Genomic DNA, 144,179 nt, shown 5'->3' on the forward strand with positions numbered 1-144,179 from the left:
GACATAGAGCACTAGCCTACAATCCATACCACCAGAGAAGCTAGGAAATAAAAAGGACCCTAAGAGAAACATATATGGTCCCCCTGGCAAGGGGAAAGGGGCAAGATCTCCTGAGCAAATTGGGAGCATGGAGGGGAGGGGGAAGGGAGGTAGGAGAAAGAGAAGAGGAGAAGAGGGGGGAAGAGGAGAATATGAGGGAGCAGGAAGACTGAGTTCGAGGAAGAAGAGAAGAGCAAGAAAAGAGATACCTTAATAGAGGGAGCCATTATAGGTTTAAAACTGTCATTAGGAAAATGTCCAGACATCCACAAGGATGATACTAACTAAGAATCTAAGTAATAGTGGAGAGGCTACCTTAAATGCCCTTCCCTGATAATGAGATTGATGACTACCTAGAGCCTTCATCCAGTAGCTGATTGAAGCAGAAGCAGATATCCACAGCTAAGCACTGAGCCAAACTCGGGGAATCTAGTTGTAGAGAGGGAGGAGGGATGAGCAAAGGGGTCATGATAAGCTGGATAAATTCATAGAAACAGCTGACCTGACCAAGTTGGAGCACACTGTAGACCCCAGCATTGGACCAAACCAAGCCTTCTGAATGTGGATGGCAGTTACAAGGCCTGGGCAGTCTATGGAACCTCTGACAGTAGAACCAGTATTTATTCCTAGTGCACAAATAGACTTTGGGAGCCCATTCCCCATGGAGGGATATTCTCTCAGCCTAGATCTAGGCCCTCACCCAAATGATATGACAGACTTTGATGATCCCCCATGGAAGGCCTCACCCTCCCTGGGGAGGGGTGGGGGGGTCTGTGGGGGCATGAGAGGTGGGAGGGAGAGAGATTAGTATGTAAGATTGTTTCTAAATTAAAACTTTAAAAAAGTCTTTAAAAATATTCACTTGTATCTAATCTTAAATGTTATCTGGGTTATTGGTCATAATTAAGCAAGTCAACCAAATGCCAATCATTTGTGAGAAGTTAATAGGAAACCTAGCCATTTATGGTGGTGCTCTTCATATAAGAGCCTGGTCCCAAATACATACACAGGGGCTTCTATTAATTATAAACTGTTTGGTCTATGGCTAAGGCTTCTTATTGTCTAGCTCTCTCTTAATGATTAACCCATTTTTATTAATGTGTATATCTCCATATGATCTTTGCTTACCATAGAATGCCCAGGTATCTTACATTCCCAGCAGCTGCATGGCATCTCTTCCATTCCCAACACTCTTGTCTTCCTCTTCCCAGAATTTCTAGTCTGGTAGCCCCACCTGTACTTCCTGCCTAGCTACTGGCCGGCCAATCAGCATTTACTCACCTGTTGAATGATTAACGGTGAGTTGTATAGCTCTGGGGCACTATGGATTGCGAGGATCAGAATAGGTAGAACTCTCAGGCATGAATCATCATGGAGTGATTGGTGATGAAATTACATCTCTGAAGTAAATGTAGACATCTTTGTGTGTGTGTGTGTGTGTCTTCTCAGAGTTATTTTTTGAGGCAATTTATATCATATGGATAAGCACTTTTGTCCTTTTTTGGCACTGTCATGTTAAAATGTTGATTAATAAGAAATGCAGTTCATATTTTTATAATTTTATGATTTGTTAAATTTTAAAAGTATGTCATTCACTTTATCCTTGGTGTGTGTTGTCTGTCACCTTGACATCCTTTGCCTTGTTTGGCCCAATTTAGGTTGTATCTTAGCTTCTAAAAAAGAAATTCTTCTAAGAAATAACCTGAAGTAAGTATACCACGCAGGAGTACTAATGCTGCTATTGAAATAGGTGAAAGCATTTAGAACTACAGAGAAATCTTGCAATCATTCTACCCTCGCCCACTGGTTTTTAGCTCTTTCTTGAACTCCAGTCCCAGGAATTGAATTGGGAGACACATAAACTGTACCACTTTTCTGATGACTTTTGTCTTGCTTGCACTTTATAAGCTTCACACACCCCAAATCAAATAAATAAGCACCTCTGGGGATGGCCTCCAGGATTCACCAGGTGAAGTAACCAGAGGACTCCATACCACAACTGAAGTCTGGAACCACTGTCCTTGAATACAGAGAATTCCTGCTGAAAGGATAGAGCTGTAAAGTCTTTCTGGGGTCATATCCTTTCCAGTAATGCTTGGAAATCTGCCAATAAAATGGGACTTTGAATATGTCTTCTACAGGTACAGCACAAAGGTTTCACTAGCTATGCAATAGAATGGAGTAGTGTAATCTTTTTTTTTTTAATTATATGAAGGCTTAATATAAATTACACCAACTGGTTAAACAGCTTGAAGACCATATATTTCTATTGAGGCAGCAAATTTGTGACCTACCTGATTCAGACTCAGGACTTCATCCTTGAAAGAACAGCTATAGTGACCGACTGAGTCACCTGCGGCTTCAACCGGGCAGTTTTTTGCCTGTGAGACTCTTAAAGTTCACAGATTTACATGTAACAAGCAGAAGCAAGGGTTGGCCTATAAGCAGGAGTCATTGCTTAAGGCTAAATTCTCTTAGTTCCTCTTTTTACATTTAGACAATTCATCTGTCTCCTTTTGTCCCTTGTTGTTCCCCACCCAGTTATTGTGAAGTGCCAGGTAGAAACTGTTTCACCCATAAATATTTTATTATGAACTAGTGAAAGACAGAGTCTTTAAAAATATTCCACTCTTATCAAGACACATCTATTGTGCCTTATTGTCTCATGATTTTTCCCTTTTGCTCTTTTCTTGTACCACCTTCCCTCTCTCTTCCTCCCTTCTCCCCTTTCTCTTTCTCTCTTCATACTTCCCACCCCCTTCCTTTCTAAACAGTGGCTTATTTTTAGGACAGGGTCTCCTGTACCCTAGGTAGGCCAGGAGCTGGGTGAGTGTGAGGATCACCTTGAACTCACGATCTTGTTGGTTTTACCACTGCAGTGACTGGGATTGCAGCCTGTGTGCCACTACCCTGATTTAGAAGGTGTGAGGATAGAACCCAGGACTCTATCCATTGAACTATATCTGGTACCCCGACACCTTTTTGGGGGGGATTGAGACAGGGTTTCTCTGTATTGTTCTGGAACCTGGCCTGGAACTAGCTCTGTAGACCAAACTGGTCTCAAAGTCACAAAGATCTGCCTACCTCTTCCTCCACAGCTCTGGGATTGAAGGTGTGTGCGCGCCGCCGCCCACCCAGATTATCCAGCAACTTTTAAAAACCACTTTTTTTTTTAACAGTTTGTTTTTGTTTTTCGAATTAACAGTTTCTTTTTTTAGACAGGGGTCTCATGTGTCCAGGCTGGCCTTGAAGGGACCAGACCCTCATCCAGCCCCTCCTGCTTTAGCAGCCATGACAGGCTGCAGAAAAGACCCAGCAAGATGTAGACCTCTGACTCAGCACATGTTGCTGCATTTCTGACCTTCTGACCTTGAGGGGCCTGCTCCAGTCACTAGGAAGCCAGATGTACTCAATGTGGCAAGGAACCAATCAGAAGTTAGCTGGCGGGCTCTGGGTGTGCTTTAAGGTAACAGTGGCATACAGAACACAGCAACCGCCCTGGAAGAGTCTATAGGCCATGGCAACCAGTTGACCAGTCAGCACAGGACAGGTCTCCCAAGCTGGAAAGTGCACCAATCCTTAGACAGTTGCCACCTCAGACACTCCCCTTGCTCTGCCCATGTTGAATGGACGTAAGAACTGAGTTAATACAGTTAACTTATTAAATTATTAAAGACTCTTTGCTTTTGCATCAGGATGGGTCACCTGGTGAATTTGGGTTCAGAATTTGGGCACAACAGCCTCAGACTCATATAGTTAAAAATGACATTGAATTTTTGATCCTCCCACTTCTGCCCCCAAGTTCTGGGATTATAGGCATGCACCACTGCACCAGGTGTGTTTCTGGTGCTGAGTGTAAACCCAGGGATCCCTTCCTGCTGGACCATTTGGTGTATGCTACCAACTGAGCTATAGTTCCAGTCTCTTTTCAGTTGCCTTTAAATGTATAGCTCTGTAGTAGTGAATCCATTGGTTCTGCGTTGCAAACATTGCTTGCCATTCATCTCTAGAACTTTCATTTTCTCATACCGAGTCTCTGCACCTCGTAAACACTAACTCCCAGCCTACCTTCCTCTCCCGGAATGTGATGACCACTGCCATGCCATGTGTATGAGCCTGATAACTCTCAGCAGCTCATGTATAGGAACTATCCCAAGAGTTGTTCTTTTATGATTGGCTTATTTCATTTGGAATGAACTTTCCAAGGCTCATCTTTGCTCTACCGGGTTTTGAAATACTTTATGTTTTGTTTTACTTTGAGAGATAGGGCCTTGTGAAAGAATGCAGGCAAGGCTTGACCTCACTCTATAACACCAGCAAGCCTTGAACTTGGAATCCCCCTGATTGTACCTCCCAAGTGCAGTGATTGCAGGTATGTGCCATCATCATGCCCAGGTCAGAATTTCTTTTTATATGGGCAATAATCCGTTGTTTAGTACCTTGCTTGTGTTTATCCCGATAGTTTCATATTGTTTGTAGTTGTGCAATTTCAGGTTTTATTTGTGAATTCTCTAAATTGTCTGGAGGCAAAGATGCATGTAAAGTATGTGGCAGGACACTTTTCAAAAGCCAAGGAGCTGTGCAATCTCAGATCCCAACACTCAAATTCAGCTCTTTGTAAGATGTTAAACAAAGGGGCTAAGACAAGCACTGCTCTTTCATGTTGTTTATTTCTTTGGTTGACTGATTGTTTTTCCAGCATGGGGATGTAACACAAGGCTCCACATATTCTAGGCAAACACTGTGCTGTTGAGCTACAGCCTCAACCATTTTACCTGTTTTCTTTGACTTCTTGGTCATCTGGACTTGATTTATTTTTTATTTATTTTTGCATAAGTCTTGCTAAGTTGCCCAGGCAACCAGCTTCAAACCCACTTGGTAGCCCAACAGGCCCTGAGTTTGTGTTCCTCAACCTGCCTCAACCTCCCTAGCAGATGAGTTTAATCAGCCTTGGAGCAAGATAAAACCACTTAAACTTTTTATTTTATCTGTTTGAATGTTCTGCCTTTCTGTGTATGCCTAGTGCCCTTGGAGGCTAGAGCGGGCATTGGATCCCCTGAGACTGGAATTACAGATAGGTGTGAACTGTCACATAGGGGCTGAGAATTACTCCTGGGATCCCTGGAAGATCAGCCAGTGCTCTTCACTGAGCCATCCCTCCAGCCCAACATGGACCACTTTTCAAATAAAAATAAACAGCTCTCCCCAGTTGCAGGGCCAGACTGTTTGGTTTTGTGGATGTGGTATCTATTTCTCTTGTACCGCAGGGCTGAGCATCCAGAAACAGAGACAGGCTCTTGCTCACCAAGGCTGGCCAGGAAACAGGATGTAACACACTGACTCAGCGCCCAGGCAAAGGCAGTGTCTGAGTATCCACCTCCAGGCACCGTTTCTCAGTCTAAGTCATCACCTAAAGCAACTCCATACTGTGTGCTCACACTAGCAGGTCCTTCCCAACATCCACTTTTGAAAGCATCTGCCAGGTAGAGGTCTGACAAGTGTGTGTGTGTGTGTGTGTGTAAATAGGTATTTTGCATTATTGATATTAAACAGGCAGGGGTAATCTGATCATTCTGAATTTATTATATCTGGGTTACTTATGTATTGACACGCTTGTGTCTTGGAAGTATATTTTCTCTGACTCCCCCACATCTCCCTAGTCTACTGTTTTGTTCATTTGAGACAACGTCTATCTATGTCTATCTATGCATCTTTGGCTCGCCTAGAACTTGCTATGTAGTCTAGGCTGTCCTTTGCCTCCTGAGTGCTAGGATTATAGACATTTGCCATCATGCCTAGCTTTGGTCTGTTTTAAAAATAATAGACCAAGATCAGCACCAGAATATTATGCTGACAAAACTAATTATAATTGTCTAATTTAGTGCTTCTCAACCTGTGGGTCACAACCTTTTGGGGGTTGAATATCAAATATCCTACATATCACACATTTACATTACAATTCATAGCAGTAGCAAAATTACAGTTACAAAATAGCAAGAAAAATAGTTTTATGGTTGTGGGTCATCACAACATGAAACTATACTAAAGGGTTGAAGCATAGGAAGCCTGAGAACCACTGGTCTAATTATTTTTAAAAATGTGTTAAGTATTCTAGGCAGTGGTGACACACACCTTTAACCCCAGTATTTAGGAGGCAGAGGCAGTGGCAGAGGCAGAGGCAGAGGCAGAGGCAGAGGCAGAGGCAGAGGCAGAGGCAGAGGCAGAGGCAGAGGCAGAGGCAGAGGCAGAGGCAGAGGCAGAGGCAGAGGCAGAGGCAGAGGCAGGCAGATCTCTATGAGTTGAAGGCTAGCTTGGTCTACAAAGTGAGTTCTAGGACAGCCAGAGCTGTTACACAGAGAAACCCTGTCTCAAAAACAAAACAAGAAAACGAAAAAGGTATTAAGTACAAAGCTCAAATATGTTTAATTTCACACTAATGCAAAATTCTTTTATTGATATGTAAGTGGTATATTACAGTAAGCTTTTTGTTGTTGTTTGTTTTTTATTGCTGCTGTGGGTACAGACATAGAAATCACTTTCATAGAAAGCCCTTGGAATTGCAAAAGAGCACATAATTTTTACATCACAATGAGTTCAGCCAGCCTTACCAAGTTGAAGTCTTTACAAACCCCAAACATGGTATAGGATAAAATTCTCTAATCAAGTAAAAATGGAATTTAAAATATGCAAACATGGAGAAACATGTGATGGTAATGTCCGATGGAATTTAAAGGTTGGGTGATTCCATGATCCATAGTCTCCTGGGTTTGGAAATGGAGAATCCAATAAAGGCCCTGGATCTTTTCCCTCAAAAACTGGTGTGTTGTTGTGTGTACAGTTTTTCTGTCCATGGGTCTTCTGATGCACATTAGGAGGCTTCAGATTAATAATCTGATGTCAGGAGATATTAGCCAAAGAACACATACTCACAGTTAGGTATGATGAATGAACACAAGAGTTATGCTGCACAGTATGTTGACTGATGATAATAGTACGTTCTTGAAATATGCATTCATGCCACAAAAATAGTAGTTATGAGAGATAATCAGCAAAACTGGCCAAGTTTATATACTTCAAGATATTATGCTGGTCATGCTAAGTACATATAATTTTATGATTAGGCTTAAAAAAAATGAACTGATTTTTTAACCAGATGTGAACATCATTTAACTTCTTCCTTTATAGTGGTTGGAACTGGGAGGCATGGTGGCTAGAGGATGTTCATATGCCAGAGAGTAAGGCAGGGTAGAGAGTTCACTTTAGTGCAAAGTGAATATTGATGTCAGTTATGAAACTTCTTCTCTGTGTTAGTGAGTTTCTTGTTGCCATTTTTAATTGCGGGAAACTGAATCTGGGACCTCACACATGTAAAACAAGAACTGTCCATCTGAACTGTGCCCATGTCCCGGTCTGAGCTGTGTCCCTTGACCTGGTTATGAAACTTCTAACCAGAATTCACTTAACTTGGGTGGATTGATGTGCGCCCCCCCCCAAATGTGCTCACAGCTTCAGATGGTGCCTCATATCCTCACATGTAAGATCCTTTGCTAACATGTGTGTAGTAATTTTTAACAAGGCTTTAAGCAATGTGATCTTTTAAAACACCAGGCAAAGGCACAATGGAATGTGCTATGGGCCCCTGGTCCGGAACCAGGTCTCCCCATCTGCTGGAAAACTGCTCCAAAACATGCCTCACCTACAAGAGCACAGAGGAGATGCTGGAGAGACCCAGAATCTCTAAAGCAACCTTGCTAAAGCAGACTCGGGGCCAAAGAGCCTGGCAGGATTAACATTAAGCAAAGGCAGCGTTTTGAGGAATTCATCATCTGCTTCCTTGTTTTTGTTTTGTTTTGTTTTCTAGCTAGAAGTCAGAGTTCTGGAAATGTTTTCTATTGTAATACTAAGCAACTGGATTCCTGACATTGTTGAAATGTATTTTTAAAACCCCCAATTTTACGAGTCCCGGCAATTAGCCTGGACAAAGTGCACATGCTAGTGAAGGACTACGTTAAGGCCAAGGAGGAAGCTTAGACTGACACTCCAGGAAGAGAAGGCTTTCCATGCAAACACATTTGCTCTCCAACAATCACAAGCTAACTGAAATACGGAGATGTAGCATTACACGGAACGAAGGATTTCAGTGACTACTCACAATATATGTATGCTGTTGCATGTATTTCTTAAACATTTTTTAAAATATTATTTATGTGTATGAATGTTTTGCCTGCATGTATTTCTGTACACCACATGTATGCAGTGCCTGCAGGAAGCTAGGAGAAGGGGTCTGCTATCCACTGGAACTGGAGTTACAGATAGTTGTGAGCTGCCATCTGGGTGCTGGGAATTGAACCCAGGTCCCTTGAAAAAGCAGCCAGTGCTCTTAACCACTGAGCCATCACTCCATACCAATATGCATTTCTTCTTTCTTTTTTATTTTTTTTAAGTTTTAAGCAACATTTTTTCATTTATTTTATAAACCAACCACAATTTCCCCTCCCCGCTCCCACTCAGATCTACTCCCTCCCCCATCCACTCTTCCTCCATGTCAGTTCAGACAGGGCAGGCCTCCCATGGTCTTGAACAAAGCTTGACACATCAAATTGAGGTAGGACCAATATCCTCCCCTGCATCAAAGCTGGGCAAGGGAATCCAGCAATTATTCTGATGATAAAGGTAGTGCCTAGTACTGAAACTGTAAAATACAACAAGAAGAAAATAAAATCGATGTGATTCCAATAAGCAGAAATGGAAGTGACATTTGATGCGTGTGTTTTCAGGCTTCTTTCTGTGACTACACACATACATTATAATTTCCCATGTTCCCATATTAGATCAAAGTATGGTCATGTGTTATATGGAAAATTACATCATGATGTTTCGACACAAGTTACAAGATAGATTTTTTTTTTAAGCAATTAAATTTTCTTAGAAATCCTTTCTCTTTTTAATGTGGTGCTGGGAACAGAACCCAGGGCTTTCTGCCTGATGGGCTTGTGCCCTCCATTGACTGATCTACAGAGGAACACCAGCTCTATCATGCATCCATGCAGATGTCTATTTAACCCTTACTCTGCTGTTGGAAGCCTGTGTGTTTTCATTTTTCTCCACTGGATGCTGTTGTGTGTGGATCCTTGAATAATTTCTGTTTTTGATTTTTTTTTTAGGTTTTGGCCATATATTACTAATATTATATAAGGCACTATTAACTTGTACTCCCACGTACAATACATGAATGTGCCCCCTTTTCCTATTCTCTTATGAACATTGGGTGTTTGGAAGTTTATGTCAATTTGGTAAGACTAAACATGGCTTTGGCTAGGGTTTGAATATGTCCACCATGGGTTCCTGTAATAAGGGACATCCAGTGATGAATTTGAGATTCATTGTGGCCATATTAAGATTGGTGGATCTTTTAAGAGATTGATCTAGTGTAAGGTCTTTATCATCATCATCATTATGGGGGTTTTGTCCCTGTATATGTCTGTGCACCACAGGTGTGCAGTACCTGTTGGTACCAGAAGAGTGTCAGATCCCCCTGGAACTGGAGTTATATACAGGGTTTGTTTTTTATTTTATTTTATTATTTTACATACTGATCCCAGTTCCCTCTCCTTCCCATCCTCCCATGCCCTCCCCACCCCCATCCTATCCCCTATCCACTCCCCAGGGAGGGTGAGACCTTCCAGGAGGGAGCATCAAAATCTGTCAAGTCATTTGGGGTAGGGCTTAGGCTCTACCCTGTGTCTCTGGGCTAAGGAAGTATCCCTCATAGGGGAATGTGCTCCTGAAGTCCTTTCATGCACCAGGGATACATCCTGGTTCCACTGTCAGAGATCCCTTAGACTGCCCAGGCCTTCTAACTGAGACCCATGTTCAGGGGGTCTGGGTTGGTCCACTGTACTGGTTTCCCAGCTATCAGTCTGGGGGGTTCATAGCTCCCCCTTATTCAGGTCAGCTGTCTCTTTGGTATACAGGGTTTATAAGTCACCATGTGAGTGCTGGGACATGAGCCCAGGTCCTCTGCAAGAGCAGCCAGTGATTTTAACCATGGAGCCATACATCCAGCCCCAGTGAGAGGTCTTATGCTATCCCAGAGTGCTGTTCTTTGATAAGATTAAGGTAGTTCTTGTGGGACTCTGAATTAGTTCTCACAAGAGGTTCTTGTAAATGAACAGGCCTGCTGGGCAGTGGACAGCCCACATTCCCAGCAACATAGGAGGATGGGGCAGGATGATGGCAAGTTCAAGAATTGCTTGGGTTCAGAGCATCCTGGACAACTTAATGAGAACTTATCTTCATATTTTTAAACATTTATTCTTTTATATATTATATCCTGACTGCAGTTTCTCTTCTCTTCAAGTCCCTCCTCCTGCCCAAGACAGGGTTTCTCTGTATTGCTTTGGAGCCTGTACTGGAACTTGCTCTGCAGACCAGGCTGGTTTTGAACTCACATAGATCAACCTGCCTCTGCCTGCCATGTGCTGGGATTAAAGGCATGTGCTACCATGCCCAGCCAATTTCTTTTTAATTTAAGACAGATCTTTATAGAGCCTAAGCTGGCCTTGACATTGCTATAGCTGAGGATGACCTTGAACTTGATCTTGAACTCCTGATGTTCCTGCCTCTCTCTACTTCCCATGTACTGGGATGACAGACGTGCACCACTCCCATGGGTTATGCAGTGTCAGGGAACAAAGTAGGGTTTTGTGTGTGTGAGGCAAACACTGAGCTATATCCCCAGCCCTGTCCGAAGAATAACATATTAAAACACAAACACACACACACAGAGCTAGGAATACAGATCAGGAATCTTGACAAATACATATGCATGTGTGAGACCCTGGGTTTAACCTCTACTACCACAGAAAGAGAACAAACAAAACAATACAGAAAAGAATAAACCTGGCTACTGCCTGGTTGCTCTGATTTTCCCATCTGACTAAGTCACCTCTCCATCTTGCAAGTGCCCCAACCATTGTGATTCCAGCCACCATGGGGGCTCTTAGGAGAGCCAAGCCAATTTCAGTTCCATGCCCCTGAATCTTCAGAACTTCCAGCCACATCAACCTCTTCCCTTTAGAAAATGCCTATCTAACTTCAAGACTTCAAGGTAAACCTCAGCTGTATAGCAAGTTCAAGTGAAAGTTTCAGGACATTCACTCTAGTGACAGGAAGTAGAGTAGTTAAAGTTGCATCACTTTGATGAATCTATATGGGACACATGGCCACTGAGCAGACAGGGGGCAAATAAAAACAAAATGCTGAATTTACGAAAACCCTGCAGAGTTGTACATCACACTGTGTTTCTGAAGAACATGTTTTATATTCTCTGTCAGATTTAATGTTATAAACAAACTAAAAATAATTAAAGAAAGCTCTCCATTTTAAGATTACACAAAGAAGTCATTAGTCAAAATATATTTTAAACTTTCTTTTTCCTATACTATTTATTTGATTTTCTTCTAGTGAAAATGTTTGCTCATTTTTCTACTATAGTATTTATCTTCTGCAAATTGGCTTGTAGACCTTCTTATATATTTTGATTATAAATTCTGTCACAGGTGTTGAAAATATTCTTTATCATAGCTGAACATGTCATTTACCCCTTGTGTATCCCAAACTGTCATACATTACAAGAGCCTAGACCTCAAGCAGACTTGTGGAATGAATGGAATGGGTTAGCTACAGGCAGGCTTTCCGGTACTGAACACATCTGGTTCCTCTCAAATATTCCTCTTTCAGTTGCCAAAATTTTACCATTCTTTACAGTGGCTTTGGCTTTAAATTAAAAATTGCCATGCAGTGTCTGTTGGCTACTATGAGCAGTGTCCCCTTGGCTGAGGGTGAGACTGAACTCTTAAATTCTTACTCTGCTTTCTTCTGACTGCTTCAGATGATGTAGCCTGGGCCCAGAGTTCATCTTCACTCCTAACTTCACCTTGTTCAAAGACTGAAAGAACTGAGCACATTCTTGCACGTGGCTCCTGGCTAGAAGAGAATCCACTTCTCTTGGGTCTGCTTTGGTTGAATCATTTCAACATTTGATTAGAAGTGCTGCAACTTGAATTCACCTCCAGATAAGATTTGTTAAACTAAAATGCTTGTAGCTTCAGACAAAAGAACCCAAGTTGAAGGCAGTCTAGTTAAAAATGAAGGGTTTGTTATAATTTTTATTACCTTTGTGTGTGTGTATGTGTGTGTGTGTGTGTGTGTGTGTGTGTGTGTGTGTGTGTGTGTAGAGGGTAGTGGTGGTTATGCAATAATGAGATTGTATAGGTCAGGGGACAACTTGTAGGAGTCTATTCTCTCTTTCAACCACGTGGGTCCCTGGAATTGAACTCAAGTTATCAGATCCAACAGAAGGCAACTCTGTATCATTCTATCAGCTCTATTTCTCTAGAGAACCATGAGAAATACAATTGTGTACTACCCTTGCAAGAGACCAGAGTTACATTCCCATTACCCACTTTAGCTGTGTCACAGACCACCTGTAACTCTCAGTAGGTGGTCAGGTGCTCTCTTCTAGCCTCTATAGGCATGTGCACATACCCCAACACACACACACACACACACACACACACACACACACACACACACACCTAAAACAAGTCTTAAAACTAGAATAACAAGGTTCAAAAAGAAAGTCTTACTATTGTAAATGTGTGACCCATTTATAAATTGGGCACATTAATCTTTTTAGTAGGACATGTTTTAAAAACTGTACCCATCGAAGTAAAATCTTTTTTTCTTTTTTTGGTTTTATATATTTACTTTATAGTTTTGTATGTTTTTTAAAGATTGTTACATTTCAACAATGTGTCAAAGTATTTTGTTAAAGTCCATATTTAATACAATTTTAATTACCAATTAAACTACTTTTAATGCTTAGATTTTCAAAAGATTGATAATTACTAAATGTAAACATTTATTACAAATATTTCACATTGGTTTAGATATATTAAATAATATAGTAAATACATAAACAACACTAAAATTTAATATATTTAAAATATATAATCAGAAACTGATCACAAATTTGAATACATGGTATTAACTAACAGAGAGTAAAAAAATATAGATATATATATTTGATATACAATTATTATATGTCTATATATGACATGTACTTATAAAATACCATTATATGAATGATAACTACAACAGAAATGAATACAGATATGCATCATAGATTAGCATTCTATGGATAATAACTTTAAAAAATTACATTATTATTTAACAGTGATCCGGTGTTACAGAAAGGTCAAAGTAAAATCTTGAAGCAATTTCTACTATGACACTAAATCCCTAATAGAGAGGTAGAGTTCCTGTGCCATGCACATCACCCTTGGAGGGAGTAAGCAGAAGCTAAAGCCGGACTGACTTCTCTGGCTGGTGGAATACTGTGAGGTCGGTGGAGAGTGATGCCTCACTGTGCCTTGCACATGGGTACAGAGAGGCACTTTGCTCACCTTTAGCACCTGGCATAAAGCAGACCCAGGGCCCCTCTTGCACTATTTCCACCCCATTCCCCCACATACTTCATTTCACAGTGCCAAGTGAACCACAGTCAGCCTCATTAGCCACAACTATTTCACAGGTGTTTTCTGTTCACCTTTTGCTGGGCCAATTTGCCTTCTTTCTCTCAGGAAAAGAATATCTGCCGAAGGATTGGGACTGGAACTGGTGGGCAGCCAGGAAACGTGGTGGTGGTGAGGAGACACTTACACAGCCCAGGGAAAGTTCTGGAACTTCAGGTGACAATGTGATAAATCCTTTGGCCTCCAGGGAAATCAACTCTCCCCTGCAAATATCTTCAGCTGAAAGTACTGTTGACAGATGCCAAAAGTACAAGGCTGTTTATTTTCCTCCATGGGGAGCCTCTGTGTTCCCACTTGACCAGAAAACAGAAAGCAAGCTGATGGTCAGGTTAATACTGCCCATTCCAAGATAAATTTGTTTTTTGTAGACCAAGGAAAAGAACAAATAGACACATTGGCACAATTTGCCTTTGCCCTCTGGAGAAGCCGGCATCTTGAATGCATTGTTTATGCTCCCTGTTTGCATCCAGGTGATGAGTCTCAGGCTACTTCCCCAGTGCTGATGGGAACTGGCTTGCATTTAGAACAGATGGTACATGCAAGGCAGATTTATTAAATTTGGAGGAAAGAAAGGGTGAGGCTAAAAAGAAAAATTAATACAAACAAAAGAGGTCTGACCTTTGCCTTTAATCTCAGCTTGATCAATTAGTGTTTGAAAAATATCCTTAGCAAAATATAGACTATGGACTGCTTTTTTAATTGAGATGCATGTTATATAGACACTTGTATTAAATCCCTTATGTGTGAAACAAATCAAATAGCAGCTACTAGGCAGTTTGTGTCTCTTTCTTGCTGTAATGGGACTAAATGTCAAGTTCTGACCCTGGATTCAGGGAGACTTGCTTTAAAGGCTTTTTGCCTGCCCAGAGTGGCATTCTTCAAATCTATCTGTAAGAGCTCAGTGCAATGGCCCCTGAAGCCAATGCCAGCTCTCCTTTGCACTTGGTCTTACTACTTACTCTTCAACTTCAAACACAGCTAGCTCTCAGAGACCCAAGTTTAACCACATCTACCTCCCCAAATCCTCAACCACAGGGGCCACTGTTGCCCTCTGCCATGCTTTGAATCTTGATTCTACCATTCCATAACTTTGCTTTCATTTCTTGGGGGTAATATATATAGAGAGAGCATATTTCTCAGAGAGGTTGTGAGAATTAGATGAAATATGTTGTGAAAAGCACAGAGCACCATGCTTTTCAGACATTGAACTTCATACTACACCTCAGCTCCTATGACTGGCTGTCACTCTCGGATGTTGCAGTCATGGGAGCTCAGTATCAGGGGTTTTGCTGACATGACTCAACCACTTTGCCTTCATTTTTAGCTGTGAAATGAGGACAACAGTGGACAGCTCTATTCAAGCTGTCACCCCTCGAGGACTGTTCCTTCATCATGGACAACAGGGAGGGACCCCATGCTTCTCTCTTATAATTTTAGGCATTAGCCATCGTTTTGTAACACTACCCCTTCCTATCTCGCTAAAGATAGCACAAATAACCTCACCTCCACCATTTTGAACAGACCATCTCCATTTTATTTTGGTGATACAGAAATGGAGGCCGTCTGAGGGAAAACAGAAAGAGGGAACGAAACAGGCAAAGGACCTTCATTCTAAAAGGTTTGGAGCATGTTCCAAAGAGACTCAGTAGTCAGCCTTCCCAGACTTCCAGGGGGAGTTCAAGTTCACCTTTCCCTGAAGTGCTGAAGTGTAGTAACCCAGCCCTGGTTGTCATTCGCTCTGCGGGGTGGAATGATTAAGGAATTTCCTTTCAAGATCAGACAGGTCCTTTCCATACTCCAGAGTTAGTGAGAACCTCCGGCCAGGGGTATCTTCGCTTCAGAACTCCAAAGCTGCAGAGCAATTGAAATAAGGACTATTGAGAGAGTCTAAAGCGGCTGTAAGAAGTGGAGGAGCTGCCTTTCCAGGGCGCAGTGTTTTCTGGAATTCTTGAAGTACAAAAGAAGAGCAAGGGAACCAGAAAGGAAAAACTCACTTTAAAGACCCAGTAGACGAAGCAGCTGTACTCAGTTACCGCCTGGGGTTGCCTGGTTTTCAGCCCAGAATGCCTCTCATTGTGGGAAACCCTGTAGTTCTGTGTGAACTGGAACATGAGGTCACTTCAACAAAAAAGTTGAATTGCTACTGACAAAATTAGAATTCCAGGGCAGAGTGTGCTTAACTGAGTTTTAGATTCATGTCTCTTAATACAGATAGAATAATGTGACTAGGCAAGGTAGGATGAGTTCTCTCCTAAGCATCTCTCTGTATCTCAGGGGATCCCAGTCAGTTTTCTCTGCATTTTCAGTCATTTGGTAGCACTTACTCCAATTGCAAACTGATCCCTGGGAGAAATTAATTAATGCTGATGGGGTTCTTTAAAAAAAAAGCAAACAAACAAATGACAAAATAAATAAGTAAAACCTAAACTGTAATAGGACACCAAACATTCTACAGACCAAGGAAGAAACCAGTGTCCAAAGGAAGCCCATTTCAATAATGAGTATTTGCAGGAAAGGAAAGGGTGAAGTGACCTTTGAGGAGCAAGCCCGATGGCCAGATGGGGATGAAGCTAGTGGAGAGGAACAAGTTGACAAGGATGACAATGAGACTTCAGTCTGGGTATCAGACCAAGACAGAAATCTGTCAAGATGGAGGAGAGTTAACTATGCTGAAAACGGAATGGGACCATGCAACTGAAGTTTGTGGCTGGTGTCAGGGATAAGAGTATACTGTCATTCAGTCTGGTATTGACAGATATGTAAATGGCAGACCTTTATCTGGGATGCCCAGAATGCTCTGTCAGTTTAGACATGTTTCCATAGCCTCACTCAAGACACTACCTCACACACACACACACACACACACACACACACACACACACACACACACCTTACATCCCTGAAAAGACTGTATGCACCAAACTAGGCCAAGGCCCCATGCATGAGATATCATTGTATCCACAGAGCAGCTACTCCAGGGCTAACAGTGTCAGAGGAAGAGAGGCAAGTTAAATTAAAAAAAAAAAAAAAAAAAAAAAAGCCTACACTTGGAAGGTTTTAGAACATTCATGAATTGGATCCATGACATCAGATAAACATCCAAGGTACGAGAAATTCCAATAATCAGTCTTCCTTTGCCAAACTGAGACCACTGTTTTAGGAAAAGGGAGCTAGGAGAAGCTTGCCATCTGCAGGATGTGGGAATAGCTACAGAGGCCTATAATTCATGTGCTTAAGCATATACATGTACTACTTCACACTAAGAGATGTGGTTCCTTCCTGTCCTGAGCTGGGCTCCATGCCATGTGGGCACATGGCTAGTGATGCACCACGTACATCCCTCAGGATGAGCTCATGATTGGTCCCTTCTGAAGGAGCACAAAGCACTGCCTCATCCAATTTGTGTTAGTCAACTTCCAGTTATTATCACTGACAGCTATGGTCAACTTACCCAAGGAAAAGCTTTGTTTTGATCCATTCCAAGATAAATTGGCACTGCTGGATTTTGTGCTCCCATCAAAGCAGGGTATTAGAGAGGTGAGCAGGTGACAGGAGGGTGCTTGTTTCATGGAAGCTGGTATGAGAAAGAGAGTGAAAGGGATGATGGTCCACTATTCTCTTTGAAGGCACAGTCCCAAAGCCCCAGCTTCCTCTAATAATGTCTCATTCCATGATGTTTTGACTACCTCCTAATAGTGCCATCCTAGGGAGGAAGCCTTTAGCATGTGGGCCTTTGGGGGAAATCTCAGACCCAAATTATAGCACTCCCCACCTAGGTTGGAGGCACCTGAAATTTAAGGTCTTTCATAACTTAAATGTTCTAGAAGATGGTGGGGGGGGGGGGTCAGAAAATTAACCACTTGGAACTGGAGCATGGTCTCAGCAGGTCAGGATGGGTGTTCATGGCAGAGGTTATACATAACACAGTTCCTTCCTCCCTTCCTTCTGTTATTTAAAATAGTCTCTTTCCCGAGGTACCATTTTAGTTTTCAGCAGACTGGCTTCAAAAAACTCAATTATCGTCTTTATTGAAGCATCATGTTGGTTTCACACCTTAAATCCTCGCCATTTAGGCCCTTAGGTGCTCAAGTAACAGACATGCACTGCCTCACATAGCTTCAGGAAACTCTGGAACAGGCTTCTCCCAAACTTCCTTGGTATTAACTTTGCTCCAGGAAGATACTTACTTTGCCTCACATGTCTGAGACCCTGAGCTCCAACACTAGAACTGTGTGGGATGGGGTTGGGGAGGTCTTTCTAGCCACAGGGATCTTGAAGCACTTAGCAAGTAGAGAATAGTTCCTTTCAGGCTAACTCACTCAACCTCATTTATGCCAGGCTTGGCAGGGGGCACACCAAAAGGCTGACAGGCTGAACCCCACTCAGCTCTCTTTATCACACAAACAAACAGATTATCTGAGGACAAAGGAAAGAGTTTTCTGAAGACATTTATAATGTAAGGGCACTAATGTTCTGATGGCTCCAAAGGGCAACAGTTTAGTAAGGGCTTTTTAGATGCAATCTAAACCACTTTAGGACTGAAGTAGAGCTATTTAAGATGTAGCAGGGCACGGAGGTCTTGCCTAGGTTTCCTCCTCAGGCAGAACTTCAGATTATTCCATTTATTAAAAGCAGAAGATTCAAAGCTCACACTCATGAACATCGAGGTGGTCTATGATCAAGTGCACCTCCCAACTATGGAGTCAGTAAACCTCCTCCTAATATTTACTGGCAGATTATAAATTGCTTAATGTCTTTGAGGCCCTTCTGAGCTCTGTGAAAAACAATATGATCAGGCTCCATGATTTAGAATGTGTATGTGCACTCCTGTAAACACACACACACAAACACTCACACACACACACACACACACACACACCACCACCTCTAAGAGCATATTGGAATCCTTGAGAGTTCAGTTTCTCAGGAAGTCCTTCAGAGTGAATACAGATTAATATTGATTGCCAAATTACTGGTTTTACTTGAGGTATCCAAGCTTCCTTCCTTCCTTCCTTCCTTTTTCCCTTCCTTTCTCCTTTCCTTCCTTTCTTCCTTTTTTTATTTCTCCCCTCTCTCTCTCCCTCCTACCCCCTCCCTCTAGGGTTTTTCAAGACAGGGTTTTTCTGTGTAACACTCCTGACTTTCCTGGAACTCACCCTGTAGACCAGGCTGGCCTTGAACTCACAGAGATCCACCTGCTTCTGCCTCTCAAGTGCTGGGATTAAAGGAGTGCACCACTGCATTCTTACTATAGGGTGCTTGCCCAGGACTTGGTAATCATCACTTGGGTGGATGTTCTGTCAGTTTCTCTAGACAAATGCACTGAATATGGTCCTTGAATGTCTACCTGTGTAAAGCTAGACTGTAGTAAGCAGTGAAGTTAACCAATTCAATTCAAATCCCTGAGGCTGACTATTGGATTACTTAAAAAATCTCTTGTATCTATTTTTTTTTAGAATTCCATACATGTATACAATGAATATTGAGCACATCTTCCTTCCATTTTCCCCTTCATCTCCCTCAGCTCCCTCCCATTTCCTTCCTGACTTCATGTTCTTCCTCTCTTCTCTCACTTTCCCCTTCTTTGGTTTCTTGCTTTGGCGATGTCCTTATTTGCATGGTGTGGGATCAACAACCTGGGCATCAGTGGCCACACCCTCAGTGAATGTGACTATCCTTTTCAACCAGCCATTACCTGCCAGTGACTCCTCAGATAAGGTGAGGAACCAACTGTGAGGCAATGTGGGAGGTGATACCCATGGTCTTAAAAGTCTTCAAGGCTTTGATAAATTCAGAGATTACTTAGTATAGATATGTTCTTAGACCAACTTCCTCTCAGTGGAAAACAAACCCAAACTGAACACAGCGAAAATATGCATTGTACCACCATCATTTTCTTGAATCCCCAGAGCAACAGGAATGTTGGATTCAAAAGGTAGCATGTTTCACACAGTTTGTGATGATAAATGAGATAGCCCTGGTAAGACATCCTGCATTGTCTCAGACCCCTGACCACCCACAGCAGGCCAGAGAGGTGCTGGCTCAAACCAGGGCAGTTGAAAACTGGGCTTTAGTTGACCTAGTACACATGGGCTCCAGTAACTATGTATCGAATGTATTAAAGATTGTCCACTTTCACTTATCTGCCTTTTGTTTAACCACCCTTTCGTTCTAAGCTCCTTTGATAACCGGTCCCTGAATTCTGCCTGCTCCATAATGGTCTGGATGTAGGGTGCAGGGAAGGGAAAGTGAGTAAGAATAAGAAAGGAAGCCAGCTAAATCCAATGCATTAGGGATGGATAAGTAATCCTTAGAGACCCAAGGTCAACAAAGAGCCTGATGCCGGGGAGCCCAACCCGGAGATCCCAGAGCCTCACTCTAGCCTTGAGGGTCCTGTCCGGTGAGCCTCGCTGAGGGACAAGGTCCAAGCTGCTAACCCCACCATGCCTGGCACCCCCAAACCTCTCAGCTTGCGCTCGCTTGCAATCCCGCCCCTGGGGCGGTGCCGGGAACAAGCAGCGCCTCCGCCGGTCACGTGGGGGCCGCTCCACCGGGCGGCGCTGTAGCTTTCCGATCGTGCCCTCCCAGCGCCGGGGACGCGGCGCTCGCGCTCCCGCCCGAGCCGCGGGGAAACGGAGACAAGGAGACGCCGCCGCCCCCCGGCGCCTCGGCCCTGTGCCCGCAGCATGCCGGCAGCGGAGCCGAGCGCTGCCCTCCTCCTGCTGCTAGCGGAGGCGACGCCGCCGGCCTCCGGGCCGCCGCTGCGAGGGTAGCGGGGCTGGAGTCGGCTACCCAGGCAGCGCGAGGCGGGCGGAGCTGGAAGAGGAGCAGGCATCCTCCGCGGCGCGGCGGGCGGCGGCCCTGCTGCCCGGCGCGCCCATGGCCCGGGAGCACGGAGAATGCGAGCCGCGTTGCGTGGCCGCAGCCCAGCTCCGCGCCGCTTGCCCGGAGCCCCCCAGAGCTGCCCGCGTCGCCGCCGCCCCACAGCTGCGGGCGCCCGGCCGCTGGCTGCGCTAGGACCCACGGCCGCCAGCCGCGCAGGGGTGGTGGCCCGGGAGCAGCGGCAGCGAGAGGGCCCGGGCGCCGGCCGGGGTGCAGCGCGGCATGCAGCTGCGGGCTCCGGGGCCGGCGTGAGGGTTGTCGGCGTGGGGCCCCGCCATGGCTGGTAAGGACAGTGGCAACCTGAAGACGGTGAGACTGTGGCGGGACGCCGCCCTGCGCGCCAGGAAGCTGCGGAGCAACCTGCGCCAGCTCACGCTCAGCTGCCCAGGGGCCGGAGGCGACCCACTTGAGTCCCCCAATGCCCCCCAGCTGGTGCTGCCGGCAAACATCGGGGACATTGAGGTGCTGAACCTGGGGAACAACAACCTGGAGGATGTGCCTGAAGGTCTGGGGTCAGCTCTGGGTAGCCTTCGCGTCTTGGTCTTGCGCAGGAACCGCTTTGCCCGGCTGCCCCCTGCGGTGGCAGAGCTAGGCCATCACCTTACGGAGCTGGACCTGAGCCACAACCGACTGACAGTCCTGGGTGCCGAGGTGGTGAGCGCCCTAAGGGAGCTGCGCAAGCTCAACTTGAGCCACAACCAGCTGCCAGCTCTGCCTGCCCAGCTGGGTGCCCTCGCCCACCTGGAGGAGCTGGATGTGAGTTTCAACCGGCTAGCGCATCTGCCAGATTCCTTCTGTTGCCTCAACCACCTGCGCACCCTCGACGTGGACCACAACCAACTCACCGCCTTTCCCAGGCAGCTGCTGCAGCTGGCTGCCCTGGAGGAGCTGGATGTATCCAGCAACCGGCTGCGAGGCCTACCTGAGGATATCAGTGCCCTGCGTGCCCTCAAGATTCTCTGGCTGAGTGGAGCCGAGCTTGGCACCCTGCCCAGCGGCTTCTGTGAGCTGGCCAGTTTGGAGAGCCTCATGTTAGACAATAACGGGCTGCAGGCTCTGCCCCCCGAGTTCAACCGCCTGCAAAGGCTCAAAATGCTCAACCTCTCGTCCAACCTCTTTGAGGAGTTTCCTGCTGCGCTGCTGCCCCTGGCTGGTCTGGAGGAGCTCTACCTTAGTCGCAACCAGCTCACCTCAGTGCCATCTCTTATCGCCGGGCTGGGCAGGCTTCTCACCCTGTGGCTGGATAATAACCGCATCCGCTACTTGCCGGACTCCATTGTGGAGCTGACTGGCCTGGAGGAGCTGGTGCTTCAGGGCAACCAGATCGCTGTTCTGCCCGACAACTTTGGCCAGCTCTCCCGGGTGGGCTTGTGGAAAATCAAGGACAACCCACTGATTCAGCCCCCTTACGAAGTCTGCATGAAGGGGATCCCCTACATCGCAGCCTACCAGAAGGAATTGGCTCATTCCCAGCCAGCTGTGCAGCCCCGCCTCAAGCTGCTCCTGATGGGCCACAAGGCTGCAGGAAAGACCCTGCTCCGACACTGCCTCACTGAGGACAAAGTGGAGGGAGACCAAGAAGGAGGGGACAAGGAGAAGAGCTACCGACTTCTCCCTCCCCTTGGGAGCAAGGGCATCGAGGTGACCAGCTGGACCGCGGATGCTTCCCGGGGCCTACGGTTCACTGTGTATGACTTGGCTGGTGATGAAAGCTATGAGGTGATACAGCCCTTCTTCCTCTCCCCAGGGGCCCTGTATGTTCTGGTGGTCAACTTGGCCACATACGAACCTCGCTGCTTTCCTACTACTGTGGGCACCTTCTTGCATCGGGTGGGGGCCCGGGTACCTCACGCTGTGGTGTGCATTGTGGGCACACACGCAGACCTGTGTGGGGAGCGGGAGCTTGAGGAGAAGTGTCTGGATATTCATCGCCAGATCGCCCTACAGGAGAAGCACGATGCAGAGGGCCTAAGCCGGCTAGCCACGGTGGTGGATGAGGCCCTGGCTAGGGACTTCGAGCTGCGCTCTGCCAGCCCCCATGCAGCCTACTATGGTGTTTCAGACAAGAACCTTCGAAGGCGCAAGGCCCATTTTCAATACCTGCTTAACCACAGGCTGCAGATCCTCTCCCCCGTGTTGCCTGTTAGCTGCAGGGACCCCCATCAATTGCAACGCCTTCGCGACAAGCTGCTCTCTGTAGCTGAGCACCGAGAAATCTTCCCCAACTTACACAGAGTCCTGCCTCGATCGTGGCAGGTGCTAGAGGAGCTGCACTTCCAGCCACCTCAGGCACAACGACTGTGGCTAAGCTGGTGGGACTCTGCCCGCCTGGGTCTGCAGGCAGGTCTGACCGAGGACCGGCTGCAGAGTGCCCTTTCCTACCTGCATGAGAGTGGCAAGCTGCTCTATTTTGAGGATAGCCCGGCCCTCAAGGAGCATGTCTTCCACAACCTCACCCGCCTCATTGACATCCTCAATGTCTTTTTCCAGAGAGATGCTTCTTTGCTGCTGCATAAACTGCTCCTGGGGACCAGTGGAGAGGGTGAAGGAGAGGGGGAAAGCTGCCCCACTATAGGAGTGCCCATCCCGGGTCAGGATGCTCTCCGGGCCACCCAGCTTCATCATTATGTGGAAGGCTTTCTGCTGCATGGGCTCCTGCCAGCCCATGTCATTCGGCTGCTGCTTAAGCCTCATGTCCAGGCCCAGCAGGACTTGCAACTCCTACTGGAGCTGTTGGAGAAGATGGGACTCTGTTACTGCCTCAATAAACCCAAAGGCAAGCCTTTGAATGGCTCCACAGCTTGGTACAAGTTCCCATGCTACGTGCAGAATGAGGTGCCCCACGCAGAGGCCTGGATCAATGGGACCAATCTAGCTGGGCAGTCTTTTGTGGCGGAACAGTTGCAGATCGAATATAGTTTTCCCTTTACCTTTCCACCTGGATTGTTTGCACGCTACAGTGTCCAGATCAACAGCCATGTGGTGCACAGGTCGGATGGGAAATTTCAGATTTTTGCATATAGAGGGAAAGTTCCGGTGGTGGTGAGTTACAGACCTGCCAAGGGGGTCCTGCAGCCAGACACCCTGTCCATTGCTAGCCATGCATCATTACCAAACATATGGACCGCATGGCAAGCCATCACTCCTTTGGTAGAGGAACTGAATGTCCTACTTCAGGAATGGCCTGGACTGCACTACACTGTGCACATCCTCTGTTCTAAGTGCCTTAAGAGAGGGTCCCCCAATCCACACGCTTTCCCAGGTAGGTGGAGAAGGGTATTGGGATTGGTGGTTTGAGTTTTGGGGACATTTGTTTCTCACGTGGTGGAATGTTTCTGTAACCTTATAGGCTTTTCAGGAAAGCTTTCCAAGGTGGATCCAGGGTGACTGTGGCATAAACCAAAGCAACACAAAACACAGCCACACATGCCATTTTCTTCTAATAGGGGGATTCAAACTGCCAAATTAAAAACATCTCTAAGTATTCTTTATTCTTTGAAAGTCAGCCACATTTTGTAGAGAAAAATCAGTTGATTGGCACAGACACTGGGATGAGGGTAACATTAGCCCTGGGCTGAGCCCCCATTCTCACAGCCATTAGACATATGTTGTTGGAGGGAGGAGCCTGAGTCTGTGTCAGTGGTCATATTCTTTTGTTTAAAGTCCTTGGGTAGCCAGCAAATCAGAGTCAGGGCTGGCGTTGCTTGAGAAATCCGAAGAATGTTCTGTAACTGGGGTGAGTGATGGTTGAGTGGTCTGTGATGCCTGCCTGCTCTGGAGAGTGCAGACATGGGACAGGGAGGACTCTTCTCCAAGGGGAATTTCCTCCAATATTTCCCTGGCAATTTCAAGTTCTATAGATGTTATCAGACACATTTCTCCGATAAATGGGGCTTTCCAATGGTGGTATGTAACAGAGGGAAAAACACAAGAAAGTCCAAAAGTCTCCTAGGAAATGTTTCTTAACAGGGTCATTTTTTTTTTTTTCTTTTTTTGGTCTTTGTCTTTTGTAAACAGTTATAGGCAAGCAAGAGAATTTGAGGGCTGGTGGTTTGGGGTTAAAAAAAATCCTCATTTTTAAAAGGTAGTTTTAAAGAACAGAAGGGTAAGGATGTTTTCCACCTGCCCCCTCCCTAACATATTCATAGCCTCTCAGTGGTCATGCATTATCCTGTGTGCAGGTGCAGTCCATTTGCTCACCCGTCCACCCACTGGAGCGAATCAGTCCTTGTCTGGAATTCCTAGCTTACATTAGAGCTCAATCTGGATATTTATTCCCATAGGTTTGGGCAAATGTGTAATAGTGCCATGTGTCTGTCATTGTAGTGTTTTCCATGGTAGTTTCCTGGGAACTCCTGGTCTTTTTCTGCTTTGCCTGGGATTTTGTTGTTGTTGTTGTTGTTAATTAGTCTCAAGTCTTTAGCCAAGAACTGTTTCCTCATCATCTATAGTCCTTTAACTGCTAATTTGTGTGTAGCCCACTTGGTGGATAGTAGTACAAGCATCTTTGGCACAAATCCTGTAACAATAGTGCCCCAGAGCCTTTTCGCTCTGGTCCCCCACCACGGGTGGCAGGGGAGGCTGAGGGGTGACTGAATGCCACTCCGATCTCTGCCTTGGTGTGAGTGCCAACCAGAATGCAGCTTGTAATAGTGTCAGGAAGGAATAGGATACCAATATTTCTGAAGGTAAAGTCTTACTGTTGCCCCAGATCTGGGTTTAATTCTTCAGCTTGAAAAAGGCCACCGTATTGGGTTACCAGTCAGTGGAGCCAGCCATTCTGTATCCTGGTATCCTGTCACAGGCCCTGACTCGCTGGATGCCTCAGTGTATCTTATATTTGCCATTGTATTTCATTCATGGAAGCCAAACACTTTCTGTATCATGTTGCTAAGTTGTACAAAGTGGTTGGAGCATGTGCTCACACCCCACTCTGAGACCAGTTCTTGCTCAATCTAGAGACAGAAGGTGAATTAAACTGACGTCATGCATGACAAAGGGAAGGACATAATTGATAAGTACCAATCTGGGCTGAGGAATGCTGTTAGTAAAACAGTGAGGATAGCAGAATTTTTTACCCTTACCTCTGCTCTCAATTTTTCACCTTCATCTATTGCATAAAGGAGCTGGCAGTGAGACGGGAAACAATAAGTAGGGGATGGGGCCTCTTTCTCCATTTGCCTTTCAAATGAGGCACACCTGGCTGGCAAACCAGGTTATAAGGATTTTTCAAGTTGAAAAGGAAAAGAGAAAACTTGGAAGAACACATATCTATATTGAGAAATATGTCATTAGTTATTTTTATAACATACATGGAATATTTCTATCAGAAATATTATTTTATATAAAAAATTTGTTTTGGCTTGTATTTTTTTTCCTTCAAAAGTAGCAGAGTAATCAGAATATTTGGAAAGCTGACAATATTGTGTTTTTCTTTACATTATTACAACAACAGAAAAAAAAACATGATTTTTTCCCCTCTGTCATATGTTTTCTGTGATTGTCATCATTTATTAGTAACTGTCCTAATTCTGAAAGATTTGGTAAGAACTAAAAATAATGAAATCTGGAGTGTCACATGGGAGAAATGATAACATTTGATGCTCAGTTACTAGAGGATACACCCTGAGGTGATGAGAATACGTTTCTGTTTGGGTGAAGCTTCTGAATCTATGTGTAGCTTTCTGTCTTTCTATGGAATCTTTCTGTGTCTGTCCCTTTTTAGGGACAGAAAACTGGTGACTTCATCTTATACTTAAAGTATCAAGCTTTCTTGTAAACTTGTGACTTTACATACAGTGATCTAAAAACTGACTTTTGGGTCCTTTGTCTTTGTCTGCTCTGGGACATCAAGTACCAATTCCTGTGTTGGCTTGGGACCATTCCATCACATTGGTACCTTTTAAAATGTTCTTATATGAGAAACTTTCCTGGCGATGCCCACCTGCATTCTCTCCTTAGCTGGCTGGATGATGATGTGGGGCTGGATTTCCCTTGCTTTAATTTTGGAGGTCCTTAGCCAGAAACCATGGATTTAAAATTTCTTGTAGACAAGATCCAATCCTATTATTATCAAAGGGATTACAGATCTTTTTTTTTTTTTATCGAAGACAGTTGGAAGTTTTAAGTAAAGATTTTTTAATAAATTTATTTTTACTATATATGCATTGGTGTCTTACCTGTATGTACATCTGTGTGAGGGTGTCAGATCCCCTGGAACAGGAGTTACAGACAGTTAGTAGCTGCCATGTTGGTGCTGGTAATTGAACCTGGGTCCTCTGGAAGAGCAGCCAGTGTTCTTAATCCCAGAGCCATCTCTCCAGCCCTTAAGTAAAGATTTATTTTATCTGTGGATGTCTTGTCTGCATGCATATCTGTAAGAGGAGAGTGTTGGAGTTACACATAGTTCTTAGCTGCCATGTGGGTGCTGAGAATTGAACCCAGGTCATCCAGTGCTCTTAACAGCTGGGTCATGTCTGGCCCTCCAGGATTCTTCCAGAAACTGAAGACAGATCTGTAAGATGCTTAAATGTCACTGTAGCTCAACCAGTAAAGGTGTTTGTCTAGCAATCCCAGAGACCCGAGTTTCATCCCTATTACCCATGTAAAAGTGGAAGGAAGAGCTGGCCTCCACATAGGTGGAAATCCTGTGCACACACAAATGCAATAGTTCTTCAACTCCTGTCTATACCCACCACCACCTTCCATTTCTGCCCCCTAATTGGACCTGTGCTCTCATTCCCAAAGCACACTGTTCTTTCTATGGGATGTTTATTCATGTTATCATTCTCTTCCTCTGGGTCATTTTGGCCAGAATGGTTGGCCTTGTGAGAGTGGCTGACCTGATAGACATTGGCTTGTACCAAGATTGCAGTGTATTGATAGCATTCCAGTAATCCAATGACTGCTGTGTGGTTTTCAGTTAGAAGAACAATGTCTTATATTCAAATATAAGTTCTCACTTATATTCAGATATCCACCCTCCAACAATAAGGAGAAAGCAATCCAGTAAGGTTAATTGATTTCATGGTTTTCTTTAATTTTGGCCATGTTCATTCACACAGAGCCTTTCCATATCGCTCCTTCAGTCTTACACCTAGTGTGTAGCTGTCTGACTGTTTATGCTCATATAACATTGTGTATCTGCTGACTATATACCCATATGTATACAATGTGTGCCTGTCTGACCGTGTATGTCTGTCTTACCCCGTGTGCCTGCCTGACAATGTGCGTCTAACTGTGTGTGTACCCTTCTGGCTGTGTGTGGTTGTCTAACAGTATGTGCTCATATGACAGTGTAGGCCTCCCTGACTATGTGTACCCATAAAACAATGTGTGCCTGTCTGACAGTGTGTATCCAAATGATATTGAGTGTCTGCCTGACAGTGTCTGCCTGTGTGTACCCACATGACAGTGTGTACCTGCCTGATAGTATGTGCCCATATGACAGTACCCATGTGTACAATGTGCACCTGCTTAACTGTATGTACCCATCTGACTGTGTGTGCCTGTCTGACAATATATATCTATTTGACAGTATATGCCCACATGATAGTGTGTTTGTCTGACTGTGTGTATCCATATGACAGTGTGTGTTCATATTATGTATGTATCTGCCTGACAGTGTGTATCCATCTGACACTGTCTGGTTACATGCACTTGTCTGACTGTGTGCCTATCTGTATCTGTGTGCCAGTCTGACAATGTGCGCTTGCCTGACTATGTATAGGTCTGATGGTGCATGCCTGTTGTCTGATGCTCAGCCTAATTCTCTTGTTCCAGGAGTGGCTGTGTGCCTCATAATACCTCTTTGATTAGATTGTTCACTTGCTTCCTCTAAGTGGAGACCTGCCCCAGGCTTTGTGGTCTCCGGAAGCCTCTCAGGTGTTCCCTCAATGACTGTTTGGCACTGTATAAGAAGAATCTCTTTGTTGTACTGTCAAGTTCCCAGGTAGTACCGGATAGTGATCCTGCCCTGCCCTGCTCCCCCCCCCCCCCACCATTGTCCTAGCTGTCCTGCTGGGTTTGGACTGCAGCACTGGCCCTTGAATGGGCCCTTCATTTTGACTACTGAAGCGAAGCAAAGTTCTTGCCTTATTATATCTAAATTTTACAATTACTGGAATCTGAGCATGGCCCAGTTGCTTGGAATGAATTAGTCATTGTTTTTTGACTTCACAAAAGTTATCCAGTATCTATTTAGTTTAACTTTATTAATATTGATGTTTTTAATTTTTAAATTTATAAACAGGCCTCTTTGAACTCCATGGGACTTTGCTCCACATAAAAAGGAAAACCCTAGTCATGTAGTAGGGAAAAGAAATACTGCGCAGAATAGAGTTTTAATGCTGGGGAGGTTTTAGTGGTGCTCAAACTATTTTACGATGCAAGAGTCTCAGTTTTAGAGTGGACTCTCAAGGTTGCCCTTGCTTGGGTCCTTGAGAACCTTCTAGAGGGAGACTTTTTATTGTAACACACGGTTTGTGTAATGGTCTGCCTCCTGCTCCCCTTGTTCCCTGGTGAAGCTGGCCTAGTTTAGCTCTCCCTTGTTCACTTCATCCCATATCTGATCCACTGATGGGGTACACTCAGGGATGTTTGGGGAGGCCTAGAGAGGATGTAGAGAAGTGCCACTTTTTGCCCATTGCATAGGAAAGGGGTGTTGGAAGGACCAATTCTGAAGTGGATATTTCTGGTGACTTTAGGCAGCCATCATCAATGGGCTTTTGTTTGAGCTGTTGAAAAGACCAGAGCAAGTGCTGGCCCAGTCTTTGCCCTCTCCTGTCACTGCAGCTCCTGTGCCATCCCTCAGACATGGTCTCTGGGAAAGGACGGGAAGGTCTGTTTTGGGCAGGCCCTATCAGCCAGGCCTCAGATCTCTCAGACTCAGCCTTTCTGATGTAAAACCAGTTGCTGGGTGTTGGGGTGTCATTTTGCCTTTCTGTGGGGGTTGATGCCTTTCCCCCATCGGAAGTGAAAGCATGTTGGCACATATTCTCTAGTCTGCTGTGACATTAATGAAACTGCCCTTCTTGTCCTCAGAATGATAATAGACATCTCAGACACCTGCAGAATGCATGCATGCAACCAACTCATAGGCCTAGAGATTCCCCCCCCTCCCACACACACCTGAAGAATGGTACTGTTATGAGTTTTCCCACCAGCCTGGTCCTACAGCCCCATCAGCCCCCAAATAACACACAGAGACACTGTATTAGATATAAAGCTGTTGGTCTGTTACTAGTGATTCTTATTGGCTAGCTCTGTCTCAAATATTAACCCATTTCTATTAATCTAAGTGTTTCCACGAGGTCTTATCTTACTGGACAGAGGGTTTGGACCTCTTCTCTCAAGTCCCTACATCTTTATTCTCCCTACTACATCTCCCAGTATCCTCCTTGTCTCCTAGTCCCATCTATCTTGCCTTCCTATTTGCCAACAGTGCTTTATTCATTAACCAATAAGAGAAACATATTTATAGAATGGCATCTCCCAACATGGTACTGTGTCCTAGGGACTCTTCTTGTTTGTCTTCGGATGTTGCATGTATTCCCACCTGGGAAGTACCTGGGATGGCTGAGCAGGTGGGAGTATCTCCACAGACATTGTTACTGAGCGATCATGACATTCTATTATCTCAGTGATTCCTAGCAAATGGGTTTCTGGTTGTTCCTGGTGTTCCTTATCTGCAAGGGTGTATGTTGAGGCTTTCCACATGCTTTTGTATATGTTTGTATGTTTTAAATATTTGTGTGCAAACTCCAACCCAGAAATGGGTGATTGGGATACCAAATAAAGTAGAATGTAGGCACTGGCTGCCTAAAGCCTCTGCTTCTTGACCGCATGTCTATTCTCCTTTAGTCACTCCCAAAGCAGATGGTCTCAGAGTTCTTCTTCCTTTGATGGACACATACCTTCCCCTTAACTTTGACTTCTATAAGAAGGAAAGGATCAAGGATGCACAATGCAAAGCCAGGATTGCTGGAGGTGGAAAGGCTACAGACAGGCAGATTCTTCAGTTGCTTTATCTTCTTCCTGGTGGTGATGCTTCCCAGAGCTCTGCCCTGTATTCAGCCTGCTGGTTGATTTGAGATCAGGGAAGGCCATGGAGGAGTGCTGGCTGCAGTATAGACAGCCCCATGTGTGCTGCACACTTGGCAGCCACATCCGTAACAATTCCCAGATACCCTTGCCAACAGGGCTGACTTACTTGTAGAGAATGAGAAGGAAAATTTTGGAGTTATTTTTATTTTTGGCACTAAGTGCTCAAAAACATCTCTCACTTATTTTTCTTGCATAAGTGTAATGCCCCTAGCTGGAAATACTGGGTCTTGTTATTTTTTAAAGAGTAAATGTGGGAGGGTCCCTGAGTAACAGTTCTCTCTTTAACAGGACACTCACAAAAGGTGAATACAAAAAGAGAATACAAACAATGGGGTGCAGTGGGCAGGGTGGTCAGGAGTCAGGCAGCCTTGTTGGATGCCAGGAGCCTGGAGACTCTCCAAGCTTGCTTCTGGAAAGTTCCTGCTGCTCCAAACCTTAGCCTTGGACACCCAGGCTATTTCAGCTATCTCTTTTTCTCATACAGTTTGTGCATGTACAGCTTGGTAGCAGAGCATGTTTTGGGGTGGGGTGGCTTCATGAGTCAAGTGCTTGGTGTGGCTGCCCTTGCTGTTCTTTGCTTCTTTGTGTATCTCTCCTCCCTTCCCTACTCCTTCCTTCCCTCGTCCTCCTTTCCCCCTCCTCCCCTCCCTCCTCCTATTCTTTCTTCCTCCCTTCTGCCCCCACCTTTCCCCATCTCTCCTCCCTTTCTTCCTTCTCCTGTCTCTCCTTTCCTCCTCCCTCCTCCTCTTCTCCCCCTTTCCCCTTCTCTTCCCTTCTCTTCCTCTCTTCTCCATCCTCCTCCTCCCCCTTCTTCTTCCTCTCAACATAAAATTTATCAAATGTAAGATCAACCATTTTAATGTGAATAATTCTCTGGTATGTCCTACCTTCACGTAGCTTTGCAAGCATGACCTCTGAGCTGGGTGCTTGTGTAGGCAAGGATCACCCAGGCAGGGCTTGGCCTCCATCCTGGGACAAAATGCCTTGGAACTTTTCCACCTGGCTCCAGGTGACAGCTTTCTTTGCAGGGCATGGCTTAAGAGTAAGGGTTTGGGTGCTTCTCCAGGGTTCTCCATTAATTGGACATCTCTCACATTGCCATATTGGGATCCTATTGTTAGGGTTGGTGACACTGCCTAGGCCCTTCGGTCTGTCTGTGCCAGGTAGAGTTTACTCTCTCTCTCTCTCTCTCTCTCTCTCTCTCTCTCTCTCTCTCTGTGGCATATGCATGCATACTCAGCCTACACTGGATGACAAAGAACTCAAGAAGTATAAATGATGCTATGGAATTGCTGTTTTCTGCACAGCTGGTGTGTGTGTGTGTGTGTGTGTGTGTGTGTGTACACATACATATACACACAGTTATTTGGTAATTTTGAATGATATGCTACATATAAGCAGGCAAGGTATGGGGATATTTCTATATTAGAATATTGTCATATAAGACAACAAAAGAAGTTATTAGCTTGATTCTGTCATCAATCACTTTGAATATCTGCTATATACAGACATTTGAGCTAACCTGGGAGTCTTAGGAGAATAAAATGAAATACATGACTGGTCATAGGGAGCTGGAGTGGGATCTTCACATGATGATTGACTCTTCAGTGATGGAGTCAGAGCATATATAGAGGAAGTCATTGCATGCTTGTGAGATGTCTAGTTTTTGATTTTTTTAAGGGAAAAAATCCATTAATTTAGAGTGAAACTGACTCTCAGAAGAAGAGTGAACAGAAAGGAATGCCAACATCTCTCACTCCAACTGACTTGGACTCTAGATCTCAGACAGAGCTGGGACAAGCATCATTACCGAGTCTTTCTAAAACCTTCCAAAGCTCCTTTCTTGGTTATTTATTAGCTCCTGGCTTGGAATGATCAAGGTCATCAGTCATTTCCAAATGCCAAAGACTGAATGCTGACTCTAAAGACAGCACCAATTAAAGTGGGTGTTGTCACACATCTGTGACTGCTACTTACAGGGTTCTTTGTTGAGGGAGGCTTTACTGAGATGTCTTCCTATTATTAGCCTACTAAATGTTGAGAGAATCAAAGAGTTAAGCACTTCAGATCCTCCCCACTCCCAAGATGCATCTTAGGTCCTCACTGTTCCCAAGATGAGTCATATACTGTTAAAATGGTGTTAGAACCATAGCTGATGAATTAGGGGCAGTAGCACAACCCTTTATTCTTCATTGTTTGTAAGGAGGGAGCTTAAGGATGGTTTTTGGGGTGATGGAGAGGTGGTTCAGTGGGTAGTCTGAGGACTTTGCATAGGGTCCCTGGTCCCCATGTGAAAAGCTATTTGTCTTGGTTTGCAGCTGCAATCCCAGGTAGAGCAGAAGGATCCCTGGGATATGATGGCTAGCTAGTCTTGCTGAATTGATCTTGGCATACACATGTACATCATACATACATGCATACATACGTGCATGTATACATGCATACATACATATGTATGCATGCATGTATGTATGCATACATACATATGTGCACACACACACACACACACACACACACACACATTTTTAAAAGGTAATGGGGAGTGACCATGTCAAACCAGAAATATATTTCTCTTGGATGCTTTGACTTCTCATTTCCATTATTGTTTTAATGGTTCTCAGCCTCCAGGCCATGCAGGTTATCTATTGTGTGTCACCATGAATTGTCTTCATAAAGGAGATAGTTTGGAACACCATGAGACTGAATATGTGCTGACTTTTCAGCATGCTCAGACTTCAAGTGGGTGAGCTCATTGAGACCCACGGTAACTGTATGAATCAGGGATCATTTCTGCCCCCATTTTGGGTTTTTGCTAGCCTTCTGTTCACCTCTCAGAGAGGTTACCTCTTTAGCAGGTGGCTTGCAGTGAATGTCTTTCATATCACTAGTAGCTGGGCCTGCAGGGAGTGGGGGTTAGCAGAAGTCATGGTCCATGGTGTGCGCCACAAGGAAAGCACACCATAGTGGTGCTTGGAAGGCCACTGGACAGCTGAGTGTTAAAGAGAATTTCCAGTAGACCACAGGAGTCTCGGTACATGAAGAGGACTGATAGGCTAAGTGGGTATGGCATAGATTGTGTGCTGTAAGCATTTGTGTTGACGAGTTATGATGAGGAAGGAACTTCTTTATTTAAATGACATTTCCAGACCCATCAGCTTTGGCGGTGACCCCTGCTGGCCCTTGAATGAGAGCTTGGAAGTACTGGTCCAGCATAACCTTTGTCATTAGGCAGAGCTATGCCGAGCCCTGGAAGACATTTGCAGCTGGGGCAGTGCAAAGGTAGCCTCAGATGATCTGCATGGGACTCTGTGTCTACGTGTGACACTGGCTACTTTGTCCAGATCAGAGTTCAGGGAAGAAAGGGCTGTTGATTATTCCCACAGTGGGTAGATAGCTGTATGCCTTCCTTAGGACTGTATGTGAGGATATTGACTTTCCTCACTGTAATCTTACCATAACAAACCCCAGAGAAAAGCAAATTTGGATCTAACATGGTCCCTACTCACTTTTTGTGTTGCTTATGACTCTAGAGTAAATGAAAATACCACTTTAACCCACTTTGCTTCCCCACACACTTTTTGGTGAATATCATTCACTTGGATATACCTGACTCCAGGAAGACAGAATTTCTTGCATTGATCACTTGCTTGAGTTGTCCGGCCTTGCCTCTGAGTTAATCCCAATGCACTCATCCATTTTGACTGAAATGCTTGGAAGTGCAAGCGATTTAAAAATCCTTTGTGTGTGTGTGTTTTTTTTTTTCTGCCTTGACTTGAAACATAGAATTTTTGTTGCTTTTTAAAACTGAAGCATTCTGAGCTGTAAGATGGCTTAATTGGGGAGGTGCTTGCCAAGCAAGCCTGAAGACCTGAGTTTAACCCCTGGAACCAAAGCAAAGGCAAAAGGAGAGAGTAAACTCACATGGTCATTCTCTGATCTTCCTATTTGTGCTATGGTTTTGACATCCTATACATGCTATCCACACATTATACATACTGTACATGTTCTGTACATATGTGCATGCACAAACACACACACAATAATAATAAATAAAATCTAAAAAGGAAAGGCAAGGAGGTTTTTTTTTTAATAGAATAAAATTAGCTGGAAGTGGACAGCCAGGCTCTGTTCTGTTTAACACCTGTCAGAGGTGTGACTTTGGGAGTCACAATAGTCTGTCCTATGAGTTGGTCCCAAGGGATGAGTTAATGCAGCATATTACTCCAAAGGATGTTTCACAGGTGATCCAAACACCATAAATCCTAGCTGCTCCTGGAATTGCTGTTTCTCTAGAAGATACCAAACTTTCAGACGTGTATTGGAAATTAGATAAGCTTGTAGGTAAAATCCTTCTTTTTTAATAGTGGGAGTGTGGCATAGTGCAATCTTTTACAAACTAATCTCCCCCATGCTGTAACAAATACATTTGGAGGACAAAGGGAAAAGATACCACTCATAGCTGACCGTGTCATCATCACGCCACTCATGTCCTTCCATCCCTCCTTTAAGCTTAGGTTCTTAAAATTTGAACTTAGCTCATTATATAAATGATTTAAATATTGATTTAAAACAAAACAACACAAGCTTTTGTCTATTATATTTCAGGGGATTTCTACCTGCATGATGATTGTGAGTGCTTATACACTAGCAAGCAAGGCAATTTTAGCTGACTATTTAACTGTTTGGCTCAGCCATTTGGACTATTGCATTTTATTGTAATTCTTTCTATTATCTTTGCTGATTTTTTTTTGTTTGTTTGCCCCCCCCCAGGATGGCCTCAAAGTGGTAGCAAACCCCCTGCCATAGCCTTCCAAGGATTACAGGCATGAGCTACCACACTTCGCTTGGCTCTGTTTCTTTGTGAAAGTTGTTTTTTGAATATTTTTTTTTTCTATTTGGGCCATTAACTTTTATTATCATCCACAGACTTTGTAGATAAGAGAATCTAGTAGGAGCGTGTGAATACTGAACCTGGGGTTGTGCCTGTCACTGTATTTATGCCCAGGAGCAACACTGACCCCCACATCCAGGGCAGTAGACATCTGATGCATCTCTGCAGACAGCCCTGGGTACACTTGGAGCAGCAGTATTCCTGCAGGAGGACACCTGGTCTTTTCAGCTGCAGGAGCTGGAGCAAGTGCAGGACTGCCAATGGTGTGCACAGTAGCAGTTGGGTCTATTTTCTGTGTAAGCGAGTCCAGGCCCAAAGGAACCAGCAAAAATCAGCCATGCTTTTGGAAGGCATGCTGTGAGAGTTTTGCATTTGGATGGCCATTTCTGAAGGAGGATCACTGAGTGTTAGGCAGAGAATGTCATGGTCTCAGAACATGTTCACATTGCTTTCCTGCTACCTGGCAGAGCCCTTAGCCAGGCTTTCTGTCTCCTGCCCATCATCTTAACAATGTACTGATATTTAATGGAAAACAGCGCCTCAATGATGACTCAGAGTTCTAATGAGTGAGGATGCTCACTCTCATGCCTGTTGCCTAATTATGTTGCTACTTTTGTGAGTTTTGAGATAGCATCTTTTGGCATCATCTTACTGGCTTTCAGCTTAAAAAAAAAAAAGTTAACACAGTGCTTTATCATTTTAGATGAACTCTTCATGCATCTTTGCTGTATTTAAGATTCCCTGCCTCATCTCCCCAACCCCCCAGATTGTTTGCCTTTTTGGTTATCTAAAAAATTTTGTTTTAACTTAAAAAAATTTTCTCCCAATTGACTTCTTAGAAAACTTAAAAAACAACATTGCAGAGAGAGAACAGAAGAAATTACACAATGATTCTAACAAAAAGAAAGTAATAGCTGCGTATGGGAAGTAAGTTAATAGGAGAAGCCCACCCTGCCACCAGCCTCAGGTGTTTCTCATGGCATCTTTCAAGGATATGTTTGCATGGACTTAACCAGATAGAGGTTGCATTTGATCACAATATGTATGTATTTGGGGGGCTGAGGAGATGGGCTCAGCAGGAAAGAACATGTGCCAGTCTCCCAGAGGTTCTGAGTTCAATTCCTGGTACCCACGTCAAGTCGAGTATAACTGCAACTCTGGGTGGATCTGACATCTCTGGCTCTTAGGAAACCTGAACTCAAGTGCACCTACCAACACACATAGACTGTTAAAAAAAGATGTATTTTGGAAGTGCTGCCATAGTGGCAGGTTGAAACCGAACACACACATATACACATTGCATGCATGTTTACGGTATATTGCATAATATTCTGGCCCCTTCTCTGTATTGTTTAGTCAGCTTGTGCTGACAGACCTTTGATCTCGTCTAGGCTGTTGTCTAGATTTTAAGCTAAAGTAGTTTTCTCCCTTTCAGAGGTTTAACAATGAGCTGCTTTAAAAAAGCTTTCGAGTTTATCAGGCTCCTTTGTGCTCAGAACACTCTGGAGATGCAATTAGTCAGAATGGTGGGACAGGAAGGAGGCTTGGGAATTAGGATTTAAAGGGAGGTAATGTGTCTAACTGGCTTTCTGTGATGCATGTTGGAACACTATTGTTTTGAGCGTGATTATGCTTTTCACAGCTTAATTCATCCATTATTGTGTGATGTGGTATTTAGACATAGTCCCAATTACAAATCCTGCATGTTTATAAATAAGATCACTGATCAAAATAAGACTGTGGCAGTGAGAATAATGCTTGGGCCCATGTAGGAAATCAGTGAAAGTAATTGGTCGTGAACCATGTCCCACTGACTCAAAGCACTGCTTCTGCCTCGCTGCTGGTGGCAGGGAGGTGAGTCTGTCCCCTACCTTGCCCCTGGGGTTCTCGGTTTGGTTCTCAGTAGCAAGTAGGAGCACAAATTTTAAGAGGTTGTTCACATGGCTTGCTTTTTTTCTGTGCACAATGAATAAGAAATGGGTCTATCCTAGTGCAACTCAAGTGTATTTGCCCTTGTTGAATGGTATAGAATTAACCTCTGCTTCTGTTGCTCCTGCATTCCAAAGATCCTCGCTGGTGCATTTCACCGGAAGCCAACAATGTCAGAGTCAGCTTCTTCGAGTGTGGGTTTCACCATATGCTCTTTAAAAATCTTTCTCCTCACCCTGAGTGCCCAAAATCAATGCAGACACTTCGGAGAAGGGGGGTGGGGTGGGGATGGGTGGTTCACATTTTTCTCTGAACATGTTACTAAAAAATGTATCCAGTAGGCCTCTACAGATGCTAGTGGCATAGCTGAGGTGACCTTGATTCAAGTATTGCTCATGAATTGCATAGGAAGTACTAAAAAAAGAAATGTGAATTTTCTGAAATACTTCAGTGCCAAAACTGGCTCCCCTGTCTGCTAAGAACTGGGCAGTTTTGTGCCTGGGGGTACAGGAAACAAAAAGGAGCTTCAGAGCCCTCAGTAGCAATTCATCTGTCCCCATCCCTGACACGGCTGGTCCCCAGATGGCTCCTGAGTGGCACAGCCCTGGTTCTCTCCCTCTCTTGGGTGAAGCAGGTGTTCTTTTCAATTTATTTCTTATCTTAAGCCTCTGCATCTCCATGAATACAAGCAGGCTACTCTCTGCTTCTCCCTAGTTACTGTGTGACATCCTTTCTTCTTGGTGTAAAAGAAGGCAAGTGGACTGCTTTTCTAGTTGGTCATTTCAGGAACATGGCTTCCCTGCCATGGTTCAGCTTCAGTGCAGCCAGTTAGCATGCCTGTCAACAGTCTGTTTACCTCCCCAACCTCTTCTTGAACATTGTGGATGCAGCTGAGCCTTGTCTCTGGAACAAACTGCCAAATTCACACTTAGCCAAACACTAGGGTGGATTGCATCTTTTTGATTACCAGACCTGTTAAAATTCTCCTGCCTAGATCCCCCCAAAAAACACAACAACAACAAAACCCAAAACAAAAACAAATAAGAACAACCCCCCCCAAACAACAATAAGCCAGAACAAAGCAGGTGACCCTTTCTAGGACCTGATAAATTGCTGTACCTGCAACCTCAGGTGTTCCCTAGGCAGGAAGTTGCAGGGTCAGGGCACCCAAACTGCCCATCTTTTACCATCCATAAACCTTCTGATTTACAGTGCCATTTATGATGCAAGGCACACTTATGCATGGGGGAATCTCCATTGATATCATAACCACTGGAAAGCAGAGAGGAAGAATGGGGGACGAGAATGGTGTCCATTGTTCTTTGTTAGAGAAGAATCCCTTTCTTTGTCCGTGTACAAATACTTGCTTTTGAAGAATCTGGTGGTGTGTCGGTGCCTTTGTTCATAGCCCTGCACAAACACATGCTCTCACACATCCGAGGATGCTGAAGCATTTGCTCTGTGGATTTTATGCTTGGAGCCAGACTGTATGTCATCTATGTTTTGGATTGCTTCTGATTCATCCCTCTATGGTGTTCGCCCCTCCTCTGACCCAGCTGCTTTCTGGAAAGGCCCTGATCGTTTTCTCAAGGATACCACATGGTTTCCTATGGAAGTTGATGCAGAACAAGTTTCTCTTGCTGCAGCCAGAGATGAGAACTGCCAAACAGCTTTCGTGATTTACACTAAATCAGCACCAGAGAAAGAGCCCTTGCTTCCATTTCATTCACATGAAATTCAAAGCCATAGCCTGGGACTTCCAGGAAGCCACTTGGCATCCAAAAACCTCAGCTTCATCCAAAAACCAAGAGGAACATTTTCTGAGTTCCTAAGCATTCATACCTGTGTCACATCTCCCTAGAGAAGTGAGGATTTAATAAATCCAGCCCCTAGTATAGTTTCTACTTCATGGTAAACAATAAATGTAGACTGTGATTTTTGTTCACAGATAAGGAACACTAATGCATAAGAGGGCTAAATACCTCAGGCACACAGTGTGTAGCAGAAGTGAGACTGTCCCCCAGGAGCCTACCATCTCTAGTATTTCCGAACAGTTCCTTAGAAAAGAACCAATGGCTTCCACCTGTCCAAAGTGGGGATTACTTGAATGAAAAGGGAAATGGCATGTGCGATGCTCACGTGATTGTTTTCAACAGAGAGACTGGACTATGGGCATGAGCTAGGGCTCTGCTATGACCAGGCACAGCATAGGTCTAGGGGTGTCAGCTGAGGAGGAAGAGCAGGCAGGAAGCCACCATCGGGTGCTCTGCAATCAATTCCAAGGCGAGAGGCCTTCTGAGACATGGGGAAGGCCCACGGATAGCATCCACCTGGAGCTGAGTGGGTGGGCAGGAAGCAGCCTCCAGAACATAGATGCCCAAAGATTTTCACAGAGCCTCATGGGGAGGACGAAGGTGGTGGAGACACTCAAGTATTCCATCATCGACACCCCTGAAATGTAGATGTGGTGTGCATGTATTTTATTTATTAGGTTAGACGAGACCTCTTGGCAGCCCCCTATAATGTGAAAATAAATCCTGGTGGTTTTTCCTTGTGAGTCAGAGGGGCAGTGTTGAACGGTCAGTTGGAACTGCTGGGTTTGTGTTTGGTAAGCACTCTTATGGAGGGTATGTTAGAATGGAGTAAAGGTAAAGTCCAGGGGCCGCTTGAGCTCCAGGTGTGATGAATGAAAGAGGTCCTAGAGCATCTTTGGGGACCAAGAAAACAGTCCAGGATACTAAGGAAGCAGACCCCAGTTCCTCCTCTGGCTCTGGCTTCCTCTCCTTAACTGTCACATCAAAGGCCAGAGTTCACTTTAAGCATGGTGATATGAAAACTGGAGCATTTATTTTAAAAACAGAAGAGTACAAGTGATCTCAAAGCATTAGTCTCAACAGGACTGCTGACCTAATTGGTTTATTTAGGGTGATTAGCCTCCTCCTTTCTGATGGATGGCACACAAACTCCTGAAGATTTATGATCTTAGGTTTGTAAGCCGTGCCATTTCTTAAAAATTGGCAGGGTCCTGTAGAAATAAAGAGACTTTATAAATAGTATCTGGTAACTTTCTCCAGTTTAAATTATGGGAAGGATAAATGATGTCGATGGCGGCTTTCTCAGCACCATGAATTATGTATGTATGTATGTATGGCGGCCCGTAACCAATTTTCCTTTGTTCTAGTTCATTTTCTGCAGTGATGCTTATAAAAGAAGAGGTCAGATCAAGTGCATTGAAGGGGTAGGAGCATGGGGTTTGCTGTCTAAGTCCTTGTGTTGTTTTTGTTTGTGTTTTGTGTTTTCATCTTCAGATTTTGGGCGGCTGAGCAGAGAGACCATGTGCTGTTCACAGCTGTGGGTTGGGCTAATGATGGAGTTCAGAGCTGGCGTGCTCCTTGGTTCACAGGCCCCTTAGGAGCTGCTCACCCTCCTGCTGCTCTGACCAACATCTTTAAACTGTATGAGAAACCAGGCTGGTTAGTTGCTATTTTCTCACCTAGGAAGGGACACAAATTGGAGCAAATGATTAGGAATGGGTCCATGATCTTTTCTTAAAGTGATTTTTCTATAATTGCTGGATGGAATTAGAAAGGATTTTCAAACGTAAAGTTCAGAACCAGTTTGCCTCTCTTTGCTTTATTCTTTCTTTGCCTCACAAAGTGATCTGAGTGAGTCACGGAAGGCAGTGTTTATATTCCCCACGTGAAACTGATGATGACTGTTGTCAGTTGAAGCCACTTGTGATGATGCTTATTTTAGTTACTACCTCTTTCTGTAGTGTAAGCTACTACCCAGCTGCCTGATGCAGGTGTCCTCTGTAATTAATGGGGAAGAGCCCCACCTATGCATCTCATCTTGGATGTGTTGCTGTCACATCATCTGTCTAAATCAAAGACCCAAGTTGTTGAAAGTGACCTGGAATTGAGGAGATCCCACAAGCTGTGGGCCACCTCTATTCAGAAGTCTGTCTTCTAGGGACTGACTCCAAGGCATTTGTCAAAGCGAGACTGTGATCATTTGGCATCAGTTTAAAATATTTTGGCGCTCCTGAAGACTTCATTTTAGATTTTTGGTTCATGCTGGATTTAAAAAAAATCTTGGCAAGAATAATTAAGTTCATATACTTACTAAATGAAGAATCATTCTGCTCCTATAATATAGGAAATAGGGTCAGACAAGGGGTTTACATGGGCAGATGGTAGCTGTCAGGATATTCATTCTTTCAGGGCTGTGTTCATTCAGCTAAAGTGTACCATGGCCTTCCACCCACAGGCCATTAACAGGTCCATCTTTGGAACCTGCCCTCAAGGACTTTGGTTCAGGCTGAGTAAGGCTGTAACACAGTGCAAGAGGTCAGTAGACCAAATGCCAAGAGATTTCAGAGTAACAAGAATCCTTCCAATTGAGGGGGCCTGAGAAACCAATGTTCTGTTGATTACTGATAGAAGAAGTGTGTGAGAATAAATGTTTCTTCAACTCCTCCTCCTCCTACTCCAACCATCAGGTCCCTGGGATTTTAACCCTTGGACACTGTGAGGTCATTACTACTTTGACTCATGATTAGCTCATCTTAACCTTTGTATTACTTTTGAAATCCTGGGGTTAAATTAACAATAGAGGAGCAGAAACATTGGTTACTGAAAACAGCTTTCTAAGGGAAACCTTGTAAGGAGGTGAATGCATGGGTATTTTTATTTTTATACCCTACCAGGAATGCTTATTGTCATTATCCTAGCATTTGCCAAAAAGCACTCTTTTGGGTATGAGGTTGTAGTCGTAACATGTGCTATAAAAATGTAGTGGGATATTGAGATGGAAAATATTTAAGTTGGTCTCTGTGCACTAGTAACGTGATTTTAATAGCCATGGGCTTTGTTTAGTTGTGTTCTCTTTTGGATAAGTTTTGAAGTACTCAATCCATTTGCTTTATCATCTCACTTTCTTCAACCTAAAGACATGCTTTCTCTCCCCTCTCTATTACATCAGTAGCAGAGAGCACAGTTGAACTGTACACTGAAACCAGACGATATCAGGTCACCTCTCTTTTCCTATGTTAACTTTTATGTTTATATTATTTACAAATAATGCATTATGATTTACAAATTGTCTTATATATCTGTCCCTTTAGATGTATATCCCCCCCATCTGCTAAACACACTATCTTGTGTATCTGTAGATGTATATTCCCATTCTCTATATAAACTGTCTTTTTTTCTGTATCTGTAGATGTATATCCCCCATCCTCTATATAAACCATTTTGAATATCTTTAGATGTATATTCCCATCCTTTGTACAAACTGTCTTGTGTATCTGTATCTGTAGATGTATATCCCTGAAGGCATGGCTTAAATGAGTCTGCAAAGACCAAGGTAAATGATAAGTAGGTATTTATTAGGGAAGCATTTAAACAAATGATAATAAATGACTACTGCAATCTTCCTGCTCCAGAAGATGCAGTCTCTGATCACTTGATGCTCTCACCACAACCCAAGAATGTGAGCCAGCCCCTCCTCTTCCTTATAAGGGGTCACATCTGCACCTGAAGCCCTGCCCCTAGGCAAATAAGATGCCATTACATATCCCCATCCTCTACACAAACCATCTGGAATTATCTGTAGATGTGTGTTTCCATCCTCGATAGAAACGGTCTTGTATATCTGTATCTGCTGATGTATATCCCCATTCTCTAAAGACAAGGACAACTACATTTTCTTGATTCCTGAATTCATATCATAACTGCCCCCAGGTAATTATTTATTAGGAGAGCTCATGAGATGAGAATGATCCAAGGAGTGATAGATCATTTCCCTAACACCCCTGAAATTTGGTGAATGAGGCAGTCATTTCTGTGTGAAGATAGGAGCCAGAGGAAAGGGGATTCATTGGCCATTTGGTATCACAAACCCCTTACCAGATTTAGGACTGCTTCTTGCTAGCTAGTCATCAATCACTCTTTCAACCTCCATTTCAGTGTCTGAGCATTCTCTCTGAAGCAGTAGTTACCATTAGAAAGGGCCAGGCACAGTACATGTGTTAGGACCGATACAAAGGTAACCGTGATCATGGGCCAGTGGTAAAGGGCATCAAGCCTCATAGATTCCCTGGGTTTCTTTTTCTATATTCATATGACTTGGAGAAAGAGAATAATAGCATTACTTTAGCTACAAATAAAACTTTTCCAAAATTGCCTCCCTAGACCTCGGGAGCCAGAATTGAAGTTTCTTTATCACCACCATCCTTTTCAGGTTGGCTGGCTGGATGATTTTTCCCACAGTTCTTCTGTCCGGACAGCCAGCTGTCAGACTGGATAAGGCAGGTGGGGACCTCTATTCTGAGGTAGGAATAGACCTTGGCCTAGTTTTGCTCTATTCCTGAGTCAAATAATAGAACTCCAATTGTTTTATATAAGCAAGCAGCCTTCTGATGTTTTGACCTATGAGAATTAAAATTTCCCAAGATACTCACACAAAGTAGGTAGACTAAGTGGCCAGCCAGTCTAAGAGTAGAGGCTTAATTTTCCTAATAATTAGTAGGGACTTCTGGAACACTATAGGCAGTTCCCCCTGAATAGTTGAAGGCTTGGTGGGAACCTGATATAATAATGTACTTGGTTGTTATTCTCTAAAACTAAAGGTTTCCAGACAGAAATAAACTAACATCATGTGTCATCAGTGTGACTCTTCTTAGGATTTTCCTGGGTGGTGCCTCAAATTGGGGTCCCATTTCATCTGAATTAGGACCACCCCAGCTTTCATCCTCTCTGTTCCCTGAATGCATGGTTACTTACCTGTTTTTGTTATATCCTAGCGTATCTATAGTTTCTCAACTTCTTATTTTGAGAACAAAACTATCTTTTATATAATTTTAGATTTTTTTTTGTTTTGCTTAGATGGAATCCTAATTGATTTGTTGAGAAACAGGATATCCTTTTGAATAGCTAGCATGTGAGTAGCTACAGAGACTCACAAGAGACCTCAAGAATTTTTTTAGATGAGAAAATATCAGTGCTGTTATGTAAACTATGTATGACACCATCTCCTTTCAGTCTGTCCTTCTGTCTGTCATCTGCCCCCCCCCCCCCAGTCTTGTATTAGTTACTTTCCTAGTTGCTGGGGCAAAATATCTGACAGGAAACAAGGGGAGAAGCATGAACCTGCCAGTCACATTGGGTCAACTCACGCAGTGTGGCCAGAGGGAACGCCTACCCCTAATGACATACTTCCTCTAGCCATGGACCAACTTCCTCTTCCTTGACCCCTAGCCAAGGATCATGCATTTAAAAACAGGAGCCTATGGGAGACAGTTTGTAGTCTAACTATAGCCAGCATGTAGGTGAACTTGCACTATTGTCTATCAAATGACCCAAGCCCAAGGACCTCAGTAGCTGTTACATGATAAATTTTAAACTATCCTGTAGGTAGCTAAAAGCTAACATAAATACATTTGAGTATTTTGGGACAAAGAAAATTTTAAAAGTTATTGTGGTGCTTTGAATGAGAATGGCCCCCATAGGCTCATGTATTTGAAAATACTTGGTCTCCAGAGAGTGGAAGTGCTTGAACGGGCTAGAAGGATTAGAAGGTGTGGCCTTGTTGGAGGAAGTGTGTCACTGGGAGTGTGTCACTGGGAGTATTTGAAAATACTTGGTCTCCAGAGAGTGGAAGTGCTTGAACGGACTAGAAGGATTAGAAGGTGTGGCCTTGTTGGAGGAAGTGTGTCACTGGGAGTGGGCTTTGAGGTTTCAAAAGTTCACACCACTTCCAGTCTCTCTCTTTCTCGCTGCCTGAGGATCAGCATATAGAACTCTCAGCTACTTCTCCAGCACCATGTCTGCCAGTGCCGCCATGCTTCCTGCCATGGTGATAATGAACTAAACCTCTGAAACTGTAGCAAGCTCTCAGTTAAATGTTTTCTTTTGTAAAAGTTGCCCTGCTCATGGTATCTCTTCACAGCAACAAAGCAGTGTCTTAAGACAGTGACCAATGAAGAATCAGAGTCCTGGGAAAGGACATCTTATTGCTTGGTGAGCTGGGAAGTGGGCCACTGTCTTGGCCAGGGGCTCTTTCAGTTGTGTTTGAGTTGGAAAAAGTTTGTTCACTCATTTCATTGCCTATAAGCAAAAGTGGCTTCGGTGAGGTCTTCTAGATTCTGAACTGAACCAACATGGTCTAGCTTAAGGGCCAGCATGCTGGGGCAGTGATTCTCTGAGGCAGATCAGAAATAAATGTATGTTTCTCTTACGGTCAAAGCAGAGATTAGAAACCTTTTGGTGATGTTATACAGAAAAATCCCAAGACTAGAGACCAAGTATTGAGGGGGTCATGACTGCAGTGAGAAGGGAAAAGTTATAGTATCCATATAAATCATGGCTAGTGGGATAAGAAGAATTTTGTGCTAAAAGTCTAGGTGATGTCATCTGGATAGGACATCATTGTGCCTCATTAAGCACAAGTGTAAAAGCATCCTCTGGGAACATAGAAAGAACAAACAATGATAGAGCTATAGCATCAGTTGGCAGCCATATTGAATACACCCCAGTGAGAGTGAATGGGCCCCTGGAAACCAGTCTACAGTCAGTGAGTGATGTAAAAACAAGACTTCTATGTTGGAGACCTCACTACCTGTTTTTACTACTTAGTTTGAAGCTACAGTTACCAAGTCAGTATGATATTAAATATAGACAGATTGGCCTGAAATATGTAGCCTATTGGTTTTAGACAAAGTTACAAGTATTCTGTAAGATCGGGCATTTTCAACCATCCAGGCTAAAACAGACAACTGTATTCATAAAAAAATAAACCTTGTCCCATAGCGAACACACAGATTAACCTGAAATGTATTACAGATCTAAGTAAAACATCCAAGATTATAAATCTTCCTAAGAATATAGAGAAACAATTTATGATTTTTGTATAGGTAAAGCTTATTATTGTGATTTTTTTAAAGCAGACTTTAGTTTTTATAATTGTTTGAAGTTCACAGCAAAATGTGTTAAGGTAAAGCAATTTTCTTTATGGTCAAATGTCACCGAACATATAGCCTTCAGGATGAACATGTTACTATGACAGACCTATCTATACTAAGAAGATTATTGTCACCCTAATTCCATAGTTCATGGTAGTTATCAGTCTATGTTTATTTCCTACATACAGCAAAATACACAATGACATGTATCTACTACATTTACTGAGTGGTTTTCCTGTCCCCAAAATCCTATATAATCAGTTTATCCTTCCTACCTAATAACAACTATTGGTTTTTAAATGTAAAAACTATCTAAGAAAAACAATGTGGTTATCAAAAATTAAAAAAAAAAAATTGTTCCTTAAATGAACTGTTAAGAAAATGACCAGGCAGGCAAGCTGCAGTTAGAGGGAACATACTTGCAAAAAACACTTACCTGGTTTTACAAAACAAAAAAGGAGACCTATAACTCTTCTAAAAATTAGACAAACAGATTTGAAGAGTCTCCTCCCTAACTCTGATATAGTAATGGGAAGTGAGTGCCATTGTGAGTCATTAGAGAAATGTAAACTTAGGAGGTGCCACTACACACTGTTGCCATGGCTGAGATGAATATAAAATGACAGGAAGGTATGTAATGGGATTTCTGCATCGTGGCATTGGGAATGGAAAGTAGTGTAGATACCTTGAGGGATTCTCTTAGTTTCTCACAGAGTTAAATCTACATTCACCATGTAGCCAAGGAATTCATTCCTAGGTGTTTTGCCAAGGGAAATAAAAGTCTATGTTTAAAGATGATGGACAGAAATATTCTTCAAAGGTTTGTTCGTTTGTTGTTGTAGTTTGGTAATCAGACGCTAGAAATGGCTTGCTTGGTGAATGGTAAGAAATTGTGACTATGTACTGTGAAAAGACAGACAGTGCTGATACAGAGCCCAGATGTATCTCAGAATCATAATTCTTCATGACAGAAACACACACAGAAAAAGCACATTCTGTGTGTTTTCACTTACGTGGAATTCTAGAAGACGCAAAGCTGCTGTAGTGACAGAAGGCATTTCAAGGTCTGATGGCATAGGAAGGGAAATGGCTGCCAGGGTTACAGGGAACTTTGTGGGTACATGGATGTACTATATACATCATGATCATGTTAGATATTGCAAGACTAGATATTTTTGTCAAAACTCTTCAGATTTAACACTTAAAAATTATTGAATTTTATTACACATGCACCATACCTTATTAAAGTTATTTAAAAGTTATGGTCTGGTTAACATAATTTCCTTAGGGATTCTGACATATGCCCCCCTCTCCGTTTGAACATTCACTATGGCTATAACCTTCCTATATAAAGATTTTGCCAAATGGAACATTGATATTAGAGACATAGCCATATTGCCCATCTGAGCTTGTGTGACTGTGTTCTCTTAGGTTTAAGCAAATGGAGCCATTGAGATCCAGTTACTTTTAAGAAAGAAAGAAAGGGAGGGAGGGAAGGAGAGAGGGAGGGTGGGAGGGAGGGAGGGAGGGAAAGAGAGGAAGGGAGAAAAAAAAACCCAATAGTTCTCATTTTGTTATTACTGAGTTCTGGGGACACACATACTTTAGAGTGCCTGTGGAGGTCAGAGGCCAGATTCATGGGGACATTTCTCTCCTTTCACCTTCTGTGCTCTCAGATGATCAGCCGTGCAAGATAAAGCCTCATCACCAAACGAGCCACCTTGCTGGCCCCAACTTGCTGACCCTAGTATTCAGCCAATTTGACCTACAAAAGCAGCAATTTCAGGCTTTAACCAGTAAAAGAACTTTTGTTTGTTTTTTAATTCATTGCAATAACTTGCTAATATGATTGCATCTTACAACTGTAGTAATTGTTAAATTTGAGAGTATTTGTGTGCGTGTGTGCGTGCGTGCGTGTGTGTATGTGTGTGTGTGTGTGTGTGTTCACAAATGTACTGTAGAGACAAAAGAGGGTGTTAATGCCCCTGGAACTAGTTATATGTCATTGTAAGCTGCCTAATATTAGTTCTGGGAACCAAACTCAGGTCCTTTGCAAGAGTGAATTTAGAATTTAGCCCAGTTTGGGTTGTTTAAAAGACATTTTTAAGGCTTTGGTTTTTTTGTTTGTTTGTTTCAATTTATACATTTTATTTTGCTTCACTACATTGTAATTGACTTCACTATATTTTACACACATGCACATGAATACACACAGGTGTGCTCACACACATAACTTTTAGGGCATTCTATTCGGAATTGATGTAAAGATAAACTTAATGTTGTCCCATTCCCAAATTCAGATGATTGAGTTAAAAGAGATGTATAGGTTTTTGTGATTATTAATAAGCCATTGTGAAATGCAGCTGTCAGTCATTGTATGTTTGTTATCCTTGGGAGAATCGTTTGGGTTTCATACTGAAGCAATTAACAGTCCTGCATTTCCATGCGTATGTATGCGTGAACATGTATGCACATGAGCCTGAAGAAAGGGAAAGAAGATTGATGATTCAGTTTGCATGAAAATTAAAACAGTCTGCCAGGAGCAAGCTCTTCTCTAGGCTTTCCAGAGAAGTCTGTGTGGTTTGTCATTCCTTCAAGGGTGACCTCACCCTGGCAGGAGCCTTTAGTTACTAGTTGAACACATTGAGCATTAGTCCTATGAGATGGCTGGGATGACCTCACAGTATCTCATTTGGAGGAAAACTGACCTTGGGAAATTGGCTCCATTCTGAAACCTTATTTGCCATGGGGAGGGCAGAGACTACACTCAGCTCCAAATGAAAAGTCCCAGAAGTGATCAGACGTATACCCTAGAGAGTTCAGGGTGTCCATACTGATCAGCTTGATGCCCTGTTTTCATAGATCACTGATATAGAGCCATCCAGCAAAATGGAAATGGGTGAAATGCACCCTTTTACATCCCCAACAGTGAGTGGCATCTGTTCTCTTCTAATAACTACGTACAGGACTGAAGACACAGGTGGTGATTATTATCTCAGTGTATGTCACAGCGTAGCCCAGCAATCAGGTGACACTGTCCACACACAGTAAGTAGCAGCCTGTTGTCTTTGGATATGTGTCACAGAGGAGAGTTCCTGGGTCAGTATCCAGCATCATAGGAAAATACAACAATTGTAACAATAAAAACACTAAAACCCCTTTAATGCCACATTTAACTTCAGCTCCAAACAACACTAAAACATACAAAAGATTATAGAATAGAAAAATTTGTGTACTTTAAAAGAAATCTTTACAGGCAAAAATATTTTTAATGTAGTTATACCCTTTTCAGTTGGCTAGACCTAGTTGTGACTGTAGAGTTCAGGAAAATGAATGCCACTGTTGTCCCTTTTAGCTTTTATAATTAGATGTGCTGTTTAATTAATTAGATTCTCTTATATTTAATAGAGTTTTAAACATTACATTTAGATGTTCTTTCACTTAATAGAATGATCAAAGGGTCATAAAAAGAAGTATTAAAATTAGTAATTTTGTATACTTAGACTATAATTATAAAAGGACACGCAAGTCCATTTTCTTGGTCCTAAAAAGCCAAAATCTATTTCATAGCTATTATAAGGTTTAAATAAAGTCATTTATGTAAAAGTGCATAACATTTGTCATGTAGCATTTAAAGCATTTCCTTCCCTTCCTTCCTAGTTTCTCTCTCTCTCTCTCTCTCTTTTATGTGTACAGGTGTTTTGCCTGCCCATGTGTCTATTACTTATATGTCTGGAGGCCACAGAGACAAGAAGAGGGCAGATCCCACTGGATCTGGAGTTATAGACCGTTGTGAGCTGTCATGTGAGTGCTAGGAATTGAACCAGGGTCCTCTGGAAGAGCAACAAGTGCTCCTAACTGATGAGCCATCTCTCTCTATCCACCATTCCTGGCATTAACTGCCTGCCCCACCTTTCCATCCTCCCACACCTCAGCTGCCTTCAAACTCTATTGCTTCTAGCTAGGCCAAGACTGGCAGAGTCCTCATACCCACTAGCTCTTGAGTTGGGGCGTTTTGTTTTGTGTTTCTTTGGTAGCCAGGCCACCCAGATCTTCTTCATAATGACTTTTGGGAAATGGGTCTGGTGGGTGGGGATAGTGATAATGTGTGTGTCATCAAGTAGGGCAGGTCAGCAGGTATAGCTTGCACATAAGTAAAGCGTGCTTTAAGCTTTAGCTACTTGAAACATAAATTTCTAAATGCTACTTTCTGTTAGACAATTAGTTAAAAGGTTGTCATATATCAAGTGAATTTAGAAAGCCCAAGACTAATTTTGGATTTACTTTTAATTTAAACTTTAAAGTTTATTTCAGTTAGCAGTTGTCTGTATTCATTTAACAAAATTTTATATACATATTATTTATGTTATTTATATATACATGTATATATATATTGTACACACATGCACTCGTGCATGCACGCACACACACACACACACACACACACACACACACACACACAAATGTGGTTGAAGGGACTGAATAAGAGAAAGACTGTCCCTAAGTCCAGGAAATTGGCTTTGTTTCAAGGTAGAAAAAGCTGACATATTGCCTCAAAGATGTCTCATTTTGGAGTTCAATATTTGAAATTGCTCTAAAGCTTAGCCTATGTTGGTAAGCCAGAGAACACTTTTGACTATCTTACGCTAAGGCAAGAGGGCCACATCTGGAATTTATTTGTTGATCTCTTATGAAATTTCTATGTAAACTTTACTTCTTTGAAATGGTGGGGGGGGAATCCTTCTACATTGTTTAAAATGGGTTGGATTTGTTTGGGAGCTTTTAAAGGTTCATATTAGAATTTGTTATTGCTATCTAAGATGTTTTCCTTTGTATTGCCTTCAAACAAAATTTTAAAAATGTTCTCATACACATGCATACATAGAATGATTTAAAAAATAAAATATCTGGTTTGGGATGAATTGTAGTGTTGGGTCACTGAAAGATGAGAACTCAGATATGCTTCTCCTTATCCATTAGAGAATCAGACTTGCTGGAGGGACAGGGTATAAACAGAACCATGTGGTTGCAATGTTTCCTGTGTAATGAACTACAGAGTGCTTGTGGGGACTCTGGCTCCTTGGGTCAAGACTGTGCACATCATTCATTGCCGTCAAGTGTTGGGACATTTGGGGTGAGGCCATATATGGGGAACGGACTAAGTTAGTATTTACATACCCCCGAGCAAGGTCTTGTGAGTTAAATAGTATGAAGCTAATTGCTCATTTACCTACCTGTATTTGAGCCTTGCCTGATGCTCATAGCTATCATCCTGCTGTTAGATGTTGTCATGAGAACTCCAGCAGGAAGTGAGTATACTACTCCTACTTCTGGCTTCTTTTCTGCCCTGGTGTCATATGAGCACCAGGATTTTTGAGAGTGGACTTCAAAGTGAGGTGGTGTGAAACAGCTCTTCAGGAGGCCCAGGGTGACTTCCAGGTCAGCTATTTCTGTGCCTGGCTGTGTACATCACACCTGCCCTGGCTTCGAGACAAGGACTAATGTCAGACTGGGATACGTCATAGCAGCACTGTTTTTGCTTGACCTCACCCGACCAGTCCCTTTTGGTGCCTTGCCCAGATCTCATGGCTGCTGGTATGAAAATAGCGGGAGAGGTTCCATCTGTGGGACCCAAATCTCCTTTCAGAGCCATGCATGCAAAAAGTTTGTGGGGAGCTGGACAGTGGTGGCACATGCCTTTAATCCCAGCACTAGGGAGGCAGAGGCAGGAGGATCTCTATGAGTTCAAGGCCAGCCTGGTCTACAGAGCGAGTTCCAGGACAGCCAGGGCTGTTACAAAGAGAGACCCTGTCTTAAAAAACAAAAGAAACAAAAAACAAACAAAGAAACAAAAGTGTGTGGGAAATCCCTTTCTTTAGCAGAAGTGATAAGAACTGGCTTCTAGAATGTATCCAGGTCAGGTTAACTATCCAGCCTGTACATACTAGCTCCCAAAGTAGGAAGTGATTTATTTTACATCTTTTGTGTGTGTGCTCTTTTAGATTTAAAAAAAAATTATTATTTTAATATTATTACTATTTTAATTATTAATTAAACTTTTGAATGGATGCTGTGTGTGTGGGCTATGGGAACATGAGTGCAGTTGCCATGGCGGCCAGAAGAGGACGTCAGATCCCCTAAGAGTTAGCATCATAGGCAGTTGTGAGGTGCTGAACAAAGATGTGAGGAGCTGAACTCAGGTTCTCTGTAAGAGAACTTAGTATGTACTCTTAACCACTGAGCCATCTGTCCAGCCCTTGGTATGTTTAATGGCCAGTGTGTTCTAAACCTTCACATGACTGTACCAGCAACACATCCTGGCAAAAGGGCCTCATTCATAAGTATTTTCAATTATTGTGTTTGGGGTTTCTATGTGAAATAGGTGTGGAATTAATAAATACCTGTTTTCCTCACCCAAATGACCCTTTGTGATAGTGTGAATATAATTGGCCCACATAAACTCATGGGGCATTGCACTATTAGGAGGTATGGTCTTGTTGGAGGAAGTATGTCACTGTGGAAGTGGGCTTTGAGGTCTCATATATGGTCAAGCTACCCTCGGTGTCTCAGAACACTACCTGTTTCCTACAAGTCAAATTGTAGAACACTTAGCTTACTTATCCAGCACCATGTCTGCCCCACACTCTGCCATGTTCCATCATGCTGATAATGGACTGAACCTCTGAACTATAAGCCACCCAATTAAATGTTTTTCCTTTATAAGATTTGCTATGGTCATGGTGTCTCTTCACAGCAATGGAAACCCAAACTAAGACACCTTTCAAACCACCACCATAGGCAGACCATAGCTCTGTCTTGTTTTTACATAGGTTGGTGGGAAGTTTCAGAAACTGCAATCTGCTTTGGAGCTTATGTCTCGCACTGTGGGGTTTACTCTGGCAGGGTGAGGGGTGGCTGGTATACAGTTGTGATAGGCCGTTTGGGACACTTAGAAGGTTTATGAATTAGGATCAAAGGATCTGAAGAATATACAGAATTAGTAAACTTTGTAATGTTTATTTGACAATGCTGGATAAGAAAGTTGGTCGGCATCTAATTAGGACTTGATTTCTCTTTCCCTTTGTCCCATCCCCCTCAAGTGAGGAGATTTGGAAAGTGCTTCTAACCCTATCTGTAGCTTGCTCACTGTAGCTCCTTTGAGAATAACCTGCATTGTTCTCAGGTCTGATTTTCACACCTAACTGAGCTCCTGGGGGCCAGATGCAGTAGAGGACAGGCTGTCTGGCTGTGTGGGTGTAGCTGTCATAGGGCAGGAAGTCATCTTGCCTAGTAGAAACTGACCTGCCACCTCCGTACTTTCCAAACTGGGCCCTGTGGTGCTGTTCCAAGGGAGCATTCAGTCCTTATTAGTGATCTGCTTGGGGATGATGGACTTCATACTGAAGCTTCGCTTTGTCCAGAAAAGATACTTTATCATAAAGTATGGGAATGGAGGACAGGGTGGTTCTTTATAAACCAGAAGCCTTGTTTTATGGAAGGCCTGGAAGCATCCTATTTTCCTTTCTATCTTATATTACCACAAATGTTATGGTGAGGTTAACTTCCAGTATTTGTTTAAGCACATTCTCTGGTTAAAGTGTTAATGAATGAACAGGGAAAAATAAGGCAAGAGGATGTCGTTAGCTAATTAATGGAGCTTTGCTTCAAGTTGTTTTGCAACAGACCATGCGAGCCTTTAACTTCCTGTTCCCTAGTGTTTACAAACTTCTGAAAATGCTGCTTCATGTTACAATATAGTCTGATACATTTGCCTAAACAGCCAAATAGGTTTTCATGTTTAAGTAGCAACTCTACATTTAGATTTGGAGAGCTGTTTAATTGTATCCAGATCTCAAATTTTCTTTGTTTGTTCAGATGGTTTTTTGAGACAGGAGACAGGTTTGGAACTCACAAAATAACCCACCAAGATTGCCTCAACCTTCTGAGTGCTGGGATTACAAGAGTAAGCCACCATGGTCTCCTTTCCTTGAGTATTACTGTTACATATATATGCATATATCCATATATATAAATATATAAATTAAGTATATATAATACATATTATAATAAATACAATATGTGGAGTCTGTTTAGTGTTCTTGAATGTATATGTTTTCAAGGCTGACCACTTGGTACTGGATAACCAATTAGGAGCTGAATGTTGAGGACAGTTAATTCTTCTTGTCTCAGGTTGTTGATTGCCTGTAACTCTCTGCTTAGGGTGGGACCCCTTGAAATGTCCTGATTCTGAGTTAGCAAGCCTATTGGTATTGTCATTGTTCAAGTAATGTTTAGGTAGCCATATTATTGCGCTCTCATGGGTGTTAGCATCCCTGTCATTTCTAGGGGACATAATCTCAAAGCAGACTTCCTGGCCTTTGATGTTTTTCCCCCTGGAGACAATGTATCATTATGTAGCCCCAACTGTCCCGGAACCCATTATGTAGACCTGGCTAGCCTAGAGCTCACAGAGAACCAGAACGAGGCATGTGCCACCTGCTTGGCTTTAAGTAACTGTTAACCTTTACCAACCAATATATCTAATAGTTTATAAATGCTAACCAGTTTCCAGCCTGTATTTATCACTAGAGCTAAGGGTTTACAGTTTGACTTTTAGCTTTGGTAGTTTTAAATCTAGTGAAGAAAGAAAGAATGGTTCAAGTAAAGATATCTTCCCTGGGAAAGGTGGTATTGGATGTCAGTGTTGTTGGACATGAAGATCTCAGAGGGTAGAAGGCTCACAGTACTCATTTCCTTTATCTTCCTGGAAGGTTTCAGCCCTCCTGAGAAAATGCCAGTAGCCTCTGAAGGTCTAGTTGCTGTCTGTCTCAGAGTATTTCAAGGAAAAGTACATTTTCTCAAAATGGATTTCCCTGGGTCACCCCAGGCACTGAGGGCTTTTGAGTCATGAGGTCTCCCAAGATTTGGTTGCCCTTGCTACAAAGTAAAGTCATCTCCCTTTATCTGTTGTTTCACAAAAGGCCTCATTTGACACAAAAGCACAGCTTCCTTTGAACACAAAGAAGCTACCACCTAGGTTGCTCATTCCTGGAATGCAGTCAGTGTCCGAGTAGAGCCGGATGGCAAGGAGGCTGCAAAGGAATACATTGGCCTGGAGAAAGATCTTTAGGATAACCCTGCCTTCTCCTTACAGGCAGAACCACATGCACACACAGGCACACCTGCATGTCTGGGCTGGCAAAGGAATAAAACTCAGTGAACTGTGGATCCTCAGGGTTAATTACTGTAGGGTGCCATTCTTTCAGCTCTGTGCCTTCCCCGTGCGTGCTGTTGGGAGGGTAAATTCAGCCACTTAGTAATTAAGAGGAAATAAGTATAATGGTGGTTGGTAAATCTCGATCTACCTTTAGTCTGGGTGGTGGGAGGCGGGCACACTGATTATCTGATTCAGCTGTCTTCTAAGCCAGTATTACAGGAAGCCGATCGATCTGCCCTTCTTGGTGAGAACCCAGCGTGGACAGACATCCCTTTGTGATCAGCAGCCTGCCTGCTGATCCCTTCCTAATGGGTACGCTCTGCTTTTGTTGGCTTTGAAAAGAAAAGTGTTCATGTGAAGACCAAAGTTTTGTCCTCTCTCTGTGGAATAACAGACTTGTTGTTTAAATAAAATCTACTCTTTGGCATGTCAGTAAGGTAACCTTGGCCTTGTGCACCATGCTAACATTCTGGCTCAGGTTAAACAATGATGCGACGTTGGTTGATGTTCCCCTGAGTCTCTGTCAGACAGTGGTCTATAGTTTTTACTTTTCTTCCTTAACTTGGAGTGGGGAAGGAAATGGATTGGGGGGGGGACTTGGTTTGTTTGTTTTTGTTTTTTAATCTTCATTTTGAAGCCTAATTGACTGGCTCATTGTAAATGGAAAGAAAGGAGTCTCGCCTTCAAAATGGCCAATATGGTTCAGCTGCATGTGAATCAAGGTCGAGTTCCTTTCTTTGAAGACCAGTGGGAGTGCTATTATGGCAAATGGGGTAGATGTGATTGAACATGAGATTTCTGCAGGGCACACATGGCAGTTTCAGGTCCTTTGGTGCCAGATGGGACACCCTGTGAATGCAGTTGGAGAAGATACGAGCAGGGGCTAGCCAGTGCAGTTCAGGGATGAAGGAAGGGAGGGACACAGTGCATCTCCTAGCAGCTCTTCACCCCTGTCTAATTTATGGGTTGCTCCTCTTTTTCTTTTTCTTTCTTTTTCTTTTTCTTTTTCTTTTTTTTTTTTTTGGTCATGGCATGGTGAGCTGGATAATGCTATTTGCATGTAGATATATTGAACATTATGTGTTCTGTCATATCAGATTCACTGTGCTCACTGACATGCCCATCTTTGGCATAAATATGGCAGCAATAGAGGTCGTTCAGTTCTGTGGGTCCCCTCAGGTATTGGCTATTCTACACGGAATACCCCATCAACAGCTTGGCTTGGCATGCTAATGGTTAAAGCAGTGGGAATTGGCAATCTACCTTTCTTTCAGTATTGTCAGGAATGTGGAATTTTAGTTAGTAGTGTTTTTTTCTGGAGGTGTGGAATGTGCAAGCAGTTTACTGCAAACTGCCTCATGCATATGTAATTGTAAGGAGATGTCCTCATGAAGATGTTATTAGAGGACAAGTCTCAGCACAAGTTGTTTGTATTTCCCAACATTGTAGCTTGTATTTTTTTTTTTTTTTTTTTTTTTTTACAGTTTGAGTAAATCCTTTCTATTTCAGAACATTTGTCTCTCCAGATAATTCTGTTTATTGGAAGCAAAACCCCAAAACCCGTGGTTTCCCCTTTCAGGGAGGCCTTGGGTATTAGTTACCTTCCTGTTGCTGTGACAAGACACCACAAAAGAAAGTTTATTAGGTTTGCCATTCCAGAGGGTTAGAATCATCAGTGGCAGAGCAAGGCATGGAGGCAGGGGAGGGAAGCCAGGAACTCACATTTTGAACAGCAAGCGCGGAGTAAAATGAGTGAACTAGAAACAGCATAAGTTTAAACTCTCAAAGCTCATCTCTGGTGACATCTGTCCTATGCCTCCTCAAATAGTGCCACCGACTGATCAGGTATTCAGATGCCCAAGACTACAGGGACATTACACTCAAATCACAACGCCTTGTCATCAAAATGCTTGTTGGCCCTGGCGCATTCATTTCACAGTGATTTAGGGTTGCTTCTGAGCTCCTGTGGTTGTCCCTGAAGCTTCTCTTGAATGGGATGTCTTTGTAACAAAATTTAAATTGTAATAACTATGAAAATGAAACATATTTTAGGTTTATTTTATGTTTATGAATACTTTCCTGAATGTGTGTACATGTACCAGATGTGTGCAGTGCCTACAGAGGTCAGAAGAGAGTGTTGGAGCCCCTGGGACTGAAATCATGGATGGTTCTGAGCTGCCATGTGGGTGCTGGGAACTGAACTTTGGTCCTCTGAAAGAACACTAAGTGGTCTTAACCAATGAGCCACTTCTGCACCCCCCCCCAAGCAAAGCATGTTTGTTTCCATTGCATAGTATTAGAAATAATACAAATCCTTTCTGCTGATATTTTGCTTGTACAAATAAAGCCTATCTGAAGATCAGAGAGTGGTGCTAGCCACTAGCTAACCAAAGAGGTCTGAAGGTCTGTACAGACAGACATGAAGTGAGGTGGCAGAAACAGGGAGTGAGATGGCTGGGTTGACAGAGGATATAAGTGGGAAGAAACAGGAACTCACTTTGTAGACCAGGCTGACCTCCAACTCACAGAGATCTGCCTTCCTCTGCCTCCCAAGTGTTGGGATTAAAGGCGTGCACCACAACTACCTCCAGACCTCTAGAGAGGAGCAGGCTGAGAGTAGAACATCTGGAATTACGTGGGAAACCTGGTTGGCTTTCACTGTAGGAACTATGAAAAGCTCAGTCATCTCACTCTGTCTCCATGGAGACAAGTGTGCTTCTGTTATGTAGTCCCAGGGCCACACTAAACTTAAGACATGGAATGTTTAAGTCAAGGAAAGAAAACCTCAGGGTCAAGACCAGAAAAGGCAGTAAGAAGAATACATTCCGGAAGCCGGGAGCAGGCCTAGTGGAAGGTCACCTTTGAGAAACTGTGTCTGTGTGAGCGCATTCCAACACAGGCTTCCAGATGCCTTTTGCTTCCTTTTATTCCTGAGTGAGGCAATGACTGAGCATGCTTCCTCATGGAGACATGACTGCCCTGTGTGCTGGTATTGATGTTACAAAATAGGGATCTGGATTTTTCTTCTGCTTTATAGATCGATCAGTCATCATTTTATCAATATTGATTATCCACCGTGGACACGTTCTAATTTTGTTTTGCTCTTTGGGACTGGGAATTAAATCCAGAATCCCATGCTTGATTAAGTACACAGTCTGTGACTGACCTGTAATGCTAGCCCTAAGTTTAATTTTTTGTGTAACTATCTCTGAGAGCATTAAGGATATCCTGCCTATATGTGAAAAATGCCTCTGAAGGCATAGGGGTGTGTGTGTGTGTGTGTTGTGTAGGTGTAGGTGCATGCAAGTGGGGAATCAGGACAATGTTGGGCATCCCTCTCTGTCACTGTTCTATTCTCAAATGACAGGGTCTCTCACTGAACCTGGAACTGGGCTGCCGGCTAGCAAGCTCCATCCAGCAACCCTCTCATCTTTGACCCTCACAGCACTGGGGTGACAGGCAGGTGTGTGGCCTTGTCGAGCTTCTTTTGTGGTTGTTGATGATTCATGGCTTCTACTTCTACCCACTGAGCCACCTCCCCAGTGGTTCCTGGTTTTTGCTTTTATTACTTCTCATAAAAAAATAAAGAACAAAAACTATTTATGTATTCTTTATGACTTGCACACCATGTATGTAAATCCCATTCATCTCCCTGTCCCTTTGAGTCCACCCTCCTCCTTGTAAACTCCTCCTGGAAATAAAATAAAAATTGAGAGAAGACAAAAAAAAAAAAAAAAAAAAAAAAAAAAGAAAAAGAAAAAAGGAAGACAAATCTCCCCATGGAATCCCTACTGTGGCACAGTAGATCACACAGTGTACCCTTTAGTCCCTTTAGTCCATATATCTTTACTTGCAAGGGATCAATTCTGGGCCCTCACAGGAACTCCTCTTGGATACCCTGTTGTTGCCCTGTTGTGGATATCCTGCAGCTTTCTATCTGTAGGACCAGCCCCTTCATGTGCTCTAGCAGATCATAGATGGGGTGGATTTGGGGCTGGCTGACTCATAGCCCTGGTTCTGGGCCTGGATGTTTGCAGGGTTGGCCAGCCAGCTCTCCCCCATCCTCACCACCAGGGTGAACTCTCCAGTATTGCCCCAGCTAGTTTACCCAATGGAGCAAGGAGCAAGGGGCAGAGGGCTGGTTCAGGGCTGGCCCTTCCACACCTACACCATCAGGGCCAACTGTACTGTGTCGCCCAGGCAAGGTACCCGGCCTGCTGTCTGGCCAGTGAGGGGCCAGCTTTATCATCTGTCACAGGTGGTGAGGGGTGGGGAGGGGGGAGGGCAGCTCTCCCTTGTTCATGCCACCATATAGCAGATGAGGGGTGGAGTCAGATCTCCTACCTTCACATCCTCAGGGCAGGCTCACCCATGCTCCCCTGTTGACAGAAGCAGCTGTGCTGTGCTGTGCTGTGCTGCCCAGGTGAGGCATGAGGTACAGGCTCATTTTCCCCAGTGCTGCAGCTGGTGAGGGGCTGGGTCAGCTCCTCCCTCACCCTTCCCACAGGTGGCTAGGGGTGAAAAGAGGCATCTTTTCTCACCTACAACACCACATGGCAGACGGGAGGGGGGGCCGTGAGACTAGTCCTTCCACACAACCCTCCCTCATCTTCCTCCTACCTCCCTGCTGCAAACAGGATCCGCTCTATTGTGCTACCCAGGTGAGGTGTACAACATTCTCCATTCTCCCTAGTGCTACAACTGGTGGGGGGCACAGCCAATTCTCCCTAGTGTTGCCACCAGTGAGGGACAGGGCCAACTCTGTACAGCTCTAGCTTTCTCAGCCTTCGGTGGTAACAGGAGTCAGGGATATCAACAAAGTTCATGACTGTGGCAGACCATGGACTCACACATGGGCCTTGGCAGCAGCCCAGGCCCAGACTTCACCATGGCCCAGGGTGATAAGCAAGCTACCCACTTCAACCCATTCCTCATGGCATTCATCTCTTCAGATCTGCTTCTTTCTGCAGATCTCTCTCTCTCTCTCTCTCTCTCTCTCTCTCTCTCTCTCTCTCTTCCTCCCTCCTTCCTTCCCCCTCTCCCTCTCCCAACCCCTTCCATGTAATAGTGCCTAGCTGCTGGGAACCAGGTGGGACCAGGTTTTCTCCTTGGGGCCTGGAGCAGGTCACCCCAAGTAGGCATGTGGGTCTCCTGCTCCTGCTCAGTCTCAGTGTAATAGCCTTTTCTTCTTCCCTCCCTTCCTCCCTCCCTTCCTTCCTTTCTTTCCTTTCCTTTTTGTTTTTTCTAGTGACCCAGGAAATTCTGCCATTGGTTCAGTTTGGAACTGTGATTAAAAAAAAAAAAAAAAGCAGTTAAAGTGCTTTTAAAAAGAAAAACCAAAAGACAGGGTTTCTTTGTGTAACAGCTCTGGCTGTCCTGGATCTCATTGTATAGATAGGCTGGCCTCGAACTCAGAGATCTGGCTGCCTCTGTCCCCGAGTGCTGTGGTCAAGGTGTTGCACTACCACTGCCCAGCTTAAAGCACTACTTAAGAGCTCTCTCCTTGCAGTTGACAGCAGGCCAGTTATGTCTATCTCCACCCGTAAGGGAAATGAGCTCATGCTTGTATTCCAGTACATTGGTCCATTTTATCTGATCTCATAGTTTCCTTCTTGTTGTCATTAAAATGAGTTCTTCTCTTGCTTGAGTTTTTTTTTTTTCCCTTGCTCTTTTTCATATTTTCATCCCCAAATTGCTTTGTTGTGCAGATCCTGTTTAAGCTTCCTTCTAAAATATACCAAATAACCTAAATGCCAAGCATTAGCACTTAAACTTGCTTCTTAGCCAGTGGCTATGGAGTAGGGTTAGTGTCAGGTACAGTGGAAGGGGCTGAGGCTGCCTCAGTGATGAACACAGAACAGTGGTCCTACACCTCAGGAGCCGAGAATGTAGGGCTTCAGGGAAGGAAGGCTGGTGCTCCAGAGTAGACATATAGTCTAGGATGAACTTGAGGGTGTGCAATACAGAGTCAGCACATAGAGGTGAAGGGCAGTGCAGAAAAGACCAGGGAAGGAGGCACCCAGAGCACACATCTGTGTTTTTACAAACACTGCAGCTTTGGATGCAGAAGGTGGCCCTAAGCCAGTCCTGCCTCCTCAGAGGTACACACACACACACACACACACACACACACACACACACACACACACAGAGAGAGAGAGAGAGAGAGGGAGGGAGGGAGGGAGGGAGGGAGGGAGGGAGGGGGAGAGGTGCTGTTTTGTTCTAGATCTCAGATAAGCTGTGAACACAAAGTCAGGTTAATTTTAAACAATGATAGGAGCAGAGTCTGCACCAGTGCATATTTTATTTGTGATTTTGTAAAGAAAACCACTGAAGTGTGACGAGAACTGTATTTTAAAGAAGAGTATATTGTTTCCTGCAATGAATACATGACATTGAACCTGTCTGCTATCAACATCTGTGAGTTCTCTCTCTTTTTTTTAAACTTATTTCAAACATGCAATCCTCCTGCTTCATCTGGATGACAGTACTTTCCTTCTAGTTTTTTTTTATGCATATAGAGTATTTTTTATTTAATTTTATATAACAAAGTCCAATTAAATGAAAACAAACATTTATACACAATATTTGGGAATTTGGGCGTCGTTCTTTCCAAACTACTTCCTGCTGGTAAGGGGCGCTGTCTTGGGGGATTCGAAGAAGATTCAGATATCCTAGCTGTAGTCTGTAGGGCTGTTTTGTCCAGCTGTTTTTTCCTTCTAGTTTTAAGGGAAATAGTAATAACTGATCAGTGACTATTTGACCATTTAGGGTCAGACAGTTTCAGGGGACTGGTAGGGGAAGATTCTGGGCTCCTCCTGGCTGATTTCTTCCATCTCTTTGAATGCTGAGGCTGAGACTGAGACACCCCCTCCCCATCAGTGTTCCCAGAAAAGGTTGTGAAAGGACAAATGCTGCAGGGGTAGAGGCTCTGTGTTCCTGTCATTCACCATGAGTGACACCTGGGCACTTAGGTAGAATCCCAGAGAAGAGGAGACTTTTACTTCTATTAAGTAGACCCTACAACTGCTTAGGAAATAGCTTTCTGCTCTTCTCCCTGTATCTCTTTGGGCAGACTGTTCTGCTTCAGAGATTGTGAAAATGAATAGTTCCTGACTTCTCTATCACTGACAACAGTTAAGTTTAGTAGATCTTGTTTAAGACTGGGAATGTATGCATGAGGGAGACGATGTCTGGGGACCAGGCATAGGGGAAAGGTGGGGAGATGAACTGGCCCCTCCCCTGTTTCTAACTGCCATGGTCTGTCACCCCAGACTCATCTACACTCTTTGTAGTTCTCTCTTTGGAACCTGAGCATCTCTCCCCTTCTCTAATTCTTTTGGTGAACATCAGACACCCATTTTCTTGTTTAATTTTCCATTAGTGAAAGCTGCTAATTTATCAAGAGGGAGAGATGATGGGGAATGCAGTCATGTGCATGTGCATGCCCCAGAGCACTGGTTGAGAAGGACTGTAGGCAGTGCCCTCAGGTGGCTTAGGGATGGTGTAAATGGTTAAGTGGTGAGTGCTTCTCAAACCTTACTGTGCTGGGAGAGAAGCTGGGGAGAGCATTCCATGGGTAAGAGTACTTGCTGCCTGAGTTCATAGCATGTTAATGAAGATAAATAAAAACACCCAGATGCAGTTGCATGTACTTGTAACCTCAGCCTGTGGAGGTTGGACCCACAAGTATTGCTGGAGCTTGCTAGCTGCCAGCCTGGCTCCATGTTCAGTGAGAGACCTTGTCACAAAGGGATGAGTCTCCTTTGGTCTCTGCATGTACACACAGGCATGTCCACTCATACTCCTGTGTGTGTGTGTGTACTACCTGTATACACTATAAATACACATGTACACACAAAAAATGCAAAACACAGGAAACAAAGCAAAATGAAAAACCTGCAAAAAGAACCCCCAAACTTAGCCCCGAACCAAGGGTCAGGACCAGGGCTGCCATCCCAGGTCAGTGTTTCTGAGCAGCTCCAGGTGAAACAGCTTCTCTGACTGTGGTGCTAGCATTTAGCAGGATTTACATCTGCCTCCAGGTCACTTTGAAGCTATGATTCCCTGTTTGGAGAGGAAGTGATAGTACCTAAAATTAGATTCTGCCATTGTAGCCACTCCAGAAATGAGGGTGGAGTGTGCTTCCCCTTTAGGGGCTTCCCTTGAAAACCTGCACCAGGCAGTCCCGTGGCTCAGGCCAGGTCATTGAAGAGGAAGAGCCTCTCTGGGCTCTGCTACACATTTTTGCTCTAGAGGCAGACCCTAGTTATTTTTAGCCAGAAGCCTTGCTGAGCCTCGGGCAAGGTTTATTTCTAGTACTAGTACAGAACACACATCCTTCTTTAAAAAAAAAAAAAAAAAAATGCATAAACCCTCACACGGAGTTGCCAAAATAGGATGGCATATTTTATAAAAATACAAAGCAGCATAGGGAGTGGTTTGTTCAGGTTGTCTTTTGTCTTGTTCAGCATATAGGGAGTCAAGGGTGCTGTGAAATAAATGAGGTTTCGTGGGGAGTGTGAAGTGAAGTCTGTTTTCTATTAGGTCTCTGCAGCCTGGAGAAGCTCTCTGAAGCCTTTGGGCCTTGGAGTTAGCATTGCTAAAGGCCTCTTCTGTTGGGTGGGCTTGCTTCCGAACAGGGGTTGGGTGATTTGTCTATGGTGAGTTTATTCCTACCCAAAAGAAAAAGCATCCAATGCAGCCCCCCATCAATTATTGCTTTCCCTTGTTTGTGTGGTGTTGGGGCTGGAGCCCAGACATACATTTGTGCTAAGCATGTGCTCTGCCATTTCCCAGATACACATGCATGCTTAAGCATGGGCTCTGCCACTTCTCAGATGCACATGTGTGCTAAGCATGTACTATGCCACTGAGCCACCTAAGATCCCTTCCATGTTTTCAACAAATGTTAAGAGATGTTGTATATTTAGCTTGATGATCTTTATTAGGCAGTTTTGCTTTGTAATTACCTTTCACTCAATTGCTTTCTAGTTATGGGGGGGGGGTAAACGGAGACATTTATGTTGCATATAATGGGGATTCTTAATATCTGAATATACATATGTACGTATAAAATATCATGGGTTGGGTTGTTTGCTTTTCAAATGGAGATGTTTGTACATTTGAACATAGTCTTTGGGATCCAGACAGTCTTGGATCAACTCTGAAATAATACACTTCCTATGCTTTGCTTAAAGCATATCCAATGTGGAAATACACTTTTATAAGATGTGGATCATTTTCAAAGCATTTCTAATATGTTCTTTATATGCAGAGAGAGTCTTCCAGGCTTTTTAAAGTGTTAGCTTTTACACCCACCTTTGATTGCACAGGGCAGGGCTTTCAGGCAACTACAGGCATAGTAGAAGCATCGTGGGTACAATTTGAGGGGTGGGCAGGGATTCTAAGTACCAGTGGCATCTGATTACCTGACTAATATCATGTTCCCTAAAGGAACATCTAAAAAGACCATGTTTGTAAGAATTGAGAGTCTCATTTCACTTGTACCTAGGGTCTGTTTGGGGATGGTGTCATCACCAGGCAGGCCTGCTAGTGACTGATGATGTCATGACTGCCAGAGTTCTTATGCTCAGGGCAGCATGTGCAGGTGTCCATCTTATTGCATCCACTGAGTCTTCTTGGTAAAGGAGCTTAGATATGTTGTGATGAGCAGCAGACTTTTAAGTGTTGAGCTACACCCTGTATGCATATATGTATATTTTTATTTTATTCCTGTACTGTGGCCAAGAGAAAATGAATCAGTCACTAGAAAGGCTAAGGATAGTCTTTCCTTCCTTATGCTTATTTTGAGCTGACATCAAAGTTATCCAAAATTTACTCCTCAGGGGAAGGCCAGATGTAGGCAATTATTCCTACCAGGTCTTTATTAACACTAAGTGAGATGTCCTTTGTTTCTTAGGAATGGTTAGATTCCATGAGGTGGTTTTTACTCCGTAGGCTTTGATAGAAGGACACCATGGGAGTTTTCCCCTGATATTTATTATAAGCAAGCATGGATAAAGTAATTCAAGTCAACTCAGTAAGCATCAGTAACACTGCCTTTGATTGACAGGTCCATAATAATTTGCCTAATCTGTTCCTGCATCATCACCAGAATTCAGTTGGGACACTAAGTGGCTGACCTGAGAGTCTGTGGCAAGTGGTTAACGTGAAGGGACTCAGTTCATAATCTGTGGAGTCACTTTCTCCTAGCAAAGGGTCCTTTCTGGTTTCCGTGTTATGGCAATATGGCTTGATGACTGTGACAGCTTTGATCCACATAGCACTTTGCAATTTGACAGAACTTTACACAAATTCCACTTGTTCTCCAACAAATAACACCTTTAAATTACTGATCTTGGTGGCATTCAAGAGGAAACGTTTATTTTTCTCCATTAAGTTTTGCATCTAAACCCTTTAATATATCCTTAACTTTTTTTTTTTAATTCTCTCCTTGGTTTAAATTTGAGGTGAAAACCTGCAATATTTAATTTTCATATATTTCCTATGGGAAATGGGTTTATTGGTTCAGACTGAATTTTGCACTTATTTATTGTGTGTGTGTATGTTGTGGGGGCACTCACTCATGCCAGTGTTTGTGGGAACAGAGAGCAAGTCGGGTGTCAGTTCTCTCCTTCCACCAGAGGGTCCTGGGGTTGGAACTAACTTGCCAGGCTTGGTGTCAGGGCCTTTACTCTCACAGCCATCCATCTTGCCAGCCCAAGGTGTCATACATTAGGTGCAAGCATTGGTAGAGGTGAGAACTCTTTAGTGGCTGGCTGCTTTGCTTCTCTGATCTTCAGCTTTTACCCCAATATCTGTCCTTGTGTTCTTACTATTTGTGCTATAGTGGTCCTTCCTAGAAGTAAGCATGAGAAAACACATTAAACCTCATTGTTTAAAAATGGGAGTTAAAAAGATGACTCAGTGAACAAAGGTGCCTGCTGCCAAGCAAGCCTGATGGTGCATGACATATCTGCCGCATGTATGCATACAGCACCCTACTGTGGAGTGTTGAAGACAGCCCAGTCTCTGCATTCTACATGGGACAGATTCACAATGGTGGATGAAAAAGCTGGCTCAGGCTTTATAGCATGCATGTTAAAATAAAGATTAGAAGATGATGTGTTAGTGTAGAAGATCGCTATACTGGCAAAGTTATATTTGAATGAAAATGTCCTTGTATGATCCGGTACTATGTACAGTGAGAAAAGAAATAGAGCAGAAAAATAAACAAGAAAGACAGCCTAAAGGGAGTGTATTTTCCTTGTGAATAGGAAGCCCACATCTGTGGTCCAGAGTTGGCACGGAGCGATGGTTCTCAGCCTTCCCAATGCTGCCACTCTTTAGTGCAGTTCCTCATGTCATGGTGACCCCCAACCATAAAATTACTTTGTTGCTACTTCATAACTATAATTTGCTACTGTTATGGATCATAATGTAAATATTTGTGTTTTCCAATGATCTTAGGTGACTTCTGTGAAAGGGTCATTTAACTCTCAGGGGGTCACAACCCACAGGTTGAGAACCACTGGTTTAGTCTCCTGTACTGTCTGTTCCTGGCTTGCATGCTATTTTTCTGTTCTGCAATCATGCTTTTGGGATCTCAGAGCTCATGGCTGCAAGGTGGTTACATTCTTTTTTTCTTTTTCTCCTTCTCCTCCTCTTCCTCCTCCTTCTTTCTTTTGGTTTTTTCAAGGCAGGGTTTCTCTGTATTGTTTGGAGCCTATCCTGGAACTACTCTGTAGACCAGGCTGGCCTCAGACTCGCAGAGATCTGCCTGCCTCTGCCTCCTGAGTGCTGGGAAGGTGGTTACATTCTACCAGACCTCACATGTGGACATCCTGGAAGGAAAAGGGTGTAAGAGGGAAAAAGGATTAAGAAGCCCCCCAGCCGCCTTGTGCCTAGACTTTATTGGCTAGAATTGCCCACACCCACAGCTTCCCAGACCTGCACAGGAATGTGTGAATGCAAAGGTTTTAGTTAAGCTGTGGTCTCTCTTCACACACAACCCAAGGTTCAGGGAATGTGCAAGAAAATGAGAGGGGGTGCTAGGCAAGCAGGAAAGGTGTGGGATGCAAACAGCCTCGCATCTGTGTCTGTTGACACTGAGAGATGAATCAGCAGTCACTTTTACAGAATGGCTGCCAGTCAAGAGGAAGACCGACAAGTATTTTTCACTTTATATTGTTCTTTTCCGCTGAGATTTTGCTTTTAAACAATGAATGTGTGTTGGCTTTAAAGGAAGGAAGTTGGTAGGAAGTTGACATCAGTCCATGAGGGGCAGCTGTCCAGCCAGTTATTCTGAGCTGGGTCATGGAAGATGTGTCTTTAACTTTAGCTGTCCAATGAGTGTCTGCTGTGGTCCCCCCTATCTTAGAGCCATCTCCAGTTAAGAGTACAATCCCAGGGGCAAAGAAGAGGGAAGAGTCAGTCTGTTCTGTCAGGAAAAAACATCCACAGCCCCAACAGCTCCTTTGTGTCCCTGTGGATGCCGGTGTTGAAGATGTGGCCCCAGTTCTGAAGACCGTATTTGGTTTTGGGGAGGGGACTTTTGAGGAGGTAACGAAGGCTAGGATTGCTCATCATCCAACAAGGCTGCTCTCCTCATTAAAGTGGAGACAGGATACACTATATGAAAGGAAGCCTCCCCTACCTCCCAGAAACAGGGAAAGAAGAGGAGATGCTGTTTCCCAACTAGCCAGAGAGGCTTGCGGAATCCAGCCCTGCCCAGCATTCATCCTCATTAGACACTAAACATCCATTTAACCCTGCAGCTTGCGGACTATCACAACAGCCTGGCATGGGAGCTGAGACTTTTAGCCCTTCCTGCTTTAGGGAAGATGTTCATGATCTTTTTTGCATTGTGTTGTGTTGTTTGGAAAATGGGATAGGGCTTGCAGATAGGGCATGGCCCAGCATGAACTGACAAGTACTGTACTCCTGAGCATCTTTAATCCAGGAGGGTAGTTTTGTGTTTTGCTGGCTCCCCAGGAAAGCATGTCACTAACCATGTCTGCCACCTCTTCCCCCTTCCCTGGTGTTTGCAGGGAGTCTGATCTATCCAGTGGGTGAGGAACAAGGAAGCAAGAAAACTTTCTTCAGGGCCTTGATGCTGAGAACTCAATTGTCTGGTTCCTCCAGACTGCCCACCTGGGGCCTGATCCATCAGGCTTGCCTAGCTTCAGAAAGCCTGGGTATCCTCCTGAGTGCCTGAGCCCTTGACTGGCTTCTGGCTGCTAAGTCTGTCCTGATCAGAATGTTGCTTCTTTTAGAGATGGCCAGTGTCTCTGTTGTGGGTGAGATGTGAGAGCAGGAAACTGCATTGTATGAGTTACCCTGGAGTTGGACCAGGGCCTTGTGTGTGTTAGGCAGGTCATCAGCCACCAAGCTGTAGTCCTGGTCCCCCAGGGTCACCTTGGAACACATACTGTCAGGAAGCATCCTGTGCTCTCCTGTTTTCCCTCCCAGAACCCAAAGATTTTACAGGTACTACGAAGATGTTCCACCACAGAGCTATACCCCAGGTCTTTTCTATCTTTGTTACAAGGCAGAGTTGCACAGTATAGTCTTGGACTCACTATGTAGCCCAGGCTAGTCTCAAATGTGCAATCCTCCTGCTTTAGCCTCTTAAGTAGCTGGATTCTGTGGATATTCTGATGGAGAAGAAAGGGGCTTGTGTATGCATGTGTATGGTGTGTGTGTGTGTGCGTGTGTGTAAGTGTGTGTGTGTGTGTGTGTGTGTGTGTGTGTGTGTGTTACAAAGTACCATAGCCCTTGAAACCCTCATTCTAGCACTCTGGTTTGAGATAGTCCCTAGCCAGGGCCAGAAGACCCTGCCACAGCCTGCAGTATTCTAAATTATCTTCCCCAGGGCTAATGAGGGCCTGGCATGGGCATCCTGTGCACCAAGAGGAGCCAGCGAGGATTGCATCTCTGGCAAGGATATCTAAAGATGCACAGAGTGTGGAATATGAGCAGTCAGCTTCCTCCAGGAGGTAGCCCTTCCTCTTCAGCCTGCCTGCTGTTTACTGACTTTCCCGGGAAGTGGGACTAGAGTGAGGATAGGGCATCCTGTCTGGTCAGGAATCAGAACAGAGCAGCTCCAGTGATGTAAATATTTAGGTCTGGCTCAGAGGTGTGGAGTGGTGAGCACCTGGGTCCTGTTTTGCTAAGTGAGGAATGAAAAATACTTACACAGAAGAGTTCCTACCTATAATCCCAACTGGGCTGCAAACAGTCTGTTTTGGCTCTTCTGGGGGACCTACCACCCAGCACTCAAATAAAGCACACACAGAGTCTTATTATTACTTACAAATGCCCAGCCTTATCTTGGCTTGTTATTTGCCAGCTTTTCTTAGTATAATTAACCTGTCTATCTTTTGCCTCTGGGCTTTTCTTTTCTATTCCTGTATACCTTTCTTTCTATCTTACTCCTCTGTGTCTTGCTGTGTAGCTGGGTGACTGGGTAGGTGGCCCCTGATGTCTTTCTCTCCTTGTCTTCTTCCTCATTCCTCCTGCAATTTACCCCTCTTCCTGCCAGCCCCACCTATCCTTGTTCCTGCCTTGCTATTGCCCGTTCAGCTCTTTATTAGGACCACCAGGTGTTTTAGACAGGCACAGTAACACAGCTTCACATCCCTGGGTGGAGGGGGAACTTTGCTGTGATGGAGAACAGTGGTAAGCCTTCTGCGTGAGCACTCAGTCCGGATTTGTTCTCACAGGCTAAGGTGGCAGGCTTAGCTGCTACTCCTTTCCATTTTCTTTTTCACCCAGCCATAGCCACTGTGGGTCTGCTAAAATGTCACAGGTTGCCCTTCTTGGGACACTGAATGGTAAAAGGGTGCTGAGGCAGACTTAGGGAAGTGGCAGGAAGGTGGATTGAGGGAGCCAAGGATATGGTTGTGTGCTCAGTTTCAGAGATTGCAGTACTTCACACTGAATTCACAAGGACTTGAACTTGAGACACCTAGAAAATTAAGTAGCACATGTATCTGAAAGGTATTTTAATCCATCACTGACTATTGAAATGAAGCCAATTGTCATCAACAAGTTCAGTCTCTTCCTTTTAGAGCTGACGTTGAGCTCCAAGGGTGCATGATTGGCCAGAGAGGAGTTAGTTGCAAGGCAGCACTGGAGCCCAATGCTGCAGCCCAGCTTTTGCCGTTTCCTCTCTGGCAGGGATGTCTACCAGGCTTCCTCAACAGGATTCTCTGGGTAGAAAAGAAAAAAGTTCATCATAGAGCCAAGGTTTCAAGAGGGTTTTTTGTAATAACTTACTAGAGCCATGCAATAACTTGCAAGTACTAACAGCTGTCAAGAAAGGCTCACACTCCTTGAAAGCTGTGTTTAACTACTATGGCCTAGTCAGAGCAGATGAGCTAATCTGAGGTAGGAAACCAGGGTTCTGGTGAGGGGCGAGCAATCTCTAGAGTCTAAGGGCAGGAAAAAGACTGCAGCTTTTCCTGGGGGCTAGCCCGTGTCACCTTGCTTCTGTCCCATCCCAGGTTCAGTGTCTGTCTACAGTGTCCTCGGGTTGTGGGCACATCCTATCTTATTTTAGTTGTCACTTTCCCCTCAGTCCATCTGAGACCCTGTGCCCATCTCACTTCTCTGGCTTCTTCTTGGCCACTTGTCCCATTGCAACTATCCCCATCTCGGTCCTCTATCCCCATCTCGGTCCACTTACTCCCACTTTGGTCCCCTTTTCCATCCGAATCCAATGTGTCCTTATCCCAGCCCCCCCAACCCCATCTGAGCACACTGTTCACATCTTAGTTTCTTAACTTGCCTTGGTCCTCTGTCCCCATCTTGGTTCCCTGACTCACTTAGGTCCTTCATTATCCTCAGTCCCTAACTTGTCTCATTCCTCTGTCCCCATTCCCGTGGCCCATCTCCATTTCAGTCTCCTGTCCCCTCCCACAGACAAGTACCCTGTCTCCATCTAAGCTACTAGACTTGCTGCACCCTCCCCCCATCATCCCCCTGTGTCTCTTGCTGCGAGCATAGCTGCATTGCCCCCTTCTCCCCAAACATCTCTCTGCAGTCACATAGTGCTAGGAGTAGGTTTTTCCCTGTAGCAAGTCTGGTCCCACCACCACGCCAGCCCCAAATAACACACAGAGACTCTGTATTAGATATAAAGCTGTAGGCCAGTTACTAGTTTCTTATCAGCTAGCTCTGTCTTAAATATTAACCATTTCTATTAATCTAAGTACTTCCACATGGTCTTATCTTACTGGAGAGAGGGGCTGGTATTCTTCTCTCTGTCAGTCCACCATCTTGGATCTCCTCCCTCTTACTTTCTCTCTCCTCCTAGTCTCCTAGTCCTACCTATCTTGCTTTCCTATTGGCCAACAATGCTTTATTAATTAACCAATACTAGAAACATATTTACAGAACGACATCTCCCATCAACATAGGACCTGAACACCTCCTCCTGCCTCTTAGCTTCAGTCACTCCCCCATCAGATTAATTTTGTCTCTCTCTCCAGTTCCTTACTCCCTGGGGATCAGTGTGACTGTTGTGCTACAACCCTTTCCCCCATCCTGTGTGTTGCTGCCACTGTAGCCTGCTATAGCCTTGCAGCCAGGGTCACTGGGAACTCCTGGTAAACACTTGTCTGTGTTAATCCCACCCGATCCTTGCAACAGCCCCATGGACAGAAACTCAGGGCAGATCCATCAAACCCGTTGCCAGGGACCCACTGATAGAATGTAGTAGGTCCGCAAGCCACCCCCTGCTGATGGTGGTGCACTGCCCCATTGATGCAAGGGTTATCTGAAGTTCATCAGCTCCTGTTCCAGCAGGTACCCTTATTGCGGGGCCCTTTTCCCATTTCAGCTGAACTTCCAAGGCCTCCAGTGCCCCCAACACTCCGCTGATGGTGCCCCCTTGCAGCATGGCTGCAGGAAAGCAGAGCTCATCTGTCCTGTTATGCTTGGGTGCCTGCTTTGCATCAGTGTCCTTGTGCCATGGTCCCCTGTAGGGTCAACACAGGTCTCTGGAACCTAAGCACCATGGGCTTTTCAACAGTCAGTATGACAGGGCTCGCTGCTGCTAAGTGACTAATGGCTAGGTGACAGGTAAAGAGGGGAATCCCTGATGGAGGGGTAACTTCTGTCCCTGGATGGACAGACAGACAGACAATGAGGGGTTTTCTTATGATACTCAAACAGTGCACAGTGTAAAACTTAGCGACTGCTTATTTGTGGAATTCCCCATTTGACATTTTCAGACTGCAAGTAAAAGGAAGTTAAAAGGGAAGTGCCATCAGCCAAGTGTGACAACTGACTGCCTTAGGTGATTTCTAAAAAATATGGGCTGGGAAACTGCCTCCTGCTCACTGTGAACTCAGGCTTGAGTGTGGAGGAGCAGCTTCATTGCTATAATTCAATACCCCACAGACATACCTGAGGAAGTTTCAAACCATCGCTGCTATCTAGTGAACTTTTGAAATGCTACATCCCCTCATTAAACAGATTCATGTGGGGCTGTGGCATAATTGGTTGGTATTCTTAAAACCTCCAGCATCCAGAGAGACTTGGAACTGCCCCAAAGACCAAAAGTGTGTCTGGGATGTGAGCGTTTCCAAGCCAGCCTCCTTGCCTAGATATATTTGTGTTCTGCAGATCTGCCCAGCTGAAATCTAAGAACCAAGAAATGCAGGGTGGAAATAGGCTTAGTGTAAGTGCCGTTCCATTTCCCCCTCCCTGCCTTATTAAGATTCTCGGATCTGCTGCCAGGTGGCCTCAGAGGCATCTGTAAGCTTCCACAGGAGCCGCTAATCCCCTCCACCCCCATCCCAAGATCATTCTGTATCCCATCTGGCATCTGCTCCTGCACACCCTAGGGATGGGCAGGGAGTGGCTGCTGGGCCTGCAGACCCCTGGCAGGTGGAGAGTGTGTCCGTGTTACAATGGCCAGCTACTGTCCCTGCTCTGATGCACTGACTGACTCTCTTGTGCCTGCCAGCTTTGAGAGGTAGAAGGGAAGGGAAGGACAAAGAAACTAGAAGCTTCTCTGTGCTCCAGAGATTTTTCTCTACCACTAATGCTATCTTCTAATCTAATGTGTGGTTTGGGTTGGTAAAGTCAACCAGAGCCCTGGGTTATTTAATTCCACAATACAAAGGGCATTGAAACTTTTGCCTGGAATCACTTTCCATGCTGGGCCAGAGCCATCATTTCAAGGTCTTGCCAGAGGCTAGAGGTTGGTCAGGGGCACCATAGATATAGTTCTATCCTAAGACAAGGGGCAGGACCCAAGAAGGAGAGCCTGTTGACAACCATAGGGTTGTCCTGGGGATGTGAGAGTTCAGCTCCATGGAGATGTGAGGCTGTTGTTTAGGAAGGGGGGGTGTGTATAAGTTTAGTTTGTGTGAATGACTGGGAGTACATAGAAATTAGGTAATGTAGGCTCTTAATCACAAGTACACTTCGCTAACAGGGTGTGTCAGAGGAAAGAAACAAAGGTTGCAGTTATGCTCATTGTAAGAGTATATGAGGAAGAGAAGAAATCAACAAAATACCACTGTGTGGGAAAAGAAAAATGGTTGAAAAGCATAAGGAAGACACACACATCAGGCAAGCTTAGGAAGGAAAGGGAAAGGGAAAGTGAATATATTCTTTAAAAATCTGCCTATATTAACTGTTTAAACTAGCATATATGAACAAACCTTCATAGTAAGATATTTAAAAGATAAGCAATGAATCTGGAGAGGTGGCTCAGTAGCTAAGAGCACTGGCTGCTATTCCAGAGGACCTGGGTTCGATTTCTAACACCTACACTGTGGCTCATAACTCCCTTTAACTCCAGTTCCAGGAAATCCAGTGCCTTTTTCTGACTTCTGTAAATACTGGACAAGAATGTGGTACACAGATGTTCATGTAGGCAAAACACCCATGCCATAAATATGAAATAAAAATATTAATTAGCTGGGCGGTGGTGGCACATGCCTTTAATCCCAGCACTTGGGAGGTAGAGACAGGCACATATCTGTGAGTTCCAGGTCAGCCTGGTCTACAGAGCCAGTTCCAGGACAGGATCCAAGGCTATAGAGAAACCCTGTCTTGAAATTAATAAAATGTAACCCAAGTCATTGATATGAGTTCCTTTGACATTTTTATGACCATAATACCTGACAGAAGCCAGCGAAAAGAAGAAAGGTATACTTTGGCTCCTGTCTTAGAGGAGTTCAACCTGTTATCCTGGGAAGGGCATGATGCAGCAGCCTTTTATGAGGGTAGGACACAAGGGAGAGCTATTTGAGTCACAGTTAACCAGCACAGGGCAGGGACTGGAGCTAGGCATAAGTTTCAAAGGTCCACCCACCCCTCATTGATCTTCTTCTGCAGCCAGGTTCACCTACTAAAGCTTCCTCAACCTCCCTCCTAGCCACGTGATAGAGAACAAACATTCAGAATATGATGTGGGGGGCACATCAGATTCCAACCATGACACAGTTCCAGGGAGGACACGGAAATCAATTAAATGCATACAGTTGTTGAGTTAATTTTCTTTCTTCCTTTCTTTCTTTCTTTCTTTCTTTTTTTTTTTTTTTTTTTTTTTTTTTTTTTTTTTTTTTTTTTCTTGTTAGGTGATTTTGAGACAGGGGTCTCACCGTGTAGCTCTGTCTGTCCTGGAACTCACTCTGTAGACCAGGCTGGCCTTGAATTCACAGAGATCCGCCCAGCTCTCCTTTCCAATGCTGGGCTTAAAGGCACACACCACCATGCCCAGAAAGATTATTCTGAGTCTTACTTTTAGTAGGAAAATCTGTAAAAAAAAAAAAAAAAAAAAAACAAACAAACAAACAAAAAAAAAAAAACCAAATACAGAAAGTCTGATGAGGAAATGAACACCATCATTGCTCCTACCCACGCATTCCTTTCCTGGAATTCCTTGGTTTTGGCCTTGAATACATAGACACAGACACACAGACACACACACACACACACACACACACACACTGGGGGAGGGGGTGTCAAAGGATGGCATAGTATAAACACTGTCTTGTAACCTATTTTGAAGTAAAAAAAAAGTTCACCAGACACATCGTTGCTGCGTAGAGAGCTCTCCAGTCCTTTCTCAGCTGGCTGCCTAGTGCCGCCTTGTGAGAAATGGTTTTATCTAAGCAGCCTTCTACATGTGCTCCTGTTATCTGTCTTCCATTGAGGTTTAATAAGATCAGGAGAAACAGATAGGCAGAATCGATGTTTATTCAGGGAGAAATAACTTACAACATAGATAGATGAACACCAGCAGGTTCCTGGTCCCAAGGATGTCTCCAGATGTTCTCCTGTCCCTGTGCTGCAAGCAAGAGAGCTCCTGAAGCCCCTTCCTCAGACTTAGTTCCCCCAGGTAACATCCACCCCTGTCCCCACCCCCAATGAGTCTGGTCTGTGTCACAGGTGTGGACAAAGTGAATATCTCATTACAGTCCTCGGTCGTTTGCTCAGAACTCAGTGCTACAGCGGATCCTCGTATGTGGGTAGACCCCAAAAACAAATACCATGAAGGAGACTTGCTGAAGTCATTTCTGTAGAGGACACACACACACACATACCTCCCCCTGAAATGTATGAAAGAGTGGAATCCTCAGAGAACAAGGGCTGCTTTCGAGGTAGAATAGGACTGGTGTGGCAGACATGGAGATTTTTAGAGACGTAAGTGGGAACTTTGAATGAAGTGCTTGCTGCTTTCAATAATGACTGTGTTTCCAGAAGTTGCTGAAACTTCAGTTTTTACATTTTAGTTGAACAAGAAAGGAAGGAAGTAAACATTTATCAAGCTGCTGTTCTGTGCTGGCCCTAGGATTAGGTCAGTGAGAATGTTGTCATTTAAATTCCTTTAGCATTCCTATGAAATACAAAGTAGGCAATTTCTATCACAGTTAACAGTTAAGAGAAATGAGGTTCAGTGAACCCAGAAATTCCCAGTATCACAGTGGGTAAGAATATAAGTTAACTTTTCAACAGACAGACAGACAGACACACACACACACACACACACACACACACACACACACACACACACACTCGCACACACACATTCAGACACCAGTGCATTTTGCATTATGAAAACATCTGGAGATTCATTGAGCATTGAAGTGGGTATAAGACTAATTTCCACTAAAGTTTTCTTGTGACTCTATGTCTCAGAAGTCCCTTTCAGTAGGTTTGTGCAGTATATGTAGAAAAGACTTGCTGTTGGATTATATGAAATACCTTTAGCCATAAAGGGGCTGCATTCTCAAATAGTTCTTAATCCATGGCTGTCTCAGGGCTATATATTCTGCTCTGGTTGGACTTCCAGGCTGGTCCACAAAGCCCACAGTGTTCTGAAATATATTGGTGGCCATAATTCCTTCATGCCTTCAGTCCCTGGCAGAACACAGGGCTGAGATTGGAGACATGCAGGTTGGAGCTGTAGCCAGGGAAACAGGACAGACACACTCCTATGAGCTTGTGAATAGCAAGGCTGCCAAGAGACTGAGCTGGAATTCAAGGTATCAGGCAATGGGTACCTGACTTCATTGTCACTATTAGAGGTGCCAGTGTGGGGGGGCGGCTGAGGAGAAGAGGGCCAGTCACCAATTTTGAAAATCAAGTGTGAACTAGTGAGTGCCTGTATGTTTTCACTTTAAACAGCTTCATTAGATTATTTAGCATCCTTAGAGGGACACAGCGGAACTCTCCTTAACAGCACTTAGATGTAATTTGGTACAATCTCTCAGCCCCAGAAACAAAGTGCTTTTTGTTTTATTATTATTATTTCTTCCATTAATAAACTAAGGGCATTTTCCTCAATAGATAATAGAAACTCCTATAGTAGTTATTCATTTTTTTCAGTTCAATTTCTCAAAAAAAATGGTATTTTTTTTTTTTTAGAGCAGATGGAGGTAAAATAGTGCCCCACTGAACTAATTTTTTGAGACTGCTACTAACTTCTCATGTGCTTTGATCCACATGGAGCCACTGTCCTCACTCACACCACCAGCCTGATCTCCTGGGAGTTTGGTGTAATAGTGTTAGGTAAACGGTTGTGTTTCATGTTTAAGTTCTAACACTCCTAACCCGGAGAAAGGAGAGCAGGGAGCAGTCAGGCTTCCTGTGTTGATTTTGAGGTAGGTGAGCTGTTTACCCTAAATATCAGCTCTTCCATGTTTGCCCTTAGTAGTCCTGAGATACACATCCATTATTACTGCTTCCCCTCCAGAATTTATAACCATCAATTATCTTTAACTCTTTGGACCTACAGCATTTAACAGCCATTGGTAAATGATGGTGCCTCTCACTTATTAGATGCTAGGTTGTTAATATTAGTGCCACTTAGGTGACTGTATAGCTCCGACTTGGGTTTGATCCAACAGGACATTCTTTTATAACCATCCCAGTGGGTCCCAAATGCAATAGCCATAAATAGATGCTAGCAGAAGAATCTCAGACAAAAAGAGTGAGATGTACTTGAGTGACATTTCTGTTTTCCTGCAAAGGCAATCTGGGAGATGCCCCAGTTCAGTAGTGTGGAACTTGTGGAGACGAAAAGACACAATGTATTCTTCTTGTTGTCAAGCAATTTGCTGTTCTTGAAAACTGGTGCTGGCTGTACTGGTGTCCTCCTAAGTCTATATATGTGGATCTAAGACCCACTGCTATGATATTGGAGGGCAGAGTCATTCAGTAATGGTTAAGCCATATAGGGCTCCACACTCATGGTTGTATTGAATACCTTCATTAAAAAGTGTGAACAAACTACCCACCCACCCCTGCCACCCATTCAGCAACATGGAGCAGAGCAGAGAGTTCTTCACCTGATGGAGTCCCTGCCAAGAGGTGGTCTGTCAGGACAGCATCCTATTCTCTGGTGACCTCCATACTTATGTTCTGACCTGGGTGCTTTCAGGGCTGTCCCCTAGCTTTATCCATGTGGGTTTGGACATCTCCTGCCTGTGTTTGCTGATAGATATATATATATCTATATCTGAGAAATAAAGAGCTATGCATGCTGATATACACCTAAAACCCCGGTACTCCTGAGACTGCAGTCGAGGATCACTAGTTGGAGGGCAGCCTGGGCTCCATAGTGAAGCACATAGAAAGAGAACTCACTCTTGTTCACAGTTGCAGCTCTCAGCTGTCAAGGATAAGGAGCCTAAGGAGAGTGGGGATGTCCCTTCTCAGCCTGCTCATACATGTGGGTAGCATTCATGTGCGAAATAATGAAGCAATGCTGTGTCCAGGTTCCACTTGGCCTTGAAGCACTGTGTCTCACTCCAGGCCTGTGATCTTTCTGTCTTCCAACCCCTTAAGAAACATCCCCTCCTTCGATTTTCGTTTCTCCTCTTTGCTTTCTTCTGGGGAGAAGGGGAATGAAGTCACAGAAGTTCCTACTCCCTTGTTAGGAGACAAGAAGTGAATGCATGTTTCTGGGGAGCTCCCAGCCCCCTTCCTATTGCAGAGCCAGAAGGATGCTGATAAGGCCTCTGGGCCAGCAGCTCAAATTGCAAGCCATAAAACTTCCTTTTGCTTTCCACTAAACACTAATGCTGGAGAGGGAATCTTCCAGTCTGAACTCTTCCGCGCTGTCCACATCAAAGTCTCAGAGCCTGGAACCTTTTTCCGGAAATAGGTGACAGGCTACACACATGGGCTGTCACTTTTGAAAATGCTTCAGCCAGCAGAGCAGGCTTTTTATGATCTTGTTTGAGTGTGAGGAGAAGGGAGGGCTTTGGGGGGGGGGGAGGTAGGCTCTGCTCCCCCCTCCCCCTACCCAGCCCTCAGCACACTTTGATCTCCACTGCCTGTCTAATCCTCAGCCAAGTGCTCTGGAACTTTAGCCAGAGCAGGAAAAAGAGAAATAGTTTTCCTTTCTTGGGTGGATTTGTATTTATATAAACCCTTAGCCCTGAAAATAAGCCAAGTGGCAGGCACACGCTCTGAGGGAAGGTGCATGGGGTTGACTGGGACATCAGGAAGACACAAGGGCCTTCTACTCCTCTGCCCTCCAGATGGATGAATTGGGGTCACACTCTGCCTGCGACTTTCAAGGGCAAAGGAGGAAGACAGATTGGTATGTCCTCTGTGTTCTAAGAACATGGTAGGGGCAGGGCTTCTGTGGACAGCAGAGGTTGAGCTAGCAGCTTGGTCAGTCAACTCTTGACTCGGGGACGTGACTACTATGTGTGCACACATACTGCTGTGGATATCGAGGTGTGTACGTGAGTGAGCAGCTTCCACTGCACCATGGAGAGCCATATTGTAGAAGCCTTAGCTGGCCTCAGATTTCAGGACCCCTGTTGGTTTACTTTCCTGAACTTTTTTGAACAGCCCTTTGTCTTTCTTGGATAGAGAGAGTTTGTCACTAAGTTTGCTACCATTTAATCAAGATTTCTTCTCTCATCCCATCCCTGAGCTTTATATAGTTCCCATGGCTCTGCTTTCTCCAGAAAGTAAGGTGACTTACTTTTAGCCCATCTAGAGCAGTGGTTCTCAACCTTCCTAATGCTATGACTCTTTAATACAGTTCCTCGTGTTTTAGTGACCTCCCCCACCATAAATTCTTTTTGTGTTGCTCCTTCATAACTGTGAATTTGCCACTGTTATGAATCATAATGTAAATATCTAATATGCAGGATGTCTGCTGATATGTGACCCCTGTGAAAAGGTCATTCAGCCTCCCCCAAGGGGTCGCAACCCACATGTTGAGAACCACTGCTCTAGAGAATTCTCTTGTGGGATCTAAAGCAGAGGGCCCTCGTTCCTCACCAAACTTTGTTGTTTGTATAGTATCTGGGCTGATTTGGGACTGGTGAAGATGCTGAGGGTAGCTAGTTAAAAGAATTTGGACAGAAAATGATCTTTTGCTCATTTCTCTTTTGAACTCAAAGCAAAGCCCATCCTCGTAAGTGATGCAGCTTCCCTTAGCCTCCCTCGTGTCCTTTCTTGTGTTCACTCAGAATGAGCCATGTTGATCTGCTGTCCTGAGATGTTTATTCAGACCTCAGCAATACTACTCTGTGTTAGAGCCCCATACTTCAAGACTTCTTTCTGAAGTCTCCAGCTGGGTCTCATCCCTGGGGCCTTGGGGATGCTCCTACATGGTGTTTCACTGAAGGCCTGAGAGCCAGAGGAAAGGGAAGTTCACATCACCAAGGGCAGAGATGCAGTGAGGATTGGAGATAAAAGAACAAACATATGAAAAGGGCTAAGTTTGTGATGTGAGAGAAAGGGCTAACCTCAGGTGGATTTGGGGATGAAACTCTCTTAATACCTTTGCCTGTTAGTATCTTTGCCCCTTAGTACTTTTGCCCCTTAATTCTCCTGGGTGAACTTTTTGCCACCTGTTTTAGAACAGGCTCTGTGATCCAAGCCCCCCACCCTTTGATCTTTCAGAATATTAGATAGAACATTTACATTAAAATATTTACCCAAAATACTCATTATGTATATTCAACTATAAGTACCTCTATAAAGAGTTATTAGTTAATGCTGGCAGAATTAGGAGTGGTCTTATACTATGTCTTCAACTTCACCATCTATATTTTATTTTCATCAAAAATAGGAAACAGATTTTGTAGCTGGACACGATGACTCGCACCACTAATGTGCTAGCTACAAGGACTACTGTGAATCTAGACTAGGTTGGGACACATAGTGGTTTTCCTTCAGACTTGGTGATGGTGTAAGACTCTATTTCAAAAAGAAAAAAAAAAGTTTTCTGCTTTCTCTAATTATGAGAGAAAGGTTTTCTTTTCTTTTTAAATAATAGAGTCATTTTTGTAGTCCAGGCATCATTTGGAAACACCTAGCAGAAAGCAGCAGTCAGTAGTTAATTTCCCTGCTACAGACCTAGGGAGGGGCCTTGACTCATGTATGATGTGCTATCATAGGATGTCAATCCAGAAAGTGTCACGTAGACAGTGACACAGCTAGTGACAAATCCACCTGACCACAAAATTAGCACCACTGTTCGTTGTTCTACTTTCATTCAGGAATGTGGAGTTGGGGACACGTGCCCTGTGTATGAGGGTAGAGTGCATTCTCTCTCACCCGAATGGAGTGTTCCTTCAGCCTAGGCTAGCCCTGCCTACCTATCTTCATTCTACCTTTCACCAGATCTTTTCTCTGTTCTCCAGTGGCATTTCCCTGTTTGCCATGGCTTCCTTCAGACATTGCCCCCAGATAAAAGTCTGTAAAGGGACACCTTGGCAGTTGGTTTGAGCCTTTCTGGTCACCCCTTATTAGTTGAGAAGAATCTTGGGTGATTACAATCCAGGGACTCCCATGGACCAAATGGAACTCTTCTTCGATTAATGTACCGAGATATTTAGTGTCCCTTTCTCTTTTCTCTCAAACAAGGGGGAGAAGCTTGTGCAACTAGCAAGCAAATGTCAGAGAAAACTGAGTTTGTTGCCCAGATGCGACACCTGTTACAGAGGGTCAGTGAAAGGTGACAGTCACATGTACCCAAGGAGATTGCACTACAGGGTGGGGATGCTGTGAGTCACCCAAGAGGTCGTCATTATGATCATCGCTTCTCCTTCTACCTGTAACTGTCACCTCTCAACCCTTTGGAGCATGTTTTGAAGCAGTTGGAAGTTATGACCGGATCATAAACACTCACTGAATATGGACCATTCAGAATCATAATAGACATAAGAACTGAACAAAGAGATGGAGGACATAACAATTTCTTCATCCTTGTAAAATTGACAGAGCTCAGGGATTCATGATGAAATAGTCATTATTTTAAAAGAGGGTGATGATTTAATTTTGTTGTTGCTGCTGCAGTGACTTGGTTGGCTTGTGTTGTTATTTATTTATTTTGAGATAATATCTCACTATGTAGACCAGGCTGGCCTCAAATTCAAAATTCTTCTGCCTCTGCCTCTGCCTCCTGAGTGCTGGGATCACAGGAAGAGCTAAGGAGTAGCTGGGAACTCACCTTTTTTGATGCTGACAATTTTTGCAGTTGCCTTTCGTTGTGGGATATGGCCAGCTTTTAAGTGCCCCTATCTTATCCAAGTGATTTCAAAAGCTGCCTTCTGAGCCAAACCCTGTGACCAGGAACAGTACAACCCCTCGTAGGTTTAGGGGCCACTCTCTGCATCCCAGAACTCCTTAAAAGAATTTGTGGCCTGATGACTTACTAAAGGGCCAGCAGATCTCAGCTGATTCTGCCTGTGCCCCAGGCAGTTTCCCAGTGAGTCCCACAGTAACTCTCTTCAGAGTTTTGATGAGGGGAGTAGTTTCCCAAGAACTCTATTCTGTACCCCATTGAGATTCCCTGTAGATCTACAGCATGCTCATTGTTTGCATTAATTGCTTTTTCACTGTGCTGTAAGACTTGGCAGAAGTAACTTAGAGGAGAAAGGACTCGTGCTATAGTCTAGGTGAGATGTAGTCCACCAAGGCAGGGATGGCATGACAAGACCACCATGGCAGACTTCCATAATGTAGCAGGTGACCCTGCTGCAGTAGACAGGAAGTGGAGAGCTTGGTTCCAAGCAGGGCTTGGAAGCCCTCAGAGCCTGGCCCCTAATGGCTTACATTTGCCCTACTTCTCAGATAGACTACACCACACAGCCTATTAATACGGTGCCACCTGCTGGGGATCATGAGTTCAAGCTTATGAGCCTGTGGGGAGTGTTTCACCTTTAACCAGTAACACCCCTTGTCCCCACGCCCTGTGATTTTTGGGGTCAATTCCAGCCTGCTAGTTGGTTAACTGACCATGGACTAGTTTGAATGGGTTAATGCAGGGGCCAAAATTCACAGTCCAGGGACCTGTACCACATACTGCCAACCTCATGGAGGACTACCCTCACTCCCAGATTTCTTCCCCCTGAACAATATTTCTTTTCAGTGTTTAAAATTCTCTTGTGATCTCCCCATTGGCTGTTAAATCCTGCATCCTGCATGTAGGTGATGTTTATTTCTACTAAGCTGGACTTTGAGCAATCTGTCTCCTATTCTTTCATTCATTCACTCAGTGTCTTTTATGGTCTGGACACTCGTTTTCTCCCTAGATATCATGTGTGAATTTTATAAGTTCTGGACAGCTTTGTTTTGTTTTGCATGATATTTATACCTGGCATCTTTAACCTAGACCTAGTTATTTGTACTGAGCAAACATTTTTGACTTTCAACACAATGGCTTACATTGCTGTTATGATATGTTATGATAAATTTTTAATCTTTTTACATAATATGTACAGTAGTGGAGAGCCCTGATGGGATAGGGGGTAGGGCGCATTTCAATGATTTTTTTTTTCAAATGTCCTAATGGGACCTGGTGTTCTGTTCTTTAACTGAGGGAAAAGCACTTATTAAGAGTTGCCTGTCATTCTCCTGGCACAAATCTTGAGCCTGAGTAATGCAGCAGTTCTCCACAGTGTTGGGACACACAGAAGGCTGCATGGTGGCCTCAGCAGACACAATGCTGCATTCAGGAGGCTGCTCTTCTGCATCCTCCCCAATGACCACAAGTATACACTTTCTTCCAGAAAGGAGAAAGACCAGCACTTAAAGCTACTGGTTAATAAGTAAATAATTAAGACCATTTAGTCACCAAGGGCCCATTCACTCTGCATTCATGTTAGACAACGCTTCAAGATTTACATGGAAATGCCATCCCTGTAACCTTCATGTTCTACAAAGTATCCCTTATTGTTGTGTGTTACAATAGCATGTCCCTATGTCCCTATTGCAGGACATTTGAGGGTGTTACCAAATTATAAATAGAGCAATCCTGTGATTTTTTTTTTTTTTTTTTTTGGTCAGAAATAAAGGCCTGCTTCCTTTACGAAGGCTCTCCCTCCCTCTCTCTCCCTCCCTCCCTCCCTTCCTCTCTCTCTCTCTCTCCCTCCCTCCCTCCCTCCCCCTCCCTCCCTCCCTCCCTCCCTCCCTCTCCCTCCTCTCTCTCTCTCTCTCTCTCTCTCTCTCTCTCTCTCTCTCTCTCTCTCTCTCTGTGTAGATATCCACAGAAGTCAAAAGGGATGTGTCAGATCCCCTGGATCTGGAGTTACAGATGTGTAGGGCTGTCTGATACGGGTGCTAGGACCCAGACTCTGGTTCTCTGACAGAAGAAGGACTCTTTAAAAACAGCAGAGTCATCTCTCCAGCCCCCTTAAGAGAATTTTAGAAATGGAACTATACCAGGTACTTGTAAATGCCTCTTTTGTAATGTCCTCTGCAAAATTAACTTTTTATAGTGCCCACCCACTCTGGGAATTACTATTTTAGCTTACTTTGCTATGGATTACAGATGTATTATACAATCAAACATTTTCATTTGAATGTTTTAAATTTCTGTTGAGGCAAAGTTTTGCATGTGATAACTGACTGTCTACCGGATTGTCTTACTGCAGGCGATCTGTTGCTGATGGTGTGTTTATGTGAATTCTTTATATATTTGGAAGATGAAGCTTCTATAGAATCTTATCTCTGTTGCAATATTGCTTCAAACTTATCAGATGGCAGACTGCATGTTTGGTGTTTTTCATGTGTTATCTAATTTAATAATCACAATATCCCTGTCACAGGACATTTTGATGCAATGTTTAAGAGTTGAATTCTGTGGTTCTTGGTTCAGATTCTGATACCACTAATTCCTCTTGTGACTGCTGGTAAACTTTATTATATACCCTGTAAGCTTCCCTTGTATTATATTTTTATTTTGTGTTTGGCTGGTTGGCTGTCCACACCCCCACATGTGTTCTATGTATGTGTGTGTGTCACTATATGTGTGTGTGTATGCTTGTGTCTGTATGTATGTATGTGTGTGTTCGTATCTGTGTGTGTCTCTGTGTGTGTGTATGTGTGTGTAAGTATATGTTTGTGTCTGTGTGAGTGTGTGTGGCAAAGAGGAGACAACTTGGGCTCCATGATTCCAACTGGCATGCCTCCAATGACCACCTCAAGACTCCAGCTTTTAAAGTCTGCAGCACCTAACTGCCAAACCTGCCACTCTGGGGACTGCATTTGGACATCTGAGGAGCTCCCAGCTCATGGCGCTAGCTGGGTATTTTGGCTTCTTTACTTCCATGGTCTGGCAGTATCTCAGGTGAACTCTCTTGCTGTCCAGAAGCACAACACAGAGTGTTCTGTGAGTGTGTCTTCTCCTTTTGGTGCTGAGCTCCTGCTGTCACAGGCATGCCTTGAAGCAGTCCTTATACACAGTGTGCATCTTAGGCTCTAGCTTGTGTTCAAGTTAAGGACGCTTAGACCTGTTGTTTCCCTCCATAACATATGCATTTCTGACCATTTTTTTTGAATTTCTACTGTTAATATAGAACTGTGCATATTTCTTCACTCCTGAGAATGCTGACACTGTGCAGTAGATTGTTGGTGGTATGGATGCGCTTGAGATTATGATCTGTTTGCAGGTTCATTATTATTTTGATTTTGCATCAGGCAAATTTTTCACATGTACCCTCTACTTTATGCTCTACTTCCATGTGCCTCCATTTTTCCTTTACTATGACAGAATACCCGAGGCAGGCTAACTGTATAGAGAAACGGGTTTATTTAGTTCATTTTTGGAGGCAGAAAGTTTAAACACCACCAGAGATGGGAAAGGAGTGCCACCATTTTCTAAGGACATGGTGGTGATTAACCTAAGGATTTTCCTCTTGTCTCCAGCTCTTCTCAGAATCTTAACATGCAGGACAAACCTGCAATATATGGCCCTTGAGGGATAAGCCACACCCACAGCATGGACCTAAACCAAACCATCTACCCGGGGGCAGTGAGGCTGCTGGTTTTAAAGACGTTGGTAACCAATGCTTTAAAAAAAAATCTGCAGTTTATTTCCAGCTCTGTCTTGTAATAAACTGGCCTTGTGCTCACCAAAGACTACAGTATCTTCAGCAATAGAACAGCTGTGTGTGGCTGGTGCCAGGGACCCGCACGAGGCGTAGGGCTTGGCACCTGCAGTCGTTATCTGGGTACACAGACACTTCAGAGCAGATGGAGCTGAGGCCTGTGTGCCATGGCAATCAATCGGGGAGAATTTCCAAGGGGAAAACAGAGAAGCCCAAGCTGTGCTCAGACTTCGGTGTGATCTTGGGATTCTAATTAAAAAATACCAAAGAGGAGCCAGGAGAGGCTGGCCAGGACCAACTGAAAGTACTCTGTCCCTGGGGACCCTGGTAGTTCTGTGACTCACTGTAGGCTGCTTGAACTGCCCAGACTCACAGCTCTTAGCAGCTCTGTTAAAACGCAGACATCTGGCTTAACCAGTGATGCTAGACTGGATGGCTTCCAGGTGTGAGCGAGCTCTGATTTGCTCTTACTTGGGTCTGTCGTCGTGTTGCTTTGACACCACTTAGTGTTTCCATTTGTAGCTGGCATCTTTATGCTTCTGATCATTTCCTAGCTGGTGTTGGAGGACTCATAGTTCTGACACATAGGTGTCCACATGACCAGCTAATGGTGCCGGATTGACGTTTGCAATACTTTTATGTCTGCAGTAATTTGGTGAATGGACTAAAATTAGATTCAGTTCTTATTGTGCAAAGTCACAGAAAAAATGTTCCATTTGGGGAATTAATGTGCCTCTAAAAGTATAAAATGCAAGAGTGCCTACATTCACTCTAAAATAGTAATATTAAGCAGTTCCTCCAGAAAAAAATGCACCCTGGATGGGGAGGCAGCCCCTGCCTTAGGAAGGCAATGGAGACTGGTAACAGAGTTTCCAAGCCCCTGTCCCCATGTCTGTCACTAGTTATCCCCTGCTGCTGGCGACATCTTATAACTTCCCTGAGCAGTTGTGTTCTGGCTAGTTTTATGTCAGTTTGACACAAGCCATAATCATTCTGGAAGAGAGAACTGTTAATCCTGAGAGTCACGAGAGAAAAACCAGTTCCACAATTTTGAGCCAAAATTTGAGCAAGCTTTAATTAAATAGTGGCCAGGTGGATGGGCTCTAGCCAGGTCCACCTCTGGGTTCCCAGAAAATGGCCTTGAGTTATGTTTTGCAGGGGCCTAAAAAGGCAAAAGCCCTAATTCGTTGAATTTCCCATCAGGTCCAATCAGGAGCAAGCATACATCCTGACATATTTCCTGCCCACATGTGATCAAGCGCATCCAGTGTGGATGGGTCAGACATAGAATAAACAGGAACTTATTCTTAACTGTCTTTAGTGCAAACACAACCCTTAACCTGCAAGGTATACTTTTCCTATTTCAGTCTCACAAAAACCTCAGGTGAGGAAAATGTGCCTACCAGATTGGCCTTTGGACAAGCCTGTGGTTACATTTTCTTGATTGATGATTAGTGTGGAGGGCCCAGCTCACTGTGGGCAGTGCTATCTCTGGCCTGGTGGTCCTGGAGGTTATAAAAAGTAGGCTGAGCTAGCCAATAAGCTTGCTCTTCTCCATGGCCTCTGCATCATCTCCTGTCTCCAGGTTTCTTCCCTGTTTGAGTTCCTGCTCTGACTTTCCTTGCAATGGAGTGTGAAAGCAGTAAGCTTTAACCCCTTTCTCTGGACTTGTTTATGGTCATGGTACTTATCTCAACAATAGAAACCCTAAGTGAGGCAGCAGCTTCTTCATTTGTAAAATGAGGATGAGCCCTCAGTGGGACAGGATACACTGATCTACTCCAGGTTTCTGATCTACTCCATCATTGCAAGCTCAGTTGACAGTGAGGTATTTAGAAATAACAACATTTTAAGAGAAAGAGAGAGCGTGCCCATATGTGTGTGCATGCGTGCCTGCACACATGTGTGACTATGCATGCCATGGTGGGTAAATGAAGGCAGAAGACAACTTTGTGGAGTTAGTTCTTTGCTCCCACATTTATGTGGGTTCTGGGGATTAAACTCAGGTCATCAGGCTTTTGCCTCAAGTACATAACACACCAAGCCACCTGCTGGCCCATCTACAGGATTTGAAGCAAAAGAACTTTCTGTCATTATATGTCAGCACACACTGGAGTCTCTAGAATTTCAAATGCGCAACAAAACTAATGAATTTCAGTTGGGTCTTTCCCCTATTTGGCATGCCTTTTGTGTCCCTGGTTTGGGTTATTTACTTCTAGGCTTAGCAGGGCCACCAGGCAAAAACAAGGGCTGTCAGGGGCCAGGCACTGTTGACTGAGTACTCTAAGCAGCGAAACCTGAAGGGCTGGGCCTGAGGACAGAACAAGGAAGGACAGGGTTCCCAGATGAGGGACCTGCCAGGAGGAGGAAGCTAAGAACTGGAAGTTGCTGCTCTTCCTGAACAGCTAATGATCTCATGGCAGAGAGATGATGTGCAGGTGTGCCCAGTGTCTGATTTCCTTTAGGTATTGAGTTAATCCATTAAGTTAATCACCTGTTTCTACTAGGCCCTGTTAGTTATGTGGTAATACTGTGTGATTTCGACTCAGCATTCGGGAAATCCTCTTGCTCCAGGAGGCTGGACTGTGGTCCTGCTATTTACCTTGATAACACCTTGAGCCTGCCACATGTCCAGATCATTTGCACAGAGCTTTGTTGTGAGCCTGCTAGCTCTGCTGAAGCCCCATATTCCCAAATCGCAATTAGGAGCCTCTCATTGGCAGCCCTGCCTGGCTGGCATGAGGATCTTGGGAGTCTGAATGTAAAGAAAGGTGGTTGTAGCAGGTGCTTCCCTTGCTGGAGGCACACCTTCTCACTACTACCATCATCACAGAAGAGCCTCTCCATGGCAGTGTGCTGAGCAGGAAGGCAGCTGGAACTAGAACCCTGTAGTCCAGCTGTGCTGGCTATGTGTTGGTTCTGTCTCCATGTCTATAGACCATTGCTGATTTCCTTACTGCTGGCCTCTGCCTCCCTTGCCCCTTTGAAAGTGGTACGTTTCTCTGTGTGAACAAGTCACACTCTTTTGGACCTGTTTGGTAATGGGTTTTCTCTCTGTTCTTTGCAGGGGAGTTGCTGAGCCAGCCCAGGCCAGAAGGGGTGGCAGAGATCATCTGCCCCAAGAATGGCAGCGAGCGAGTGAATGTGGCCTTGGTTTACCCACCTACACCAACTGTGATCAGCCCCTGTTCCAAGTGAGTTCCCAAGTCCCACCAGCCCCAGTTCCTCATTGCAGATTCTGGCCCTATAGTTGTGATAGCCCAAAGCCAACTTCAACTGTGTGTGCAAAAACCTTGAAGAGTCCCGAGGGCAGACACATTTCAAGCAGCAAAATAGAAATTTGTTTTTCCTTCCTTTGTGTGATGTTTGACTTTGCTGATGAAGTCAACAATGTTTTAGAAAGCATCTCAGATGTATAATTCATAAACCACAGAGTTTACTCATTTATGTGTACATATAGTTCATTGGTTTTTAGTCTGTTTTCTGGTATGTACAACCAAAAACACTCCCAATAGCATTACTGTAGAGCTTTGTTGAAAAGCCTTTAGGGTTGAGCTGAGCCTCATCCTTGTCCCAAGTGAGAGTTCTTAACTGTCATTGCAGAATTAAGTGGGTTTTACTTCAAAGAACAGCAAGAGGCCATTAAATCCAAAAAGCCTGCAGAAAATCTATAATGATCTGATTTTGCAGGGGTTTTTCATTCTCTAATCAAGCCCAGAAAAGCAGAGACTGTGGGATGGCTACAACCTTCTCCCCAGATGGACTTATGGGGAAAGCATGTGTACAAATATTCACACAGAATATATGCTGTAGAGTCTACAGAAGACACATCCTGTTGGCTGGAGGGTTTTACTTGTTTGTTTTTGTTGTACTAGAAACCAAAGGGGCTGCTTTTAAACTGAGACAAAACAACTATAAGTTGTAAATAAGCAACCACAGAACTTCCAGAATTAAAGCTCATAGTCTTGGTGATAGCTCCAGTCACTTACCGGCCAGGTGGCCATAGCCAGGCAGTACTCTGGTTTGTTGGCTATATAGTGTGCCTCCCCTCCCTACACATACACACATTGTACAAGGTTCATAAGGCATTGGAAAGTTTGCACTTGAGTACTGTGACCTCTGTGTCATCCAGTCAAGTAGGTAGGAGGACAAAACCAGGCTTCCTTCACCAGGAACTTGGAGTCTGGTTACATGCCAGGGCTCTGTGGTAGGAGTGTCACCCAGGCAGGGCAGCCCTCCTGCCCTGTGCTTTCTGTACAGTCGGGTCTCCATGATGTTGCAGTACATTAGCAGTAGAAGGAAAAGCCCCATTTCCTGCAAACTGGGCAGCTCATTAGGCAAAGCCTTTGCAATATAGCTGTGCTGAAAACACCTGTGGGAATTCAGGGTGCTATTCTATCTGAAATACATCCAGCAGCAGCATCCCTGGGATAACCCTAAGAAACTGAGGCTTTGAGGTTCTTCTACAGTATCACAATGCAATCACATGAGGAGGCCTTGTTAACTTGCATCTTCCCTACCCTGAACATAGCACAACCCAGACATTTGTCAGCTGTGCAGTTTCTTTCAGTCTGTGCCTACTGCCCTTTGCCTTTCAGATACATCAGGGCAGGGATAAAAGGGTGTTATAGAAGCAGTGGGGTTCAGGACACAATATACTTTGTATTGATGTAAATGTCCTTGAGCCATCAGAGACACTATCTCTTGTTTTCACATGGATCCATGCTGTTTAATAGACAAGACAGATATTAGGAGTTAAATATCCGCTTGTGCCAGACGCCCTGGTGGCACAGAGCCAGAGTTATCAGGCTAGTCCCATGGGTGGCTCCTTGTTCTACTATAGAAAGACCCCATTTACCAGCCTGGAGGAAAAGAAAAAAAAAAAAAACCATGTTGTCAGCCTCTTGTTGACAGTTTATTGAATCTAAATGAACAACCAGCTTTAAATGTGCTTATCATCAGAATGGCCATTAGCTTAGACCTCTCTAGTTGCTGGAGGGAAGCACCCCTAGGGACTGAACCCCTGTTGATATAGCAAATATTAGTGTCTTGGCAGTATAATTCTGAGCTCTCAATGAAGGACTGTTCACTAACTATGAAAGTTTGCATCTTTTTTATACCTGAACTAATTTTTTTTTAAAGTATGGAGACCAGGAGAAAGGACCACTCTTGTGACTGTCTGGATAAGAGTTTGTGCCTGTGGAACGAAATCTGAAGCCCATGCCACGAAGCATTCACAACCCACAGCCATGAGCACTAAACAAAAGCAACCAGGCTAGGCCAGACCCACTGGAAGGTCTGAAGCATGATGACTGACAGTGCATCCAAAACCACCAATAGCAGTCAAAGGGGGTAATCATTGAGCCATGTGGCATTGGCCCAGGGCTATGGCTTGGTGTCCCAGCAGGGCTAGCAGTCCAAGACTGAGCATTGCCCTGCAGCTCCAGACAGGTCATTTAAGTAGCTCACGACAAGGTGGTCTCTCCCTCTAGAGCAGCCCATAAAATGTGGGCAGATGGGCAAGGCTGGACTGTTCAGAGGCAGTAGGTGTATGTCTTTGAAGACCCCAGAGTCACTGGGTTGGTTCTAAATATGTTTGTTGGACTTTAACTCCATGATTCTGCCGCCCCACTAAGGATGGCCTCTCACCCAGTTGCCCTTCGCTTTCCCTGCAGACCTTTGTAAAACCAACCCCAAAGCAGAACCCAGTGTGTGCATTGTGTTGTCAGCCACTCTTGGCTGGGATGATACTCTGTTAACTGCTCATGTCAAGAAAGGACAAAGAGTCCCGGGACGTATGTTTGTCACTATGTTGGGACAACAGGTGCTAACTAGAACAGTCCCGGGTGCCAGAATCAACCCCTGCTCTATGTCCCTGACCTCGATTTTTTTAATGCTTTGAAAAAGTCTCTCCAAGCCATCATTTGCCCAGTTTCCTCTCTCCTTTCCTCTTTCCTTGGGTATTAGAGATTAGACATTTGATAGACTTTAGGGCTTTAGCCATATGTAAAATATTGGTTCAGTAGAGTTCATAAACAAAAAAGAATCAATGGGGGTTATCTAGTACTTCCTTATGAATCCAAAACTTTGCGATTTCTCACTTAAAATGTTTCCAGGTATAAACTTCTAAAATCAACAACAAAAGCAGGGTGTGTGTGTGTGTGTGTGTGTGTGTGTGTGTGTGTGTGTGTGTGTAGCCAGAGATGACTCTGCATCTGAGTGTCATTAAATTGAGAGTGCCAACTTCTCTTGGAGCAGATCCAGGATTGATTCCCATCACCCATATGGGACGGCTCATGACAGCCTGTAACTCCAGCTCCAGGAACTCCTCTGGCCTTTGCAGATGTTCTGAAACCCTTACCTCCCCCATCACACACATATATATGCACACTAATTAAAAACAAACAAACAAACCCCAAAATCAAGAATTTTCAGTTATTTTTTCCTCTATGAAAGAGAGGTGGAAAGTAAGGAGTAAGTAGTGGGTTTGGGGTTGGGCATTCATAGTAGGTCTTCACTGAGGGCCCATTCTCCATGGTACTTACAGCTGGGACTTGTCTAGGTGGGTGGTTGAGATCTCTCCCAGAATTTCATTGAGAAGAGGTTTTGGGAATGGATGTGCTATTTCTCCTCCTGCCCTTCTTGCTCCAGGGTGGAAACAGGTACCTAGAGGCATCTTGTGTACTCTGTTAACCTATTCAACTGTGAATTATTTCTGCACTTCGGAAATATGATTGTGAAGGCTCCCTTTACAGTTATGGGGTCATGACTGTGGTCACATCATGGGATGACCACGCATCTGACAGCAGAGTTGCTCAAAACCAAAACAAACAACAACAAAAACCTTCCTTGACATGGGTTATATCAGACAGAGTTCTAAAGCCCTGTTGATGTCTAATTTACACAGTGCTTGATGATTCTCAGTATATTTTAAATGGTGTGACTTTACACTCCAAGCCACTGTCTTATCCTAAAGCATCCCCATCACCCTAAGAAGAAATCTAGTACTAATTGTCATTACTGTATCTAATCTAATGTGGCACCTTATTTGTGCAGCCAGTAGTTTTGGTGTCATTTTCCAGAGTGGTTTTGGTGGCTGGTGTGTTGGTATTAAGCAAACTCTTAAGTTTGAAATAAGGTCTCATAATTCCTTTGTTACTGGCATGGTTCAGTCCAACGGAAATGTTGTAAGTGACTTGCAGCAATTGTCACTTGTAACCCCTTGTTTCCTGGGTGATGGAGAGGTAGAGTGGTTTGGAGGGAGGTGAGGAACTTCCTTCAGAACTTCCTAGTTGTAGCCACTTGACAGTTCAGCATCCAAATATGCCACGTCATAGATACGAAGGATGAGTAACCCCCTAGGGATTGTAACAAAGCTCCACCTCTCTTGGACAGCAGAATCAGAAGATATTCAAGTCCTTGTATAAAATGGCATGAGCTGGGCCTGTGGTGCTTGCCTGTAATCCTGATACTGGGGAGGATGCTGAGTTCCAGGCCAGCCCTGAGCTACATAGTAAGACCCTGTCTTGGAAAATAAATTGGCTTGTTAATTAAATAAAATGACATAAAATTTGTATGCACTTTCTGCATACCTTCCTGTATACTTTAAATCGCCTCTAGATTACTTTGGCACTTGTAACGATAAGAGAAAGTGTGTGGCCAGTAAAGATACATGGCTCGATGCACTGGTGTTTTCAATCTGCAGTTTGTTAAATCTGAGGATGCCGAATCTCAAGATGGAGAGGTGGGAGGGGTCTGACTGGACTCTCACTGGAAAGAGTAGAGAGAAAATGGAAGGTTGAGGTTTTTTGTTGTTGTATGTTGTTTTTTTTTTTGTTTGTTTGTTTTTTTACACCTTAAATAATATCTTTCTTATCTTTTGATAATTTCATATGGGCATATATCTTGATTACTCCCCTTCTGTCCCCCTAGTTGTTTTATGCTCAGATACATTTCCCAACCCCTCCCAACTTCATGCTCTCTTGTTTGTTTGTTTTAAATAATCCACTAAATCCACTTCATGCTGCTCATATAATCATAGGTGTGGAGGCCATTTCCTGGGATCACACCCTTAAAAAACTGACTCTCATGCAGAAGCCATCAGCTGTCAACAGCTTCTCAGCTAGGGGTGGGAGATTGTGAATTTAATGGCAATTACTCTACACAGGGATAATGTTCTTCCCAGAAGCCATAGGATGCCAAAGAAAAAGCCCAGTACCAGATAAAGGATACCTCCCCTTGACTCCTTAGTTGAAGTGTCTTGGGGATACCCTAAAACAATGCTGGCTATTTCCATTTGCTCTTGGTTACTTACCTGAGCTTGATGTTATGACCCCGTTGTTGAAAATGCTATATACTTTGATCACAGGATGTGAAAAAATCAAGTTGGTACTAATCAGGAAGCTTCTTCCTTTTGGTCAGCTTTCATGGTACTGCTTTGTAGGAGGAAAGTTATCAAAAGCCTTAGCTGTCTGTCAATATACTCTTTGAGCTATAGTTATCGATCAGCATGGCAGAATGGGTTCATGAATGCAATAACAGCACAACTGTGTAGGGGATAACCAACTCTTTTCTGATTAGATTTAAGGCCCACTCCACAGGAGAAAACACATGTCTGGTATCATAAATCTGGCCAAGAACTCATGGTTGGGGAGCTCACTGGCCCTAACAGCAAGCCTACTACTGTTGTTTTGTAAATAAATGGACATAGTGGCAACCTGCACTCTAAATTCATACCTCTATACCTGTGGATTGTTATAGTTCTCAGACCTCATCAGAGAAGTATCTCAATGCAGTAGATGACAGTTAATGCAGAAACTCACATCTGGTCAAGATGCAGAGTAAATGTCTGCTGAGTGCTCTGTTACAAATAAGACTCATCTATCACACTCCTCCCCACGGTGTTTAGATGCTCAGAAACCAGGGTGGAAAGGGGTCAGAATGATTGTAGAGCCAGAGATTGGGGAGAACCAGAGCAAAACAAGATTGAGAGAGAGAAAGAAAGAGAGGAGGAGAAAGAAGGGAGAGAGAAGAGAGGGAAGGGAGAGAGAGACAGAGCTTTGTTTGAAATGCTTATCTCGGCTCTGCCCTCTATTGTTACCTTCTGGACAAGAGAGGGTCTCTGCACTCAGGAACTCACAGTTACTGCAGTTACCTACACAAGATCACAATTACTGCAGTTACCTACACAAGATCAAGCTGGTCATCATTGTAGCACTGCGGAATCTTTTGTTTGTGCAGTCTCTTTACAGGTGGTTGAAACTCTTAAAGTTCTAGTCTGCAGGTGTGTGAGCTTCGGGGAAGATGGCAGATGGTATTTCATGTTCATGTGTCCTGCACCTGAAAATTGTTTTTTCTTTTTTTTTCTTTCCAAGGAAATTCTGCCCATTGTCCTCCTCCACTAACTAAATAAACTGTGTACTCAGTTTTAAACTGACTGCTTACCCCAATGTGGCTACTGATTTTCCTGTGATGAGCAGAAAGAATTCAACAGGCTAGCCAACAAACACACAAAAAGCTAAACCACCTTACCTCACAGCATACTGGCACGCCACTAATGTTCTTTAATGGGCTGACCCTAGAACATTCAGGTTGTAGAAACATCTAATTTGTATTTTTTAATAGTTGACCTTTCTCCTGTGGTGCTATCATGTCTGTGTGCTCCATCACCTGAGGAGAGGTGGAAGTTCATAGAGAATAAAGAAGTTAGTTCTGGGGGACTGGAGACATGGCTCAGAGGTTAAGAGCACAGGCTGCCCTTTGAGAGGTCTAGAGTTCAATTCCCAGCAACCACATGGTAGTTCAAACCATCTATAATGATATTTGTATGCCCTCCTCTGGCATGCATGCTGGCATAACACTGTATATGTAATAAATCTTTAGAGAGAGAGAGAGAGAGAGAGATTAGTAGATTTGGATAGATGGCTTGTTAGTATTATTAAAAAAAAATGTTCTTTCTGGCTTTAAATGTTGAGTATTTCAGAATGCATTAACAGTAGAGGACAGAGCTGAGATATGCATCTCAAACTCTTTTGTTGTTTTGAAGAAGCTTGATGATTGCACAGCAGAGTTCACATTCCAGCAAGAGCCCCACCAGACACCAGTTTCATGCTACTCTAACTATTCTAAAAAGTACAGTGATTGTCCCACTCAGAAAGTTCTGTGGTGACATTGTTATGACAGAAGGATATTTAAGACCCACTGAAATACTCTTTTATATATAAAATTAGGGTGAAGACTATGTGGCCTTTATCTCACCAAATAATTAGGCAAAAATTTCAATGTCTCCCTGGATTAGTTAATACAGATTTTAAATGTATTTCAAGGAGAAATGGAATGATCTGGATTTGGCTTGATCACATTGGACCATATTCATTGACCACAAAATTTGAAAACAGAAACAGGGGGTCTGGTATTTTCAGCTATGTGTGGAGGCTGCCTGTCTGGGGGCTCCCCCATCAACTTGATTTATTTATATTGTCTTTGGCAAGGAGGGACTGCCCATTGCCTGGCTGCCTTTTCTGGCTGAGAGGAATTGCAATTTTTGAATCATGTAGTCTCCCATCAGCCATGCTGACCCTGGAATTCTCCCCTCTCTGCTTAGGTATCTTCATACTTTCTTGGACAATTAAGTGGAAAGGATAGTGCTTCTTTCCCCTGCTACCATTTTTACTGTACCCAATCTGTGACTTTAGGAGCATCAAGTTTTAAGGGTAAGTCTCTGGGAATCACAGTCTTTTGAGTGGATACAGCCCTAAGAACCTAGGGAGCTTAGAGAGGAGATGGGGCGGGCTGGGAGTAAAGAGAATCCATAGGGCAGAGAGCCCAGGATACTCTACACCTTGTTGGTGTAGAGTCACTGATGCTTGGGATAGAGACATAGCAAAATGCTTGTTTCTTCACTTACCTTGTGATGGTATAATGAGTCAGTAAACACAGATCCATGCTGGAAAAAAAAAAAAAAGTGTGTCGGTGTGTGTGTGTGTGTGTGTGTGTGTGTGTGTGTGTGTGTGTGAAGTTACCATATTGTACAGAATATAACACCAGGAAGAGGGCAAGTTGGGTAACACCTCATGTAACTTTGTGAAAATAGTATTTTCTCTCAAGGTTGTTTGAGCTCTGGGGTTCCACTGCAATTGTTTGAACCTCCCTCCCTCCCTCTTTCTTTCTTTTTTTCTGTTACTTTTAGACAGTCCTGCTATATATTCCAGATTAGTCTATAACTTACCATCTTCCTGCCTATGCCTCCTGAATGCTTGGATTACCAGCATGGACCACCCAGCCTGGCTACTGAGTCTTTGCTATTTGTTAGTCCTGTGATGTTAGACATCTGTAAAGTGTAGATTGTGGAGGTACTTATTTCATGAAGTTGTCTCATGAGACAGGCAATTTCAAACACAGCATTTAATATAATTGCATAGAAGCAAATATATGCTCAATGAATACACCTACTGTTGCTTCCACTAGGAATATATGTGATGTACACTGATGGCCTAGATAGTAAAAACTATAAGCAAATGTTTCTACAATGTGGATAGTATGGCAAAATTTACCCACTGTCTTATCTAGACACTTATTAATTAAAGGGTCTGCCTGTAGAAGGGTAATGTGTATGCTGGATAGGTAAGTAAGAATATTGCCCTCCCATCCCCATTGCAGGGAGAATAAATGCAAATTTGTTTATAGAGTGTCCTCAGTGTCTACCCCTGTTCTCATAAAAAGGAGGTGTTGGTGTGTTGTGCTATCTTTCATATTGTAGTTACTAACACCTATAATTTCTAGACAAAACTTCCAGAGTAAAGGTCCCTGGCACATTGATGCATTTAGTAATTCTGAAGGCATATGAAGCAGAGACCTCTGTGTCCCACTCAACAGTGCCCCCCAACCCCAGCTGCTGAGTGCACAGGTACGCTGCTTGCCTCACCATCCAAGGGCTCCGTGCTGTTCTCACAGTGCCAGGTGTTCTCGTTTCTGTGTCTAGTTTAAAATGCAGTGTGTTGGAATTCTGAAGGACAACAAGGCCACCAAACCAGCAGGTGGCTGACACTGCAGAGAAGGGGCAAGCCACCCAGGGAAATCTCAGGCTTGCTTGTGGGACAGGGGCAGGAGGAACTGTGGACAACAGCCTTGATTTCCAAGGCAAGGCAGGCATGTAAGTGTAGGGTTGGCTTGCGTGGATTCAGAGGCTGTTGCTTGCATCTATTACCAGGCTCTGGAGGGATTAGGGCAGGGCAGTGAGCCAGAGTGTGAAAGCCTGTAAAGGAAGTGGGTGGGATCTGAGTTGTGACCTGGCTAGTTTGGGTTCATCACAGTCTCTAGGAAATAGATTTCCTCCAAGAGACCAGTCACACCAGGATCAGTGAGTGCCCTCTACACTCAAAACACAGAAAAGGAAAGATACAATTAATGCATACTATGACTTCAATTCCAGCTTATATAGCTAAATATTTTGAGCTATCATTTCCTTTTGCATCCAGAGTTGAGGCAGATGTTCTAACCTTGGAAGAGTCTAGATCTAAGTTCCAGTATACCCTTCTCATCTCCTCACGTCCCAGCATCCTATCTATCAGCCTGTGGGCTTCATAGTATAGAACTGAATCCATTCCCTTCTTCCTCAGAATGCTCCATTTCTCCATTTTCATCCCAGGTGATGATAGGGTTTTGTGTCTGTCTGTCCAAACTAGGAAACTGTCAGCTTGCATGGTTTCTACCATATACTGTCACCAGAGACCTTCCCCCTCTTATCAGTATGCCTTGACATGAGAGAGACTTTAGCTCTGTGATTTCCTCTTACTCCCTGTCCACCAAGATTCCTGTCACTGAGGCTCAACCTATCTAGTCTTCATGTCCTTTAAACTGATACTTTTTTAAAAAGATTTATTTTGTGCATATGCGTGTTTTGCCTGCATGTATGCAGGTATGTATGGTCCCCTTGCAGGCCAGAAGAAGGCATTGGATTCCCCATAACTAGAGTTAGAGACAGCTGTGTGATACCACGTGGGTAATTGAACCAGGGGCTTCGGAAGAGCAGCTAAGGCTTTTAACTACTGAGATCTCTTTCTAGTTCCCTCTCCAATATGTATCTTTAATGTCAATGCCTGCCACATATGTTCCTTTTTAAAAGTCTTGAGTAGCTTCCTGGTAATTTCTGGCTCAAATTCAAAATCCCAGGCATGGCTCACAGGGCTTTTCACAGTCAGTCTCTTTGCTAACTTAAGAGACAGCCCCTTACTTAAGAGACAGTTGACCACAGTGGCTAGCTCTCAGCCCTCAGCTAGCTGGCACCTGGCTCCCTTTCCTATCAAAGTCCATTGCCCCTGAAGCCAAGGGTGTGTATCTTCTTTCCAGGGAATCCATTTCCAACATTTCTAACTCTTAATCAATTATTTCTTCCTCCACACTTCCTTGATGTTTTTATGGTGTTTAATACTATACTATCAAAGGATGGAGCTCACAGTTATCTTAACTACTTTTTGTTTGTGGCCATTCTCCTATCTTATTCTTTATTTGTGTAGCTTTGTTGAGTATTTGCACTCTAGTGGGCATTGTGGCAAGTGTCAGTGAAATAACCTGCCCATAAGAATCACAGAGTGGGAATCAGAAAAGAATGCCAGACAAAGGCACACTAGATTGAAATAGAAGTTTGATGACAGGTTATAAATAGCACTGGGAGCAGTAGAAAAAAATCAGGTAGAGACCCAGAAAGTGGCATTTAGGGTAGACCTTGAAGGGCTTGGGTGGCTAACTGAGATGGAAAAACAGTAAGCTAGAGAAGGTTGGAGATTTGATGGATGGAAAGTGTGATTTCTGTGTCCCAGGTCATTTTTCTGTTGTCTTGATACAGTGCCTTGACCAAAGCAGCTTAGGGGAGAAAGGGTTTATTGTGACTCAGGTTCAAGAGACAGTTCATCCTGGAGGGGATGTGAACACAGCAAGATCCCAAAGCAAATGGTCAACAGAGTCCACAGAAACAGAAAGCTTGGCTGGACATGGGGGCACATGCCTTTAATCCCAGCACTCAGGATTAAAGTGAGATCCCTCCCGCCCAAGGAAGGAAGGAAGGAAGGAAGGGAGGGAGGGAGGGAGGGAGGGAGGGAGGGAGGGAGGAAGGAAGGAAGGAAGGAAGGAAAGGAAGGAAGGAAGGAAGGAAGAATAAAGCAGTAAGTGCTACTCAGTTCTCTTCCACTGACCAGAATCCCAGCCAGGGAGTAGTCCCACCCAAAATGGGTGGGTCCCGTGTCCCCCACCCCCACCCCTCAGTTAATGTAATCAAGATAATCTTCCAGGCCCTTCTCTCTGGTGATTCTAGATTCTGCCAAGTTGACAGTTAACAGGAACCAGCACAATGTGGAAAGTGCTCACAGTGGAATGTTCCCCGTAGCAGCCTTGGTTAGGTGATCTTGTGTTTCTCAGCCTTACATGTGGCTCAGGGGAGCAGAGAGCAGACACAACTGTCTGCATTTCTGGAAGTTCATTATAGTCACTGAGGAAAAATTGCTGCCGCCCCATGAACCGAGAGCTGGCAGCCACACCACTCCGTTAACTGCCTAGTGAGACACGTGTTTTTTTCACATGGCCACCCTCTTCCAGTTAGATGTATCATATTCTTGCTGGAATTTGAGACAGTTTTAAAACCTTCCCTTCCAGGAGTTTATTATATTACAAGGCTTTCAAACATTTTTTTTTTTTTAATGGCTGAGTGCCAAAGAAATGTGAATCTCTCTTTTACCCATCAAGCATGCTTTGGAGTCTTGTAAACAAAACTTAGCTATACCCTCACCCTTGGGCGTCTCACCCCAGGACCTGGTGGGATTGGTAAAATATGGAGAAACTGAGCAGCACTGGTACTACAAGGGAAACATGCATCACTGGTGAGTCACAAACCATGGGCTTCTGGTGTTGGTGCTATTGATATGAAGATTGATTAAGCTTATTCTTGTATGGGCTGGAAGGGCATATTAGATGGATAATGAGTTACCAGCCTCTCTGAAATAAAGCAGTATTGAGAAAGATGGACCACAGTCCCTTTGCTTTCTTTGTATATCATTAAGTGTCATTAAAACACTTAGAACATCCATAGTATAGCATGGAGGAAAGCCAGAATAAAAGCTGTAGCTATCTGACCTTCTCCCTCTGTTGTTGTGATCAATGCCACTGTTCATTTGGCTGAAAATGCAGCCATGTTTCCGTTACAAACTCAAACACCCTGGGCTTCAGCTGACACCCTTGCTTATAGCACTTGAAGTAAAAGCATGCTTAGCAGTGGCAGACAACTACACTCAGGTTGAGCCCGGAGGAGGGGAGGGGGATTTATGTGTCCATGTGTGTTTACTGAGGAAGCAAGGCTGTGTTTAGAGTCTTGCGTTTGTTCATTACAAAGCTAATTCATGTAATGTTCCAGCCAGTTAAGTGGATATAGCCATTAGTGTCGGCAGCCCCCCTTTATGGCTGACCTATGCTTAGCATCACAAACAACATTTGACTAATCTAACCACTAAAGGGACTGCTTGCTTGGTGGGTCATTGGGAGCCTGACATTTCCATGATCACAGAGAATTCTAGAAGTAGACCTGGAAATCCTTGCAAACTCGTTTATGTTGTTACCATCTTTCCCTGTAATCAAGACTGCTGTTCTCCTTTATGTCATTTTGTCTTCTTGTCCCATCTAGGAAGAACGTTGGTGAAAAGCACAGAAACCAGTGACATTCGTGGCTGTGGAATTTCCATGGAGTAAACAGAGCATGGGAACTGACTGGGACAACTCTTGCCCCTGGCGAGCACGCCATGCTCCCAAGCGCCTTTGGGGCCCAGGGTGAAACCACCGCACCAGGTGCCTGCAGAGGACCCTTGGAGGGGTTGGAGGGGGCAGGAAAGATGGGAGCCAACATGGAGCAAACGTTTCACAACCTGAACCTCAGAACTGTGATCCTCCAAGAAGAGAGCTACTTGAAGAAAAGAAAAAAATGTTGAATGGCTTCTCAGGGATTTTGTTTTCTGTGTACACACATAAGCCATAGTTCCAGTCCGGGTGGCAGTGTTAAGAGCACTCAGATTTCAGTTCTGTTCAATGTGAAGGAGGGATCGACTAACGTTCATCGCTGTTCCGTCACTAGTGTAATATATGTATATGTTAATCTTTATTTTTATAATATGCAAATACATTTAAATTTATACAGTTTGACGCTTCTAGCATTAGTTAACACTGGGTGCAATATTCTGCATGAGAACTGTGCCAAGATGGGGCTGGTGTCTTCTTTTAGTTTTAGACTTTTTGTTCTTCATCCTTTAGCCCACCTTATCAACTGAAAAGGCAAGGGAAAGCATAACCTTTTCCTGTTAGTCCACGGATGGATTCAGTGCTTAGAACTCTTTAATCATCATCAGCTCCTTGAGACAGAATCCCTCCCATCTTCTCATCACCACCACCCCCCCAATCCTCGTTGTCACTTTGCCTGGTGATAGAATGAATCTCTTCTCTCCCTATCCATCACCACTGCTAGGGGCAGAGAGAGGCATTCCTAGGGGCCAAATGAGGTGAGGAGTCCGTGAAAACCCGAATCTTGGAACAACTTGAGATAATCTGAGATCAAGTCTCAATCATGCAGTGATTCTACTGCTATGCCCCCTACCCCCTGAAATAGTGTGAGTGATTTAGCAGAGCCCTGTGTGAAGTTCCACATTGGCTATGGACTTTCAGGTGGGATCATGCTTTCAGAGAACTCCATCCCTCATGGGCTCTTTTTTCATTCAGAGCCACGGAGGACATCTGCTGCCAAGAGCTGGTAAAACCCTTGTTTTGAAATCTCCAGGAGGTAAATGCTTAAAAACAAACCCTACAAATAAAACGGTCTCCAGTGTCCTCCTAGTTGGGGCCAAACAGCCTGTGCTGCAGTAGTAACACATTCTCTGCAGATCGGGAAGGGTTCTGTTTACAAAGGCCTCCTCCAAGTGTTGACAGCAAGCATGTAAAACTAACTATTCCCCACAAGAAAAGTGAGTCAGCTGGCCCTCCTCTAAGGTTTGTTTATAAAGTATTGACTCTTGGAATGCCATAGCACACACACACTCACCACAGATCTTTAAGAGAAATGCAAGCAGGAGGCTGCACCATGAGAAATTACCAATCAATTTGTGTATAATCTGTTCGGTTGACTTCCCTGCCCCCGGAGCCCGTTCCATGAAGGCGATTCCTTGAAAATCAAAATTGAGGGGGAATCCTCTCTTTTTGAGTTTTGAATACTTGACTATGGCAAATCCAGTTTGAGATTTCCTTTTCCTTTTAGAACAGGATGGATCAGAATTTGATTAATCTTCTTTGTCACAGTTCTCGTGTGTGTGTGTGTGTGTGTGTGTGTGTGTGTGTGTGTGTATGTGTGTGTGTGTACGTACACGTGCGCGCATACACGTGCAAATGTAAATTGAAGGGTTAATGTTTTGTTGCTTTATGGACCACCAAATTATTTGCGTGATAGTTTTTTGGTTTTTGTTTTGTTTGTTTTGTTTTTTAATTGGCACCAGTTAGCTCTGAAACTGTCAAATCCAGAGACTTTGACCAGTATTACAATGTCATACATGACTTTGGGCTTACTCCCTGGAGGGCCATATTAAATAAAAATCAGGTCCCTTGGGGGAGCATACCCTGCAAATGGTTGCTATTTCCATAAACACAGATGCCCATGTTCTGAATATCTGCTACTTTTTGACAAGTGATGTTTTGTGTTGTCATCTGAACCCTAGAGAAGCAGTGTAGTTGAGGGAGCCTTGGTTGTCACATGTGTTATGGCCAGGGTCCACAAGGTCAGAGGGTCATGTGCCTGAACAAGCTCTAGCAAAGCCTGAAAACTTGCCTCAGTGTCAGGGGAGGGTTAGAGATACAGAAGCCACTCCGATCAAGAGGAATTTCAGCATCTACACAGGGAATTCTGATTCCTCCTTTCAACACCTGGGAAGACTCAGCGGCCAATGGCTGAGGGGCCGTCGACTAAGCACAAGAGGCATCATTCTACCCAAGGAGCCCCTTCCCTGACAAATGCTCTCCAATTTGTTATGGTTCCTATTCCTACAACTATAGTGGTAATCACAACCACTTCCTGGGATTATAAAAGTGCTGCCAGAATAAATGTTTCCCCACTTCTAAGAAAGAAAAAACAAAACAAAACAAATAAAAAGACAGTGCTCGCAATTGACACATGCACTGGACTCTTTTGAATGAATAAAGAGGAAGGGCTTGATGTGATTCCAATGGAGTGTGTGTTTTTCATGCTGCAGTCTGTGAATTGTAGTTGTGGTTTCCTGGTTCGTTGCCCTAAAAGGGCAGAAATTTAAAAAAGAAAAAAAAATCAATAAAAATACAGTGAAATATTTAAATAACAGCACCTCCAGAGTTTAATTATTTCTGGGTTGGGTTGTTTTTTGTTTCAATTTTATCAGTTAAAAGGAGTAATGGTTTTCTATTTTTAGTTCAAGTTTGAGCTATGGGAAGCAAGGCTAGCTGTTTTCATCTGTTTGGGGCTTGAATCCCCAGGGGGATGGGGAATAGAAGAGCCACTGTTTTAATTTTGTTTTCATTCCATTCACTTTACTTATTTGGGGATGTGTGTGGGCATGTGCATGCCAAGGCATGCTTGTGGAAGTCAAAGGGAAACTTTAGAGTTGGTTAACTCCATCTACCATCTGGGGCCCAGGGATCAAACTCATGTGGGCAGGCTTGGTACTGGGTGTCTTCACCCACTGAGCCATTTCCCTTGCCCAAGTCTCTCTTAAAACTCTGATCCTGGAACACTGGCCCTGTCTTTGGGGACTGGGGGCTGAACCCAGAACATTGCACAACCAGGCCAGGGCTCTACCACTCAACCACACCCCAAGCCCATCACCATCTGTCCATTAAGTGAGATTCTTTTCTGCTGTCATGAACAATTATGCTTCTAAATTGGAGCTTATTGATGTGTGATTGGTTTAAAAGTTCCCATCCCCCATTCTTCCTTTGTAAAGCTCATCACAGGAACGATAGGTTGTAACTACTGTCTAGGAATGCTCTGGAAAGCAATATTGGAGCTCCCTTAAGGCCTCTCCAGAAGCATTAGCCCACTGTTTGTTTGCTTGTTTTAAAGTAGGCAAAAAGGGATGGCAAGAAAAAAATGCATGAAAACTAGACAGGCCCCAAGCCCCATGGACAGAGGACCTGGGTCTTAGGAATGGAACCAGCTCAGATGAAAATGCTGGAAAAAGCTCTGAAAAGGAAGGTGAGGTACCCTGGTTCAAATATACCTCCACAGTGAAGTATTTGGACTCACCTGAGGTGAAGCAAGAGGCAAGATCTGATAGAATGGTTCACCCTTTTAGCTGAGCCCAGATAAGTTCTGAGACCTATCACCCATTCCTACTGCTGCCTGCCTGCTTCAGCTCCAGAGAGCAGAGTTTGAACATATGTCAACAAATACGCCTGGATTTTATCAAGACACTTTGAATTTTTTTAAAGCTTGCTCAGCAAGTCACACAGCAAAGTAGGTGTCAGTGGCGACAATTAGAAATGCATTAGTCCTTGAAGTTATTGGTCCCTCTGGGGGCTGTTTCCCCTATCTCAGTGAGAGCTTTCTGAAGTAGGCACCAACTTTATAGAACTCTGAAGCCATCTTGGCTACCACATGTAAGGAGACTATGCCTGCTGAATCCCAGTGCCAAGAGTACCTTTGCCCATGACTGCTTACGTCACCCAGTGATGTCACCCAGTGTGGTCAGCAATGAGGGAACCTGCTATTGTGCTGTGAGGGAAGGGGCTATGTGTGTGTGTGTGGGGGGGAAGAAGGTGGGGGTTAAAAGGGACTTTAGAAGGTAAATTGACTTATCTGGGTTAGATATCTTGAGAAACTGCACCTGGTAATAGGATCCTTTTTAACTATTTGTAAACTCTTCCAGGAAAGAAATATCTTTGGCTTTCAGTAAAGTGGACATCATTCAAACCTGAAAAGCCTGGAATTGGCAGATTACACCCAAGACCAAGTTCTCAGCACAAAGATTTATTTGTCCCAGAGAGACAAAGGGCAGGGGATAAGGGACAAAGACAGGAGACAGAGGACAAGGGAGAAGGAACAGGACAGACGGGGAAGGGGTATTTGCCCCCTGAGGGACAAAGGACTGCCTCTGGAAAGAGAGGAAACAGAGGTGGCCCATAGGCAAGTGGCAGTTTCTAAAGGGAGAAAGGGAAACTGGTATTAGGATGAGGTGTTTAACTTTGACTAGACAGGTTAACTAGTGCAGCCAAAGGAGACTTTTGATTGCTGGACTTCAATACTTTGATAACTGGACCTTGGCAATCAAACTCAGAAGGAGGAAGTGGCCAAATAAGGGAAAATACCTTGGTGACTATTTTAGGAATATAATCTAGTGGTTTTTAGCAAGGCAGAGGCAATGGGGGAGAAGGGGAGTTCGTGCCAGAGCTGTAGTTTACATGCTCAGGCTTGCTAGATCCCTACAGAACCTAAGTGTGTGTTCTGGAACTGGTCCTTGGAATGTCTGATGTCCTCATTGCTAACACATGCTCCACAATGGACTTCAAGGTCCAGACACTTTTAAGAAATGTTGTGTTTAAGCAAATGAGTCTTTGCTGAGGGCCTCTGAGAACCTTCTAGACACTATTACAAAACATCAGTCTTTATAGCCCAGCACGTGAATGTTTTTAAGTGTGGAAGGAAACCTAAAATGGTGTGTGGACATGGCCTTTATCAGTCAACTATCTCTAAGGAAATGAAAAGCAGAATGAAAAAGATTTGGAATGGGGGTTTATTAGATTAATTTACACAACAGGGTCTAGGTAGTCCAAAAGTCTGTCTACACACTGGAGAGGCAGGAAACCTGGTTGCTGACTAGTCTACAAAATTAGGTGTGTTCCCATTCCCACTCTGGTGCTGACGGCTAGATTCCTGGAGAATTACTGGTCTCCAGTTCACATTCAGAAGGCAGAAGAATCCAGATTATGGTGTCAGTGAAGGCTAAACACATTCACCAGGATGAAGCCACAACAGACAAGTGAGCGGCAGGCACAGCTTTTGTTGGAACCTCTTGGTATCAGTGCTGCTGATGGACGATACCCACTGTGTGTGGCCTGAAAATGGCCTCATAGGTCCAACCAGGGATGTGTCTCTTAGTGGATTCTGAATCTAAACAAGTGGATAAAATTAACCATCACATACTCCCAAGAGCTGTGTTTCTACGGTGTGGCACGCTCTGTGACACCCAGAATGGGTTTCATTGTAGTTACTCTCTCTTTCATATGTGTCCATAAAAGAGATGGAACTGTTAAGAAGTTGGCCTCCAGGCTGCCTGTCAGTCCTGCTTCCGCCATCTATCATATGACGTGCCTTAGTTTCCTTGTATAAAAAGCAAAGTAATTGTCCATATCATATAGTTATTAAGATTATTAAATGGGATGCTGTATGTAAAGGACTTACGACAGTAATGCAAATCAAGAACACTCTTGATTTGGGTAGTTCTCTGTTACTGCATAGGAAATAGGCCCCTAGTGCAGAATCCTTCACAGCATCTAACTTGAATTTTCAACAAGTTTTTGTTTATGTTGGCCAGTTAGCTATTTGCATTAATGATAAGACAGTTTTGTTTGAAAATAGTGCATTAAAAAATTAGAAGTAGTTTGGAAAGAACAACACCCAAATTCCCAAATATTGTCTATAAATGTTTGTTTTCATTTAAATGGACTTTTATATAAAATAAATAAATAAAAAAAGCATTAATGTACAAATATGTCATCTTGAAAATAAAGAGTAAAATATAAAGCCTCTTGATATAAAGTGTGGTAAAATACTGCCATTTTTTAAAAAAAAATTTTACTCTAGGTTGGTGCCAAGGATTGAACCTAAGTCCTCATACCTGCTAAGCAAGTATTCTATCAGAAATACTTCAGTATAAACTAGAAAAAAAAAAAGTTACGTGAATTAGTGAAGGTAATACACAAATATTGGGAAGTTGTGAATGACTTCCAAAGTTGTGAAACTGCTGTGTGTTCATTGTGGATAATAAAAGAGCTCAGTAGGGGGCCACTGATCTAAGAAATTTGTCCTGACTTAACACAGCTCACAGGAAGTCCAAGCAGTTTGCTTCATTGTGTCTAAGGGACCCGAAAAGCTTTCAGAGATATTTATTTCTCCCAGCTTAAAATTCCCAACAGAAAAATTCATTAAAAGAACATTCCACAAGTGTGTTGTAAAATTGCATTCCTAAATTCAGATTTTAAGGTGTGTTAAGCATCTTTAAATCCTGTTTTAGCATAGTCAAAGATACTGTAATTCTGAAAATGGGAGGTATTTGATTGGTGAAAAATGGACATTTTTTCAAAGGAAGACATCCTAAGTATGTACCATTTCTTTGAAAGTTCTGCTGAAGTGAGACTGAGAAACTGAACTCACCATAAACTCATTAGACATGAAAAAAACAATCTTGGTAATTGATTTTATGAGACGGAATGGAACAAATTGCTTGGATTTATTTTATGTTCCGTGGTTGAGGAGTCACAGAATCAAATTAAGCTGCATTCTGGCCTCCCTGCACATGTGGGTACATACAACACATTAGGGTGACAAGGAAAACCTGTTTAAAAAAAAAAAAGCAAAAACAACCACTTAGAAACTTTAGAAAATTTCCTAAGGACATAGGGCATCCAGAGAAACATTTGTTCCAGAAAATGTAGGTTACTTCTCCTCCCTAGTATGCATCAATGGATTCAACAGTGAAGCCTATAAGAAAATCAAGTATAATGAACTCATTTCTCATCACTACTCATTAAACAGTGTAGTGTAATAGCTGTTTATATAGCCGGTACATAGCATCAGCTGTGAGTAATCTAGCTGTGATTTCAAGTGTGTGGGAGGGGGCAGACAGGTTGTATGTAAATACTAAGCTGTTTTACATAAGGCTTATACAAGTTAGCGTGTTGAAGAAGTTATGGTTTTGATTTGCAAAGAGAACCCTGGAACTCTTCCCCAGTAAACTGAAGGGTCCCTGTACTAAATAATGATAAGAATGATCAGTTTTTGATAGTGTTTGAGAATACTGTGACCTCCTTTACCATGCCTGCCACTTAGCTCCTTAGCCTCATACCCCCACTCCATTTATAAGTGATTCTAGAAGGCTGGGAAATTGACTTGTGACTTTACCTTTCATTTATCCTACTTTGGACGGAGAATTAAAGTTTTCTAAAATGTTCCATTGGTGCTGATTATATTCCTTCCATTACTCTGAGGCAAGAGGACCTGATTTGGGGACAAATAGATTAATGATTTTTTTCATTTTTTCCAAAGAAAATACCTGGACAAGTAGCTTCATCAATGATATATACCAAACATTAAAAGAACTATGTGCTGGCTAGAGTTATCTGAAAGGAAGGAACCTCAACTGAGAAAATGCCTCCATTAGATCTGGCTGCAAGGTGCTTTCTTAATTAGTGATTGATGGGGGAGGGCTCAGCCCACTGTGAGTGGGGACATCCTTGGGCAGGTGGCACTGAGTTCTATGAGAAAGCAGGCTGTGTAAGTCATTAGGAGCAAGCCAGTAAACATCACTTCCATGGCCTCTGCATCAGCTCCTGCCTCCAGGTTCCTGCCCTGTTTGAGTTCCTGTCCTGACTTCCTTCTGTGATGAACAGTGCTGTAGGAGTATAAGCCAAATAAACCCTTTCTTCCCCAAAATGCTTTGGTCATGGTGTTTGATCACAGCAATAGAAATCTAAACTAAAACAAACTGTTACAATCTTTAGTTTCTTCCACACTGCTTTGTTGGAAGACAATAACAATAAAACAAGCAAAATGAAATAAAATAAAATAAAAAACAACACAAAGATCAACATAGATCAAGGATCATTGTTCTCATCAAGAAGCAGACAATCCTTTCTATTATCCAGATTATCTACTGGGTGCCACTCCATTCAACTCCCTTCGGCCACTTTCTATCTACCTGGGCAACACCAAACCCTACAGATTAGGACTCGCTTTCCAAAACCTCAGATGTCATCACAAGCCCTGGGTAGTTTTCCTTGTGCTTCTGACCATCAACTATAAGTTAGGGTTCCAAATGTTAGCACCTTTGAGAGCAAACTCCTCTTCTAATGGACTGTCAAATTTTCCTTTCCTTTATCTTCAGTTAAAATTATGACATGAGCTGTGCATGGCAAGTGGCATTCCTGCTCACCATTTTAACCTTAAATTTTTTTCCTACAATATATTTTGATTATATACTTTCCCTTCCCTCAACTTCTCCCAAATCATCCCTCCACTACCTATCCAACCCACTCCATGCTCTTCCTCTCTTAAAAACAAAATAAACAACAACAACAAACCATAAAGCTCCTAGCATGAAGTTGTCCTTGGAAAATGGACCTAGTATCACTCCATTGAAGAAAACTGATTTCCCCACTTCCAGCAGCCATCAATTGTAAATATATTTTTGGTCAGGGGTGGGACTCTGACTTCCTCTCCTCTGCCCTGGAAGTTTGTCTGGTTTGAATTTGTATAGGTTCTCTGCATGCTGCCACAACCACGCGAATTCATATATGCATCAACCCTGTTGGGTCTGAAAGACACTGTTTCCTTAGAATCTTCCATCACCTCTGGAGCTTACAATCTTTCAACCCCCTGTTCTGCGTAATTCTGAGCCTTGAGAGGAGGGCTGGGTAAAGACATCTCATTTAGGGCTGAGTGCTTCTAAGTTTCTCCTTCCCTAAACATTGTCAGTTGTGGGGCTCTGTGTTAATTACCACCTACTGCATGAAGAAGCTTCTCTGATTAGAGTTGAGCATAGCACTGATCTGTGGGTATAGCAATATGTCATTAGGAGCATTTTATTGCTATGTTCATTTAGCAGAATAATGGGTTTCCTCTAGTGCTCATGACCTATCTAGTCTCAGGCTCTTGACTTCATTAATAGTGTTGCATATGGGTTCCATCTCATGCAACCAGCTTTAAGTCCAATGTTTAAGTGATTGGTTAATCCCATATCATTTGTGCTACTATCTCACCAGTGGGTTTATCTTACAGGTAGGTCACGCCTATAGTTTGAATGGTCTATAGTTCTGTAAGATTGGTGATAACTTTTCTTCTCTGTTAACATGTATAGTACTTTCAAGCACTATGAGTGCTCAGTAGGGGTGAAGCCTCTAGTTGGACAGCAGCTCAATTACTCCATGATGACAGCAGTGGGATCTTACTATCAGGTTGTAAAGGGTAACCAATCGAATTTACAATAGCCTGTGATGTTTGGAAGTTTCCATGGGATCCCTTTGGCCAATGACTCAACAAGATGCAATCCATTTCTGGTACTGGTGATTTTTATTTGAAAGCATATGATGTCTAGTTGGGCATCACCTCCCCTCTTATATGATAACTCCATATAAATTACTTTTATATGTGCATATATTCTTAGGAATCTTTTACAGGAGTAGAAACATGTGACATTGAGCTGAGTGTGCCCATGAATATGTCTATCATTCCTTCTTAAATTAGACTTTAAACTGAGCATGCTCAGAAGGGTACCCACTAGTAAATCTCTCCTATCCATGAATATGAATAGGCTACCTGATTAATACCCCCGTACTTCCTTAGTTGAAGGATAGGCATTGCTTTAGAAGTGGCTTTCAGAGTCTCCTTATTGCTGCAAGTGGCATAGCTTCCTCTGCCTTTTACCTTAGCCATCCTTGTTTGGTCTTTATTCTGGTTGAGACTGAGAGCCTATCATACTCACTTTCACTATCACTCTGAGTTCAATTAATTTATTGATGTCTCCCATGTTAAGGAAAACAGAAATACTTTTCCTTTTTAAAATATTTTCATTTACTATTATTACTTTATTTTCAGTGTGCATGTATGTGTCTCTGGGTGTGTTTATGACCATGTGTGTGGGTGCCCATGGACTGAAGTGTAGGATCTCCCTTAATTAGGATTACAGTCCCTGTGATGAAACACTATGACTAACTCAACTTGGAGAGGAAAGGGTTTATCCAGAATGTGTTTCCACACCACAGTTCATCATCAAAGGAAGTCAGAACAGGAGGAGCTCAAAAAGGGCAGGATCTGATGCAGAGGGGTGTTGCTTACTGTTGTGCTCCTCATAGCTTTCTCAACCTGCTTTCTTATAGAAGCCAGGACCTGAAGGCCAGAGATGGCATCACCCACAATGGGCTGGGCCTTCCATATCAATCACTAATTAAGAAAATGTCCTACAGGCTTACCTACAGCTGGACCTTATGGAGGCATTTCCTAAGCTGAGTCTCCTTCCTCTCTGATGAATCTAGCTTGTGTCAAGTTAACATAAAACTAGCCAGTATACCCACGGAGCTGGAATTATAGGCAATTGTGAGCTAAACAACATGAGTGTTGGGAACTAACTTAGGTCCTCTGCTAGAGTATTATGTATTCTCAACCACTGAGCTGTATCTCTAGCCCCAATATATTGATTTTTTTTAAAAGAAATACTACAAAGGACACACATGGAACATCACATGGAGGAATGGATACTGAGCTGCCATGTGCTCTTTGTGAGTCTCAGCTTTCTAGAATCTTCATGAATTTAGCTATCTGGAAACCTATTGAGTCCTGTTCTGTCTTTTGGGGGTTCTTGAAGACTTCATTGCATAGAAATCATTATATAATCCAGTGTCTATAACTGAGAAAAACCTGTCTACTTCAGCATTTTGACCTTTCTTATATAACTGAATCAAAGAAGAGTTGTTACGTCTCTCAATCCTGTACTGTTTAGGTTGCCTCCCCTTGGAATGGGGAGGGTTCTATAACCTACTATCAACAAGGGCAGGTCATAGAATTTGTTAGAGCCAGCGCCACAAGAGAAAGGTAAAAGTTCAGAGTTTTCATTGTGTGCCTTAGGGAAGAAAAGTCTCTCTCTCTCTCTCTTTCTCTCCCTCACTCTCTCCTTCTCCCTCTGTCTCGTCTCTCTCATACACACACATTTATGTATACATATATAACACATACATATGTATATACCATTACCACAACATATATGTACATATATACCATAACATCACATCGCCACAGGTCTCTAGCTCAAAATCCTAAAGCATTTGGATGTGTCTGGAAAACCAAATTCAACAAGACATACAATTAATCTATATTTGACCAAATTAAGTTTATCACAGAACACACAGGCAGCTTACATTTGAAATTAGTTACTACCACATTTTAGCCCCTTGGCTAAGATCAAGTGTAATATCTGTTATTATTGATCTAAAATCAGGTACATCCTCAGTTGAGCACAATATATTAAATGGCTTTGGGGCGCAGAACAGTGAAATTGCTCAATTCATTCCGCACATTCACCCGATACTCCAGAGCCTCCAGGAATGATACAACCTCTCAGAAGATTTTAAAAATCAGTACATGTACCAGTGTATGTCGGTCGTAGTTAGGGTTTCTATTGCTGTGAAAAGTCACCATGACCATGACAATTCTTGTAAAGGAAAAAAATCTAATTGGGGCCATCTTATAGTTCAAAAGTTTAGTACATTGTCATTATGGTGGGTGGAGTGCAGGCAGACATGATGCTGGAGGAGTTGAGAGTTCTGAATCTTGATCCACCCACAGCAAAAGCAGTCTGTATCCACACTGGTTGTAGCTGGAGCTTTGAGACCTCAAAGCCCACCAATGCAGTGACACATTTCCTCCAACAAAGCCACACCTCCTAATCGTGCCATAGTGGGATAAAACAAAAACATGATTATCACAGTAAATTTCAAAATCAGCAAATAATCCATTTGTGTTATAAAAACAAATGAACATTGACAAACAAGTTCAAGAAACTAGAAAGGGAAGGGAACTCCCTGAGTTTGATTTTAAAAAGCATCTATAAAAACACAAAGCAGGTGCCATATTTGATGGTAAAATTCTGAAAGCTTCCAAGTTCAGGCATAATACAAGGTTGTTTGTTCTCATGAATTGCCACTGTGTACCAAGCAAGAAAAGAAGAAGGCATCTTCCCTGGAAGTAAGATATTGTTATTTACAGCCAGTAGTCTATGTAGAAAGTCCTAAAGAATATGCACACAAATGTTTTTAATGACCTCAGCAAAGTTGTAGGAGACAAGATCACATAAAAGTAATCAGTGAACATTTCAAAACTTAAATTTTGAAAATTTCCTTTTCTATAGCATTTCTGCCGCATTTTGAGTAAGAAATGCCCTCTTAGGCTCAGAGCAATGCTGTTGTGGAATATTATTTAAATATGTGTTACATTTGTTTGTGCTGTGGAACATTTGTTTAATGGAGTGAAGATGTGTTGCATTTTTTCATGTTAACATTTGTTTAACTCTGTGAAGCTGTGAGTCTTTGCCTGTCTAAAACACCTGATTGGTCTAATAAAGGGCTGAACTGCCAATAGCAAGGCAGGAGAAAGGATGGGTGGGGCTGGCAGGCAGAGAGAGTAAATAGGAGAAATCTGGGAAGAGAAAAGATTGAGGAGTGAGAGAAGGAAGAAGACTCCAGGGGCCAGCTACCCAATAGCCGTAGAGTAAGAAGTAGAGAAAAGTGGCCAGGCATGGTGGTGCACACCTTTAATTTCAGCACTTGGGAGGCAGATGCAGGTAGATCTCTGTAAATTTGAGATCAGCCTGGTCTGAAAGAACTAGTTCCAGAACAGGCTTCAAAAAAAGCTACACAGAGAAACACTGTTTTGAAAAACAAACAACACAAAACAAAACAAAAAGAAGAAATAAGGAAAGGTATATAGACTAGAGAAAGATAAAAAAGGAAAAAGGTAGACAGGATAATTTAAGAAAATCTGGTTAAAAACAAGCCCAAAGCTGGGCATTCATAAGAAAGAACAAGCCTCCATGTAGTTTATTTGGGAGCTGAGCGGTAGGCCCCCTCAAAGGGCCAAAAGAGTAAAAAAACAAAACAAAACAAAGCATCAAACAACTACAGGGAAATGGTAGAAACAGATGATGAGGGCTTGCTGGAGGAACTGGATCACTGGGATGTATCTTTCAAGGAGCCTAGAGACTGGGCCCTCGTGCTTTCTGTTTCCTATACATCAGGAGGTGAAATAGCTCTTCCATCACATACCACACCTCTCTGACAATCTGCTCAAGTGACTGGGGCCAAATGGTTATGGGTAGAAACAGAGGAAACCATGAGGGAAGCCATGAGTCAAAATAACCCTTTTCTCTCCTTAAGTTGCTTGTGTGAGACATTTTGTTACAGTAATGAAGAAGAACTAGCTGAAGAAGTCTGTACCAGGAATGGGCTTGTTCCTGTAAATACACTTGATGGTGAAGTTCCGAAGGCTCTGCTGGGATGGCTTTGTTGAATAAATCTGGAAACATCTGGAGATATACAGGCCAGAGGGCCCCTAACAAGCTAGAAACAAAGTTTCATGGGTGTTCTGGCTGGAGGCCAGAAGCTCAGACTAGTATAGTAAGAATGAAGACTATGAAAGACTGCTGTGAGATGAGGTGTGGACACAAAAACTCTACTGATAATTAGACTAAACATACTTTGTTACATTGTAGCAAAGAGCATGTTGTGTAGGTCCCAAAGTCTTGGTGGGATGCTAGGTTTAAAGATGACCCACTAATTAATGTGGATGAGAACATTCGAAGGGAACCCAGGATTTAGGTTTTGGCATGGGTATTGCTGGCAGGTTTTAGCAAAGTTTATAGTAGAAGTAGGAGTGAAAGGTGGAGCTAGGAAAGCCTGTTAAAACTTGCATTTTGGTCAGGAAGGGTTCTGTGAATCCAGGATAAGAGCGATGAGATTTCTGTTGGGATTAGTACAATGAAAACAAAGCCAGGATAGACTTGGTTGTGCACACTTGTAATACCAAAACTCAACAGGCAGAGGCAGGAGGTAGAAACTTTGAAGACAGCCTAGTCTACAGAGAAAGTTCTAACACATCCAGAGCTACATAATGAAATGCCAAGAAAGGGGGGGGGGAGAGAAAAGAAAGTGCACACCCTTTCAAAAAACAAAAACAAACAACAACAACAAAAAACTTCTGAAAAACCTAAACCAACTAATCAAGTAAGCAAAACAAAACAAAACAAACAAATAAACAAACAAACAAAAAAAACCAAACAGAAAGACTAGGACTTTGTATCCAGATAATAGGAAAGATGCTCTAAGAGCATTTTAGAAACTTGCCAGACTCTACCCCACCCATTGTATGCTTAAAGGCATGAAAGACTAATTAGAGAGGTTTGCTCAACAGAAAAGCCATTCTGGGGCACTGTGGTTATACAAGCAAGACTGTCTAGGAAGAGTTTTCCCCCAGCATTTCTTTCACTGTGTTCTCTGTTAAAGTATTCAGGGGCCAATGTGGCCATGGTCCAAAGGTACTCAACTACTTTTTAAACAATTGGCAGATCACAGTGCTACCCATACCATGCTGGGTTATAATTGTGAGACCCTGTGTGAGAAAGCTGTGAACTATCGGTGTTGGCACACACCTTTAACTCAAGAGGCAGAGGCAGGTGGGTCTCTGTGAGTTAGAGGTCAGCCTGGTCTACAGAGAGTTCCAGGACAGATAGAGATTTTACACAGGGAAACCCTATATTGGGGGGAGAGAGATGAGAGAGAGAGAGAGAGATGTGAACTTTGAACATACTGTGAACATGGATGAGGCAGAGTGTAGAATGTTCTTCGCACAAGGTGGCCTTCTAGAAAGAATTGCAGAAACTATGGTAAGTGGGCACTTGAAAACAATGACACGGAAGGAATGCCTTGGCATGTCCATATTATTTCTCTGGGAAAGACAAAGGCCTAGGAGGAATATTTTTGGCTCCTTTCATGTGATCAATGATGATGAGACAGCTCCATGTGTATTCTGTGGTGACTTGGATAAGAACCTTCCTTGAAAGGGTTAGAAGGGTTAGTTAGCCTGGGCTGTATAGGAATGGCAGCTAAGTGAGCTACAGTAAATAACATTTCTCCATGATCTCTGCTTCAGTTCCTGCCTCCTGGTTCCTGTCTTGATTGAGTTCCTTCCCTGACTTCCCTCAGTGATGGACCTGGAAAGTATAAGATAAACTCTTTCCTTCCCAAGTTGCTTTTGGCGTGGTATGTATCAAAGCAACTAGAACAATAATGTGGCCCACTTTGAAGAAGTTCATTAATATGGGCAATACCTCAAAAAGCACATTTTAATATTCTATACCTCCTGCTGATTGGTTCTCATGAGGTGGGCAGCTTTAATCCACCACCCCCTCTTAGGCATCATGTTCCTCCTTACCACAACCTAAAAGCAATGGAGCCTGTCAACCATGGACAGAAAGCTCAGAAAGGGAAATCTTTTCTCCTTTAAATTCTTTCCTAGGGTAATTTGTCACAGTGAAAAAGGCTGACTATCACACATGCAGAGTTATGCAGTGAACTTCTACTTCATACCATATACAAAATGTAACTCAACTTGGTTTACAGGCTTAAATGAAAAATTAATTTATAATATTACAGAAAATACAGGGAGTCATTTTTTATTACCCAAGGTTGGCCACAAAGTCAAAAGCACGAGTGATAAAAGCAATAGATTAAACTGTATCAAAACTCATGTGTTATAAGCAATGCTGTCAAGAAAGTGAAAAGCAACTCAAAGAATCACAGATGTAACTTGATGATAAAAAGACAGTGAAATAAAGAGGCAAAGACTTTGAATAGACATTTATCCAAGAAGGCATGTAAATGACCAATAGCCCATGAAAAGAGAATCAAAATCATTATCCATCAGGGCAATATAAGTCAAAATCACAGTATGATGCCCCCAAGGTTGTAGTGAAAACATTGCTAGGATAAAAAAGATAACATAGCGAACAAGTTATAATACCACAGAAGGGTGGCAATTCCTAGGGAAAGAGTGGCAATTTAAAATTATTTTCATTGCGAGCTGACTACATGACTATGCAATTCTATTCCTCCACTCTAATGGAAACATATGTCCATTAAAAACTCATCTACAAACATTCACAGCAGCATCATTCATACCATCCCCAAAGTCAAAACAAGCTAAATATAGGTGTACTGATTAATGGATACATAAAGGGCGACAGGTCTAAGTAATTGGATATCACTTGGCATTACAGAAAAAGAAGCATTGATGTATGCTGTCACCTGGATGAGCCACCAAAAGGCCATGCCAGGTGGAAAGCCATCACAGAAGAGCACATGCTGTAGGACTGCTTATTCGAATACCCAGGACAGGCAGACAGAGATATGTAAACCCTGGCGGCCTGGTGATAAAGGCAAGGGGATGGGTTCCTCTAGGGAAAACAAAAGAGTCCTAACCTTGGATTGTAGGGATGGCTGGATGGCTCGGTGCACTCTCAACTGATGGACTGTACGGCAGGTGCCATGAAGATGTTCTAACCGTGGCGTGAGAGTGTGGGCACTATGGTTTCAAAAGGTTTAGCTTTAAATCCATTAGTGGCAGTAAACTGTTTTATAAACACTGTCTTAAGAGTTCCTATTCTGTACGGTCATGAGAGGAAATAGTAAAATTCTACTTTGGATAATCAATTATCACTGCCTTGACTCTAAGAGTGTGCATTTAATTTTTGTCAGGCAACCTTTTAGTTCTGAAGGTGTTTCCTGTGTGCACATTACTGGGAGAAGGTAGGTAACCATGACTCTTCATTTCCTTGTTATGAGCATTGAGGAGGTTGGAAGACAGTCAGCTCGAAGCAAGTAACCACACCTATGGATCCATGAGCTGTGGAGGAATGGGGAGCCACACGTGCCAATGCATGCGCTATGGAAGTACGGCGAACACACAGGCCCATGCGGAAGCTGGGGAACTACAAAGTGCTGCCATGGGTGCTTTGTGGTTTTTCTCACTGGTGTCGTCCTCCCAATAGCCATGCATGTGGTGCTCAGGCTGCTGTAGCAAATTGCCACAGTAGGCTTGACCTCATTTGCTCTGACTCTGGAGGCTCTGAACCTGCCCTTGAAGGTATGGGTGGAGTTGACCTCTTGTGAGGGTGAGAATGATCTCCTTGGGCTTCCCTCTCAGGACAGGTGTGCACCCAAGTTTCTTCTTTTTCTAAAAATGCCGATCTTATTGGAACAGGGACCACCCCTAATGACCAGGGTAATTGTAATTACACCTTAAAAAACCTAAGCTCTACATAAAGCCACATCTGAGGGTCTGGAAATGGAGACCTCACCACAGGAAGTTACGTTGGGGCGGGGCTGGATGGGGCACAACTCATCCCAATGACAGGTAGAACAGATAGTCTCTCTGAGCGAGGAAAGGGAAGAAGAGTTAAAGTGACACACAGTTGTTAAAGTGACACTGTAGCGTTCCATGCAGTCTCACATTTTGAGTGCTCAATTCCTGTGTAATTGCTCGGTTGGGGAAGCGATGGACTTGGGAGAACATGGCGCTTAGATGGTAGAGACAAGCCTCTGAGAGGATACCTTTAACCTTTAAGGGATATGGCCTCGCTCTGCTTCGGCTCTTATTATCTACTTTCTAATCTCCTAAAATGCAGAGGCCCCTGCCACACACTCCCCTGCCATGGTCTCCATGATGCCCCTTCCAGCTTTCCTTCCTTAAGTTAACTTCTGTTGGATGTTTTATTGTAATAATGAGAAAAGTAATTAGTTCATGTGTCTGGGGTCAGTGTGGAAGTAAATGGTAGAGTTGATATTTGACTCCAGGCAGGCCACCCAGGGAAAGTACCAAACCAAATCCCTACATTCTACATCTCTGCATTTCCATGAGAAAGCCCAAGCCAATGTAGGTGGAGAATGGTGGAGCCAAATTAGAATGGAATGATGCATCTTTCACAACCAGGACAGCAAATTATAAAGCGATGACCAGTGGTGTGACCCACCATGGAACCTGCATCATATACCCTCATAAAAGACCTCCATGGCACTGTGCCTATTGAACACAGCTAAAAGCCTCGGTCAACTGGCATAAACCAAACCTAATTCTTTTTACAGATCCACTCAAGACCATGAGTCAACCACACTACATCTGCTTCTGATGGAGATACCTGTACCTATAACCCCAGCTACCAGCATCGCTGGCTGGACTAGGCAGGTGGACCAGCCAAGCACGTCAGGCATGTGAGAGTAGGATATGAAAGACCAAGCAAACAGTGGGAGAAAAAGTTCTGTTTTAATACAGAAAGAAGTGTCTGACTCGCTGCTTGGCCTCTTCCAGGGTAAAACTGTAATGGGGCAGAGGCTAGACTAAAGCAGAACTCATACTCAAAGATAGCATGAAGCAGTTCAGAGAACCATGCCAGATCTGCACCCCTTATGGTTGGGCTAGTGACAATCAGGGGTTCCTGGAGATGTTTTCAACATTCCTGTCTAGGCTTGTTAGTTTTTTGTTTTTTTTTTTTTTTTTTTTTTTTTGTCAGTTTGGCACAACCAATCATGCTAGGGTCATCTGGAAAGAGAACCCCTGGATTGATCAATTACCTCCAACAGAATGGACTGAAGGAAAGGCTGTGGGTCATTTTCTTGATTAATGATTGATGTAGGAGGGCCCAAAGCACTGTGAGTGATGCACCCCTGAGTGCATGGTCCTAGGAGATATAAAGAAAGTAGTGACCATGAGCCTGGGGAATCAGTAAACAGTATTCCTTTGTGGTCTCTGTTTCAATTCCCACCTCCAGGTTCCTACTTCAGTTCCTGCCTTGGCTTCTCTTAAAGATGGACAGGGATCCAGATGTATAAGCGAAATAAACCTTTTCATCCCCAAGCTTTGATTATGGTGTTTGTCACAGGAACAGAAAGTAAGTCAGTTCAAATAGTCTTAAAATAATTCATACCCAGAAGCCCTACCACATCAGAGTCTCACCCATTGCTAAAGGACATTGTGTGGATTTCTTTGTTTGTACTAGACATACCAAATAAAATGGTATTTCTCCCCTGTAATTTCATCATTGAAATTATTGGGCATTGCTACTGTTATGATCTAAGGAAGTTTTTCCCTCTTCTACCTTATCACATGTCAAGCCCTCTTATACCTTATCACATGTTTATAAGTGGCCTGGCCTAAGGTATTTTGTTACAGCAGCCCAAGTAGGCTATAATGAGCAGCCATTATATTCTGGATGCTGTGTAGGAACATGGAGACTGAGCAAAGTGCAAGACCTCTGTGCGGTGCTGGTTTTCTTATGGTTAGCAATTGTGATGAGGCATTCACTAGACCCTGCAATATGAACACCACACCCTGCAACTTGCAACTTCTGGTTATGGACTTTTGACTTACTCTTTTCATAGCCAATAAATTCTCTTAACTGGATGAAGGCACCCCACTGCCAGGCCTCACTCAAATGATCCTTCTTTATAGACTTTGAGTCTCTTAGGCAAAATTTCCTGATCAACTCAGCACATCTGTGGCCTTCATGACACTTAAGCTATCTGCCTCAATCAGCAAATGTGACAGAGACTTGAACCTTCTATCTAGGATCCACTACACAGATATCATCTAACATTAAATTCATCCTATGAAGGTCTTGGAAGGAATAAAGTGAGAGCACTGATTTCATCTACTATTCCTGCTCAAGAATATGATTGTTAATCTCTTTTCATGACCTTGTGTTATGATTGGATATAAAATGTCACAAACACACACACAAATGTCCACACATATGCACACACATACATACACATATACACATACACCCCATGTATTAAAGGCTTGATCTTCCATACCCTAACACTTGGAGTTGGCTGCTTGAGAGGTGATTAGGTCACTAGAGTAGTATGGACTAAGCCATAAGTGCGGCTGTGGATGGATGGGATACTATGAGATGGATTCTATCTGTTACAAGTATGTAACAGATTGGGGGGATGTGTCTTTAGTGTATATTTAGCTCCCCCCTCCTAGTCATCTGTCTCCTCCCATCTCTTCTTTTTCCTCTTTCAGTCCCTGTCCCTCACCCCCTGGCTACCATTCAGTGAGCATCCTCTTCCTCACCAGAGGCCCAGACACAATGGAACCAAGTGAACAAAGAACCAAAATAGATCTCTCTTCCTGTGAGTTTACCTTATCAGGTATTTTATCATAGCTACAGAGAACTGCCATACCAAATAGCCTGAAGTAAGAGTATGGAACAATAACAAATACGATTCCAACAAATAATATGGAATCATAATATACCAAATGAAGTACAGTGAGGTGGTGACCTGTAATTCAGAGTAGCTGAACTTCCCCCTTACAATCTAAGTTACCACCAGCATATGGGCAAACTAGTTATTTTGGGGCTTTGTCACGTGGCTAGCCAGTAATTAAACAGAGAGGAAGAAAGCATAATAAAATCCTCCAGGTGCAAAACTGTTTATGCAATTCTGTGGAAACAAGCTACTGCAATGGTATTGCCAAGGGGTGAGGATGTTGGGGTCAGGAAACAACAGTTCTCTATTTTGCTGAGGGCTGCATTACATCTCATTGAAAAAGAGCCTTGCTTTGGAGTCATCCTTCATTCATAAGGAGCTAGGTAAATGCACTGCATCTTCAGCAAAGTTTATAACCTCCTGCTAGATGAATATGCAAAGAAATAGGCTTGACATTTAGAAAGATCTGGAATTTTCCACTGAGTATGTGCAGGTGGCAGCAGTATAAAGTGTAATGAAAGGTTTTCTAGGTATCTAAGGTCCTGCTTTCAGCTTGTTCTGCTAATTCTCACAGGTCTTGTAAAGCCCCTTGGACATGGGCTAGAGAGACAGACAAGAATGCTGAACCTGGCAATCAGAAGACCAGGTTAAGAGACCTATATAGTCTAGGAGCCTGGGCTCTTGGGCGCATTTTTGGACTTCCTCAGGCTTTCAGTTGCTTGTCTGTACACTGCAATTGTCCTCTCACAGTTTGGAGTTGAATCCATGCCAGTTCATTAGGCTGTTGTCCCAAATCTGTGAAATTACTGGAACTGACTCATCAGCATTAGGGTCACTTTCTAATTATGCTGACTCACATCAATGGCCTGGCTTGGTTCCCTTCATGACTCACCTTGCATCTGTCACACAGTGGTCTGGGGTAGGGGGATTTGACTAAGGCTACCACACTGTTTTCTCTCGTTCATGCAGTATTAAGGGTATAGCTTCTAAGATGTCAGTCCCCTTCTCATATTCTACCAGCAACTAATATGAACCAGTACCCATGATACTCAAGAATTTTATCAGAGTATTATCACTTATTTTATTTATTTTGATTTTTTTTTTTTTTTTTTTTTTTTTTTGAGACAGGGTTTCTCTATATTGTCCTGGCTGTCCTGGAACTCACTCTGTAGATCAGGCTGACCTTGAACTCAGAGATATGACTGCCTCTACCTCCTGAATGCTGGGATTAAAGGCATGCACCAGCATGCCAGGCTTCATAGCGTTATTTTTAAACTCAAGCAAAAAAAAAAAAAAAAAAACTAAAAGTATAAGTTCTTTGGTAAAGAGATTGGATGTCTGATAGATTTTCTGTGAAGACACAATGGCTTGTGAAAAGAAAAGCATTCTACACAGCAAAAGGAAAGCCATGAATCCCACCTCACCCAAAATGTTTGTGTTCTGGGGGATCCTCTGCAATGCTGTTCTCGGAAACTGGTGTTGAAAAACAAAATGGCCGAAGCTATCACAAGAGGCAATTCTGAACCCAAACTTCCTGAATGGATTCCCAAACAGACTTGTATTCTATTATCAGAACTATAAAATAAATAACTGAGAAGGATTACTAATTCACTGTGCTCTTGACACCTTATACAATCACATCCTCGGGACAGTCCCACAGTCCCTGGGAGTTCCTTCTCCTTGCACTCTCAGTCTGAGGCCAGGATAGGACATGTTGCAGCACTCTGGAATGCAGGTAGAAAGAATGGCTGTCAAAGGTTGTCCACATGCCTAGCTCTCTCTGCAGGTCACTCTACTCATAGAACTTATCCCAGTAGTGTAGAGAGATAGATGCAATCCTATGCATAAAGTTAGTTCCCCTCAGAATGTGAAAGATGATGGCCAGAAATGATTCAATGTTGTTTAAGTATGTGATGGTTAACGTCAGTATAATGATGCTTTTCGGGAACACTTTCCAGTAGCACATAAGCATCTCTGCCACGGACAGAAGTGAAAATGAGGCTGCAAGCTTCCAATGTGATATTCTTGACCATTTTGAAGACCAAAGCACAGACAAGAAGAAGCAGGACAGAACGTTTCCAGCCATGAGTGGAGATCAGGTAGTGCTGGCTTTATCCTCTGCTTCTTTATGCTTCACTCACTTTTCCAGGTCCCTCACTGAGAGCTTTCTCTAAAAACCAAACACCAAAACCAAAACACAATGCCAGTCCCTTGCATGACCTCTCCCACCATCCTTATCTGAACTGCTGTCTCCTGCTCATCATCACTGCTTTTCCTTGCAGACACAGGGAGCAGGGGGCCAAAGCCACAGGATGCCCCTCTTCCTCTGCTGCTGCTGACGACTGCCAATGTTACAGCATGTGTAGACAGGTTTAAAGGCAGGTCCCAAGGCGGGTGTGCAGGAGCCTTCTGATCTATTTTCAAATGATGGTTTTGAGGACACAGCAAGACAATGGCCACTTGTGAGTCTGGTACAACCCTAGCATTGCTTAAGGTCAAGGGGAGCAGATGAACTCCCTGTGGCTGTGTGTAGGGAAGGGCAGCTGATGTTACACTGTTCCTTGGTACAGACTTTTTTTATGCTGCGAGGACTCCAAACTCTCAAAAGATTACAGCTTCCCCAACTCCACCCCTAAATTTACTAATCTTAACTTGGAGAGCAGGCTGCAAGCCTTGAATCTGAGAGTCATGCCCAGTGTGTGAAAGTTTCTGGAAGTTTTGTTTGTGAGGTATCACTGTGTACTGCTCTGTAAGTTTCATAGTGAGAAAGAAATATGTACAAAGATACTAAACAGTCCAGGAGCATGGGTATAGTGCAGATCAGGAAGCTACAGGGAACAGACCCCAGAGGGAACTTCCCAAGGGCATTTACACTTCTGAACAATGAAATTATTGGTAGGGTTATTTCCTTATGGTATTTTTTTTTTGTGTTTTCCAATATTTTCAAGAGTTTACATTGCTTTTATAAGGAAAATATCCATTTTATTTTTCTATTATCACTGAAGGAGGTATATTCAAAGCTGCATGTATTAAAGACTTAGATGGTGGTGATTTTATATATATATATATATATAATATATATATATATATTATATATATGTATGTATATTTTACTCTTTTTTTGAATTACCTTAGCATTTTCTAATTGCTTCAACATAAATAAAACTAATTCCAATTTCCACCAGAAAAAGTATATATTTGTCTATAGACACACTTGAATCTATAGTTGAATATATTTCAATCCACAATGATTCTAGAATTCAGTTCATGCCCCTGTTGCCTCTCCTTTCCTTTCTTGGGGAGGAAGGGAATTTTATTAGTGCTTCTTTGGCTCTGGCTCATCAGGGACCCACATACTTCAAGTCTGATGCTGCCACAATTATTTACAGAGCCTGTGTTTAAAACTTAGAAGCATGCATGCTTTCATTCACGTGTCCCATTCATGTGATTAACAGACATTGGATGCTAAGCTGTAAGTGTATTGATAAATGTGTTTGTGTTTGTCCTGAACTAACTTTCATGCTGAGATCAGACTAATGATCTCAGTTCTTAAAAATTAGCACATGTCAGAAACTGCCTGAAGGGCTTCCTAAGCCATAGCTTGCTGGGCTCTGCAATAACTGTTCAAAATAGAGTTGTACAGGGTGCATTGTGAGCACAGAGGTATGCGTCTGCATCAGATAGCATGTCAGTGTTGAATGCTACAGAAGTAGAGATGAAACACAGGAAGGCGCATGAGCTTTGGGGCAGAAATTTAAACCTGTCCGTTCAGTCTTGAAGCTTTAGTTACTGCAGCTCAGGGCTACCACACCACCTCTTTCCCAATCCAGCAACAGTGTTGTTTCCTTGGATAGATATTTTTTTTCCCATTCTGTTTTCTCCTCAATCCCCCCACCCCCAAATTCTCTATGCTTCAAAGCAGTCTGGAGAGATCCACCTTCCAAAATGTGCAGGTCCCACTTGAGGCCCTTGTTAGTTAACTTCCTGCTTCTTTAACAAAGATGGGTCTACTAGGTATCAAGAAGAGCAGAGGTTGGTTTTGGGTCATAGTTTGGAGGTTTTGGTCAGCGACCATTTGGCTCTGCAGCTTTGGTGCAGCAGCAGCACTTGGTGGGGCCAAAGCCATCCAACTCATGGGCAGAAGCAAAGGCTCTGTATCTTCCAAAGAAGGCTCTATAACTTCCAAGAGCCTTCACTGTTCAACAGAAGATTTCCCAGTAGGCACCACCTCTTAAAAGTTCCAGCCCCCACCACACCCCAACAGCATCACACTAAGGAGATAACACATGGACCTTTGGGGAACATTCACAATCCAAAGGATAGCAGGACTCAGAGCAGTTATAACACCATCAGATTCACACTGTTGAGTCAGGCCTCTAGAATGCAAGGCTTTTAAGAAAGGAGGCCTCACTAAAAAACATCAGCATAGCTAGTTCCTATAGAGACCCCTTGGATGCTGTGGGCAAGGGGCAGGAAGGGAAGAAAAGGACCCATAGCTACTAAAATCTACTGACCTTCACCAAGGTACAGCAACCCATTAGTGACTGTTTAAAATGCATCAGTCTAAGTATCATAAGTTATAAAGGATCATATGTTATAAAGAGTGCCTGTTTCTTAAAATAGTAAGGCACTTATGAGATGCTTTCTATTTTTTTTTTTTTTTGCTTTGCTTTTTTATTTATTTATGTTTTGAGATGCTTTTATGGCAGGGCCACTAAAGTGATCACAGAATTCCCTAGGGGGAGTCTAGCTGGATGGAGCCAGACAGAAAGTGTATTTATCATGGCCTGCATCCATGAACCTTCTCTTTTGTCACAGAATGACAAAGGGACAGATAATATCTCAAAATGCACAGAACTGATCATTTTGTGGCAGAATATACATTCACTCTGTAATTTAATTTTTACAAAGCTATGTAGTTTTATTTTGTTCTGATGGGACCTTGTGTGTGATAAATGGATGTTCTACCACTGGGCTACACCATAGCCTGCTGGGAATGTTTTACTTATTGCTAGTGGTTATAAATACAATATTTAATAAATCCATGGTGGTGAGAGTCTATATGCCCTAAATCTCTTCAAAACATGTGTGATAAATTGATATGATTATAAAAATACCATATTAGCTGATAGAAAAGTTAACACAGAGACTAAATTTTGGCTTAATTTCATGCAGGGAAAATAATAGGTTTCACCTTTTAATTATCTCTTTTATTTATTTATTTTTATAATTTTGGTTGTGAGCCTAGCCTTTAATGGCTGAGCTACCTATCCCTCCAGCCCTATTCATTTTTAACTCAAGCACAGTACTTATAATTTTCAAGAAAAAATGATTTATCCTGGTATATGGCTAAATTATTTCTTTTTATTGTTGAATAATATTCCCTTCTATTTGTTTACAAGAATTTATTTACTCATTCACATATTAATTGACTTCAACTTATTGACTCTCTTTTCTGGGCACCTACATATGAAAATTGATTTTTATTGAAAGATCTATAGGAATGTTTTATTAAAGTACTATTTAGTTATCAAAAGGTAGGAGCTATCCTTATGTTCACACAGACAAAATCTGATATTTAAAAATCACATTTTCAAAAATTTTTATCAGCACAAGAAAATTTTCATATGTTTTGTTAACTTTGTTTGTTTGTTTTGAAGCAGTAGGAAGTCAACCTTGAGCATTGGGACACTCTACCTGCAAGCTTCATGTCCAATCTTAACTTTTAAAAACACATACAGTTGCTGGAAAGATGGCTCCGAGGTTAAGAACACTATTTTGCCTGCATCTGCACTATCTGCATACCTGATACCTAAAGAGGCCAGAAGAGGACTTGTGAGCCACCATGTGTGAGCTGGGAATCTAATACAAGTTCCCTGGTAGAGCAGTTGAGCCACCTCTCCAGACCCTTCCTGTAGATCTTGTATACATCACTCCCCCACTGAAGGCTGCTAGAGCTCTGGGAGAGCTGTCCTCAGGTTTGGAGCACCTTCTCGGGAATGAGGCAGGCACACAGGACAGATGATTCCTGGGGAAATGGGAGTGGTTCAGTTTGTGAAGCGCTTGTGCGTAAGCGTAAGGGTTCAGTTCTCAGTTAAGACAGAGTAAAGTTGGATGCAGTGGTATGTGACTGAAAACCAGCCCTAGGGAGTGGGAGACAGGAAGATCCCTAGAACTCTCTGACCAAGTAGTCTGTCACAGTAGTTCTCAACTTTCTTATGCTGCAACCCCTTAATCCAATTCTTCATGTGTGGTGAACCCAACCATAAAGTTATTTTAGTTACCACTTCATAACTACTGTTTTGAATTGTGGTGTAAATATTTTTGGAGATAAGAGATTTTCCAAAGGGGTCATGATCCATGGATTGAGAACCACTGTCTAGCCAAATAGGCAAGTTCTAGGTATAGAGAGAGATTCCCATTCCTCAAGAGTAATAGAAGTTGACCTTTGGCTTCTGTTCACATACGTGTACATGTGTATGGACACACACACACACCTACACACAGACATATACACACATACCACACACACACATGCCTGCACAAAAAGAGTGATAGCAGATTAAAGATGCCGTCTCTGACCACTTCTGGGAACAGGAGCATTGAAATAAAGAGAGCCACAGATAGAACTTGCAGAATAAAATTAGAAACCAGGAGGGGCAATATTGCTAGGAAAAGAAAAAAAGAAAAAAGAAAAAAAAAGAGAGAACATTATTGAAGAGAACAGTGGTTTACCAGCTAGGGATGACGGGATTAGAAATTCTCCTCTGCATAATCACCATTATAGCCAAGCAAGCAGGGCTGGAGCTGTCAACCACGGCAGGTGAAATTTTAAAGAGTAAAAGGACATTGTGTTTAGTTCATCCCTGCTGTGGTGTTTAACTACCAAGGGGGATGCAGCAGTTTTTACAGGAGAACAGATTGACAGACACCACCTTAAAGGATTAAATTTACATCACCAGATGCAGCGCATGTCCTTCAACAAGAGGCCCTAAGAAAAAGCATGACATCACTCCTGTGATATTCTCACACTGGACCGTAACAATCCAATCACGAGGAAAATGCAAAACCCTCAACTCTGATACCAGGCATTTCATCCGAACTCTTTAAAATGTCAAGCCCAGAATGAAGTGCACTAGGCAACTATCTGTCAGGACTAGAATCTGTCTGTGTGTGGATATATGTGCATATTTATAAATAGGTATGATACATGTGTGTGACAGTGAGATAATTGGTTACATTAAGTGTGTCCTATAGGTCAAATGCGTCTATAGTATTAACATTGTTTCTGAGTTTGAAATAATTGAATGTAGCTGAGGATATTTCTGGTCTTGTTTCTAGGAAAGAAGAATCAAGTATGCAATTTATAGGCAATCAGATCACAGGAAGCATGTGTGTGTGTGTGAGAGAGAGAGATAGGGGGGTGGGGCCAATAAAATGAAATACAATATTGATATTTGGAGGCTCTGACTGAATAGCATTATAATTTATTTTCAAAACAATTATTGCAACTTTTCTGATTTCTTTGAAATCAATGATAGCAATAGTGAGAAGGGGAAAAATGACTTCAAACAAAGATGCTTGATTGCATGTTGGCAAAGGTATTCATCATGTTTACATCTGAACAATGGGGGACATGCAAATTTAAAACTTCATTTGAAGTCAATCTTCCTTATGCTTCTATGTTTTATACCTACTCAGCCATAAGCATGTATTTAGCTTTATGATGTCCACTCACTTAAACTCCCAGTGCATCCCCTGGGGGCTGTGGCTGTAGCTCTGCCTGTGTCCCTGTTCCTGTCCTCTCTGTCATCATACTGCCACACACAGATACACCCTGCAAGACTCCACCAGCAGCTGTGGTGGAGCTAAAATAGTTCCCAGTGAGATAGGGACTGCAAGACAGCTGTAGCCTCAAGTGACTAGGAATGTCACATGGCTTGTCCCCAGGTGCTGGTGATACCATGTGACAGAAGGAATTCTAAAAATGGCTGTGTGTGCAGTCTGGTAGAGAAGCCCTGAGAGCTCCAGGGCCAGAATGTGGATTTGTGTGTCTGCAATGAAGTAGCACTGGATTTAAAGAAAACAACTTAGTATTTATTATAGCTATTATCATAGCTGGGTGGTGGTGGTACACGCCTTTAATCCCAGCACTCAGGAGGCAGAGGCAGGCAGATCTCTGTGAGTTCGAGACCAGCCTGGTCTACAGAGCTAGTTCCAAAGCCACAGAGAAACCTTGTCTTGAAAACAACAACAACAAAAAAACACCCTTCATAATATTTGGGAAATCATCCTTTTCCCTTCAGTCTGGCTTACTTGTGTGTGTGCGTGCTTCAACTTATTTATTTATTTATTTATTTTAGTTTTGTTTCAATTTTGAGAAAGACAAAAATCAGAATATAGAGGTTCAAGCTGGCCTTGAACTTGTGACCCTTCTCAGCCTTCCAGAACACCGAGTTCCCAGGTGTATGCAACCACACTAACTTTGGTTATAGTTTAAAAAACAAATATTCAAATGGCATTTCTCCAGTGTTGGCCCAAGATCACAGAAATCCAGCCAATATGGCACTGGTCTGATGCTGTAATTGAGAACATGTCAGCTCTGAGTGGCACTGGGAGGGAGAGTACAGTAGACTGAGCTGGAAGGTTGGGATGATGGGATGGGTTTGGCAATGTCTCTCTGACAAGCTTCGTTTCTAGCTTTCCAATATGTGCCACTTGGAAATGATGTCAGAGGGTCATTGCTATTTCTTTTGGTCTCAGATAGAACAGTACTTATGACAGGATTCCAGAAGGTGGTTATTTCCATCCCACCCCAAGTTCTTATGTAGCCCAGGTTGGCTTGAAACTCATGAGTAGCTCCTGACCCTCTTGACTCTAGCCCCTGACAGCTGAGATCACAGACCTGTGATCTTGCCTGGTTTATGTATCTCTGCTGTTCCAACTCACGTTTCATGCTTACCAGGAAAGCACTCGAACATAACAACTGAGCTACTAGATAGGCTACATTCCTAGCCTATTTCCTAACTTCTCCAAAACTTCTAGAAAGTGCTTTTCCAATATACCAGCAGGCATTTTGGATTTTTCATCAATCATATCCACAACTAATGTGGATATGATTCATGTTCCTAAGGTGTTTTCTGTTTGATTTTGTTTTGAAGGGTTCATGAGTGAATGTCCTAGGTCCTTTTATGTTCTTTCTGCTACTATGAGTGATCATTTCTTGAATTTATTCCCAAAGGATGGCACCATTCTATGCTGTACATATTCTTGATCCCTCATGGGACAAGTCAGACTTGGAGGTTATATGAACCAAATTTTGAGCAAGTTCCATGACTCAGGTACTTTAAGGCCTGAGTTTGTGTTAAATAATGTGCATTTGGAAACAGTGCAACAGACTTTCTGATATTTACAAAAAGTTTTAGGCTATTGGATAAATGCCTTTGAAATGAAACCTTGGGGATTCCAAAACTCCTCTCTAAATATCGAAAAGGAAATGTGTGACAGTAAAAATATGTTACTTTTTGTTAGTACAAATTAATGAATGTGAAACTTACTTTTCCTACAGAAAATGAATGGAAACCATGGTATGAATTTAAACATAAAAATATAACAAGATTGTAAATGGATTTACAGTCTTCAGAATAAGTATCACCATGACTTCAATGGTAACAGGACTAAGAACTCAGCTATCTTTCAGTAATAAGAGTATCTGGCAGATATAGCCAGTGAAGGCAACTTCAATGCACTAAATCACTATATATTTGGAGCAGGCATATAAACTAGGTTCTGCTACATCCACTTGGCAGATGATGGGATGGGTGTGAAGAATCAGGGCCCACAGTGTGTGACTGATGAATAGCAGGGCACACAATCAAATCCTGAATACTAACTATAGAGTCCAGATCTGTAGTGACATGTTTTACTGTGTTTAAGCTATTATGGAGACACATTTTAAGGCCCAAACCCCCATTGTAACTTATTGGGTGGTCTCCTCCACATCTCATGCATTGATGGTCAGTGAATGGTTAGAAACCAGCCTCAAAGGAGTGGGTTTGTAACATACTGTAAAATTTCTGCCTGTGGCCAAGCTGAGACGAGATTCCAACTAGCACCTCCCCGCATGGTATTTTTCTCAGGCAAGCTCAATAAATGGCACAGCCGCAAGGACACGGGAAATATCGAAGTAAGAGCTAGGAAATGACAAGTCCTTTAATTTAAATATAATTTGATTAACTATGTGTTATGTAAATGTAATCGCTATAATTTAATTCTAATTAAAACGTTAAGTTTCTGGAAATTCAACAATTGGATCTCAAGATACCATTCTCTCAGGTAATTCGTTTTTCTGGAAGGTTTTTTTTTTTTTTTTTTTTTTTTTATGTAAAATTGAGTGAAGGGTGAAACGGAGGCCTTGAATTACAGTCTCCATGGCGTCTAACACTGAGCCTTCCCAAAAGCAAACTGCTAACCTAAGGCTAAGGGAGGGAGGATCTCTCTACCAAGGAGATATTTGCATTGTGCTCTGCCACCTGGTGGTTGTTATTGGCAACTGTTCCAGCTCGAGGCTGCTCTTCTACTCAAGCTTAGAGTTCTTGTTGAGCCTGGGGGCTCTTCCTTGCATCCTAACATTTTCAGCTACTAATTTGGGGATAATCAAATTCTTTCAGTCCATCATCCCACATACTAAGATCTTTAAAAGAAACCTCCACATGTACGGGCAGAGGGCACTTGAGTGTAGCTTGAGTACTGTGAATGGTACTTCAGCTTTCAGAGAGGAAACACACCAGTTTCCGGACTTAGCTCAGAAATGTCAACCAGAGTCTCCAGTGTCCTAGTACAGGCACTCCAGGAGTCAGGATTTGAACATGCTACCTTGCGATTCCCTAGTTCCTTCCCAAAAAAGTTAATGAAGCCATAACCCCAGCTTCTATGCTCAATCCTACACTTCCATCTGAACCTGTTTTGTAAGACAATGAAAACATACATCTGTACTGTGGGATGGAAATAATTAGGGGTCACTGTGGCTTGAGCTTATCCATATCTCAGATCCCTTTGTTAATGCCTCTAAATGTAACCCTCTATCAGAGGGTGGCTGCTGACCACTCTCCCATCTTCATTCTGTGTTTGCTACTTTGTATCCACTCATACCACAGACATCTGCCCAGTTCAATGGTGGCCAGGGCTGGGTGGTGTGGATAGAAGATAACGCTTGAAGTCAGGACCTGCACTGGAAAGGCTTGGTGAGGTATCCCAGAGGGTAGGGAACACTTTTAATGCTTTGTCAGCAGAGCTCTCCTGGCTCGGAAGGGATCACATTTGGAAGCATCTGCTGAGGCAGGATTCTGTGGCTGCTACTGATGAGAGCAACTGGTTCAAATCAGAAGGGTTGACAAAGCTTTGTGAAGGCCATTAGCTGACCTCAAAGCATATGGAGAATTTTTGGTCATAAGGAAATGATAGGGAAAACAGAAGAGAGGCATGATGTCCCAGAGGATTTTGCAGAACCTGAAGCACACATGGCTAGAAGGTCCTGAAGCAGCTGGAAAGAGAAATGACACCAGAAACCAGCATAGGGCCAGATCTTAGATGTCATTGCCGTGACAAGAAGTATGGACTTCATCTTTTTAGAAATAAAAGAACACTAGCCCTTTAAACCAAGGAGGCAGAGGGCCAGGTCCAAGGGAAGTTGTTTGTCCAGCTTTGTGAGGTATCTGTGCCAAACCTGGGTAGCTTTCTGTTATGGATGCCAAACTATTAAGTTTCTAACATAATGGTGACAAGGACATGGACACTTTAAACAAGAGCTACGACTATTGAAGCCAGTTCTGCAATGCTATGTCATTCATTAAAAGGAGGGGAAAGTAACCCAAGATAAGGAAATAAAACCATTAGAGGAAAAAGTCAGCCGCAAAAGCCTAATAAGGAAGAGCAAGAGGGGAAAGGAGGAGGAAGAGGAGAAGGAGGAAGGATAGGTGAAGGAAGGGGGATGGTAGCTTTGAGGAGACCAGATTAAGATCTGTAGGGTGAGCAGAGTCTAAGGACAGCTCAGGTGACAGATGATCTTCCTTGAATGAAGTCAGCAGGAACAGGAAAATGAGATCTGTGGAAAGATGATTGATGATGCTCATTGATGTCGTTTGGGAAGCCAGAGAATTAAAAATGATCCAGAGAGCTTTGCTACACTTGATCTCAGCCAAAATGTCAAGGACCCAGCAAAGAGTATTCCCCAAAAGTGATTTAGTGAAACATTACAAAAGGCTCAAATGTTCTAGTCACCAATCCAGAACATCTACTCCTGGGCGTGCTTGAAAGAGCTATCCCAGATAAGCATAATGTTTGTGTACAGTATGTACACTATAGTACTGTGCAGTAGAAAATGATCTAGAAACTGATATGCTTTGCTCATACCTGAAAGAATCAATAAATAAAACATCATTCTTGCCAAGGATGTTTAATGGCATAGCTAACCATTTTTATAGCTGTAATTATGTTAAATTAAAAAGAGATGCCATGATTCACAGTGTATCATACCTGTTTTATGTGAAAACCTCCAGATGCAGACATAGAAATTAAGACAATAAATATAAATAACTAACTGTAGCTCTTTCAAAATAGTGAAGTTATATATTTATTATCCCTTAGACTTTATCAAGTACTCTAGTAATTTTACATAATTAATCTATATTACTCTAATAAAAAGAAATAAATGCAATAAAAGATTAAAAGAGAAATGACAGCACATTGGCTTAAGTTACAGAAAGTCTTGTTAAAAGTTTACATTTAAATACAACTTATTATAAAGATGTAAGTGATAACATTTTATCATGAAGTAAGACATCAGGATTAATAAAAATGAGGCTAGTACCTCTTTTAATTACAAGGTCTAACATAATAGAGCTGATTCAATTATCAATCCTATTAGATTTCTGGCGGTTAGAGCATGATGAAATACCAGGATCAGTTCCATTTACATAGTTTTTAATAACACTGTGTAATAGAGTCTCATAGCAGACCTATAGAGAAATTCAATGTTTTAGAGTATTGCTTTCTGAACTAAATTGCTTAGCCATGTTTATGATAGGATAGAAAGCCTCTGTGAAATGCATGTCAATATGCACTAAGTCATTTTAATGAAGTTATATAATCATGCCATGCACGCCTCTCTTTGTTATAGTATTGCTTGCAGAATCTTAGGACATAAAACGAGGACTGAATGAAAATGGGTGAAAATGTCTGTGGCCAGAAGATACAACTAAGTGTGCTTCACAAAGAGAGATGTTCCAAATTAGATCCAGAAACAGAACCAATATTTCCAAGAAGAGCATTTATTTCTTAAGCCACCGTGTGCCTTAGAGATGTGTGCTTGTTATAGGAACAGTTTCCTAGGTCTTTCTCCATAGTAATTCCAGGTAAGCTGGAGTAGGGCAGAGTCTAGAAGCCTGCATAATAAACACAAAATAAGCAATTGTGTCTCATTTGGTGCATATGGTCCAAGGAGACATGGGGTTAGGAAGATGGATGTTGCCTGGTGCCTTCAGCATCATACTAAATAGTGTCAAGAGTACTTCCTCATCAACTTGTCCTCTTGGGAAAAAGCAACAGTCCTGGAGTTCCAAATGGGTGGTTTTCAAACTGTGATATATCTATCAAACTGTGATGTATTTATTATTTAAAACAAATTTTAAACTTAAATATATTCACATTCTTCCTCTCCCCCAAGTCCTTCGAGATTATCTCCTCCTCCCTGCCTACCCAACTTTAAGTTTCTTTAGAAAGAAAAAAAGAAAGGAAAAAACATCCCAAATTTAGAAAACAAAATACAATAGCACTAAAAAGAAACAAAACAAAAAAATCAAACTGTAACCAAATAAACCCATACACTTCTGTGGAGTCAATTACTTGTTGGTCAACTACTGAACATGGGACCTTCCCTAGAGTGGCTGATACACCCAGTGTTATTCCATTGGAAAAAACTGTTTCTTCCTCTCCTAGCAGGTAGAAATGATGTTCAGTTGTTAAACTTATTTTATAATGGCTTGGTTTTCATTCATTAAAGAAAAATAACAAAATAAAATATTATAAGATAAAACAAAAACTATCACACTGAAGTTGGACAAGACAAATCAGCAGAAGGAAAAGAGCCCAAGAGAAGGCACCAGAACCAGGTGCCACTCATGCACAGACTTACAAATTCCACAAAAACACTACACTGGAAGCCACAGTATAAATCCAAGAAGCCCTTATGTAAGCCTGTGCAACCTACTTCTATGCTTGCTGCTTTGGTCTTTGAGGGTTTATATGAACTTTGCTCAGTTGATTTAGAAGACTTTGTTCTCTTGGTGTCTTTCATCCCCTCTGGCTGTTACATTCTTTCCACCTCAGGGTTCCCAGAGCTCTGAGGGGAGGAATTTGGTGGAAACATCCCATTTAGTGCAGAAAACTGGAACAAAGGAGCTCAGGTCCTCAAACCTGTTTGAAAGACTCTGAGCCCAGGGCTTCCTATGTTGCTAGTGATCAAGTACTTGCCTAGCTTATGCAAGGTCCTGGTTTCCAAGCCCAGCATGGGAAGAAAAAACAAACAGGACCAGTCTAATTCCATCCAGGAGGGTTCCACTGTCCTGACTTAAGCAGCTGGTGGTCCCAACTTGTAACAGGGATGATTGTTTTAGTGTATGAGTATTCAGTTTAGAACAATCCAGGTTTTGTCTACCTTTCCAAACAAATTCAAAGACTTGGGAGCTCTCTCATTTGTATGAATGAACTGATTTCTTTAACAAGGAGAAGTTGAGACACAGTGAATGTGGAAACATACTTTATTCTCATTGTAATTGTAGATGCATGAACTTAGCTCCGTATCCCTGTTAGGAGTAGGTTTTCCCCCCACTGGTCTGGACCCACTGCGGCCCCAAATAAGACACAGAGACTCTGTATTTGATATAATTCTGTTGTGTCTAAAAGGGAGGGAAGGGTTCATATGACTCAAGACCTTACAGTCTACCATTGAGGGAAGCCAGGACATGATGCCGGAGGCAGGAACCAAAGCAGGGACCACGGAAGAACGCTGCTTACTAGCTTGATTCTAGGCTTATGTTAAGATGTCTATCTGACATAGCCCAGACCCACCTCTTTAGGGATGGGAGATGCTCACAGTGGTCTGGACTCTCCCACACTAACCGGTAATCAAGATGCCCCACAGATATGCCACAGGGTAATCTGATGGAGGCAGCTCTTCAGTTAAGGTTATGGCTCTCTCTTCTTGGGTGTGGGCCATCACACAAGTGTCTTACCATTTATGGGTAACCTGGGAAAACACCAAAATTCACAGTACAGCAATTCGCATTTATGCCATTCCAAGACCAGCCACTGTAAACTGGGAACCCTCTGTAGTCCTCTAAGTGCCAACATTTACAAAGTACTCAACAAATTGCATCTTTTGTAATTTCTTAATGAGACAAACTGCTTTGATGTTATATGTAAAACAGTGTGAAGATGTTATTTATAAGACAGATATGTTTTTACAACATTCTGTAAATTAAAGAAGTTTGAGGGTCACTCTCTGATCAGTACAAATTGAGACATTGTGGCATGCAGTGAGTGTTTTGACTAAAAATTTCATTTATTCCTTAGGAATTTCACTGGTTTTGCAATGACAGCATAGTCATAAAATTCCAATACCATGTGAGCCATGGTGCACACACACATATAAGCATAATAGATAGATGAAATCAATAGATAATGAAATAAAAATAACAAACTTATTAATAATCATACTCTCTTGATTTACCTTTTTAAGGAGCAGAAAATCATAAAACATCTAAGAAAATCATTAATAAATTTATCAAATGCACAGAAAACATTAATAACCTTATTATGGATTTGTGAGGACTAGATGATGAGTCAAGTTTTTAAACTTGTTTGTTTGTGTGTGTCAGTCTTTTTGTTTGCTTACCATCACAGGTATGTGTAGGTCAGAGGACAACTTGCTGGAGCTGGGTCTCTTCTCCCTTCCTCCCCCTCATAGGACTTGGGGATTAAACTCAAGTTATCAGGCTTGGAGGCTAGCATCTTTCCTGCCTGAGTCACCTCACTAGCTCAGATGATTCAAGCTTGAAAGGAAGCGTACTATGGGGATTTTTCTCATGAATCATGTGGTGATTTACTCTGACAAATGAACACATGCTTGCTTGAGATTCAGCCTCTCTCACTGTAATTAGATTTTCTGTGGGAATGTTCCTCATATAAGTATAGCCTGCCACACCATCCTAGATTGCCTCATACCACTCCTAGATCAACTCATCCATAACAGAAAGATTTCTTACCTACCCCAAAGAAAGAAATAATCTACAGAACACATTCTTCCATAATAGAACAAATTAATGGGCCATGTAGTTGTGCAGCAAATACTGATTGGTTTCAGGGAGCTTTATGGGGCATTGAAAATGTGCCTGAAATTTAAGGGGGGGATTCAGACTGTTCCATTAGAAGGTGAAGGTTGGTTCCATGCGGTGTTTTGTGTCTTCCATATTGTACACATTGCCTTCAGATCCCCACAAAAAGAAAATGAATATACATTTTAAGTTTCACTTTCATATAGCTTGTCAGAATTTTTAAAAGACACATCTTTCTCTTAACTTTAAGATGACTTATTTCTTTAGCTACCTAATGTGTGCTATTTTATTTCTTTTCCTCAAATGTCTGGCAAGTTTGCCTTATGGATCTGAGATGCTGGTTTTTGTTTCTTGTGAGCTGTGTTTGTGTGTGAGCTTTACTATAACATGATTGGGAGGCAACAGCACTGTTGAACTGGGTTGTTACTAAAGACCTCCAAAGAAGGAGGCCTATCCTCATTTCCTGCCAGGACAATGTGAGCCTTGTGCAGGTCTTGTGCAGGAGGGACTGAGTTCATGTCCCTCTCTAGACTTTCATTTACTCCTTGTGATTTTTAATCTGGTGATTTACTCTACCTCTTCACAAGATCTCAATAATTGTTTCCTGTCGACATTGGCAGGGCTTCTTGAGATGCCAATCTAGAATGTGTTTGTATCAAACATAAGACTTAATTCTCTGGCCATGTGTTAGGAAGGTGAGCATGATCACTTGAAATAGTTGGAGTCTCCTGAGGAACAGAGCCAATAGGAGAGCTATTATTCTAAAAAGGATTTATTAGATTGGCTTATAGAGCTAGGTAGTCTCACAATGGCTGTCTGCAGGCTGGAAAGCTGAGGTAGATGATAACTGTCTAGTCCAAGAAGCAGAAGGCTCTGAACAAGAGAAACCAATAATGCAGAGGAACCAGGGATGCCCAGAAACCAAGGATGCAGAAGAACCAAGGATGCAGAGGAACCAAGGATGCAGAGGAACCAGGGATGCAGCCAGTCTGAGGCTGAGAACCTGGTGGTTTCCTCGAAAGCTACTGATGGAGACCACGCTGAATAGCTGGAGAACTGAGTCTGATGTCCAAAGGCAATAGCAGCAGCAAAAAGCACACCGGCCTCAAAAGCAGTCTCTGCATTAGCTACTTTTTCTTTTGTCTGGCTCCTAGCCTGCTGGATGGGGTCACCCACGTTCAAAGTGAGTCTTCCCTACTTAGTTCACTGACCCACATGCCAATTTCTGTAAATGCCCTCACACACACTCTCAGAAACACTTATGACTAATTTTCCAGGCTTCTGTCAATCCAGTCAAGATTAACTATCACACTGGACAATTAATATTTATATGTTTAACTACTTAAATTTCAGTCATGATACATAACAAACCCATCAATAAAACGAATATATTACTGACGACTGCTCAAACACTTGTCAATGTAAACTGTCAACAGCCAATACTTATAACCGATTAAATAGAAAGACAAATCTGTTTAGAAATCATCTCCAGTGACACAATGTTAATCATAGATAAATGAAAGTTCCCTGGCATTTATTGAAATTAGAGTTGGAAATGATGGGAGCACTAGGGCTCAATAGCTCTTAAGCAATTGATTAGGAGATCTGACACGGACCTCGGTCTATCTGGTCTTATTTCCTCATCTCATAAGAGAGGGAAACTGGGGTACAGAAGGTCAAATAAATGGGCTATGTTATGTGCAATGGCATCTTAGTGCAGCCTTCATCAACACCGACAAGAGAATCATCTTCTAGGGTAGGAAAACTGTCTACAGCACTTTTTCTCTATGTATTATTTATGGCAGTCTTAGCTCTTTCTAAGTGGCTTGTGTGTGTTTTCTAAAGTCCCACAGACAGGAAGTCTATGATAGAGATGGTACAGAGAAGTCAAAGGGCTGACCTATCACTGATATGTAGCTGCAGTTTGGATACCCTTGATCGGGATTCAGAGTTCATGGTCTTAAGTTCTAACTACTCAAATACTTCTGGCATTATCAGTCACTTTCTTCAGATTCTATCTCATCAAAACATAAGGATTTTAAAAATAAAAAATCCAATCAATATTTGCTCTGTAAAAGTGGGTTTAATAGAAGCCATGGGTGACATTTAGGCATAAGGAAATGTCTTTGTTGCTATCCTGGAAAACAAAACACAGAGATGGTTCTTCACCTGCCTGGAGCCATTGCTAAGTCTTTGACCAGGAATTTCTTTAAGAAGATAAAAATCTGATTTAAAATCCTGCTTAATAACTTACCACAAGGTAGACGTTGACTCAAAAGAGCTCTGGACTCTTCTGGCTGATTCCATAGATGCTAAAGGACCCGGAGATGATAATCAAACAGTAGCTTTGGGGGCTGCCTAAGAGCACACACAAAGATGTCTGTAGTGTTCCTCTCTCAAATAGGCATGTGCCTGTACATGGCCATATAGACAGCATAAAACACAGTATTTGAAGTATATGTTACCTTGATAAATGGGAGTTATTGTGATGAATGTGGGAAGGAAAAAGAGAGGGTGAAATAAAGAAAAAGAAAACCACATTTTAAATCCCTACAGTGATTTATGATTTGATCAAATTATGGTATTTTAATTTGTATAATTAAATTAAATGAAGGAAAAAAGCTTGTTCACATTGGCCATCTGTAGGAATTATTTATTTCTGCATATTAATATTAAACACTTCATATTATAAAGCATGATGGTCTTCGAAACATGCGATTTAGGCTTAAACCCTAAACTTACTATTTACTAGTTGTCTTATTTCTCTGGAAAAGCTATTTGATTTATCTGAGATTTCTTTGTAAATTAGATAATGGGAGCAATTGTCACATTGGTATGGGAAATAAATGTGGCTACTGCCTGACTCGAAGGGAGAATAAAGCGGATGATACTCAGCATCATTTCTACATGGAAACAGTATCACAATCCTTTAGTGCCTATTGGATGAGGCATAGCTCAGACCCTCCATCATTCAGGATGCAGTAGCAGAGTTGCGTGAACTAAACTGAACTTCAAGGCTTGAAGATTGTGTGATTCTGGGACTCAACATGTAAGGGCATCTCAGGGTTCGTCAAGAGGTTTTCTGGAAAAGATGTAGATATACTATCTTGGGTATATACCCAGAGGACTCTATACTCTACCCCTCTATACCTCAGAGACACTTGTGTGTCTACATTTATTGTTGCACTATTTATAATATCCAGAAAACAGAATCAGCCTAGGTGTCCATCAGCAGATAAATGGATGATGAAAATGTCTATCACACAGTGGGTTATTATTCATATATAAAGAGATGAAAATTTCATGAAAATAGATGAAACTGGAAATTATTAAATGAGGTGACCCAGATTCAGAGACACGAATTTTCTCTCATATACAAATCCTAGCCCCTCCCTCCTTTTGAATGCAGAATGTAGAAGTAATGGAGGTCCTGGACCATGTACCAAGGTTTCAGAGAAAAGCCAATGAATCCGGCCATTGTGTAGTAGGAAGACCCTACAGAGCGGTCCTAAGGAGCTGACGCATGAAGGTACATGTTTTCTGTTTGTTCTCTCTCTCTCTCTCTCCCTTTCTCTCTCTCTCTCTCTAAATACATATGGACTTTTTACAAGTTCCACAGAGAAGCTCTGAGGCCGATTCCAAATGGAACATCCTTTTACAGCACCGACCACTCATGACAGGTGATGCGGCAGGAGGCCCTTTAGCAACCACAGAAACCAAGGAAATGAAATGCCTTCCAGTCAGAGCTTTTCATTTAAAAGGAAAGGGCCTTTGAGTAGAGGTAAGGTCTTACTGCAAGAAAGATGTGCCTTAGGGGCTGCTCAGCTTAGTTCTGGACTGTGCTGCATCGGTAGCATCGGTAGGCTTGAAGCACCTGTGCCCTTTTTCTTGGACTAGCTCCAACAGAGAGCTGCTCAGAGCTAAGGATATTAATTTCCTGCTGAATGACTAAATTCCCAGCTTCCTTCTCAGACTATGGAAATCGTTTCCACTCTTACAAGGGGCCCGCAAGCATCCCTTCTTCTGTAGGCACCTGTGGTCGACAAAAGTGCCCCTTCTCCCAAGGTCAGACCAAGCCTCTCCTCCTTTCTGCCCTCCATCTCTCTATGTCTGCCTTAAATCATCCAATAGGATATAAGGTTGTGACTAAATGAAAGTTCAGTGAGGAAGACAGACAGACAAGGGAATGTATGACTTAAGACAGTGCAGGCCTTTATTCTAGGGAGTGGAGGGGGTCTGTAAGGGGGTGGGATTCTCTTTAAAACCAGATCTCATAGGCTGAGATAGTAATGGGGTAGAAAGAGGGGTCTAGGGAAGGAGACTGAAGTCTCCTTTGCAGGCCTTCAGTTGGCTTGGGGTAACCACAACCAGCAAGTCAGTTAAAAAAAAATGTCAGGTGATTGCTAAGTATCTTTGGAGGCTGGCCATTGCTTGGGGTTCCTAGGGCACGACAGTCAAGAATGTAGAGGAACAAGTTATGTATGTTAGGAACTAAATTATCATAGTTATGGGAAGTACCACAGTTCAATCAAAATGAAAGAGATACACAAAATGGCGTGGCTCTGGTTAGCTCTGGCCTGATATGGCAGAGGAGTTGCAGGTGAGCGTGTGACTGTAGTTCCCTCTACAGTGACAGCATCTATCTTACACTATGAAACCTGAGCCTAAGTTGCAATGGTCACCCCGGGGTGGCAGAGATGCAGGGAAGGTAGAATGCATCCCAAGGAAGGCTGAACAGAGCACAACCGACTCAAGAGAAAGGCAGCAGGTGCTTCAGGTCACAGGGCTCCAGACACAGCACTGTCCAGATGCTACTTTCATGAGCCCCGCGGATCAGTCTCATAGGTGAGGGACCGGTGTTTGCCCTGCTGCATTTCTTTGGTTAATATTTCCCTTCTACCCTCTTGTTCCCTCCATTTGACATGGGAATGTTTACAGTGTACCATGGAATATGGGGAGCATGTGACTTGAGCTTTGCTTTCACAGGGGCTTGTGGCTAAGAGGTAGCTCGAAGTTTCAGAAGAGACTCTTGATTTGTATTCTTTTTTTCTTCTTTTTTTTTTTTTAATGACAGAACTGAAGGCGGTGTCCTTTGTGAGGTGGCCATGAACTTATGGCTGCTGAGTTGGGTGGGGGGATATTAAGGTTTGGATGTGCAAGGTCCCCTATAGGTTCACATGTTTGAACATTTGGTCTGAAGCTGGTGGAACCGATTTGGGAGGGTCTGGAACCTGTTGGTCAGGAGTCCTAGCTGGCAGCTG

The 144,179-nt window shown here is 43.1% G+C and overlaps 1 protein-coding gene and 1 non-coding gene across 3 annotated transcripts; both read left to right on the forward strand.

Annotated features, from left to right (window-relative positions):
• The first annotated feature begins 20,656 nt into the window (after window positions 1-20,656).
• Mfhas1 (multifunctional ROCO family signaling regulator 1) lies at window positions 20,657-102,628 on the forward strand. Of its 2 annotated transcripts, XR_007834369.1 has the most exons (4): window positions 20,657-23,781; window positions 89,520-89,646; window positions 97,056-97,164; window positions 102,120-102,628. XR_007834369.1 is itself a non-coding variant. In XM_051182273.1 (3 exons), exons 1-3 carry the CDS (start codon window positions 20,796-20,798, stop codon window positions 102,151-102,153), a joined length of 3,147 nt encoding a protein of 1,048 aa, XP_051038230.1. In that variant the 5' UTR covers window positions 20,657-20,795; the 3' UTR covers window positions 102,154-102,628. The 2 variants fall into 2 exon arrangements, 1 of the variants encoding a protein (XP_051038230.1); XM_051182273.1 differs by lacking the exon at window positions 97,056-97,164.
• An 11,012-nt stretch (window positions 102,629-113,640) lies between these two features.
• Window positions 113,641-113,823, forward strand: LOC127220524 (U2 spliceosomal RNA). The gene has a single exon (XR_007834390.1). It is a non-coding gene; the product is annotated as a U2 spliceosomal RNA (small nuclear RNA).
• Window positions 113,824-144,179: the final 30,356 nt, after the last annotated feature.

This window comes from Phodopus roborovskii, unplaced genomic scaffold (genome assembly GCF_943737965.1).
Source record: "Phodopus roborovskii unplaced genomic scaffold, PHOROB, whole genome shotgun sequence".
NCBI lineage: Eukaryota > Metazoa > Chordata > Mammalia > Rodentia > Cricetidae > Phodopus > Phodopus roborovskii.

Excerpts from the sequence above, each read along its gene's own strand:
- Mfhas1 (XM_051182273.1), top strand. The coding sequence starts at position 20,796 with ATGGCTGGTAAGGACAGTGGCAACCTGAAGACGGTGAGACTGTGGCGG. Across the intron at positions 23,782-89,519 it reads CAATCCACACGCTTTCCCAG|GGGAGTTGCTGAGCCAGCCC; the intron begins GTAGGTGGAGAA and ends TGTTCTTTGCAG. Across the intron at positions 89,647-102,119 it reads GTGATCAGCCCCTGTTCCAA|GAAGAACGTTGGTGAAAAGC; the intron begins GTGAGTTCCCAA and ends TGTCCCATCTAG.